The sequence below is a fragment of the Leuciscus leuciscus genome (assembly GCF_965113295.1).
Source record: "Leuciscus leuciscus genome assembly, chromosome: 19".
Taxonomy (NCBI): Eukaryota; Metazoa; Chordata; class Actinopteri; order Cypriniformes; family Leuciscidae; genus Leuciscus; species Leuciscus leuciscus.
This window is the reverse complement of record NC_138743.1, coordinates 6,493,466-6,611,106: the sequence shown is the minus strand read 5'-3', so window position 1 is coordinate 6,611,106 and position 117,641 is coordinate 6,493,466. Positions and strand designations below refer to the sequence as shown.

The window sequence follows — 117,641 nt, the reverse complement described above, 5'->3', positions numbered from 1 at the left end:
GCAGCATTTTTAAGCTTTTTTAAGCAGCCACAGCCTTACGTTTGAGAAGCACCCATAGTCTACGATTGCGTATCAAATGGCAGCATTAACTAATAACTTTGTACGATTCGAGTATTTATGTGTGCAGTAAAAGTTCTCCCACAAGGTTTTTGCCTAATTGGTGAGGCGAAATACAATCTCATGTCTGATTTCTCTTCGCTCGCACTCTGCTATCCCACATGTGCATTGTCGTCTGAGAGCATGTGCTGCAAGTTCTTTGAGTACAACAAAGTTCGCCATTCTTACAACCCCTTAAAAAAATATATGTTGCCTTTCGAGAACGGTCACTTTGTATTGCGTAGCTATACGCAGTGGGGAAACTCTTTTTTCTCGATAATACTGAAGCAGCTAGCACAGTGAGTGTCTGGCTCACTCATTGGCTGTGTTGTGGCAACTTGCCATACCCTATTTTGGCGGTCTCTGACGTGTGCGCCAATGAGCTAGCAGTGCGCCAACACACGTCAGAGACCGCCAAAATAGGGTGTGGCAAGTCTATATTAGAGCCCGAATTCGCCATTATAGCAGTTTATCTCCTTCAGCGACACACTTCACGTCTCTGACTCCTCTGCAAGCCTTCACCATAGAATCAAGCCTTTTACAGCCTGAGCGAGCCGCTTTACAGCAGACTACGCCTTCAACTGCAGAAGTCATTTTTCTCCTGTCGCCGTTCTCCTGTGGTCATCCGGCGATCATAGCATATCCTTTTCATTATCATTGCTATTGTGTGTTCGCCGCTGTGTTCACATAGCCTAAAAGAGCTGCGAGCGTTGTTTCAAATGCCTCGCTCTACATGCACCACGTGCGGATGCCATCTGCACGAGGCCGACGGGCACACGAGGTGCGTCTCATACCTTGGAGTCCCCATGCTGGAGCTGCACTCTCTGCCGGCGGCTGCTCGCTCTGCGAGAGCATGCCTGTCTCTGTGCTGCAGACGCGTATAGCTCTCTCCAAAGATGGCGATGGCGCTTCTCCTGCTCTTCCTTTCCCTGCTCTACTTCTGCCAAGGATGGGTAGAAGTAAACTCCGTATGGGATTACTGCGCATGCGCCCACTGCAGCACTGGCTCAAACGCCTTGTGCCAGCCCATCATGGTGAATCACGGTTGTTCACGGACCCTGATTCCCTGGCGGGCTCAGGACTGGTACCACGAGGGCGTGACCATGGGGGGTGATTTCTGGGAGGAAAGTGGTTTTCACAGACGCTTCCAACCTAGGTTGGGGAGCGCTGCACGAGGGCAAGCCTGCCTCAGGCCTCTGGTCGACCACTGAGCAGAGCTTACATATCAACTGCCTGGAAAATGAAAGCAGTTTGTTTGGCCCTCAAAGCATTTCTGTCAAACCTCAAAGGACACCCCGTCTTAGTCCGCACGGACAACACGTCAGTGGTGGCATACATAAATCGCCAGGGCGATGTCAGGTAGGGCAAGCAAATCTGAGCTCTCTGAGGGCAGCACATATCCCTGGCATTTAGAATCTGGGTGCGGATATGCTTTCATGGGGCAACCTTTTCCCTAGGCGAGTGATCCCTGAACCCTCAGACAGTCAGTCTGATATGGAGTGTGTTCGGCAAGGCCAAAGTCGACCTTTTCGCCTCGAAAACCAACACTCACTGCGCAGTGTTCTTCTCGATGACCCCTATTTTGGCGGTCTCTGACGTGTGTTGGCGCGCTGCTAGTTCATAGGCGCACAAGTCGCAGCACAGCCAATAAGTGAGCCAGACACTCACTGTGCTAGCTGTTCAGCTGCAAATGCGTTTTACATTTTAGGCTTCAGTATTATCGAGGAAAAGGAGTTTCCCCACTGCGTATAGCTACGCAATACTCGTTCCCTTACTCTCAGGGAACCGAGGTTATGATAGTAACCGAGTACGTTTAGACACGCGATCATATTTCGAACCTCCAATTTGCTGCCTGTGCATTTCAGCCATACAGGCTGTATTTTTTGTCATTTTGTATTTTATTTTTAATTGTTACTCAGAAATAATTAATATTTTTGCAGAATCACTTAGCTGTTCCAGTTCTATAATCAGTACACCTAGATGTTTTAAACAAATAGGCTTAATGAATTACTTGTCCAAAAATAATCACGTACTGTCAGAGGTAGGCTACAATGAAGCACATACTTTATGACCATAAAAGATGTTTAATAAAGTAGCTGTGTTTGCGTGAACACAATCCAGACATATTACATCCACCATGAATGTTGTGTCTTACTCTATACGCATGCTGCTTCTCTCCCATCTACAAATCTTCTCTTGTGGCCTCATGTGATAATAAAGTGTAAGGAACTTTTCACATAGTATTTCAAAGGAAAGTATAGGCATATTTGAACACAGCGATGATTACATACATCAGGATTTAAAGATTAGAAGTATTTGATATTATATATTTATAGCCTGTATAAGCACATCTATGTTTTTGTATCAAACTTTTCTAAATCAGTTGATCTCCCAGCTGTATGTTCTTCTCCCTTGATGGTGTCGGTCTTGGAAAGAGTCAACATGTCAAGTGTATAAAAGGAAACATAGATTGTAGAATGTCTTTATTGTAGAGCCTCCAGGACTGACGGTGTTTCGGTGAGGAGCAGTTCAGAGCTGCTGGAGAGACAAATAATTATAATTTGTTACGTTAATATAGCGCTTTTCTAGGTACTCAAAGCGCTTTACATAGAAGGGGGAATCTCCTCAACCACAACCAATGTGCAGCATCCACCTGGATGATAGCATCTTCAGATATCTTTTAACTGTGGTTACGCATGTGGTTATATGAAGGAAGTCAGAGGGGGTTAGATGATGTTTAGATGATTCTTCCAAGTACTTTAGAATGAATCTTACAGCAGTGAACCAAACTGATGACTGTCAGGAATATTCCTGTCCAGAGAGATCTGTTTATTTCTCTGTCTATGTGATTCTGTATGTGGCCGCAGCAGCTGTGTCTCTTCTGACCGTGTGTGGAAACCTGCTGGTCATCATCTCTGTTAGTCACTTCAAGCAGCTCCACACTCCTGCTAACATCCTCATCCTCTCTTTAGCTGCGTCTGATCTGCTTACAGGACTTTTTGTGATTCCATTTCATTTGATTTTGCTGATTGAGTCATGTTGGATTTCTGGACCAGAGATGTGCTCAGTTTTCAATTTCGTGACTTTTCAAGCAACAAGCGTGTCTGTTCACACTGTGGCTCTAATAGCAGTTGATCGGTTTCTGGCTTTACACTCTCCTTTTTTTTACTCAGAGAAAATCTCTCCCACTGTGATTTGCATAGCAACTTTATTTAACTGGCTGTTTTCACTCCTTTATAACTTCACTCTGCTCTTCATTAATGGAAACTTCACTGTCATGTGTCCAGGAGAATGTGTTTATACTATAGATGGGGTTTCATCCATCATTGATCTCCTGGTTGTGTTTCTTATGCCATGTACACTCATCATAATATTATACACTCGTGTTTTTGTCATTGTTAGGAAACATGTGACTGCTATAAGAGCCCTTCAGGTTCACAACAGCAAAGAATCCTCTAAAAACAGAATCAGTGACAAATCAGAGCGAAAAGCTGCATTATCTCTCGGGATCCTGGTCTTTGTGTTTCTCCTGTGTTTACTGCCATATTATATTACTTCTTTAGTGATTCCATATGACAATGCTGACTTCTTTTATGTCAGAGATGTTGCTGCAATATTTTTCTATCTGAACTCCACCATTAATCCCATAATTTACGCCTTATTTTACCCTTGGTTTCAGAAAAGCTTAAAATTAATTCTCACATTTAAAGTGTTTAATGAAGACTCCTCTCTGATGAATGTGCAGTAAGTAATTTAATGTAAGACAAAATGTTTCCCCTGTTTTTTCCTGTTGTTTATTTTTCATATATATACTTTGTCTAGGTTAATGTACAATATTTTGTTATATTAAACATGAGTCTTGACTACAAAACAGCTATTGATCATTTCCTCAAATATGGCCGAAATACAGTTCAGTTATCACTATCACACATTGATCTTTTTTGTCAACAGGCTCTAATATGGACCCAGAGTACATGTGATCGCATTTGAAACCTCAGTTGCCGGCTGTGCATATGCCAATACAGGCAGCATTTTATATTGTGTTATTTTTAAATATTCACAAAGAAATAATGAATACTGTAAGAGCTATTGTATATATAAAAGTTTAGAATCTTTTCTGTTTAAAGTCCAGATTCTTTCTTGTTTAGTTTAGGCTATATACATTATAAGAATAAACATTTTCAATGTGTAGGCTATATAATACAGTTTAAATAAAATAATATAAAAAATAAATCTTAAAACGTAATGGCCTGGTTTCACAGACTGGACTAGATTAAGCTAGGATTAGGCCTTAGTTCGGGCGTTTAAATTGCTTTTATAAATTTGCCTTAGGACAAAACAGTACTGGTGTGCATCTTAAGACAAAACAGTGGCACTGACATATTTTAAGGTATATCAGTGGCATTTGGTTTCAGTTAAAACAGATCAAACATGCATTTTAGTCTAAGACTAGTTTAAGCCTTGTCTGTGAAACCGGGGGAATATGTTCAAATGCAACTTTATTCATTACAGCGGGATGGTCTTTCTGCTGGGCCTTAGGCCTGTGTGGACTATGCATGGCAGAGGCGTCCTCTTCCCTGGTGAGGCAGGCCTAAACCTGTCCGCATACCGCACGGTTTTGCTGCAGGGTCTTCAGCTGGGGACCACCGCTCATTGACGTTTCGCCCCTTAACCCAGAACGGCTCATGGTGGCGGGGCAGTGAACAGGGACGTCTCCCTGACACCCCCTGCAGCAAAACCTAATTAGATGTTACACCCCAAGCCTTGTCTCGTCGTTTCAGCCAGAGCCAGTGGCTTGCTTTCTCAGCTTCCTCAGAGAGCTCTTTGGTGGATCTACTCAGTGTGGTTCCCCGTAGTCCCAGGTCCTTGAGCAGACGTGATGTTGATCTGCCCACAAAGCCTCTGGCTCCCACCTCCACCGGGTACAGCCTCACACTCCATCCACTTTCCCTGCATTCCGCAACCAGATCTGCGTACTTTGCCTTCTTTCTCTCATAGGCAGCTTCCAGTCCCTCCTCCCATGGCACTGTCAGCTCGATCAGTATTACTGACTTCACAGCTGCAGACCACAGCACCACGTCTGTTCTTATGGTGGTGCTGCATATCTCCTGTGGCAACTGGAGCTGCCTTCCCAAGTCTACTTCCATCTTCCACACCGCCCCTGGTGTTAATAGCTTGGCGGGTTGTCTCTTGCTGGTATGCATTGTGTGTTCCCCCTGCCTAATGAAGTGGATCCTGCATCGGCTCTCTGATGGACTCTGGTTGTTTGCCTCCTGTCGACTTTTCTCCAGCACCTCTGCCAGCTTCCTGAGCACTTGGTCGTGCCGCCATCTGAGCCGACCCTGTGTCAGTGCTGTTTTACAGCCCGACAGAATATGCTGGAGTGAGGCATTGATGGTACCACAGAGGTCGCAGGATTGCTCTGTTCCAAGCCATTGGTGGAGGTTTTTAGGGCTCGGGAGGGTGTCGTACGTTGCCCTAATGAGGAAACTGAGCCGAGCCTGTGGCAGTTTCCAGAACTCTGCCCAGCTGATTGCTCGGCTCGCAACACCCTCCCAAGTTGTCCACCGCCCCTGCTGCCCCTGTACCACAGACCTCACTCTGATCTCCTCCTGCTCAATCCTGGTGACCTCTAAAGACAGAGACACAGAGACGGCCTATAGAGATGTGCAGATATGACGTTACTTTGTTGGCCAACCGGCAGTTAGCATCCCTGATAGCACACGTACATCATGGAGACGTTGATGTCTTATTAACATCTGCAAGATGTGTTTTTTAGAGTGTTTGCTCATCTGCAATATGTCTCAAGACGTTTCCTGTCAGATGTTAAATAGACATTTAGAAAATGTCTTTTTAAGATGTTTATGATTTAGAATGTATTTAAAAACTTCTTAAGACGTTTATCAGATGTTTAAATGTTTTCCAGATTTAGTGCTTTTTAGCAAACATCTTAGAGACTTATCTGGGATCCCACTGTTTCCCTTTGAAAAAAACCCTATAGGATTTTTTCCACAGGCTTTTGGATTATCGCATAAAACAAGCTCTCTGATCAAAACAACAACAAAACAAAAGTTTATGATACATGTTTTGTCCATCAAGATAATTTTCACAGATGAACACAATTTTATGAATTTTTCAAGACACTTTAAAAAAATCATGAGTGGGATAACACTGATGTATTTTATGTCGTAGAATAAAACGTGAAAGTGTCTTGAGCTTGTGTTCACCACAGACCTTATTACAGCCATTTAACCAATTCCACTGAACCCCATTCAAAAAACCCTTTGACTTCGGGACGATGAAACTGGAAGTGCTAAAATGCTAACTCTTTTCCGCGTTTTGGTCAACAAATTTACATCATACCTGTTACCACTCTGTAGATGCTGTCCTGTGTTTTTGTTATTTGTCCACCTCCAGTTTAGCTCAAGGTGAAGGTTTGGTTGTTTAGTGTGGCTCGGTCAGCCCCTGCTGGTAGATGCTGTAATTACAGCATTCTGGGGTCAAAGATCATCTTCCTCTAATGAAGGCCTTTGAAAACTAGCTGTGTGTTCAGACGGAGATTTGTTGGCAAGCAAAATAGCAGAACACTTAATATGCTTCATTACCACATTTAGTTCTATGTGACACTCTTTAGCTCTTTTCTTCTGGATGAACAGAATCAGTTGATCTCCCAGCTGTATGTTCTTCTCCCTTGATGCTGCCAGTCTCGGAAAGAGTCAACATGTCAAGCGTATAAAGGCTGCGTGGGTTGTAGCCCATATTTATCTGGTATTATGGAGCCTCCAGGAGTAACTTGAGCTTAGGTGAGGAGCAGTTCAGAGCTGTTGGAAAGACAAATGGCATCTTCAGAGATCTTTATCTGTGGTTACTCATTTTTTATGTGAAGGAAGTCAATGAAGGAATATGAAGGAAGTTGGATGTTTCTTCCAGAATGAATCTTACAGCAGTGAACCAAACTGATGATTGTCAGGAATATTCCTGTCCAGAGAGAGCTGTTTCTTTCTCTGTCTATGTGATTCTGTATGTGTCCGCAGCAGCTGTGGCTCTTCTGACCGTGTGTGGAAACCTGCTGGTCATCATCTCTGTTAGTCACTTCAAGCAGCTCCACACTCCTGCTAACATCCTCATCCTCTCTTTAGCTGCGTCTGATCTGCTGGTCGGAGTTTTTGGGATGCCACTATATTTGTCTTGGTTCATTGAGTCATGTTGGATTTCTGGACCAGTGATGTGCTCAGTGTTTAAATTAGTTAATTTTCAAGCAACAAGCGTGTCTGTTCACACTGTGACTCTAATAGCAGTTGATCGGTTTCTGGCTTTACGCTCTCCTTTTGTTTACTCAGAGAAAATCTCACCCACTGTGATCTGCATAGCAACTTTATTTAACTGGCTGTTTTCACTCCTTTATAACTTCACTCTGCTCTTCATTAATGGAAACTTCACTGTCATGTGTCCAGGAGAATGTGTTTCTGTTGTAGATGGGGTTTCATCCATCATTGATCTCCTGGTTGTGTTTCTTATGCCATGTACACTCATCATAATATTATACACTCATGTTTTTGTCATTGTTAGGAAACATGTGACTGCTATAAGAGCCCTTCAGGTTCACAACAGCAAACAATCCTCTAAAAACAGAGTCAGTGACAAATCAGAGCGAAAAGCTGCGAAACTGCTGGGGATTCTGGTCTTTGTGTTTCTCCTGTGTTTACTGCCATATTATATTTGTTCTTTAGTGATTTCTTATAGTAATGCTGATGTGTTTTTTGTCAGAGATGTTACTGTAATATTTTTCTTACTGAACTCCACCATTAATCCCATCATTTACGCCTTATTCTATCCCTGGTTTCAGAAAAGCTTAAAATTGATTTTCTCATATAAAGTGTTTAATAAAGACTCCTCTCTGATGAATGTGCAGTAAGTCGTTGAATGTAAGACCAATTATTTTGGATTTTTTTTAAACCTGACTGTGAAGACATGTATGTTGTTTTCAATCATGACAGTATTGTATAACAATATGAGTCATACAACTCACTTATTTTATGTAAAAAAAAAAAAAAAAGGAATTATTGAATATAATAAACATGTACTTATGTAATTAGTGTTAGTGACCGTAAGACAATTACCTATAAATATTTGTTTACTCATAATTCTGCTTTGCTGAACATCCAGAATTGTGTTAGACACAACAGCTTGCGCACTGTCACTGAATCAGTAATCAGTGTGTGTAATCAGTGACTCTTATCCACCTCATATTTTAAACGTAAAAGCAGATGCGGCCACTTGAATACTTCTGGTGTCACCCACTTCAAGTTATGTTTAGCTGTACAAAAACAGCTCATTATGCTGATATTGCAAACTGGTAATTCTTATATTATTTGAATGTATTACAAAACGTTAATGTAATAAACATTTTAAATTATATATCATGTTTTTTATTGTTGTAATACTGTTTTTGTATTATTTTTGTATTTAATTTTTTTACAATATATAATAGTATTTTTCCCTGATTGCATTCACTCGAAATATTATAAAAGTGCATTTCCAGTAAATAAAATGCTATGGTGAAATCAGGCATTTTTATGACTAATATACATTATATTCAGTATTAGTTTAATGATGTAAACCTCTAAATATGTCAATTTTGTCCCACACATTTAACATGTAAATATAATGGATCACTTGCACAGCCACAATTCTCTCAGTTTGGAGGCGAACAGACTGAAAAGACAATATAAGTGAAGGACGTGAATGATTTTTCCCATTTATGACATTTGACTGCAATTTCATGTCATGTAAAGCCTTTTTAATAGATATAGTAGCCAACCCTCTCATAGCGCATAACTCAGAACTTCATTTTTATGTAAACCAACAACATTAAAATGTAGCTTTCTGTACTTCATGTTAGAATATTTAAACAAGCATACATTGAAAAATAAAAAAAATAAAAAATCGCTATTTAGGTATTGACATTAAGGTTTTTATTCTATATTGACTTCAAATAATACATTCTGTAATATTATAACTTAAATGTAAGTAATGACGACAAAGAGGCTGTAGAGACTTAACTTATATTTTCTCTGTTCATAATGCAATCAACATCTCTCATATATCATCATTTAGACCAATATGCAGGGTTGGATTGGCCATCTGGAGCACCGTGAGTTTTCCCACACGGTCCACTTGACCGTTCAACAAGAACCAGTGAGGTTCATTCTCGTGTTACACGTCATGTCTGAGCTTCCGCAAGAACCAGTGAGGTTCATTCTCGTGTTACACGTCATGTTTGACCTTCCTCAAGAACCAGTGAGGTTCATTCTCGTGTTATGCAGCACGTTTGAGCTTCCGCAAGAACCAATGAGGTTCATTCTCGTGTTACGCAGCACGTTTGAGCTTCCGCAAGAACCAATGAGGTTCATTCTCGTGTTACGCAGCACGTTTGAGCTTCCGTAAGAACCAATGAGGTTCATTCTCGTGTTACGCAGCACGTTTGAGCTTCCGCAAGAACCAATGAGGTTCATTCTCGTGTTACGCAGCACGTTTGAGCTTCTGCAAGATCCAGTGAGGTTCATTCTCATGTTACGCAGCACGTTTGAGCTTCTGCAAGAACCAATGAGGTTCATTCTCGTGTTACGCAGCACGTTTGAGCTTCCGCAAGAACCAATGAGGTTCATTCTTGTGTTACGCAGCACGTTTGAGCTTCCTCAAGAACCAGTGAGGTTCATTCTCGTGTTACGCAGCACGTTTGAGCTTCCTCAAGAACCAATGAGGTTCATTCTCGTGTTATGCAGCACGTTTGAGCTTCTGCAAGAACCAGTGAGGTTCTTTCTCGTGTTATGCAGCACGTTTGAGCTTCAGCAAGAACCAGTGACGTTCATTCTTGTGTTACGCAGCACGTTTGAGCTTTAGCAAGAACCAGTGAGGTTCATTCTTGTGTTACGCAGCACGTTTGAGCTTCAGCAAGAACCAGTGAGGTTCATTCTCATGTTACGCAGCACGTTTGAGCTTCCACAAGAACCAGTGAGGTTCATTCTTGTGTTACGCAGCACGTTTGAGCTTCAGCAAGAACCAGTGACGTTCATTCTCATGTTACGCAGCACGTTTGAGCTTCCACAAGAACCAGTGAGGTTCATTCTTGTGTTACGCAGCACGTTTGAGCTTCAGCAAGAACCAGTGACGTTCATTCTTGTGTTACGCAGCACGTTTGAGCTTCAGCAAGAACCAATGTGGTTCATTCTCGTGTTACGTAGCACGTTTGAGCTTCAGCAAGAACCAGTGAGGTTCATTCTCGTGTTACACATCATGTTTGAGCTTCCTCAAGAACCAATGAGGTTCATTCTCGTGTTACGCAGCACGTTTGAGCTTCCTCAAGAACCAATGAGGTTCATTCTTGTGTTACGCAGCACGTTTGAGCTTCCTCAAGAACCAATGAGGTTCATTCTCGTGTTATGCAGCACGTTTGAGCTTCAGCAAGAACCAGTGAGGTTCATTCTTGTGTTATGCAGCATTTTTGAGCTTCCGCAAGAACCAGTGAGGTTCATTCTCGTGTTACACGTCATGTTTGAGCTTCCACAAGAACCAATGAGGTTCATTCTCGTGTTACACATCATGTCTGAGCTTCTGCAAGAACCAGTGAGGTTCATTCTCGTTTTACGCAGCACGTTTGAGCTTCCGCAAGAACCAGTGAGGTTCATTCTCATGTTACGCAGCACGTTTGAGCTTCTGCAAGAACCAGTGCGGTTCATTCTCGTGTTACGCGGCATGTTTGAGCTTCCGCAAGAACCTATAACTGCACGTACACACCGCCGCCGACTTGAGCTGCAAAGAAGCTCTGGTCGCCCTGTCAAGGACGCTTGTCAAAAAGTACGGGGAAGCTTGTTGACGCTTTGGCCGCTCTGACGTAGCAGCATTCTATGTTCGATCATGGGAGAAGAGAAGTGTCACACCATGAAATGTAAACAGAAAAAACAAGCAATACATTGACGCTAGAAACCTTTTATAATGACAGCATTTTTATAACCGTTTTGGTCACATTTGGTCGGGAAAAAAAGAATAATTAGCTATTATTATTATTATTATTATTATTATTTGCAGCCTACGGCACGCGTTGTGTAATTATCTCGGCAGTTTAGGATATCGCACACAAGATTTGTCAACACAGAAAACATTTCATCACTGGAGAGTTTTTTTTTCGACACCATCTTGTCAATTGATTTTGATTAATATGCGCGAGGGAGAGAGAAGATGGTGAGTGTGTGCGCGGCCGGGGATCTCTCTCTCTCTCTCTGCCCTGTCAAGCGCGCCCTGTTAAACTGACAGAACTTAAAAACACATGCAAATGATAAACTTTCACTCTATGATGGTTCAACTGTGCAATTAATCCGCGAATCACATGCGTCAAGGGCAGGGGAACAGCGGTTAATGAATCACGGATCAACTACGATAGCCTACCTATTCTTGACATCGCACATCCTGCGATGTGACTATCGTGGATTCGTACATCGCAATATCCATGCTTAAACGATACATCGTGCAGCCCTACTGGCAAGACAGAGACAAATTTGAGTATCTATCAGTACTAGTTAAAAATATTATAAATCATCAGCACGCACTTCACCAACTCACCGGAGACACCAACTATCCCAGCTATTTTATCCCATGCCTCGTTCTTTTGTAACTGGTCCATATGCAAACAACGTCTTATCATAAATGATAGGAAACCCAGCAACGGCAATGATCGGCTTCTCCTCCATTTTCTCGGAACTAATGTTTTGTTAAGAACGAAAGTTTACATCGTATGTTTCTCCGGAATCAGCCAGCGCGAAGGACGTCTATATTCTGTTTGGTTGCTGGCGTTTTGCTGCTGCTTGCCGCTGAACCGCGTCATAGCTCATTACCATAAAGTTGAGCTACTTTCAACTTTCTGATTGACGCTCTGGTCGCTCAAAACGCGACGCCGATGGATTTGACGCTCCTTGCAGCTGAGAGAAGCCAGCTTACATTGAAAATGAATGACTTCCGGTAACTTTGGAAGCTCAAGTCGGCGGCGGTGTGTACGTACAGTAAGGGTTCATTCTCGTGTTACGCAACATGTTTGAGCTTCCGCAAGAACCAATGAGGTTTTGTGTAACCGTAATCATTTTGTGTTGGGACTACATGAATTACAACACAATGCAGCGCTTCCTGGTTCTACGTCAGAACGCCACTTCATTATTGGCCAGCTCCTGCGTCAGCATCACACACATGCTTCGTGGTGCTCACATGAACAGCATCAGCCAATACAGAGCTGTACTGTAATTTTAACATAAACAGCATAGGAGACTGAGGTAGACGAGAAGAAATTGTTTAATAAAGTTTTTATTTTTGTTTGTTTTTTGCGCACAAAAAGTATTCTCGTTGCTTCATAACATTAAGGTTGAACCACTGTAGTCACATGGAATATTTTAACAATGTCTTTACTACCTTTCTGGGCCTTGAAAGTGGCAATTACATTGCAGTCTATGGGAGGTCAGAAAAAATATATTTTAACAATCTTTTTAATCGATTAACGAAGGTCTTACGGTTTGAAACGACATGAGGGTGAGTAATTAACGACATAATTTTCATTTTTGGGTGAACTAACCCTTTAAGCCCATCTATGTTTTTGTATGAATACAAACTCAGTTGGTCTCCCAGCTGTATGTTCTTCTCCCTTGATGCTGCTGATCTTGGTAAGAGTCAACATGTCAAGTGTATAAAAAGGCAATATAGATTGTAGAACATCTTTGTTGTGGAGCCTCCAGGAGTGACTGTGTTTCGGTGAGGAGCAGTTCAGAGCTGCTGGAGAGACAAATAGCATCTTCAGAGATCTTTATCTGTGGTTACGCATGTGGTTATATGAAGGAAGTCACAGGGAACAACACTATGTTGAAGTGTTTTTTCCAAGTACTTCAGAATGAATATTATAGCAGTGAACCAAACTGATGATTGTCAGGAATATTTCTGTCCAGAGAGATCTGTTTCTTTCTCTGTCTATGTGATTCTGTATGTGTCCGCAGCAGCTGTGTCTCTTCTGACCGTGTGTGGAAACCTGCTGGTCATCATCTCTGTTAGTCACTTCAAGCAGCTCCACACTCCTGCTAACATCCTCATCCTCTCTTTAGCTGCGTCTGATCTGCTGGTCGGAGTTTTTGTGATGCCACTTCACTTGATTTTGCTTATTGAGTCATGTTGGATTTCTGGACCAGTGATGTGCTCGGTTTTCAATTTTTTTACTTTTCATGCAACATGCGTGTCTGTTCACACTGTGGCTCTAATAGCAGTTGATCGGTTTTTGGCTTTACACTCTCCTTTTTTTTACTCAGAGAAAATCTCTCCTACTGTGATCTACATAGCAACTTTATTTAACTGGCTGTTTTCACTCCTTTATAACTTCACTCTGCTCTTCATTAATGGAAACTTCACTGTCATGTGTCCAGGAGAATGTTTTTATATTGTAGTTGGAGTGTCATCCTTCATTGATCTCTTGATTGTGTTTCTTATGCCATGTACACTCATCATAATATTATACACTCATGTTTTTGTCATTGTTAGGAAACATGTGACTGCTATAAGAGCCCTTCAGGTTCACAACAGCAAAGAATCCTCTAAAAACAGATTCAGTGACAAATCAGAGCGAAAAGCTGCGATACTGCTGGGGATTCTGGTCTTTGTGTTTCTCCTGTGTTTACTGCCATATTATATTTGTTCTTTAGTGATTCCATATGATCATGCTGACTTCTTTTATGTCAGAGATGTTACTGTAATATTTTTCTTCCTGAACTCGACCATTAATCCCATAATTTACGCCTTATTCTATCCCTGGTTTCAGAAAAGCTTAAAATTAATTTTCACATTTAAAGTGTTTAATGAAGACTCCTCTCTGATGAATGTGCAGTAAGTCATTGAATGTAAGACAGAATGTTTCTCCTCTTTTTTTTCCTGTTGTTTATTTTCGTATATGTACTTTGTCTATAGGTTAATGTAGCTACATTCTTTTTTTATATATAAAACATGAGTCTTGACTACAAAACAGTTATTGTATCTTTTCTCAAATAGGCCTATTGCCGAAATACAGTTCAGTTATCACATATCAATCTTTTTTGGAAACAGACTGACCCAGAGTAGCCTATACACGTGATTGCATTTGAAACCTGTTGTTTGCTGGCTGTGCTGTCTGCCAATACAGACTGCATTTTATATTGTGTTATTTGTTATTTTTTGTTATATTGTGTTATTAAATGCTTACAATGAATAGTGAATACTGTAAGAGCAATTGTATTGTATGTTTTATGGTTATTTTCATAATGTTTGTTGTAGTTAATTTTTTGTACATTGAGTGGAGTGAGGGACACAATGTCAGTCTAGTTTCTATCGCAGATATCAGGCATAATGCAAATTTAATAAATCCCCATATTTTTGCAGCAGCTTGCAATTTTGTATTTTTCTAATGCAAATTCTCACCAAAAAAGGTTAATCTGAGGGGATAATCAACATTGGCTAATCAGAAAAGTTCAGACAAACTGATAAATATGTGTTTAAGTGTAAATATGTGCCACTATACTGCCGTAAATTCTAAAGAGAGCTGGGCTGGACCGGCAATTAGCGTGTAAAGAAGATCTGCGCGAGACTCACTTTTCAACCTGTGTGCTGGGAGATTTTTAACTGGGAGAGAGAGACGCTTCTGTGAAGTGATCAAACGCTTTTGTGTTAAGCCTGATACGAAATAAAGGTTTAGAGGGCCCTATCTTGCACTAGCGCAAATTACTTTGTACACTGACGGATGTATCATTCCTATTTTGTACCCAAAGCACAGCGGACTTTTCCCTCCACAGACGCACGTCGGTAAATTAGGGAATGAACTTGCGCTCCCGGGGGCGGTTCAGCAAAAAGAGGAGGCGTGTTCCGGCGCAAACGTTCCCTGATGCTATTTTGTAGTTTCAGAAAACAATTCCGCCACAGACCAGGAAAAACCTAGTCTAAAGTCAGTGGCGCATTATTCAGATGCTATTTTAAGGGCGCATGCTTGGCCATAATGTAGCGTGTGCACAACGCGCATACACTTTGCTTCTCTCATTTACACAGATGCAGCAGTTGACATTTTTGCAAACCATACATAATTACAAGGAAAAATATTACCACACGAGGGAAATCATCATGGTGTCCATGAAGATGTGAAAAAATAGGCATAAATCTAGCTTACACATTTACCCAAATTATTATACTCCTGTTTAATGAAGCTAATTTGAGTGGGTTTCTCCCATCCCCATACAATGTCGCTTCTCTGTCTTTTAAAAATCAGCAGTTATAATAGCAATCCACCATGGAACAAGCTCCTGCTTTTAAAAAGAAAGTGAGATGACGCTCTGATTGGTTTATTTCACGTTACGCCCAAACCACACCTTTGAGTAATGTAGCTACTTCAAACCAACCCTTTTTAGATTTGCATTGGGCGCAAGAGTCATTTATCCCGCCGGTATAATAGCAACGCGACCGAGATCCGCCCACAAAGTTACTTGCGTTTCGCATTTGATACTTGCGTTTCAGATCGTTAAAATATGGCCCAGAATCTTTTCCATTTAAAGTCCAGATTCTTTCTTATTTAGTTTAGGCTATGCCTTCATTATAAGAATAAATACATTTTCAATGTGTAGGCTAGCCTATTTCAATGTGATTTCATAAAATAATATTAAAAGTAGGCTAAATATCAACATCTTAAAACGTAATGGCCCAGTTTCACAGACAGGGCTTAGATTCAGCTAGGATTTGCCTTAGTTCAATCAGGACATTTAAGTTGCTTTTATAAATGTGCCTTAGAAAAAAAACATTACTGGTGTGCATCTTAAATGTCCCATGACATGAAATTTCCACTTTCTGAGGTTTTTTAACATTAATATGAGTTCCCCTAGCCTGTATATGGTCCCCAAGTTTCTAAAAATTTTAATCGGTGTAAATCGAGCTTTTGCTATCTTTCTCTGCCTTTGAGAAAATGGAAGCTCAACCGGGCTGATCTTGAATCTCCTCCTTATGAAATCATAAGGAGAAATGTTACCTCCCCTTTCTCTGCTTTGTCTGCCCAGAGAATATTTCTCGCCCATGAGAAAATGAGCTAGGAAGTAGAACGCGCGCACGCGATTTTAGTTTGTCCACGAGAGATATCATGGCTTTTGAGCGAGCGAAGCATAATAATTGCTCAATAATTGGATGTACAAATGAACATCGAATGGTCAATACAGAGCTGGGCTTGCTGAACGTCGGACAAGTAAGTCAACAAATTATATAAGTGTTGCTTTACTGTTTATGGTTACCTAGCTTCTTACACGTAGAATGTGGCTGTCACATTAGCTATGCAGTTACTTGCGCTAATGTAAAGGTAGACAGCATCAAGTTACACATACTGTAACGCGAGTGTTGTACATTTCTTTGTTATTTGGATAACCGTTTTCCTGTTGGTTATATGGCGCGCGCGATATCCGCATTTCAAGATCACAGAGCTTGATGTAATTGTAATAAGATAAATTACAGACGTTACAGATCTCTCATGAAAAGGCAACAGTAGGTTAGCGTTAGCTACATGATGATAACTGTAAACCATCCGAATAAAGTACCGCATCCAGACATAATATTTTAAACTAACCATTCGGAAACGTCCTGCTGGAGCCGCTGAGTTGCAACTTCCATCTGGATCAGATTCTGGGTCAAACTGAAATGCTTGAACGACTGCGTGTCTTCGTGCCATTGCAATATATCCAACATAAACAAACATGCATGGTACCGTTGCGCAAGATGGTCAAGGCCACACCCACCCTCCACCTTGCGCCGCCTTTCTCCTCCTCATTAGTATTTAAAGCTACAGACACCGAAACGGCCCGTCTGAAGGAAGCTAATTCTGGGACTGGCCTGTAGTGGCTATAATTCTGCACCGAGACTGAATTTTTGTAAAGAGATTTCAGATACAGTACTAAGGACCACTAAGGACTATATTAAAGCCTACAAAAAGTAGCATGTCATGGGACCTTATGGACAAAACAATGGCACTGACATATTTTAAGGTATAAGGTATAAACATACATTTTAGTCTAAGAGTAGTTAAAAGCCTTGTCTGTGAATATGTTCAAATGCAACTTAAAGACAGAGACACAGAGACGGCCTATAGAGATGTGCAGATATGACGTTACTTTGTTGGCCAACCGGCAGTTAGCATCCCTGATAGCACACGTAGCACCTACATCATGGAGACGTTGATGTCTTACTAACATCTGCAAGATGTGTTTTTTAGAGTGTTTGCTCATCTGCAATATGTCTCAAGACGTTTCCTGTCAGATGTTAAATAGACATTTTGAAAATGTCTTTTTAAGATGTTTATGATTTAGAATGTATTTAAAAACTTCTTAAGATGTTTATCAGATTTTTAAATGTTTTCCAGATTTAGCGCTTTTTAGCAGACATCTTAGAGACTTATCTGGGATCACACTGTTTCCCTTTGACAAAAACTCTATAGGATTTTTTTCGCAGGCTTTCGGATTATCGCATAAAACAAGCTCTCTGATCAAAACAACAACAAAACAAAAGTTTATGATACACGTTTTGTCCTTCAAGATCATTTTCACAGATGAACACAATTTTATGAATTTTTCAAGACACTTAACAGCTTTAACAAATATCACGAGTGGGATAACACTGATGTATATTATGTCGTAGAATAATATGTGAAAGTGTCTTGAGCTTGTGTTCACCACAGACCTTATTACAGCCATTTAACCAATTCCACTGAACCCCGTTCAAAAAAAACTTTGACTTTGGGACGATGAAACCGGAAGTGCTAATATGCTATCTCTTTTCTGTGTTTTGTTCAACAAATTTACATCATACCTGTTACCACTCTGTAGATGCTGTCCTGTGTTTTTATTTTGTCCACCTCCAGTTTAGCTCAAGGTGAAGGTTTGGTTGTTTAGTGTGGCTCGGTCAGCCCCTGCTGGTAGATGCTGTAATTACAGCATTCTGGGGTCAAAGATCATCTTCCTCTAATGAAGGCCTTTGAAAACTAGCTGTGTGTTCAGACGGAGATTTGTTTGCAATTAAAATAGCAGAACACTTAATATGCTTCATTACCACATTTAGTTCTATGTGACACTCTTTAGCTCTTTTCTTCTGGATGAACAGAATCAGTTGATCTCCCAGCTGTATGTTCTTCTCCCTTGATGCTGCCAGTCTCGGAAAGAGTCAACATGTCAAGCGTATAAAAGGCTGCGTGGGTTGTAGCCCATATTTATCTGGTATTATGGAGCCTCCAGGAGTAACTTGAGCTTAGGTGAGGAGCAGTTCAGAGCTGTTGGAAAGACAAATGTCATTACTCATTTTTTATGTGAAGGAAGTCAATGAAGGAATATGAAGGAAGTCGGATGTTTCTTCTAGAATGAATCTTACAGCAGTGAACCAAACTGATGACTGTCAGGAATATTCCTGTCCAGAGAGATCTGTTTCTTTCTCTGTCTATGTGATTCTGTATGTGGCCGCAGCAGCTGTGGCTCTTCTGACCGTGTGTGGAAACCTGCTGGTCATCATCTCTGTTAGTCACTTCAAGCAGCTCCACACTCCTGCTAACATCCTCATCCTCTCTTTAGCTGCGTCTGATCTGCTGGCCGGAGTTTTTGTGATGCCACTATATTTGTCTTGGTTCATCGAGTCATGTTGGATTTCTGGACCAGTGATGTGCTCAGTGTTTAAATTAGTTAATTTTCAAGCAACAAGCGTGTCTGTTCACACTGTGGCTCTAATAGCAGTTGATCGGTTTCTGGCTTTACATTCTCCTTTTTTTTACTCAGAGAAAATCTCACCCACTGTGATCTGCATAGCAACTTTATTTAACTGGCTGTTTTCACTCCTTTATAACTTCACTCTTCTCTTCATTAATGGAAACTTCACTGTCACGTGTCCAGGAGTATGTGTTTCTGTTGTAGACGGGGTTTCATCCATCATTGATCTCGTGGTTGTGTTTCTTATGCCATGTACACTCATCATAATATTATACACTCATGTTTTTGTCATTGTTAGGAAACATGTGACTGCTATAAGAGCCCTTCAGGTTCACAACAGCAAAGAATCCTCTAAAAACAGAGTCAGTGACAAATCAGAGCGAAAAGCTGCAAAACTGCTGGGGATTCTGGTCTTTGTGTTTCTCCTGTGTTTACTGCCATATTATATTTGTTCATTAGTGGTTTCTTATAGTAATGCTGATGTGTTTTTTGTCAGAGATGTTACTGTAATATTTTTCTTACTGAACTCCACCATTAATCCCATAATTTACGCCTTATTTTATCCCTGGTTTCAGAAAAGCTTAAAATGTATTTTCTCATATAAAGTGTTTAATAAAGACTCCTCTCTGATGAATGTGCAGTAAGTCGTTGAATGTAAGACCAATTATTTGGGCTTTTTTTTAAACCTGACTGTGAAGACATGTATGTTGTTTTCAATCATGACAGTATTGTATAACAATATGAGTCATACAACTCACTTATTTTATGTAAAAAAAAAAAAAAAGAAGGAATTATTGATTATAATAAACATGTACTTATGTAATTAGTGTTAGTGACCGTAAGACAATTACCTATAAATATTTGTTTACTTATAATTACTGAAATTGTGATCCTGGTCCCCCATGCTCAAGGCAATGGTTACACCAGCATAGAAATACTCATAATTCTGCTTTGCTGAACATCCAGAATTGTGTTAGACACAACAGCTTGCGCACTGTCACTGAATCAGTAATCAGTGTGTGTAATCAGTGACTCTTATCCACCTCATATTTTAAACGTAAAAGCAGATGCGGCCACTTGAATACTTCTGGTGTCACCCACTTCAAGTTATGTTTAGCTGTACAAAAACAGCTCCTTATGCTGCTATTGCAAACTGGTAATTCTTATATTATTTGAATGTATTACAAATTATATAATGTTGTTTATTGTTGTAATACTGTTTTTGTATTATTATTATTATTATATTATTTTTTTTACAATATATAATAGTATTTTCCCTGATTGCATTCACTAGAAATATTATAAAAGTGCATTTCCAGTAAATAAAATGTTATGGTGAAATCAGGCATTTTGATGACTAATATACATTATATTCAGTATTAGTTTAATAATGTAAATAAACCTCAAAATATGTCAATTTTGTCCCACACATTTAACATGTAAATATAATGGATCCCTTGCACAGCCACATTTCTCTCAGTTTGGAAGCGAACAGACTGAAAAGACAATATAAGTGAAGGACGTGAATGACTTTTCCCATTTATGACATTTGACTGCAATTTCATGTCATGTAAAGCCTTTTTAATAGATATAGTATCCAACCCTCTCATAGCGCATAACTCAGAACTTCATTTTTATGTAAACCAACAACATTAAAATGTAGCTTTCTGTACTTCATGTTAGAATATTTAAACAAGCATACATTGAAAAATAAAAAAATAAAAAAATCGCTATTTAGGTATTGACATTAAGGTTTTTATTCTATATTGACTTCAAATAATCAATTCTGTAATATTATAACAAATGTAAGTAATGACAACAAAGAGGCTGTAGAGACTTAACTTATATTTTCTCTGTTCATAATGCAATCAACATCTCATATATCAGCATCATTTAGGCCAATATGCTGGACTGGCCATCTGGAGTACCGTGAGTTTTCCCACACGGTCCACTTGACCGTTCAACAAGAACCAGTGAGGTTCATTCTCGTGTTACACGTCATGTCTGAGCTTCTGCAAGAACCAGTGAGGTTCATTCTCATGTTACGCAGCACGTTTGAGCTTCCGCAAGAACCAATGAGGTTCATTCTCGTGTTACGCAGCACGTTTGAGCTTCTGCAAGAACCAGTGAGGTTCATTCTCGTGTTACGCAGCACGTTTGAGCTTCCTCAAGAACCAATGAGGTTCATTCTCATGTTACGCAGCACGATTGAGGTTCCGCAAGAACCAATGAGGTTCATTCTCGTGTTACGCAGCACATTTGAGCTTCCGCAAGAACCAATGAGGTTCATTCTCGTGTTATGCAGCACGTTTGAGCTTCCGCAAGAACCAATGAGGTTCATTCTCGTGTTACGCAGCACGTTTGAGCTTCTGCAAGAACCAATGAGGTTCATTCTCGTGTTACGCAGCACGTTTGAGCTTCCTCAAGAACCAATGAGCTTCATTCTCATGTTACGCAGCACGTTTGAGCTTCTGCAAGAACCAATGAGGTTCATTCTCGTGTTACACATCATGTCTGAGCTTCTGCAAGAACCAATGAGGTTCATTCTCATGTTACGCAGCACGTTTGAGCTTCTGCAAGAACCAGTGAGGTTCATTCTCATGTTACGCAGAACGTTTGAGCTTCCGCAAGAACCAGTGAGGTTCATTCTTGTGTTACACGTCATGTCTGAGCTTCTGCAAGAACCAGTGAGATTCATTCTCATGTTACGCAGCACGTTTGAGCTTCTGCAAGAACCAATGAGGTTCATTCTCGTGTTACGCAGCACGTTTGAGCTTCCTCAAGAACCAATGAGGTTCATTCTCATGTTACGCAGCACGTTTGAGCTTCTGCAAGAACCAATGAGGTTCATTCTCGTGTTACACGTAATGTTTGAGCTTCCTCAAGAACCTATAAGGGTTCATTCTCGTATTACGCAGCACGTTTGAGCTTCAGCAAGAACCAGTGAGGTTAATTCTCGTGTTACACGTCATGTCTGAGCTTCTGCAAGAACCAGTGAGATTCATTCTCATGTTACGCAGCACGTTTGAGCTTCTGCAAGAACCAATGAGGTTCATTCTCATGTTACGCAGCACGTTTGAGCTTCTGCAAGAACCAATGAGGTTCATTCTCGTGTTACACAGCACATTTGAGCTTCCGCAAGAACCAATGAGGTTCATTCTCGTGTTAAGCAGCACGTTTGAGCTTCTGCAAGAACCAGTGAGGTTCATTCTCGTGTTACGCAGCACGTTTGAGCTTCCTCAAGAACCAGTGAGATTCATTCTCGTGTTACGCAGCACGTTTGAGCTTCCGCAAGAACCAGTGATGTTCATTCTCGTGTTACGCAGCACGTTTGAGCTTCCTCAAGAAGCTATAAGGGTTCATTCTCATGTGACGCAACATGTTTGAGCTTCCTCAAGAACCTATATAGCGGCAGCCAGTAACCGCTAAGAGGCTGAGTAGAGGGATTAAAGATTGACGCGTTTCCACTTGTTGATCCAGGTGATTTATTATAACATTGAAAGATACAGCAACATGAAGATGATGATGACAGTAAAGTAAACAAAAGGAAATGAAATGAAATAAATCTAAATGAAATGAAAACGGTCAACAGAAAGTGAGCGTCCCAGCTACTCACCCCCTTCCTCCATGCCAACCACACGCAAACTAACAGGTAATATGCACCTAAAACAAGTGACGTAACAAACCGAAAATAAAAATGTCTAAATAAAAGACATCAACCCAAACCTGGCACCTACACTCCAGCCCCTGATTATTACACCCAAAAACTGTAATAATCATAATACAACACAATCATGCACGTTACACATCGTTGAATATGTACCTGCATACATATAATCGCAAAATTTTATTTCACAAATAAACAATGTATACACATGAGTGTGTGTATGTAAATTTCCAATTCTTCAATGTGAACAATGTTCGTAATCAACTGAAGTAAACAGGTCAATCAAAACGGTCTTTAGTCAAAAGTCTTCAGTAAGTCATTTGAGAGCTCTCACAAGTCAGTCAGTCAATTAGTCAGTCGGTCGTAGAATAGCCTAGTTAAAATCCTCCGTTTCAAGAAGAAGGCAAACTTTAGTAATGTGTCTGGTCAAGCAGGAACTCTTGGTCTTGATTCTTACTTGACGTATCAATCCTTTTTTATCCTTTGTGATCTGAATAATCTTGCCCATTATCCATGAACTCCTTGGAGCAGTATCATCCACTACAAGCACAATATCTCCCACTTGAAAATTGCGTTTCTTCACCAGCCACTTCTGGCGTTCTTGTAGTTGAAGTAGGTACTCCCCGATCCATCTCTTCCAAAATAGATCCACCATATATTGGACCTGTCGCCAACGTCGTCGTGAATACAGATCGTCCTTGTTAAATAGTCCAGGTGATAAAGATGGCTTTGTTTTTAAGAGGAGAAGATGGTTTGGAGTAAGGGCTTCCAAATCATTAACATCCAGAGATGCTCTGGATATTGGACGATTGTTAAGGATTGATTCGATTTCACAAAGAAGTGTGTAAAGACCTTCCTCGTCCAAACTTTGCCCTCTAAGGATAGAATTTAGAATCTTCCTTACTGATCTTATAAGCCGTTCCCAAATTCCTCCAAAGTGCGAACCAGCCGGGGGATTAAAGTTCCACTTAATTCCTTTTTGAAGCAAAAATGAATTGATCTGATTATGATTCCAGTTTTTTATAGCCTCCTGCAGTTCACGTTGGGCACCAACAAAGTTTGTCCCGTTGTCTGAACGGATCTCGACAACTTGTCCTCGACGTGCAATAAATCATCTTAATGCATGGATGAAAGAATCCGTATCAAGAGAATTTGCTATTTCAAGGTGAACAGCTCTTATTGTTAAACATGTGAATATCACTCCATAACGTTTTACAACGCTCCTTCCCCTTTTAACTTCAAAGGGACCGAAGCAGTCCACTCCAACATGCGTGAATGGTGGTTTGTCAGGTGTGACTCTATCTTGTGGCAAATCTGCCATCTGCTGATGACCCGGGATTCTATGAAGACGTCTGCAGACCACACACTTGGACAGAATTCTTCTTATAGCTGTGCTAGCACCAGGGATCCAATATCTCTGCCGTAAATTAGCCAGCATGTAATTTCGTCCACAATGTCCAATGTCATGATGTATCTGTCGCAGAATCAAATCTGAAATGTGTAGATCCTTGGCCAGTATTACTGGATGCTTAACTTTTTCAGGCATCATAGCCTTGTCCAGTCGCCCACCAACTCTGATGACATCTGATTTAAGCACGGGATTAAGTCTATAGAGTTCACTATTCCGTTTTACCAATCCATCTTTCTGTAGACTAGCCAGTTCCTCAGAATATCTCTTCTTTTGGCAAAGACGAATAATCTCCAATTCAGCTCTTTCCAACTCATCTGAAGACAACAATGTTGCAGGCATATTGGATCTAAATTTTTGTATCTCTTTCTTAACAACAGTCTCTCGTTGCAACTTGTCCATATAAGAGTAAGCAGTCATCAACCTTTTCCTTTCCTTGCTGAGATAAAATAGAATGTTCCTGAATCGAAGGATCCAAGCTACGCCTTTTTTCAATCGCATCCATGAAGAGTAGTAATTAAAATATGGCATAAAATCATACTCTTGTTGAACTTGCACAGTATTCACCAGAACACTCCTTTTCACTTCTGGGTCACAAGAAGACATCACACCTACATCAGTAGGATCCACGGGCCACAACTCTTGTGGTTGGACAAGAAATGGAGGACCAGAAATCCATATCTGGTTCTTTAAGAATGAATCAACCTTTAGACCTCAAGATGCTAGGTCAGCTGGATTGTTGGATGAATTCACATACCTCCATTGTCTGATTTCAGAAACACTTCGAATTTCAGCAACTCGGTTGGCTACAAAGCATTTGAATCTAGAAGTCTCATTTTGGATGTACTTGAGGACAGAGGTGCTGTCGGTCCAAAATACCGAATCCTGAAGTTTCATCTTCAGCTCTCTCTTCCACAATTTATCCATGCGACCAGCAAGTGTGGCAGCTGTGAGCTCCAGACGAGGGATAGTGATAGGTCTTAAAGGTGTTACTCTTGCTTTACTCATTAAAAGACAGGAATGAGCACATTGTTGATCATTATGAAGTAATAAATACGACACCATGCCATAACCCTTCTCACTGGCGTCCGAAAAGTGATGCAATTGGGCAGATATAGCTTCTCCAAAGTTTTCCGGCTTTAAGCACCTGCGGACATCGAATTTCTCCAATTCATGAAGTTTCTCCAACCAACTTGTCCATCGCTGAATGTACACTGTTGGAATAGTGCTGTCCCATCCAATTTTTTCTCTACACAAATCTTGAAGTATCATTTTGGCACGTAAAATCACAGGAGACAGAAAGCCAAGAGGGTCATAGATGGAACTAATGATAGAAAGAATTCCTCTTCGAGTAAGAGGTCTGTCCTTGATGGTCACCTTGAACTTGAAAACATCAGACTCCGCACACCACTGCACACCTAATGCTCTTTCCAAAGGTAGCGTGTCATGTTCCAAATCCAAGTTCTTAACTTTCTTGTCTCTGTCTTCCTCAGGGATGGCATTTAACACAGTGCGGCTGTTACTTATCCATTTGGTTAATCGGAATCCACCTTTAGCACACATTTCCGTGAGCTTCTGGTACAATCAAACAGCTTCTGAATCTGTAGACACAGATACAAGACAGTCGTCTACATAGAAGTTATTAAAGACAATGTCCACAGTCTTGGCATCATACAGATCCTTATGGTCCTCTGCACACTTTCTCAATGCATAGCTAGTGCAACTTGGAGATGATGTTGCTCCAAATAAATGCACAACCATTCTGTATTCTTCCAGATTGGCATCAATGTTTCCTCCAGTCCACCAAAGAAACCTCAAGAGATCACAATCATAAGGATTTACCTTAACCTGATGAAACATCGTTTCTATGTCAGCCATCATGGCAACATACTCCATTCTGAATCGCACAAGAACACTCACCAGCGGACTTGTTAAATCTGGACCTTGCAAAAGTTGTTCATTCAATGATGTTCCTTGATATGATGCTCCGCAATCAAACACCACTCTGATCTTTTGCTTTTTAGGGTGATAAACACCATGGTGGGGTATGTACCATAAGCGTCCATCAAGTCGTTCCAGTTCAGCTGTGGGAACCTTTTCAGTGTGGCCGTTAGCGATGACACTCTCCATAAAGGTAGTATAGTCAGCATGAAAAGAAGCGTTTCTTTGAAGCCTTCTTTTAAGATTCAGAGCACGTTGTTCCACGATTGCTCTATTCCTTGGCATGACTACCCTTTCGTTTTTGAGTGGAAGACCAATGCAATAATGCCCATTGGTCAGTCTTGATGACTGTGAAACAAAATCCATGAATTGATGATCTTCCTTTGACAATCCTTGCTGTTCCTCTTGAATACATTCAGGAAAGTCAACCTTGAACTGTTGCTCCCATAACTCATCCAATTTCATAACGGTGATCCTATTGACAGTCATGTGAGAATGTTCCTTAACAGCATTCTCTTCCTGTCGCTTGATTGGTCCATTAACTGCCCATCCAAACATGGTTTTAATAGCGTATGGGCCACTGTCTTGACAGCGGATAATCTGCCATGGCTCCAACGCCTCTGGCACGTTAGCGCCAATCAATAACTCCACACCAGCATCAATTGAAGGCAAACACAGATGACTTAAATGAGGCCAACAAGCAAGATCGTTTTGTGTGGCGATGTTGGTTTTACCTATAGGCATGGTCTTCTGCGTGTATACCTCTGGTAAAGCACAGTAATGCTCTTGATTCAATCCTGACACTTCCAGATCCTTCAAAACATAACAGCAAACGGATTTGTCCTGACTCATGGTTCTCATTAGAATGTTAACTTTCTTTGCTGAGAGATTGAGCTTGGACATCAAACTCTCTGTGCAGAAAGTTGCAGAGCTCCCAGAGTCCAAAAAGGCATAGGTGGTCACAACTTTACTTCCTTTCTTTGATTTCACACATACAGGAACGATAGACAATGCACAATTTTCTTTACCAGCCCCAGTAAGAGCACTGGACTGGAGTGAGACCAAAGCACTTTCCACAGTTGACTTTGACTCATCTTTATGCTGAATGCCCCTTTTTTCTGATGGAAAAATATGAAGAAGACTTGGGTGTTTGAGATGACATATTTTACATGTGCTTCTCTCTTTACAATCACGGCTGAAATGTCCAGTACATAAACAACCGAAACAAATCCCCTTTTTCTTCAGAAAATTCATCTTTTCTGCATGAGATCTTTCGACAAACCTTTTACATGAGTCCAATATATGTGCTCCTTCACAGAAGAGACAGGTTTTATTCACAGCCTTCCCAACACACTCCTTTGCACCACTTGCAGTGACTGTAGTGGCAAAACTACTTTTAGGTTTCGAATGAGGCAATTTGGTATTCAGGTTTCTACCTCCACTAGGCAGAACATCTTGAATGTTTCCGAATACCGGATCTGTGACTATTTTTACCTGTCTTTCTACAAAGTCCACAATATCAGAAAAGCAAGCTGGATGGTTACGTCTTTCCTGTAAATCATATGCCACCATTCTCCATCTTTCTCTGAACTTATAAGGAAGTTTTGCAAGAACAATTTGCATATTAGAAGCAAGATTTAACTCATTCATGAAACAAATATTCTTCATTGCATTGCAGCAACTCCTAAGAAATAAGCTGTAGTCCTGCAGAGCCTTAGCATCCTCAGATCTTATCGCTTGCCATGAGAGCGCTCTTTTCATGTAAGCTGAGGCTATTCTTACCTCATTGCCGAAATGCTCCTTGAGCAAAGCCTTAGCCTTCATATACCCTTGAGAAGGAATCATCAGTTGACAGCTTCGAACAAGCTCTTTAGGTTGCCCTCTAGTATACTGTTCTAAGAAATGCAAGCAATCTGCATGGCCACTTGCTTTCTTTTCCACCACCTCTTCGAATGTTCGCATAAAGTCGTGATAACGCAATGGATCTCCATCAAAGAATGGGACCTCCCTTGGTGGAAGTGAAGACAAGTTGTGTTGCTGAACTAATAGGGCAGCAATTTCATTTTGCTTGTCAATAAGCTTAAGGATACTTCCTCCTTCCAAACCATCCTGTAAACTCGATCCATGTGCAACCTGCAAACTCGATCCATGTGCACCCTGCATTCCGGGTCCATGTGCACCCTGCATTCCGGGTCCATGTCCACCATCATGACTGATGCTGGGTAATGTAGAATGTGTCAACCTTGTGTTAGAATTTACAATCTGTTGCTGTTGTTGAGCGGACTGAGTTGGAAAACGCATTGGATTCTCTGGTGCTGCTTGAGCATGTGAATGAAATACAGGTGGCTGTTGTGGCATTGAATGTGAACTCGAAGGTAAAAATGGCTCCACATTAGGGTTAAGAGAACTGGTTCCAGTATTTCTTGCCCTTAACGCACTGGCATCAGAAGAATTTGTGTAAGTACTTTGTTCTGATCTCACATCGCTATACACTTTCATCTTGGCCATGGATACAGCAATTTTAGTGTCCAGTTCCATTTGTTCTTTTCTCCTCCTCAAATCCTCCTCCTCCTTCTCCAATACATGTTTCCGTGACAACATTTTCTGATGTGCCAACAAGGCTGCCATTTCGGCCTTAACCTTAAGATGAGCAGATACAATGGAAGATCGACTGGTTCGAGATCCATGAGTTGTTGTCGTTTTCCTGCCCACGTTAGAGACACTATCCTTTGGCTGTATTTGATTCTGCACATCACCATCGTCCATATCACAGTTCGGATATTCACTTGGAACATGCATATTATGAGATGATGAAACTGGTTCAGCAGAAGATGGAATATTAGAATCACAACTTAGTTGAGGTTCAGCAAAATTATCCATTGCTCTTGAATCATGAATGACAGAAAGTGATGGGCAAGGATTTGCATAACGTTGAGTAGAATTTGATTCTGTTATTTGAGCATTTTTCCTCAGATTCTTAGCTTCATTCAACCATAGTTCAACATCTTCCACAAATCCATCATTGTGCTTAGAAATAGCATCAAACCACTCATTTTGTTTGTTTTGTTCCTCAGGAGGAAGAAAAGGAAGTACTTCTTTATGCAACACAGATGCATCATCTTTCAAACATTTTAAAGATACCACCATTGAAGACAATTGTAAAGCATTTTCATCACATTCCATGAGATCTTTCATTGATAAAATTAAGCTCTTCATTTGATTCACCTTAGACTTGCGATCCTTTTGCAATGTCTCAATTCTAAGCGCCAAGGCCTTTGCCGTAAGCTTAGGCTCTCTTTTGCTGCTTATAGCAGCGTGCGCAGACTCATCTGCGTCCATTTCTCACAACGCAATCCCAGTAATCCAAACAGCGCTGTATGCAACGCATAGATCAAGCCAACAATTTCATGAATGGGCGCACCACCACAACGCGATTACGAGTGCCTAGTAAACTTGCACTTCTTCCACAACCGCTATCCATCCAATAAGCGGCATCCAAACACTGCACGGCCTGCGACAATAGCGTCTTCTTATTCAATAAACAGCAATGTTGCAGCCAAACATAGCAAAACCGCTCACATACCTCTTCTGCCGTCAGGATACTGAGGCGCGATCTCACTTCAGTGTGTGCGTCAGCATTTCGCGTGCGGTGTGCGAAGAAATCCTTTCCAATCCACGATAATCAAAATCCAACAGTAGCCGTTTTCTGTTGACTAAATATAGCGGCAGCCAGTAACCGCTAAGAGGCTGAGTAGAGGGATTAAAGATTGACGCGTTTCCACTTGTTGATCCAGGTGATTTATTATAACATTGAAAGATACAGCAACATGAAGATGATGATGACAGTAAAGTAAACAAAAGGAAATGAAATTAAATAAATCTAAATGAAATGAAAACGGTCAACAGAAAGTGAGCGTCCCAGCTACTCACCCCATTCCTCCATGCCAACCACACGCAAACTAACAGGTAATATGCACCTAAAACAAGTGACGTAACAAACCGAAAATAAAAATGTCAAAATAAAAGACATCAACCCAAACCTGGCACCTACAACCTATAAGGGTTCATTCTCGTGTTACGCAGCACGTTTGAGCTTCAGCAAGATCCAGTGAGGTTCATTCTCATGTTACACAGCACGTTTGAGCTTCTGCAAGAACCAGTGAGGTTCATTCTCATGTTACGCAGCACGTTTGAGCTTCTGCAAGAACCAATGAGGTTCATTCTCGTGTTACGCAGCACGTTTGAGCTTCCTCAAGAACCAATGAGGTTCATTCTCATGTTACGCAGCACGTTTGAGCTTCCGCAAGAACCAATGAGGTTCATTCTCGTGTTACGCAGCACGTTTGAGCTTCTGCAAGAACCAGTGAGGTTCATTCTTGTGATACGCAGCACGTTTGAGCTTCCTCAAGAACCAGTGAGGTTCATTCTCATGTTACGCAGCACGTTTGAGCTTCTGCAAGAACCAGTGAGGTTCATTCTCGTGTTATGCAGCACGTTTGAGCTTCAGCAAGAACCAGTGAGGTTAATTCTCGTGTTACGCAGCACGTTTGAGCTTCAGCAAGAACCAGTGAGGTTCATTCTCATGTTACGCAGCACGTTTATGCCTCCGCAAGAACCAGTGAGGTTCATTCTCGTGTTACGTAGCACGTTTGAGCTTCAGCAAGAACCAGTGAGGTTCATTCTTGTGTTACGCAGCACGTTTGAGCTTCAGCAAGAACCAATGAGGTTCATTCTCGTGTTACGTAGCACGTTTGAGCTTCAGCAAGAACCAGTGAGGTTCATTCTTGTGTTACGCAGCACGTTTGAGCTTCAGCAAGAACCAGTGAGGTTCATTCTCATGTTACGCAGCACGTTTGAGCTTCCACAAGAACCAATGAGGTTCATTCTCATGTTACACAGCACATTTGCGCTTCCGCAAGAACCAATGAGGTTCATTCTCGTGTTAAGCAGCACGTTTGAGCTTCTGCAAGAACCAGTGAGGTTCATTCTCGTGTTACGCAGCACATTTGAGCTTCCTCAAGAACCAGTGAGATTCATTCTCGTGTTACGCAGCACGTTTGAGCTTCCTCAAGAAGCTATAAGGGTTCATTCTCATGTTACGCAACATGTTTGAGCTTCCTCAAGAACCTATAAGGGTTCATTCTCGTGTTACGCAGCACGTTTGAGCTTCAGCAAGATCCAGTGAGGTTCATTCTCATGTTACACAGCACGTTTGAGCTTCAGCAAGAACCAGTGAGGTTCATTCTCATGTTACGCAGCACGTTTGAGCTTCTGCAAGAACCAATGAGGTTCATTCTCGTGTTACGCAGCACGTTTGAGCTTCCTCAAGAACCAATGAGGTTCATTCTCATGTTACGCAGCATGTTTGAGCTTCCGCAAGAACCAAAGAGGTTCATTCTCGTGTTACGTAACACGTTTGAGCTTCAGTAAGAACCAGTGAGGTTCATTCTTGTGTTACGCAGCACGTTTGAGCTTCAGCAAGAACCAATGAGGTTAATTCTCGTGTTACGTAGCACGTTTGAGCTTCAGCAAGAACCAGTGAGGCTCATTCTTGTGTTACGCAGCATGTTTGAGCTTCAGAAAGAACCAGTGAGGTTCATTCTCATGTTACGCAGCACGTTTGAGCTTCCTCAAGAACCAATTAGGTTCATTCTCATGTTACACAGCACATTTGAGCTTCCGCAAGAACCAGTGAGGTTCATTCTCGTGTTAAGCAGCACGTTTGAGCTTCTGCAAGAACCAGTGAGGTTCATTCTCGTGTTACGCAGCACATTTGAGCTTCCTCAAGAACCAGTGAGATTCATTCTCGTGTTACGCAGCACGTTTGAGCTTCCGCAAGAACCAGTTAGGTTCATTCTCGTGTTACGCAGCACGTTTGAGCTTCCTCAAGAAGCTATAAGGGTTCATTCTCATGTTACTCAACATGTTTGAGCTTCCTCAAGAAGCTATAAGGGTTCATTCTCGTGTTACGCAGCACGTTTGAGCTTAAGCAAGATCCAGTGAGGTTCATTCTCATGTTACACAGCACGTTTGAGCTTCTGCAAGAACCAGTGAGGTTCATTCTCATGTTACGCAGCACGTTTGAGCTTCTGCAAGAACCAATGAGGTTCATTCTCGTGTTACGCAGCACGTTTGAGCTTCCTCAAGAACCAATGAGGTTCATTCTCATGTTACGCAGCACGTTTGAGCTTCCGCAAGAACCAATGAGGTTCATTCTTGTGTTACGCAGCACGTTTGAGCTTCTGCAAGAAACAGTGAGGTTCATTCTCGTGATACGCAGCACGTTTGCGCTTCCTCAAGAACCAGTGAGGTTCATTCTCATGTTACGCAGCACGTTTGAGCTTCTGCAAGAACCAGTGAGGTTCATTCTCGTGTTATGCAGCACGTTTGAGCTTCAGCAAGATCCAGTGAGGTTCATTCTCGTGTTACGCAGCACGTTTATGCTTCCGCAAGAACCAGTGAGGTTCATTCTCGTGTTACGTAGCACGTTTGAGCTTCAGCAAGAACCAGTGAGGTCCATTCTTGTGTTACGCAGCACGTTTGAGCTTCAGCAAGAACCAATGAGGTTCATTCTCGTGTTACGTAGCACGTTTGAGCTTCAGCAAGAACCAGTGAGGTTCATTCTTGTGTTACGCAGCACGTTTGAGCTTCAGCAAGAACCAGTGAGGTTAATTCTCATGTTACGCAGCACGTTTGAGCTTCAGCAAGAACCAGTGAGGTTAATTCTCGTGTTACGCAGCACGTTTGAGCTTCAGCAAGAACCAGTGAGGTTCATTCTCATGTTACGCAGCACGTTTATGCTTCCGCAAGAACCAGTGAGGTTCATTCTCGTGTTACGTAGCACGTTTGAGCTTCAGCAAGAACCAGTGAGGTTCATTCTTGTGTTACGCAGCACGTTTGAGCTTCAGCAAGAACCAATGAGGTTCATTCTCGTGTTACGTAGCACGTTTGAGCTTCAGCAAGAACCAGTGAGGTTCATTCTTGTGTTACGCAGCACGTTTGAGCTTCAGCAAGAACCAGTGAGGTTCATTCTCATGTTACACAGCACGTTTGAGCTTCCGCAAGAACCAATGAGGTTCATTCTCATGTTACACAGCACATTTGAGCTTCCGCAAGAACCAATGAGGTTCATTCTCGTGTTAAGCAGCACGTTTGAGCTTCTGCAAGAACCAGTGAGGTTCATTCTCGTGTTACGCAGCACATTTGAGCTTCCTCAAGAACCAGTGAGATTCATTCTCGTGTTACGCAGCACGTTTGAGCTTCCGCAAGAACCAGTGAGGTTCATTCTCGTGTTACGCAGCACGTTTGAGCTTCCTCAAGAAGCTATAAGGGTTCATTCTCATGTTACGCAACATGTTTGAGCTTCCTCAAGAACCTATAAGGGTTCATTCTCGTGTTACGCAGCACGTTTGAGCTTCAGCAAGATCCAGTGAGGTTCATTCTCATGTTACACAGCACGTTTGAGCTTCAGCAAGAACCAGTGAGGTTCATTCTCATGTTACGCAGCACGTTTGAGCTTCTGCAAGAACCAATGAGGTTCATTCTCGTGTTACGCAGCACGTTTGAGCTTCCTCAAGAACCAATGAGGTTCATTCTCATGTTACGCAGCATGTTTGAGCTTCCGCAAGAACCAAAGAGGTTCATTCTCGTGTTACGTAACACGTTTGAGCTTCAGTAAGAACCAGTGAGGTTCATTCTTGTGTTACGCAGCACGTTTGAGCTTCAGCAAGAACCAATTAGGTTAATTCTCGTGTTACGTAGCACGTTTGAGCTTCAGCAAGAACCAGTGAGGCTCATTCTTGTGTTACGCAGCATGTTTGAGCTTCAGAAAGAACCAGTGAGGTTCATTCTCATGTTACGCAGCACGTTTGAGCTTCCTCAAGAACCAATTAGGTTCATTCTCATGTTACACAGCACATATGAGCTTCCGCAAGAACCAGTGAGGTTCATTCTCGTGTTACGCAGCACATTTGAGCTTCCTCAAGAACCAGTGAGATTCATTCTCGTGTTACGCAGCACGTTTGAGCTTCCGCAAGAACCAGTTAGGTTCATTCTCGTGTTACGCAGCACGTTTGAGCTTCCTCAAGAAGCTATAAGGGTTCATTCTCATGTTACGCAACATGTTTGAGCTTCCTCAAGAACCTATAAGGGTTCATTCTCGTGTTACGCAGCACGTTTGAGCTTAAGCAAGATCCAGTGAGGTTCATTCTCATGTTACACAGCACGTTTGAGCTTCTGCAAGAACCAGTGAGGTTCATTCTCATGTTACGCAGCACGTTTGAGCTTCTGCAAGAACCAATGAGGTTCATTCTCGTGTTACGCAGCACGTTTGAGCTTCCTCAAGAACCAATGAGGTTCATTCTCATGTTACGCAGCACGTTTGAGCTTCCGCAAGAACCAATGAGGTTCATTCTTGTGTTACGCAGCACGTTTGAGCTTCAGCAAGAACCAATGAGGTTCATTCTCGTGTTACGTAGCACGTTTGAGCTTCAGCAAGAACCAGTGAGGTTCATTCTTGTGTTACGCAGCACGTTTGAGCTTCTGCAAGAACCAATGAGGTTCATTCTCGTGTTAAGCAGCACGTTTGAGCTTCTGCAAGAACCAGTGAGGTTCATTCTCGTGTTACGCAGCACATTTGAGCTTCCTCAAGAACCAGTGAGATTCATTCTCGTGTTACGCAGCACGTTTGAGCTTCCTCAAGAAGCTATAAGGGTTCATTCTCATGTTACGCAACATGTTTGAGCTTCCTCAAGAACCTATAAGGGTTCATTCTCGTGTTACGCAGCACGTTTGAGCTTCAGCAAGATCCAGTGAGGTTCATTCTCATGTTACACAGCACGTTTGAGCTTCAGCAAGAACCAGTGAGGTTCATTCTCATGTTACGCAGCACGTTTGAGCTTCTGCAAGAACCAATGAGGTTCATTCTCGTGTTACGCAGCACGTTTGAGCTTCCTCAAGAACCAATGAGGTTCATTCTCATGTTACGCAGCATGTTTGAGCTTCCGCAAGAACCAAAGAGGTTCATTCTCGTGTTACGTAACACGTTTGAGCTTCAGTAAGAACCAGTGAGGTTCATTCTTGTGTTACGCAGCACGTTTGAGCTTCAGCAAGAACCAATGAGGTTAATTCTCGTGTTACGTAGCACGTTTGAGCTTCAGCAAGAACCAGTGAGGCTCATTCTTGTGTTACGCAGCATGTTTGAGCTTCAGAAAGAACCAGTGAGGTTCATTCTCATGTTACGCAGCACGTTTGAGCTTCCTCAAGAACCAATTAGGTTCATTCTCATGTTACACAGCACATTTGAGCTTCCGCAAGAACCAGTGAGGTTCATTCTCGTGTTAAGCAGCACGTTTGAGCTTCTGCAAGAACCAGTGAGGTTCATTCTCGTGTTACGCAGCACATTTGAGCTTCCTCAAGAACCAGTGAGATTCATTCTCGTGTTACGCAGCACGTTTGAGCTTCCGCAAGAACCAGTTAGGTTCATTCTCGTGTTACGCAGCACGTTTGAGCTTCCTCAAGAAGCTATAAGGGTTCATTCTCATGTTACGCAACATGTTTGAGCTTCCTCAAGAAGCTATAAGGGTTCATTCTCGTGTTACGCAGCACGTTTGAGCTTAAGCAAGATCCAGTGAGGTTCATTCTCATGTTACACAGCACGTTTGAGCTTCTGCAAGAACCAGTGAGGTTCATTCTCATGTTACGCAGCACGTTTGAGCTTCTGCAAGAACCAATGAGGTTCATTCTCGTGTTACGCAGCACGTTTGAGCTTCCTCAAGAACCAATGAGGTTCATTCTCATGTTACGCAGCACGTTTGAGCTTCCGCAAGAACCAATGAGGTTCATTCTTGTGTTACGCAGCACGTTTGAGCTTCTGCAAGAAACAGTGAGGTTCATTCTCGTGATACGCAGCACGTTTGCGCTTCCTCAAGAACCAGTGAGGTTCATTCTCATGTTACGCAGCACGTTTGAGCTTCTGCAAGAACCAGTGAGGTTCATTCTCGTGTTATGCAGTACGTTTGAGCTTCAGCAAGATCCAGTGAGGTTCATTCTCGTGTTACGCAGCACGTTTATGCTTCCGCAAGAACCAGTGAGGTTCATTCTCGTGTTACGTAGCACGTTTGAGCTTCAGCAAGAACCAGTGAGGTCCATTCTTGTGTTACGCAGCACGTTTGAGCTTCAGCAAGAACCAATGAGGTTCATTCTCGTGTTACGTAGCACGTTTGAGCTTCAGCAAGAACCAGTGAGGTTCATTCTTGTGTTACGCAGCACGTTTGAGCTTCAGCAAGAACCAGTGAGGTTAATTCTCATGTTACGCAGCACGTTTGAGCTTCAGCAAGAACCAGTGAGGTTAATTCTCGTGTTACGCAGCACGTTTGAGCTTCAGCAAGAACCAGTGAGGTTCATTCTCATGTTACGCAGCACGTTTATGCTTCCGCAAGAACCAGTGAGGTTCATTCTCGTGTTACGTAGCACGTTTGAGCTTCAGCAAGAACCAGTGAGGTTCATTCTTGTGTTACGCAGCACGTTTGAGCTTCAGCAAGAACCAATGAGGTTCATTCTCGTGTTACGTAGCACGTTTGAGCTTCAGCAAGAACCAGTGAGGTTCATTCTTGTGTTACGCAGCACGTTTGAGCTTCAGCAAGAACCAGTGAGGTTCATTCTCATGTTACACAGCACGTTTGAGCTTCCGCAAGAACCAATGAGGTTCATTCTCATGTTACACAGCACATTTGAGCTTCCGCAAGAACCAATGAGGTTCATTCTCGTGTTAAGCAGCACGTTTGAGCTTCTGCAAGAACCAGTGAGGTTCATTCTCGTGTTACGCAGCACATTTGAGCTTCCTCAAGAACCAGTGAGATTCATTCTCGTGTTACGCAGCACGTTTGAGCTTCCGCAAGAACCAGTGAGGTTCATTCTCGTGTTACGCAGCACGTTTGAGCTTCCTCAAGAAGCTATAAGGGTTCATTCTCATGTTACGCAACATGTTTGAGCTTCCTCAAGAACCTATAAGGGTTCATTCTCGTGTTACGCAGCACGTTTGAGCTTCAGCAAGATCCAGTGAGGTTCATTCTCATGTTACACAGCACGTTTGAGCTTCAGCAAGAACCAGTGAGGTTCATTCTCATGTTACGCAGCACGTTTGAGCTTCTGCAAGAACCAATGAGGTTCATTCTCGTGTTACGCAGCACGTTTGAGCTTCCTCAAGAACCAATGAGGTTCATTCTCATGTTACGCAGCATGTTTGAGCTTCCGCAAGAACCAAAGAGGTTCATTCTCGTGTTACGTAACACGTTTGAGCTTCAGTAAGAACCAGTGAGGTTCATTCTTGTGTTACGCAGCACGTTTGAGCTTCAGCAAGAACCAATTAGGTTAATTCTCGTGTTACGTAGCACGTTTGAGCTTCAGCAAGAACCAGTGAGGCTCATTCTTGTGTTACGCAGCATGTTTGAGCTTCAGAAAGAACCAGTGAGGTTCATTCTCATGTTACGCAGCACGTTTGAGCTTCCTCAAGAACCAATTAGGTTCATTCTCATGTTACACAGCACATATGAGCTTCCGCAAGAACCAGTGAGGTTCATTCTCGTGTTACGCAGCACATTTGAGCTTCCTCAAGAACCAGTGAGATTCATTCTCGTGTTACGCAGCACGTTTGAGCTTCCGCAAGAACCAGTTAGGTTCATTCTCGTGTTACGCAGCACGTTTGAGCTTCCTCAAGAAGCTATAAGGGTTCATTCTCATGTTACGCAACATGTTTGAGCTTCCTCAAGAACCTATAAGGGTTCATTCTCGTGTTACGCAGCACGTTTGAGCTTAAGCAAGATCCAGTGAGGTTCATTCTCATGTTACACAGCACGTTTGAGCTTCTGCAAGAACCAGTGAGGTTCATTCTCATGTTACGCAGCACGTTTGAGCTTCTGCAAGAACCAATGAGGTTCATTCTCGTGTTACGCAGCACGTTTGAGCTTCCTCAAGAACCAATGAGGTTCATTCTCATGTTACGCAGCACGTTTGAGCTTCCGCAAGAACCAATGAGGTTCATTCTTGTGTTACGCAGCACGTTTGAGCTTCAGCAAGAACCAATGAGGTTCATTCTCGTGTTACGTAGCACGTTTGAGCTTCAGCAAGAACCAGTGAGGTTCATTCTTGTGTTACGCAGCACGTTTGAGCTTCAGCAAGAACCAGTGAGGTTAATTCTCATGTTACGCAGCACGTTTGAGCTTCAGCAAGAACCAGTGAGGTTCATTCTCGTGTTACACGTCATGTTTGAGCTTCCTCAAGAACCTATAAGGGTTCATTCTCGTGTTACGCAACATGTTTGAGCTTCCTCAAGAACCTATAAGGGCTCATTCTCGTGTTACGCAGCATGTCTGAGCTTCAGCAAGAACCAATGAGGTTCATTCTCGTGTTACGCAGCACGTTTGAGCTTCCGCAAGAACCAGTGAGGTTCATTCTCGTGTTACGCAGCACATTTGAGCTTCCTCAAGAACCAGTGAGATTCATTCTCGTGTTACGCAGCACGTTTGAGCTTCCGCAAGAACCAGTTAGGTTCATTCTCGTGTTACGCAGCACGTTTGAGCTTCCTCAAGAAGCTATAAGGGTTCATTCTCATGTTACGCAACATGTTTGAGCTTCCTCAAGAACCTATAAGGGTTCATTCTCGTGTTACGCTGCACGTTTGAGCTTAAGCAAGATCCAGTGAGGTTCATTCTCATGTTACACAGCACGTTTGAGCTTCTGCAAGAACCAGTGAGGTTCATTCTCATGTTACGCAGCACGTTTGAGCTTCTGCAAGAACCAATGAGGTTCATTCTCGTGTTACGCAGCACGTTTGAGCTTCCTCAAGAACCAATGAGGTTCATTCTCATGTTACGCAGCACGTTTGAGCTTCCGCAAGAACCAATGAGGTTCATTCTTGTGTTACGCAGCACGTTTGAGCTTCAGCAAGAACCAATGAGGTTCATTCTCGTGTTACGTAGCACGTTTGAGCTTCAGCAAGAACCAGTGAGGTTCATTCTTGTGTTACGCAGCACGTTTGAGCTTCAGCAAGAACCAGTGAGGTTAATTCTCATGTTACGCAGCACGTTTGAGCTTCAGCAAGAACCAGTGAGGTTCATTCTCGTGTTACACGTCATGTTTGAGCTTCCTCAAGAACCTATAAGGGTTCATTCTCGTGTTACGCAACATGTTTGAGCTTCCTCAAGAACCTATAAGGGCTCATTCTCGTGTTACGCAGCATGTCTGAGCTTCAGCAAGAACCAATGAGGTTCATTCTCGTGTTACGCAGCACGTTTGAGCTTCCGCAAGAACCAGTGAGGTTCATTCTCGTGTTACGCAGCACGTTTGAGCTTCAGCAAGAACCAGTGAGGTTCATTCTCGTGTTACGCAGCACGTTTGAGCTTCAGCAAGAACCAGTGAGGTTCATTCTCGTGTTACACGTCATGTTTGAGCTTCCTCAAGAACTTATAAGGGTTCATTCTCATGTTACGCAGCACGTTTGAGCTTCAGCAAGAACCAGTGAGGTTCATTCTTGTGTTATGCAGCATTTTTGAGCTTCCGCAAGAACCAGTGAGGTTCATTTTCGTGTTACACGTCATGTTTGAGCTTCCACAAGAACCAATGAGGTTCATTCTCGTGTTACACATCATGTCTGAGCTTCTGCAAGAACCAATGAGGTTCATTCTCTTTTTACGCAGCACGTTTGAGCTTCCGCAAGAACCAATGAGGTTCATTCTCATGTTACGCAGCACGTTTGAGCTTCAGCAAGAACCAATGAGGTTCATTCTCATGTTACGCAGCACGTTTGAGCTTCTGCAAGAACCAGTGAGGTTCATTCTCATGTTACGCAGCACGTTTGAGCTTCAACAAGAACCAATGAGGTTCATTCTCGTGTTACGCGGCATGTTTGAGCTACCGCAAGAACCTATAACTGCACGTACACACCGCCGCCGACTTGAGCTGCAAAGAAGCTCTGGTCGCCCTGTCAAGGACGCTTGTCAAAAAGTACGGGGAAGCTTGTTGACGCTTTGGCCGCTCTGACGTAGCAGCATTCTATGTTCGATCATGGGAGAAGAGAAGTGTCACACCTAGGGTTGCCACCTGTCCCGGTTTTACCGGGATTGTCCTTCTTTTTAATAACCTGTCCCGGGAAATTTATCCACTCTCCCGGGATACTGAATGTCCCGGTTTTCGAACGGCTACGTGAATATGTAGGTTCAATTTACTATTTTCTCACTTGAAGCCTATGCATTGTGCACAGAGTGGTCGGTGTCTCTCATAGGGTGTCTCTTGTGTGTAGAATGCGCTATCATTGGCTCTGGGGCGGGTGTGTCGTGTGACGTAGGCTACGTCATCTAGCGCGTCTGTCTTGGCAGCTAGCCAGTTACTACAGGCGGCAAATTGAAGCAGTGAAGAAGATTGTACGTCATCACCATCGTTTCTTAGTGTTAACATGGGTGGCGAGACGGAGGACGAAGATGACAGTGTGTCAACAAAGACTGACAGGCCAGTAAAAAAGAAAATGAAACGTTCGACCTACTTTAATAATGACTGGATGAAAAATGACAAATACTCCACATGGCTAAAGCAAACACCAGGCGATCCACTATATGCTACTTGCTCCGTATGCTCAGTTAAAATTCTGGTTAAACATGAAGGCAAAACTGCTTTGGATGACCATGCTAAAACGAAGAAACATCAGAGTCGCGTTCAAGTAACCAGACAAACAAAGGCAATTTCATCATTCATGATTACAAAAAGCTCAGAGGACAAAATTACTGTCGCCGAATTAACAGCTACCTATCACGGTGTGCGACATGGCCATAGCTACCTGTCAACTGACTGTGGGAACAAGGTCAGTGCAAAAATATTCAGTGACTCTGATATTGCAACTAAAATGTCTTGTGGCAGAACTAAATGTGAGGCCTTAGTGGAAAATGTGTTGGCACCATTTAGTCAGCAAAGATTAGCAGCAGAGTTGCAGAAAGCGCACTATTTTGCAGTATGTTCTGATGCATCCAATTCTGGTCACACAAAATTGTTTCCCTACACAGTCCAGTATTTCTGTGCATCCGAGGGTGTGAAGTATGGATTGTTAGACTTTTACGACGACTCCAACGAATCTAGTGAAGCCATATTCAAACAAATAGTGTCTATTACTGAGAACAATGGACTTTCAGTCAGCCAGATCAGTGCCTATGGTGCAGATAACGCATCAGTTAATTATGGTCGGCACAACTCAGTTTTTCAGAAACTCAGAGAAGCTAACCCACAAATTGTGAAGGGCAATTGCAAGTGTCACATCATAAACAACACTGTCAAAGCAGCTAATCGTGTCTTTAGTGCTGGAGGGTGTGACGTGGAGGCCTTTGTGCTGAAGGTGTATAGTGAATTCAGTTGTTCTGCTAAAAAAGTGGAATTGCTTAAGGACTTCTGTGAATTTACTAATACAAAATACAGGGAGATTCTGAGGCATGTCCCCACACGCTGGCTGTCTTTGCTGCCAGCGATACAGAGGATTTTAGAGTGTTGGCCAGCTTTAAAGTCTTATTTTGTATCCCTGGGAAAGGAGGACTACCCAAGTATCATCTGGACATTTGTGTGTGGTACAAGTGATGCAGAAAATGTAGACTGTACTGTAGCTGAATGTATCCTTGCATTCATGCACAATGTGATGCAAGAATTTGATTCATCTATTAGGGTGCTCGAGAGTGACAGTGCTACTGTGATTGACGTTTACTCTGTGATGAACCGATTGCGCAGTCAGCTGATCGCAAGGCGCACAGACAAATTCTATGGCAGCAAAGCAAAACAAATACTGAGGAGCCTTTTACCCCAGCAACAGGAACAGTTCAGGAGCCTGGTGGACAGATTTTTTGAGAAGGCAGTGCTGTATCTTGAGAATAAATTTGACTTCAATGACCAGGTTCTTGCACACATTGGCTGTCTCAGCCTTCATGAAGGACAATCACTCCAGTGGTCAGAGTTGGAAGTTTTAGTGGAAAAACTGGCCCTGGATGTTGAAGAAGACAAGCTGTATGGTGATGTAGTCATTCTGAATGAGGTCTTACACACCATTCCAACAGACCTTACCCCAGACAGAAAGTGGGCCTATTTTTTTAGCAAGGCAACTGAATCCACCGAGCTGTTGAAAGTAGTTGCTTTTATTTTTTCCATACCAGTCAGTAATGCCTATGCAGAAAGAGTGTTCAGTCATATGGAGGATGTTTGGTCCGATAAAAGAAACAGACTGTCAGTTGCAATGGTGAAGTCTGAGCTTCAGGTCAGATTGAATTTCAAATTGTCATGCACTGAATTCAAGACATTCATTGAAGAACAGAAACCACTGATAGCTGCAGCAAAGGGAAACGCAAAGTATAGATGGAAGACTAGGTAAGCTAAGGCCTGTATGATTTTGTTATTCCAATGTCTGATTGAGACATACTAAATAAAAGTGGCTATAGATGTGGCTAAGGTATGGTAAATGCAAATCTAATGTCATCCCTCTACTTATTTCTTTAGCAAAGAGGAAGCAAAAGCAAGCACAAGCACCAGTATCTAAGCAATCAGGTAAGCTATAAGTTAAGTAAGATAAGTGAGAATACTTGAGATGTTTAAAATATTCACGAGTCACGACTATGCACAATCTTACTGCACAAAGGCCAATTTTGTCTTGTGGGTCTAATGTCTAATGGACATTTTCACTTGTGAGCAAAGCGGTCGGTCAGGTCATCGATATGTCCAGGTTTTTTATCAGACATAGGTGGCAACCCTAGTCACACCATGAAATGTAAACAGAAAAAACAAGCAATACATTGACGCTAGAAACCTTTTATAATGACAGCATTTTTGTAACCGTTTTGGTCACATTTGGTCGGGAAAAAAAGAATAATTAGCTATTATTATTATTTGCAGCCTACGGCACGCGTTGTGTAATTATCTCGGCAGTTTAGGATATCGCACACAAGATTTGTCAACACAGAAAACATTTCATCACTGGAGAGTTTTTTTTCGACACCATCTTGTCAATTGATTTTGATTAATATGCGCGAGGGAGAGAGAAGATGGTGAGTGTGTGCGCGGCCGGGGATCTCTCTCTCTCTCTCTGCCCTGTCAAGCGCGCCCTGTTAAACTGACAGGACTTAAAAACACATGCAAATGATAAACTTTCACTCTATGATGGTTCAACTGTGCAATTAATCCGTGAATTACAGGCGTCAAGGGCAGGGGAACAGCGGTTAATGAATCACGGATCAACTACGATAGCCTACCTATTCTTGACATCGCACATCCTGCGATGTGACTATCGTGGATTCGTACATCGCAATATCCATGCTTAAACGATACATCGTGCAGCCCTACTGGCAAGACAGAGACAAATTTGAGTATCTATCAGTACTAGTTAAAAATATTATAAATCATCAGCACGCACTTCACCAACTCACCGGAGACACCAACTATCCCAGCTATTTTATCCCATGCCTCGTTTTTTTTGTAACTGGTCCATATGCAAACAACGTCTTATCATAAATGATAGGAAACCCAGCAACGGCAATGATCAGCTTCTCCTCCATTTTCTCGGAACTAATGTTTTGTTAAGAACGAAAGTTTACATCGTATGTTTCTCCGGAATCAGCCAGCGCGAAGGACGTCTATATTCTGTTTGGTTGCTGGCGTTTTGCTGCTGCTTGCCGCTGAACCGCGTCATAGCTCATTACCATAAAGTTGAGCTACTTTCAACTTTCTGATTGACGCTCTGGTCGCTCAAAACGCGACGCCGATGGATTTGACGCTCCTTGCAGCTGAGAGAAGCCAGCTTACATTGAAAATGAATGACTTCCGGTAACTTTGGAAGCTCAAGTCGGCGGCGGTGTGTACATACAGTAAGGGTTCATTCTCGTGTTACGCAACATGTTTGAGCTTCCGCAAGAACCAATGAGGTTTTGTGTAACCGTAATCATTTTGTGTTGGGACTACATGAATTACAACACAATGCAGCACTTCCTGGTTCTACGTCAGAACGCCACTTCATTATTGGCCAGCTCCTGCGTCAGCATCACACACATGCTTCGTGGTGCTCACATGAACAGCATCAGCCAATACAGAGCTGTACTGTAATTTTAACATAAACAGCACAGGAGACTGAGGTAGACGAGAAGAAATTGTTTAATAAAGTTGTTATTTTTGTTTGTTTTTTGCGCACAAAAAGTATTCTCGTTGCTTCATAACATTAAGGTTGAACCACTGTAGTCACATGGAATATTTTAACAATGTCTTTACTACCTTTCTGGGCCTTGAAAGTGGCAATTACATTGCAGTCTATGGGAGGTCAGAAAGCTCTATGAAAATATCTTTTAACAATCTTTTTAATCGATTAACGAAGGTCTTACGGTTTGAAACGACATGAGGGTGAGTAATTAACGCAGAGCCGATCAGCCCTATACGCACACTACGCAAAGTGCGTAGGGCCCCGCAAATTACTCAAGGCCCCGCCTCCCCCTCGTGTCAAAGCACGTCAATCAATGTTTACAATATCGATGAGAAAATGAAGCGGAACTATCCTTCTGGTCACGAAAAGAGAGAGAAAACAACACCATAAGAGTTCATTGCGGCAACAGTTATCAGGCAGACTTGTGACTCTCCTCTCAAAGTTTGATGTCAGCAAAGAACAGTAGGCTAAAGTTAAGTTGATGTGAGTTGATTTATTATGTTTAATAAACGACAAAGGACAACGGTGTTTGTTTATAAACTGCAGCTCGGAAAAGATAACCGCGTCGCGCGTTAACATGCGATCATATCATATGCACGTGCATGAAATGAAACGCGCACTTTCCAGCAGAAACATCTGTTGTGAGTTGGGACCAGTACAATACGGGCGTGATGGCACTCCTCATTATAGTTTTAAAACAAGACGATGATTATCTAGTCGCTCAGTCAAGGTTTAGTTACAACTCTGCCCAAATGCAATATGGAAAGCAATGTATTGACATTGACTATTGATAGGCTCCATTGAATTTAAAATGTTGATTGGCTGGAGATTCTGGTCAATATGGATGCACATCCCTCAGTAAATAATAACCATCAAGAATCAAGAGTATCAAGAATTACTTTTATCATTTAAAACACAGTGACATGCTATGGCGCCATTTTAGCTTTTATTCATTCATAGGATAATTATGCATTTTTGATATCAATAATTCAATTTGTACTATTTAAAATGTGAATTCTTGATATTAAGAATGAACTTTTTACTAGTAACAATGTCTTCTGATATCAGGAATTACATTTTCGCTACAACTAGTTAAAGGAGGGATTGTAGTTCCCACTGGGGTGTCAGGTGTGACTGTGTGGCAATGGCAAATGGTTCATGGCTCACGGGTCAGGTATGAGGGCCCCTAAACAGAATTTTGCTTAGGGCCCCAGGGAGGTCAGGATCGGCTCTGAATTAACGACATAATTTTCATTTTTGGGTGAACTAACCCTTTAAGCCCATCTATGTTTTTGTATGAATACAAACTCAGTTGGTCTCCCAGCCGTATGTTCTTCTCCCTTGATGCTGCTGATCTTGGTAAGAGTCAACATGTCAAGTGTATAAAAAGGCAATATAGATTGTAGAAATGAAAGCTTTAGCATAAGTTCTGCCGGGAAGACTCAATTACTACGTCACCTATTGCCTTCACTTCTATCCAATCATATTCTTATGCTCATGTATAAAAGCTCGGTACTTACACATGTTTGAGTTCGCAGATACTGAAGCGACGATTACCCCCATCCTCCTCAATGCTCTTTAGGCAGGAATTGCAGATCCGATACTCTCGGATTATGCACTACGGACGGGGCCTACGCCAAATGACTTTGTAGATTATCAGCTTGCTGAGCTGTCAATAAATGTACGGTTTATTGAAATAATTCTCCCGAGTCTTTCTGGTAGAACATCTTTGTTGTGGAGCCTCCAGGACTGACTGTGTTTCGGTGAGGAGCAGTTCAGAGCTGCTGGAGAGACAAATAGCATCTTCAGAGATCTTGATCTGTGGTTACGCATGTGGTTATATGAAGGAAGTCACAGGGAACAACACTATGTTTAAGTGTTTTTTCCAAGTATTTCAGAATGAATATTATAGCAGTGAACCAAACTGATGATTGTCAGGAATATTTCTGTCCAGAGAGATCTGTTTCTTTCTCTGTCTATGTGATTCTGTATGTGTCCGCAGCAGCTGTGGCTCTTCTGACCGTGTGTGGAAACCTGCTGGTCATCATCTCTGTTAGTCACTTCAAGCAGCTCCACACTCCTGCTAACATCCTCATCCTCAAAAAAAAAAAAAAAAAAAGAAAAAAAAAACATCCTCATCCTCTCTTTAGCTGCGTCTGATCTGCTGGTCGGAGTTTTTGTGATGCCACTTCATTTGATTTTGCTTATTGAGTCATGTTGGATTTCTGGACCAGTGATGTGCTCGGTTTTCAATTTTTTTACTTTTCATGCAACATGCGTGTCTGTTCACACTGTGACTCTAATAGCAGTTGATCGGTTTTTGGCTTTACACTCTCCTTTTTTTTACTCAGAGAAAATCTCTCCTACTGTGATCTACATAGCAACTTTATTTAACTGGCTGTTTTCACTCCTTTATAACTTCACTCTGCTCTTTATTAATGGAAACTTCACTGTCATGTGTCCAGGAGAATGTTTTTATATTGTAGTTGGAGTGTCATCCTTCATTGATCTCTTGATTGTGTTTCTTATGCCATGTACACTCATCATAATATTATACACTCATGTTTTTGTCATTGTTAGGAAACATGTGACTGCTATAAGAGCCCTTCAGGTTCACAACAGCAAAGAATCCTCTAAAAACAGAGTCAGTGACAAATCAGAGCGAAAAGCTGCGATACTGCTGGGGATTCTGGTCTTTGTGTTTCTCCTGTGTTTACTGCCATATTATATTTGTTCTTTAGTGATTCCATATGATCATGCTGACTTCATTTATGTCAGAGATGTTACTGTAATATTTTTCTTCCTGAACTCGACCATTAATCCCATAATTTACGCCTTATTCTATCCCTGGTTTCAGAAAAGCTTAAAATTAATTTTCACATTTAAAGTGTTTAATGAAGACTCCTCTCTGATGAATGTGCAGTAAGTCATTGAATGTAAGACAGAATGTTTTTTCCTGTTGTTTATTTTCGTATATGTACTTTGTCTATAGGTTAATGTAGCTACATTCTTTTTTTATATATAAAACATGAGTCTTGACTACAAAACAGTTATTGTATCTTTTCTCAAATAGGCCTATTGCCGAAATACAGTTCAGTTATCACATATCAACCTTTTTTGGAAACAGACTGACCCAGAGTAGCCTATACACGTGATCGCATTTGAAACCTGTTGTTTGCTGGCTGTGCTGTCTGCCAATACAGACTGCATTTTATATTGTGTTATTTGTTATTTTTTGTGTTATATTGTGTTATTAAATGCTTACAATGAAATAGTGAATACTGTAAGAGCAATTGTATTGTATGTTTTATGGTTGTTTTCATAATGTTTGTTGTAGTTAATTTTTTGTACATTGAGTGGAGTGAGGGACACAATGTCAGTCTAGTTTCTATCTATCGCAGATATCAGGCATAATGCAAATTTAATAAATCCCCATATTTTTGCAGCAGCTTGCAATTTTTAATTTTTCTAATGCAAATTCTCACCAAAAAAGGTTAATCTGAGGGGATAATCAACATTGGCTAATCAGAAAAGTTCAGACAAACTGATAAATATGTGTTTAAGTGTAAATATGTGCCACTATACTGCCGTAAATTCTAAAGAGAGCTGGGCTGGACCGGCAATTAGCGTGTAAAGAAGATCTGCGCGAGACTCACTTTTCAACCTGTGTGCTGGGAGATTTTTAACTGGGAGAGAGAGATGCTTCTGTGAAGTGATCAAACGCTTTTGTGTTAAGCCTGATACGAAATAAAGGTTTAGAGGGCCCTATCTTGCACTAGCGCAAATTACTTTGTACACTGACGGATGTATCATTCCTATTTTGCACCTGAAGCACAGCGGACTTTTCCCTCCACAGACGCAAGTCGGTAAATTAGGGAATGAACTTGCGCTCCCGGGGGCGGTTCAGCAAAAAGAGGAGGCGTGTTCCGGCGCAAACATTCCCTGATGCTATTTTGTAGTTTCAGAAAACAATTCCGCCACAGACCAGGAAAAACCTAGTCTAAAGTCAGTGGCGCATTATTCAGATGCTATTTTAAGGGCGCATGCTTGGCCATAATGTAGCGTGTGCACAACGCGCATACACTTTGCTTCTCTCATTTACACAGATGCAGCAGTTGACATTTTTGCAAACCATACATAATTACAAGGAAAAATATTACCACACGAGGGAAATCATCATGGTGTCCATGAAGATGTGAAAAAATAGGCATAAATCTAGCTTACACATTTACCCAAATTATTATACTCCTGTTTAACGAAGCTAATTTGAGTGGGTTTCTCCCATCCCCATACAATGTCACTTCTCTGTCTTTTAAAAATCCGCAGCTATAATAGCAATCCACCATGGAACAAGCTCCTGCTTTTAAAAAGAATGTGAGATGACGCTCTGATTGGTTTATTTCACGTTACGCCCAAACCACACCTTTGAGTAATGTAGCTACTTCAGACCAACCCATTTTAGATTTGCATTGGGCGCAAGAGTCATTTATCCCGCCGGTATAATAGCAACGCGACCGAGATCCGCCCACAAAGTTACTTGCGTTTCACATTTGATACTTGCGTTTCAGATCGTTAAAATATGGCCCAGAATCTTTTCCGTTTAAAGTCCAGATTCTTTCTTATTTAGTTTAGGCTATGCCTTCATTATAAGAATAAATACATTTTCAATGTGTAGGCTAGCCTATTTCAATGTGATTTCATAAAATAATATTAAAAGTAGGCTAAATATCAACATCTTAAAACGTAATGGCCCGGTTTCACAGACAGGGCTTAGATTCAGCTAGGATTTGCCTTAGTTCAATCAGGACATTTAAGTTGCTTTTATAAATGTGCCTTAGAAAAAAAAAAACATTACTGGTGTGCATCTTAAGACAAAACAATGGCACTGACATATTTTAAGGTATATCAGTGCAAGTTGCTTTCAGTTAAAACAGCTCAAACATACATTTTAGTCTAAGAGTAGTTAAAAGCCTTGTCTGTGAAACCGGGGGAATATGTTCAAATGCAACTTAAAGACAGAGACACAGAGACGGCCTATAGAGATGTGCAGATATGACGTTACTTTGTTGGCCAACCGGCAGTTAGCATCCCTGATAGCACACGTAGCCTACATCATGGAGACGTTGATGTCTTACTAACATCTGCAAGATGTGTTTTTTAGAGTGTTTGCTCATCTGCAATATGTCTCTAAGTCTTTTCCTGTCAGATGTTAAACAGACATTTAGAAAATGTCTTTTTAAGATGTTTATGATTTAGAATGTATTAAAAATCTGGGCCCGTATTCATAAAGAATCTTAATGCAAAGAGTAGCTCCTAGTGACAAAATTCTAAGAAAATTCTTAGAAATGTGGGCGTTTACTCTTAAAATTAAAGAAAAAATCCTAGTAAAGAAAAAAGTAATTCAGAAAGCATCTTAACCCTTAAAAGAGATCTTAAGCTCAAAATTGTTAGGAGCACGGACGAGGACTTTTAAGAGGCTTAAGAGTTTCTTTAGCAGAGGAGAAAATGGCAGAAAGACGAAGAGGGAGAAGAAATGTGTTGCAGACAATGAATAACAGTGAGTTCATAAGACGCTATAGATTAGATCGTGCAGGGATCATGTTTGTGACTGATCTTATTAGAGACACGCTAACATCTCTGACACAGCACAGCGCCAGAAATGAAAGTAATCACTACATTACGATATTTGGCAACTGGGAAAATTCCATGTTTGATACATTAAAACCAACATTCAAACCACCACTTAAATAGACATGCCAGCAATCAGTGTAATTGGAAAGAGTGGAACAATTTTTATCATTCTAAGCCAATCAAATACCTTATAGGAAATTAAATGCATGGTAAAAAAAAAGAAAAAAAAGGATTTATATACACGTGTGTGTGTGTGTGTGTGTGTGTGTGTGTGTGTGTGTGTGTGTGTGTGTGTGTGTGTGTGTGTGTGTGTGTGTGTGTGTGTGTGTGTGTGTGTGTGTGTGTGAGAGAGAACGGTCAAATAGGAAAAATTACGCATGTAATTTCAAAGTGAAGGCTTAGAATAGACCCTATACTTCTATTCTATATGTTTTTTCTTGGACAACCAACCAATCACAGTCGTCAAAAGATTGTGTCATACATAGCAACGGGGTCAACCCCGCCTCCTTACTAAGATGAAAGTTTTTGTCTTTTCCTTACTCAGAGTTGCTCTCAGATCGGTCCCGAATCGCTTTTAAGCTAAGACTCCTACGTAAAAGTTTTTAAGCTAAATTAAGAGTTTTCTTAGAGGATTCTTAGAATCTTTATGAATACGGGCCCTGATGTTTATCAGATTTTTTAATGTTTTCCAGATTTAGCGCTTTTTAGCAGACATCTTAGAGACTTATCTGGGATCACACTCGTTTCCCTTTGACAAAAACCCTATAGGATCTTTTTCGCAGGCTTTTGGATTATCGCATAAAACAAGCTCTCTGATCAAAACAACAACAAAACAAAAGTTTATGATACACGTTTTGTCCATCAAGATCATTTTCACAGATGAACACAATTTTATGAATTTTTCAAGACTCTTAACAGCTTTAACAAATATCACGAGTGGGATAACACTGATGTATTTTATGTCGTAGAATAATATGTGAAAGTGTCTTGAGCTTGTGTTCCCCACAGACCTTATTACAGCCATTTAACCAATTCCACTGAACCCCATTCAAAAAAAATCTTTGACTTTGGGACGATGAAACCGGAAGTGCTAATATGCTAACTCTTTTCCGTGTTTTGGTCAACAAATTTAAATCATACTTGTACCACTCTGTAGATGCTGTCCTGTGTTTTTATTTTGTCCACCTCCAGTTTAGCTCAAGGTGAAGGTTTGGTTGTTTAGTGTGGCTCGGTCAGCCCCTGCTGGTAGATGGTGTAATTACAGCATTCTGGGGTCAAAGATCATCTTCCTCTAATGAAGGCCTTGGAAAACTAGCTGTGTGTTCAGACGGAGATTTGTTGGAATAGCAGAACACTTAATATGCTTCATAACCACATTTAGTTCTATGTGACACTCTTTAGCTCTTTTCTTCTGGATGAACAGAGTCAGTTGATCTCCCAGCTGTATGTTCTTCTCCCTTGATGCTGCCAGTCTCGGAAAGAGTCAACATGTCAAGTGTATAAAAGGCTGTGGGTTGTAACCCATATTTATCTGGTATTATGGAGCCTCCAGGAGTAACTTGAGCTTAGGTGAGGAGCAGTTCAGAGCTGTTGGAAAGACAAATGTCATTAGGCTACTCATTTTTTATGTGAAGGAAGTCAATGAAGGAATATGAAGGAAGTTGGATGTTTCTTCTAGAATGAATCTTACAGCAGTGAACCAAACTGATGACTGTCAGGAATATTCCTGTCCAGAGAGATCTGTTTCTTTCTCTGTCTATGTGATTCTGTATGTGTCCGCAGCAGCTGTGGCTCTTCTGACCGTGTGTGGAAACCTGCTGGTCATCATCTCTGTTAGTCACTTCAAGCAGCTCCACACTCCTGCTAACATCCTCATCCTCTCTTTAGCTGCGTCTGATCTGCTGGTCGGAGTTTTTGTGATGCCACTTTTTTTGTCTTGGCACATCGAGTCATGTTGGATTTCTGGACCAGTGATGTGCTCGGTCTTTAAATTTGTGAATTTTCAAGCAACATGCGTGTCTGTTCACACTGTGGCTCTAATAGCAGTTGATCGGTTTCTGGCTTTACATTCTCCTTTTGTTTACTCAGAGAAAATCTCACCCACTGTGATCTGCATAGCCATTTGTTTTAACTGGCTGTTTTCACTCCTTTATAACTTCACTATTCTCTTCATTAATGGAAACTTCACTGTCATGTGTCCAGGAGAATGTTTTTATACTGTAGACGGGGTTTCAACCCTCATTGATCTCCTGGTTGTGTTTCTTATGCCATGTACACTCATCATAATATTATACACTCATGTTTTTGTCGTTGTTAGGAAACATGTGACTGCTATAAGAGCCCTTCAGGTTCACAACAGCAAAGAATCCTCTAAAAACAGAGTCAGTGACAAATCAGAGCGAAAAGCTGCGAAACTGCTGGGGATTCTGGTCTTTGTGTTTCTCCTGTGTTTACTGCCATATTATATTTGTTCTTTAGTAGTTTCTTATAGTAATGCTGATGTGTTTTTTGTCAGAGATGTTACTGTAATATTTTTCTATCTGAACTCCACCATTAATCCCATAATGTACGCCTTATTTTACCCTTGGTTTCAGAAAAGCCTAAAATTAATTTTCACATTTAAAGTGTTTAATGAAGACTCCTCTCTGATGAATGTGCAGTAAGTCGTTGAATGTAAGACAAAATGTTCTCCTGTTTTTTCTTGTTTATTTTTTATATATATAGGCCTACTTTGTCTAGGTTAATGTAAGGCCTACATTATTTTGTTATATTAAACATGAGTCTTGACTACAAAACAGCTATTGAACATTTCCTCAAATATTGCCGAAATACGTTCAGTTATCACTATCACACATCTTTTTTGACAACAGGCTCTAATATGGACCTCTCATTTGCTGGCTGTGCATATGCCAATACAGATTGCATTTTTATTGTGTCATTTTTACATTTTTACAAGGAAATAATGAATACTGAAAAATCAATTTTATTGTATGTTTTATGGTTATTTTCATAATCTTTGTTGTAGTTAATTTTTTGTACATTCGGTGGAGTGTGGGACACCTCGTTAGATAGTAGTTTCTATCTATCGCAGGAATCAGGCATAATGCAAATTCAACAAATCCCCACGTTTTTGCGGCATTTTGCAATTTTGTATTATTCCATCGAAAATCCACACCAAAAAAGTTAATCTGAGGGGATCAATGTTGGCTAATCAAAAAAAGATCAGACAAACTGATAAATACGTGTTTAACTGTAATGCCATTAATTCTAAAGTTCTTTAAATTGAAGAAAAGATCCGCACGACACTCACACTTTTCAACCTGTTTTCAACCTTATTTCAGCCATTTAACCAAAAACCCATTGGCTGCATCTGAAATAGCATAGGCTACTTTCTTATAGGCGAAAATGTGACAAAGAAGTATGTCTGAGTTCACAGTACTCATAAAAGAGTTGACAAAAAGTACCTGGATGACCTACTACTTCAGGCGAGACTCTTAAGTGTGCATATGATGGACACTTTACTATCCCATGAGGCCACAGGAGAGGATTTGTTAATGGCAGCCCTTATGAAAATGAAGTTTATTCAAGTGTTCTATTAGTATACTTCTATTAAACTAAAAATAAGGAAGTATACTTTCAGCCTACATTTTATATACTTCTCAAAAATATACTTTATGAACTTCTCAGAAATATACTTAAAATTACACTTAAGTGTACTTGACTTAGGCCTATACTGAGAGAAAAGTCCAAGTATATTTGGCCTGTACTTGTAGCCTACTCAATCTTTTGTTCGAGATATACTTAAAAGTATAATTAAGTATTCAAAGTATACTTGGCTTGTAGTTGTGTTAACTCTGTTGATTGTAACTCTCTTACATTGTTTGAAAACTAGATGTACCGCATCGCGGTACAAAATATGACCGCCGCTCAGGCCTGCACTGGCTTTCCACAAAAATAAATGACGTGGAGTAATTTGGCTGTATTGCGTGTTTATGTATATACCTAAAAAAAGTAATAGTATGTGCATGTCTGTCTGTGTGTGTGTGTGTGTGTGTGTGTGTGTGTGTGTGTGTGTGTGTGTGTGTGTGTGTGTGTGTGTGTGTGTGTGTGTGTGTGTGTGTGTGTATGTGTGTGTATTTGTGTATGTGTGTGTCTGTGTGTGTGTGTGTGTGTGTCTGTGCGTGTATGTATGTGTGCGTACATGTGTGCGCGTGTGTGTTTGTGTGTGTGTGTGTCTGTGCATGTGGATTTGTATGTGTGTGTATGGGTGTGTGTCTGTGCGTGTGGATGTCAGTGTGTGTGCATGCTTGCGTTTGTTTGTATTCCTGCATGTGTGTGTGTGACAGTATCATCCTAAACCAGCAACCCTTCGCTCAACAGCACCATCTACAGGCCGATGAGTGTACAGTCACTAAATGTGCACATAAATGAATTTATTTTATACCCCCCCATGGATGAAATTCTACAAAACTTAGCAGAGGATACCCCCAGAGGTTGTCAAGTTAATCATACACATGAAATATGGTGCAGTTCTGAACATCTCCACTGAAGATAGGGGCGATTAAAGCAGAATAATATTGCATTTTCATTTTTTATGGGAGGGGCGCAAATCACAAATGAGTGATTATGGGCTAGGTTGATGTGCCATAAAAATTTCTTCATCCTCGGTGCCACGGTTCAGGTAGTTATTTAGGAAAAACTGCATTTTTTGGGGTTTGGGGGGGCCCAGCGCGGGGGGGGAGTGGCCCCCGGGGACCAAACGAAATTTTTCCTTAGAAGTCTAGTGGGGCTACATGCCCACCAAATTTCATGTTCCCTGGTGTTTCGGTGTCCCTGGTATGGTTGACGAAAAATTTACGGGGGCCCCAGCGCGGGGGGGGGGGAGTGGCCCCCGGGGACCAAATTAAATTTTTCCGTAAAAGTCTAGTAGACCAACATACCACAAAAATTTCTTCATCCTCGGTGCCACGGTTCAGGTAGTTATTTAGGAAAAACTGCATTTTTTTGGGTTTGGGGGGGCCCAGCGCGGGGGGGGAGTGGCCCCCGGGGACCAAACGAAATTTTTCCTTAGAAGTCTAGTGGGGCTACATGCCCACCAAATTTCATGTTCCCCGGTGTTTCGGTGTCCCTGGTATCGTTGACGAAAAATTTACGGGGGCCCCAGCGCGGGGGGGGAAGTGGCCCCCGCGGACCAAACGAAATTTTTCCGTAAAAGTCTAGTAGACGAACATACCATAAAAATTTCTTCATCCTCGGTGCCACGGTTCAGGTAGTTATTTAGGAAAAACTGCATTTTTTTGGGTTTGGGGGGGCCCAGCGCGGGGGGGGAGTGGCCCCCGGGGACCAAACGAAATTTTTCCTTAGAAGTCTAGTGGGGCTACATGCCCACCAAATTTCATGTTCCCCGGTGTTTCGGTGTCCCTGGTATCGTTGACGAAAAATTTAAGGGGGCCCCAGCGCGGAGGGGGAAGTGGCCCCCGGGGACCAAACGAAATTTTTCCGTAAAAGTCTAGTAGACCAACATACGATAAAAATTTCTTCATCCTCGGTGCCACGGTTCAGGTAGTTATTTAGGAAAAACTGCATTTTTGGGGGTTTGGGGGGGCCCAGCGCGGGGGGGGAGTGGCCCCCGGGGACCAAACGAAATTTTTCCTTAGAAGTCTAGTGGGGCTACATGCCCACCAAATTTCATGTTCCCTGGTGTTTCGGTGTCCCTGGTATGGTTGACGAAAAATTTACGGGGGCCCCAGCGCGGGGGGGGGAAGTGGCCCCCGGGGACCAAATGAAATTTTTCCGTAAAAGTCTAGTAGACCAACATACCACAAAAATTTCTTCATCCTCGGTGCCACGGTTCAGGTAGTTATTTAGGAAAAACTGCATTTTTTTGGGTTTGGGGGGGCCCAGCGCGGGGGGGGGAGTGGCCCCCGGGGACCAAACGAAATTTTTCCTTAGAAGTCTAGTGGGGCTACATGCCCACCAAATTTCATGTTCCCCGGTGTTTCGGTGTCCCTGGTATCGTTGACGAAAAATTTAAGGGGGCCCCAGCGCGGGGGGGGAAGTGGCCCCCGGGGACCAAACGAAATTTTTCCGTAAAAGTCTAGTAGACCAACATACCATAAAAATTTCTTCATCCTCGGTGCCACGGTTCAGGTAGTTATTTAGGAAAAACGGCATTTTTTGGGGTTTGGGGGGCCCAGCGCGGGGGGGGAGTGGCCCCCGGGGACCAAACGAAATTTTTCCTTAGAAGTCTAATGGGGCTACATGCCCACCAAATTTCATGTTCCCCGGTGTTTCGGTGTCCCTGGTATCGTTGACGAAAAATTTACGGGGGCCCCAGCGCGGGGGGGGAAGTGGCCCCCGCGGACCAAACGAAATTTTTCCGTAAAAGTCTAGTAGACGAACATACCATAAAAATTTCTTCATCCTCGGTGCCACGGTTCAGGTAGTTATTTAGGAAAAACTGCATTTTTTTGGGTTTGGGGGGGCCCAGCGCGGGGGGGGAGTGGCCCCCGGGGACCAAACGAAATTTTTCCTTAGAAGTCTAGTGGGGCTACATGCCCACCAAATTTCATGTTCCCCGGTGTTTCGGTGTCCCTGGTATCGTTGACGAAAAATTTAAGGGGGCCCCAGCGCGGAGGGGGAAGTGGCCCCCGGGGACCAAACGAAATTTTTCCGTAAAAGTCTAGTAGACCAACATACGATAAAAATTTCTTCATCCTCGGTGCCACGGTTCAGGTAGTTATTTAGGAAAAACTGCATTTTTGGGGGTTTGGGGGGGCCCAGCGCGGGGGGGGAGTGGCCCCCGGGGACCAAACGAAATTTTTCCTTAGAAGTCTAGTGGGGCTACATGCCCACCAAATTTCATGTTCCCCCGTGCTTCGGTGTCCCTGGTATCGTTGACGAAAAATTCAGTAAGGTGACGAAAAAAAAAAAAAAAAAAAACTTTGACAATCCCTATATGACCGGCTAGCTACGCTAGCGGCGGTCATAATAATGATTAGAATATTGATATAAAACAGATATGTTTCTAATTCTGCGTATCTGAATTTTTGTGTAGGCTAGTACACTGGTAGTGTGTAGGAATTTACTCTAATTCTACTTTTCAAACCCGTTGAAGAGAAAACAACTGTGAAGCTTTGGAGGTGTTGGACTCGATCTACTCCATCTGTGTTTTGATCATCGTTCTGAATATGATCAAAGCGTTGTCTTTGACAAAAATGTGATTTTCTCAACCTTTTTGTTTAAAATGTTGCCTTTCTTAAACTTACCGACATTCAAGTGTTGATAAAAAGGGATGCATGAAGCTAATAAAATGTTTTTAAAAATTAGTTAAAGTACAGTTTAAGGTATTTTTCAAGTATAAAAAATAATATCTACATTTGAACATAGTAGTAGGCCTATACTGCAAGTGCAAAAATAATATATAAATAGTAAACTATACGTATAATGTTACGTTCACTTAAAGAAAACGTACAAGTATACTTGCAGTAAAAACTACTTAACTATACTAGTTTATGAGAGTACACTTCAGTGTGTACTGTCATAAACTAAAAAAATTTACTACTTGTTTTAAAATAGTAAACTACTAGTTTACTTATAAGTTCACTTGTAGTACAGATGCATTACAAATAAGAAACCTAGTTGTGTACTTAGTTTACTACTGTTACACTTATAGTACACTATACTTTTATATACTAAAAGTGGGCCAATTTAGTCCCAAACAGTATTGAAATAGTACACTTACAAGTTTACTACAAGTGCACATTGATATTAGTATACTTACTACATAAAGTATACTTAAAAATATACTTGGACATTACTTAAGTATACTTCATACCATATAGAGCATACTTTTTAGTGGTCGTGAAGTAATTACTTATTCAAAATAAGTACCTCAAGAGAGTATGTGATTTTGGACGCAGCCACTCTGTTTGAGCTCAGTTTAAAGGGATAGATCACCCAAAATTAAAATTCTGTCATTTAATCACCCTCATGTCGTTCCAAACCCGTAAGACTTTCGTTCATCTTCGGAACACAAATGAAGATATTTTTGATGAAATCTGAGAGCTTTCTGTCCCTTCATTGACAGCTACGCACCACTTTGACTTAAAAAAGCTTGTAAAGAGATTGTATAAGTAATCCATATGAATTGAGCGGTTTAGTCCACATTTTCTGAAGAGATTCGATCACTTTATATGATGAACAGATTTAATTTAGTCTTTTATTCACATAAACATTTATCTACGCACTCAACAGTTGTGGTTAACGGAAGCTCAATCATGTTCCACAAGAACCAATAAGGTTCATCCTCATGTTACGCAGCAACGTTTGAGCTTCCGGAAGAACCAATGAGGTTTCATTTTGTGTAACTGTAATATTTTTGTGTTGGGGCTACAGGATTAATTTTTGTTCACATAACTAAGTGGACAGAGGACCTGTAGTTCTGTAGTTCTGAGACTGAATTAGGAGAGTAATTTGTTGTGTGTTTTACAGTAAAGAGAAAGACTTACTGTAGTGCTTAATGTTCAGCTATGTTGAAGAGTTCGTAAAGTTTCAGTTGTTGGACAATTTTGTGTGGTTACCATTATACAGAAGAGTGGCGCTTGTGCTCAAGCTTTGGGTTACATGACAACTGTGATGTTTGTTGCTTCACTGAATGAGCAACTGTTGCTTCTCTTTTCTAACTGGCCCATTCCATACATTGCCTAATAAACACAATTGTCTTATATTGTATGGGCAAATATGGGCAAATATGGGCATACTAACATGTGTTATCCAGTTAGTATGGCACAATGTTGGTGTTGTTGTGATTTACAATAATATGCATGTTTCTTCCCTGCCGTTTATGAACCCTTTCCCGTGGCCTCATCAGATAGTAATGTGTGAAAATACTTTTAAACGTAGAAGTAAACGTGGAAATGTTTATGTGTAGGTCTACATCAGAACGTTAAAGAACTTTTAACAGCTTAGTTTTTGATTTATACTTTTCATAGGCTAAGCCCATCTATGTTTTTGTATGAGTACTATGTAAATCAGTTGATCTCCCAGCTGTATGTTCTTCTCCCTTGATGCTGACAGTCTTGGAAAGAGTCAACATGAAGAGTTCAGATGCAAAAGCCTCTAAGTGCCATCTGAAATTTTCTTCTAGAATGATCATTTTTATCAAGCTCGTATATTTAAATTCAATAATTTCACATAAATGGCAATGAAGATTACCTATTAATTGTCATTTAAGTGAAATTACTGAACTTAAATACACAAGCTTGATAAAAATGATCATTCTATAGGAAAATTTCAGATGGCATTTAGAGGCTTTTGCATCTGAACTCTTCACATGTCAAGTGTATAAAAAAGCAACATAGATTGTAGTACAGATGGTGGACAACCAGAATGCCTATTACCGCCGCGCCAGCTGCCGCGGCGAAATCACCGCGGCGAAAATAAACCAGCCGCATTTCAAAGTCGTTCCCGAAATGACCGCCAGGTGGCGCAAAGGGACATTGTGCAAAACAGCAGCAATTGCCGTATTTTAAAATGTAAGTGGGTTAAATATAAAACCCTAAGCCTAATAGGCATATTTTTCATATATATAAATAGGCCTATTAGGCTACAACAGAATAGAACCAAAGATAGAATCAATTTTAGAACTGAAAAAATAGAATCAAAAGTTAAAAATAGACACAATATTAGGAGCAATGACGCTGAATATTTTTACTATTCTATTGAGGAATTAGATAAATGAAGAGCTCTCGTGAGCGATACAATTGCATAGTAATTTATAGTGATTTCAAAAGCAGTCCTTAAAAAAAAAAAAAATACATGGAGTAGTGTGGCATAATTTTTGAGAGATTACGCGGAACGCGTTTTAGTTAAGATCCTGGTTTCAATGCCCTTATATAGGCTAGGCTACTGCTTAAAAAAATGTCACAACGCGTTTTGAGATTGTTTTGAATTAAAAATTGAAGTTTAAAATGTAGTGTTTTGGCACACCTGGGCTGCGTTTCCCAAAAGCATCGTAAGCCTAAGTTGATCGTAAAAACGATCGTACGACTGATCTTAATATTACGGTCTGTTTCCCAAAAGCATCGTAGCTTAAGTAGCACTTGAAAATCTTCGTAGATCTACGAGTGCTCTGGAGTAATCGTACATCCTCAAGTTCATCGTAAGAAGGCAGATTACACCTTTAACTTTATTCAAATGTATGTGATTATAATATAAGGTTTTGATTGTACTTTATTGTACACTTTATTACTCTTTTTTGTTGTTGGTTAAATTAATGTATAAATTAAATAATTAAAAAGGTCAGAAAACAAAACCAAAAAATTGAAATAATTTAATTGAATAATTTTAATCAAAATTTAATGAATGAACAAAAAATAAATAAAACAAATCCTTTAAATCTGTTAAAAATTACATCTTTTTTTTTTTACGGTTTTTTTTTCAGCCATTTTGTCAGTGCCTCCACCTGTAGGTGCTTTATATAGACTTGTCTTGATTGCTAATCCATAACAGATGACAATTATTAGGTTAAACGTTCAGAATACGATTCCATATAAGGTTATGTTTCAGAACTTCACGAATGGACAGCGACTCTTAAGTAGCACGTAGAGCACGTTCTCGCGCGTTCATGTTAAGTTCATTTTTGGGAAACGCTCGTGGAATTGCTGCGAGCGTTCGTAATCTTGCACGTAGAAAGCGCTCTTAAGAGCTAAGATACATCGTTATCGGGAAACCCGGCCCAGGTCGAGTGGCGTTACGCATTGTTCAAAAATCTGGTTTTATTCTGGCATGTTGAATTGGCTTTAGAATTTTTTTTTAGATTTATTAGTTTAGATTTTAGATTTCGTTAGATTTATTTTTCTCATAACAGCTAAAATAACTTAATATATGCCTTGTCTTAATATGACCTACTTAATATAGGCAATAGGCATATAAAAGCCTTTATAATAAATTAGCAAAACTTGGCCACTAAATATTTAATTTTCAATTATTTTAATTATCACAATTAAAGTTTTAATTTTATTAAATTGAACAAGCGCAACAATCAGCATTTAATCAAATATTCTAAAAGATGTATTATTAATAATAATGTTATTTCAACATAATATTTCGTTTTTTCGACATAATATGTGCGTGCAACAAGCAAGATGTGTATTTGTAAATCCGGTGATGCGTGCATTGATTTTTATCAATAAACAAGTGTTTTCTGACAGTGTCGACTGCAAAGATGAAGTTGACGATCGCCATATTTGTAGTGAACGCACCTAGAGAGAAATGCACGTAAAGACATAATCAGAGAGTAGCCTTTTTCTTTTCGTTTTGAATTATTTAGTTTGAAGACATTTCAAGCTTTGTGTATTTGATGTATTTATCATGTCTGTGTGAGGCATAGGCTGAGTTTCGTTAAGTTAGGAGGATGAGATGCGCTCCAGCTGACGTGCAATGCAAGTGACCGCGCGGGCGCCTCCATGATTAGTGTCTGTTATATTAGCTTCTCTTACTTATTCAATCCAGGCAATTGGTTGATGAAAAAATTATTAAAATTAAGATACAATTTATAGAAAACGAAATTCACTTTAAAGAAAGGTTTTCTACTAAACAAAACTTAATGAAGTGGTCAAAATCATGTCTGACCCACTCCATATCCATCTCTCGATATAATGCATCCTATCTTACTCGTGCTGTTCACTTTTCATATTCAACATAGATGGAAAAAAATAACATTATAATATTTTAACAAATATGATACTAAATGAGATTATTTAATGGCTACAACAGTATAGTAGGCCTATAGACTCTATTTGTACAAATTGCTGCACATTAATTTAATTAAATGAAACCTTGTAACGAATTCACACTGTAGGGTAGACTGTGTACAGTTGAGACACCTTAAATAACTTGCGTTCGCAGCAAGCACAAGTTGTGATTTTTGCTGTGCACTTGCATATTAGTGTCAGCTGGGAAGGAAATATAGAGACCAGGGGTGCGTTTCCCGAAAGCATCGTTAGCCAACTATGGTGGCAAGTTCCCTCGTTACCAATAGAGTTCAATGGACATTGCGATGAACTTGCGACCATAGTTGGCCAACGATGCTTTCGGGAAACGCACCCCAGACCTCTTGGAACTTTAATTGAATACATAGCGTTGGTAAAGCATACTGAAATTACATCCCTACAAATGTATTAGGCCCTACTGAAAATAAATGTATCGAATTTAAGCAAAGTAGCCTAAATGTTAAGACTGTAAGCCCTTTGCTTTTTTCGTAGCCTATAAAGGATTCTTATAGCCGACTTTGTGTTCATTTAATCTGTAGAGGATTTTTTTAACTCAAACATTAACACTGAAATAAATGAAACTAAATTATTGTACATTTTTTGGCACACCACGACGAGTGGCGCTATGCATTGTTCTAAAGCCAGGTTTTATTCTAGCATGTTGAATTAGTGTTCGACAAACGCGGCGGCGCGTTCTTTTGAATGAAGAGCGCTTCTCGCTCCTGTGAGCGAAAACACACTGGAATGTTAGGCCATGTTGCAACGAGTGAATCGTGGCCGAGTGGTTGAACTTACGTTACGATCATTTAGATGACACGGGTTCGAATCCCGAACTAACTTAGACTACTGATATTTTTATATTAGCCTATTAATGCATTTTATAGTCTATTGTTGATGCAGAGAGATTTGTCTATAGTTCTAAAACATAGTTTTTTGCTTATAGCCTATTTACAAAATAAAATCACCATGCATTTCCATTTTACACCAAGGAACAAATATTATACAATGACTTTACTTCTGTAGCCTATAATAATTCCAATCGTAATTTCAAAAGCAGTTCTGTTAATATATATATATATATATATATATATATATATATGACGTTTAAACGACAAACAATAAAATCAGAACCAGTATTCTGTTGCGTTCATGGTTCCAGTGGCAGTAATGCATCCACGGCTTTTCAAAATGTCACAAAGCGTTTTGAGATTGTTTTGAATGAAATATTGAAGTTTATAATTAAGTGTTTTGGCACACCACGACGAGTGGCAAACTCTTTGTTTTGTTTTGCAAACTCAGCTAGCCTGTGGGGGGTTTGGAGAAGGCAATAGTTGCTTTATCGTGGGGGTGCAGGACAGAGGTGTTAATGTTCCGTCTTTCATATGGAAAGTGTCGGAGCCAGCCTGAGCCTGATGAGCAGGCAAAGGCAAAATTCTAAGGATTAATCTCAAAATCTCCAAAAGTCCATAGCCTATGTACAGTAGGCCCTATATCTTATTAAATTTTATATTGTAGTTTTATTGATTGTATTTAAAGGTTTTCCACACACAATTTCAATTTAGCAGCTCTTTAATTCGCGACCCACCTCGTTTTATTGTAAGGTGAATTCAGCAAGGCATGCTTTATCTTTGAAGGAACAAAAGCTATTTGTTACAGTTTTTTCTTCGTGATTTGTGTGGATGACACACAGCGACATATACAGTATTATCAGCTGTATGGTGGTTTTTTTTACGCTGAAATGCTTAATTTCGAGAAAGACCCGCGCGCGCAGTGAGGGAGACCAAACTTACTAAAAAAATATCCAGGGCGAGAGAGGCAAAGAAAAACGCCTGTTCTTAATTTATGTTGCTTTGAACTTTTTTCGTTTTGTACCGTTTTAATTTTTTTATTTAGCTGCAATTTCTTTGACAATAAAAATTTAAAATGTTGCAAGAATAAGATTCTGTGTTTCTTATTTTGCATCACAAAGGGAATAAACTATCGATGCAACCCTGTTTAAATAAATAAACTGTCCCGACACTATTCATACCTTGAAATGTGCGATGGGTTTTCAAACTTAATTAATTTTCTTTTACATTTTCATTGTTTATTTTTTAATTGAAAGCAATACTGTATTGAAAGTATTTTTCTGATTTGTTCGATCTGTTTTGAAAAATGTCTTCCGTTGCTATGGCCGGGTATCACTGTCAGTCATCTCAATCTCGTGAATGATTCACAAAAAAAAAAAAAAAAAAAATGTAGCAGATTTAAATTTTTACATATTCAATCAGTCTCATTTTTGTTCAAATAATGAAATATATATATATATATATATATATATATATATATATATATATATATATATATATATATATATATATATATATATTATAAACAGATAGGAAACTTACCTTTTAAAATGCCGCAGTTGCTGCTGTTTTGCCCTGTCACTTGCGCCACCCGGTATAGCCTAGTCATTTCGCGAACGACTTTGAAATTCGACTGGTTTATTTTTGCTGCGGCAGTAATAGGCATTGTGGTTGATTATTTATTAAAGAATTCAATTGATAATCATAACAACAAGTAAGCCTATTTAATTCTGAATATAACAAAGAATGCTTAAACCGACTAACATCGGTTAGTAACTGCAAGTCCTGAAAATGTTTTAATTTTACGGTAAATTATTTTAATTTATTTCACTGTTATGTTTCAGTTAATAAATCTACAAACACATTAAAATAACACGAAGTAAATGACAAGTAACCTATTGACATAGCCTTTCTAAATTATAGAAAAACTGGGCACATAATGTTAACGTGTGTCTACTTTGTTTAAATTTAATGAATTTGAATTCGTTTAACCACAATATTTATCTTGAATTTATCTGTGACCTCAGCTCAGATTACTGCCGCGGCAGATTACGTCATAAAGAGAATAAACTGACACTTTTCAAAGTCTGTGATTACAGCGCCACTCAGCGGTAAAAGGCAGCAAATACACATCCCAATTTTGCCGCCGCGGGAACGGCGGCGGTAAAAGTCTCATTCTGGTTGTCCACCATCTGTACATCTTTGTTGTGGAGCCTCCAGGAGTGACTGTGTTTCAGTGAGGAGCAGTTCAGAGCTGCTGGAGAGACAAATAGCATCTTCAGAGATCTTGATCTGTTGTTATGTACTGAACTTTATATAAAGGAAGTAACAGTGAACACTACTCTGTTTGTTTGTTTCTTCCAAGTTCTTCAGAATGAATCTTACAGCAGTGAACCAAACTGATGACTGTCAGGAATATTCATGTCCAGAGAGAGCTGTTTCTTTCTCTGTCTATGTGATTCTGTATGTGGCCGCAGCAGCTGTGTCTCTTCTGACCGTGTGTGGAAACCTGCTGGTCATCATCTCTGTTAGTCACTTCAAGCAGCTCCACACTCCTGCTAACATCCTCATCCTCTCTTTAGCTGCGTCTGATCTGCTGGTCGGAGTTTTTGTGATGCCGCTTCACTTGTCTTGGGTCATTGAGTCATGTTGGATTTCTGGACCAGTGATGTGCTCTGCTTTAAAAATTGTGAATTTTCAAGCAACAAGCGTGTCTGTTCACACTGTGGCTCTAATAGCAGTTGATCGGTTTCTGGCTTTACGTTCTCCTTTTTTTTACTCAGAGGAAATCTCACCCACTGTGATCTGCATAGCAACTTTATTTAACTGGCTGTTTTCACTCCTTTATAACTTCACTCTGCTCTTCATTAATGGAAACTTCACTGTTACGTGTCCAGGAGTGTGTATTGCTATTATTGATGGAGTTTCATCCCTCATTGATCTGTGTTTCTTATGCCATGTACACTCATCATAATATTATACACTCATGTTTTTGTCATTGTTAGGAAACATGTGACTGCTATAAGAGCCCTTCAGGTTCACAACAGCAAAGAATCCTCTAAAAACAGAGTCAGTGACAAATCAGAGCGAAAAGCTGCAAAACTGCTGGGGATTCTGGTCTTTGTGTTTCTCCTGTGTTTACTGCCATATTATATTTGTTCTTTAGTGATTCCGTACAGTAATGATGACTTGTTTAATGTCAGAGATGTTACTGTAATGGTTTTCTTCCTGAACTCCACCATTAATCCCATCATTTATGCCTTATTCTATCCTTGGTTTCAGAAAAGCTTAAAATTAATTTTCACATTTAAAGTGTTTAATAAAGACTCCTCTCTGATGAATGTGCTGTAAGTTGCTGAAAGACAGAATTTCATTATTACATTATTTTATCATCTATTAAACATGACTGCGAAGACAATATTGTTTTCAATCATGTATTTCACACCTCACTGATTTTTCTTTTTGTTTGTGATAAACAGAAATGTTGAAGATCAAAAAAAATATGAAAGTGTACCAAAGTAACAAAAAATTGCTTTGACCAACAAATATAGCAAATGATCAAATGGGTTACACTTTATTTCGATTGTCCACTACAAACTACACTCTAAACAAAAATGGTGCTAAATAGCACTAAAAGTGGTTCATTGGCTTGTAATCATAGGGGAACCACTTTAAGTGCCATATAGCACCTACCTTTGTCAAATGGTGCTATGTAGAACCATAAGAGGTGCCATAACCATATAGCACCTTAACCACCCCAAAGAACCGCTAAAGAACCGCTGAAGAACCAAACTGGGCTTAACAGGTTCTTTAAATGGTAGTGGTGCTATATAGCACCTTAACCACCGCAAAGAACCCCTGAAGAACCGCTGAAGAACCATTTTTTTTTAGTGTGTATAAGTAACTTTTCAACTACATGTCAACTAACTCTCATTAGAGTATTAGTAGGCTGTAGTAGACTGTCAGTAGACTGATAGGTTATGGTTAGGTGTTAGGGTTCGGGTTAGGAGAACATTTTGACTTACTTATAGTCAATAAAATATCTGTTGGGGGACAAACAAAATAAAGAGTTAGCAGATATTAAGCAGACAGTCTACTAATCCTCTAATGACAGTTAGTTGACATGTAGCTGCAAAGTTACTTAGTAGAATATCTAAAGTGGACTATAGAAATAAAGTGTTACCATCAATTGTTTTAAATGTATAATTTATAAAGAAAAAAGGCCTAGACAAACTTCACCAGTAACCTAACTCCAGCCTGGCAGAGGGCGCCTTCTCTGCTTTATCCGCCACAAAACCTAAATGGAGGCATTAGAGGAAATAATTGAAATGTTTTCTATGCGATTAATGTTGTTTCGCTGCGACTACCAGAGTTCTCCTCCAGGAGGCGCTCGACGGATCATAAAGTAGAAAGATCGCTCTGAGTCGCATTCAAAGGTCAAAGTTTTGTTTTTTTATTACCTTACTGGGGCAAAATTATAATGATAACCTTAAATATATGAATTTAAAGGATTAGTAAATGGAATAAAAAGCTAAATACACACCAGGCATTTCTGTAAAATAATTCAATAAATTACTCTGCCCTAACAACCGACTTGTTCACCCTGACAGCGCTGAGAAAAGTAACAGATACCACGTGACGTTCTAGATGCTGTTTAATTTGTTAAACAAATGGCACATTTTGCTGTACCAACAAGTACTTTTTTATATACCCATTGTGACGTGCGCTTAGATTTGGCTTCATCTGTGTATTCGTGTTTAATAAAATTGCCTAATAATTCTTCATGTCCCTAACTCGGAAAGAATTAAAGAAAAGTATGTTAAGTCTTTACGAAAGTAACGAGTTCCCCTCTGAACAACACTTACAACTTCAAGCTGGTGATCATGTGCCAGTTATTATCATATTTGCTTTCGTTTCAAGATGACTCGAACAAACCAAAGCCAACCAAAGTTGGTTTAAAACTATTAATTTCTTAAAAAAAATTTTTTAAATGCTTTCTTTTTTATTTGGTCTTAGATTTACAACAAGAAAGAAAGAAAGAAAGAAAGAAAGAAAGAAAATATTTAGGGTAAGTTGTTCTACTTGTCACATGACGGCGTTACAGTTAAGCTCCGCCCCTTTCTAGCTTTTCTTCGTTTGTAATTTCTCATCTAGTCAGTTATTGTTCTACGTCAGAAGCTTCATCACTGTGGCGAAACTTTCAACGAATGTTGGAAGAGTTTCTCGTGCGAGAGCAGCGGATGAATATACATCGAAGTATTATGGGAAGTTTATCCAATAGTATTTAAACTCAGGTGATATATCATTAGTATGTCATGTAAAGTAAGTATTAAATCAGAACAGAGTTTGACATGACTTATAGAACCGCACTGAGTTCCAGTAGATTGACAGGCGTAACTATCCTCAACATGACATTTGTGATTCAACTTGAATGAATGAATATTAACTCGAAAAAGTTCTGAATCGAGTGAAAATGGGAGATGAATCAAAGTCAATGGAAGGAGAGGTAAATGATAATATATATTTCTCAAAAGCAGCCGTGACTGATGCTGAGGTGAATCTTGAACATCATAACCCACCGCCGGAAACGCATTTATATAGAAAGAGATGGATCATGGTGCTTTTATTCAGCTCATATTCGCTGTGTAACTCGTATCAATGGATTCAATACGGAATCATCAACAATATCTTCATGCGTTTCTACGGCGTGGACTCTTTCGCCATTGACTGGATGTCCATGATTTACATGTTGACGTACATTCCTCTCATTTTCCCCGTATCGTGGCTCTTGGATAAAAAAGGTCTGAGGGTCATCGCGCTCGTGGCCACGGCTCTGAATTGCGCGGGCACGTGGATCAAGGTGGCCAGCGCGAGACCGGACCTTTTCCCCGTGACAATTTTGGGTCAGTTCATGTGCTCCGTGGCTCAGGTGTTTATTCTCGGGATGCCCTCGCGCATCGCATCGGTGTGGTTCGGGTCGAATGAGGTGTCCACTGCATGCTCTATCGGGGTCTTCGGAAATCAGGTGAGTTTCAAAAGAATAATATCATTGCTCATTTATCTGTACTGTACTGTGAAGTTAAAGCGGAATTTCTGCGCCACTAGCGGCATTAAACGTAACTACAAAAATAATGACTGTTTCCACACAGGTATCCTGAACACGCCTCATATGCTATTGGTCAGCAAACAGAGAGTCCTTCCCACAATCTTTCGTCATTGGTTGAGCCAATGTTTGGCCAAGTTGAGATTTCTCATTTGAGTCTAATGCCGCATTACAGGCAACCTGTAACCCGTGTTTTTCCAACTCGTAACTGGGAGTACATCGATATAGTACGAGTTCACAGGTGGGAAGTCACGGGTTTGACTGCCGTTCCAGTGCACTTTCACGGGTATAAGGTTGGAAAAACACGGGTTACAGGTTGCCTGGAGCGCGCATAAGTTGAGTCTTTATTTTTCATCAGCTAGGGGTTTTCAAACTTTTTAATGCCATGGGCCTTCAGATGATCCTCTTGCGAGGGACCCCCTTCCTAAAATGTAAAAGACAACTATATATTTTCATATATAAAGACTCAATTTATACTGTAAAAATACTATGAAATATTACTTGGAAAAATATTTAAAATGTTTAATATATGAAGTTTTTACATTAACTTTTTTGTCTACCCAACATTAGGAGTACTGTTAAATGTATGCAGTGTTTCCCAACCACTGTGCCTTGGAAATTATCCAAAAAAATCACCATCAACATCATATAGCTACCTAGGCTATATGGCCTTATATTGTGTTCCTACCTGACTTAAACTCAAGTTTCACATTGAATGTGAGTACTACTTTTAATATAATATCTAGTTTTAATATGCCATTTGAAGCAATGTAAATTCAAAACTGTTCTGTGGCAAAAAAAAAAAAAAAGGTTGGGAAACACTGGTCTAATATACTGAGAAAAAATATTAAAAACTACAGCTGTCAATAGAAAGCAGAATATAACTTCACATCATGCGTACACTCCTTACACTTGTTCTAAGATAAATTAATTGGGAGTATTCTTAATGAGTGACCGTGTGCCCAAGGTCATTTGCCTAAAACACCCATATAAGGTCTATCCTCACAACCTTTGCTTTACAGTCTTTCATCACTGTCAGCAAACATATGATGCTCTCTAAAAGACACACTGAAACACAAACCTTGAAGCTTGAGCTTTACTGAAGCTTATCTTATTCTTTCAACTGTATATGATGAAATATATTTAAGATTAAATAACTATGTCTAACGTGTAATCTTAACGCAATTATAAGGCCACCTAGAGAATGTGATTTTTGCATAACTGTGGTTTCAGTTTTTTCTACGTTTTGTAAATTAAGAATGCTTTTTAGTACGAAAGTTATCCGTGAGAATGTGCATAAGCACACTTAATGAATGAGACCAATGCTCTAATTAAGTACATTTAGGGCCAGATTTACTAAACAAGGCAAATTAGCGTGAGAACGCAATTTTAAAAAAGCGCAGATGGGAGTGGAAAGTTCTGCACGTGATCTACTGACGACACGCAAATGAAAGAACACAGACGCAGCCGCATCATTTCCATAATGACCAACACAATCTACCAAGAGCAGCTCAAACTAGCATCTGGGGGGGGTAAATAATGGTGCAAAAACCAGTAAATTGACTATAGTCAAACCGTAGTAATTCATCTTGCATGATTAATTTAAATACTCTAAAGAAAAATGAAACAAAAGCACGCACATCAGTCTCAAAAGGGTGCTCGACTAAGAAACCAACAAGTAGAAAATATAAAGTCGGCAACACCTAAGCTCCAAAATTATCAAAAATATTTATTTTCAAGACAGCTATGTTACGTATGTTACGTTTCGAGCACGCAGGCTGATGGTCTGATGAAGAGCCTGCGTGCTCGAAACGTAACATACGCTATGCGATAGCTGTCTTGAAAATAAATATTTTTGATAATTTTGGAGCTTAGGTGTTGCCGACTTTATATTTTCTACAATTTAAATACTCTCCCATAAGTTTTGCATCTGAATGGGAAACTCCTACAAATGCATATGGCAATAAGGTCAGCCGCAAAATTAACCCTGTTCACACCTATTCAGCGTTCATTTTTCACTGCGTGTCTTTAGCAAATCCTGACAGTAGTTTTTTAACGCCAAAAGGGGTTTTGCGCTGCCGCAAGTTGTTAGTAAATCTGGCCCCTAAACTTATTTTTTTACATTGTTCATGCTATTTTTCTCTAAACTTTTCCATGGGTCCCTGAAACCCATTTGAAAACCTCTGTTTAAAGCCAAGAAAAATGGAGAATGAGCGCAGGTTGAAACAATTATGTTGATAAATGTGATGTTAATTGTGCAACCACATATAATTACATGAGAGTCTTTAGTGTCCCATGTGGATCAAGGCCTTGCTTGCGAGTGCAATTTTAAAATCACAACTATGTTTGAAATCAAGCAATTTATGTACGTGTTCAGTATGTATGTCCTGCACTGCTTCATTTTGAACCTCACAGATGTTTGTGTTTTTCAGTTGGGGATTGCAATCGGCTTCCTCGTTCCACCAATACTGGTTCCAAATGTGGACGATCTGGACAAGTTAGCGTCTCACATCAGAGTCATGTTCTACATAACTGCGGGTGTGGCCACGTTCCTGTTTGTGTTGGTTGTCATTGGTAAGTGCAAATGTTAGTTATACTATTGCCACAATATTGTTCTATTCCAAAACATAGTGAGCTGTTTACAGAGGGAGTATTTTAAAACGTGTTCCTGACATGAAGGTTGTTCCAAAAGATATAGAAATTAAAGGGATAGCTCATCCAAAAAATTTTTATTCTGTCAATTCTAAAGCCTTATGTTCATCTTATTAACTTTTTAATGATTCTGAGAGATTTCTGTCCCTCTATTGAAAGTCTATTCACCCAAAACTCTGACAGTTCAAAATTAAAGTCTGTTCATCATATAAGTTTCTTCTGAAGACTCGTATGGATTTCTTTTACGATCTCTTTATGGACATTTTGAAGCTTCAGAGTTTTGGGTGAATAGACTTTTAGTGTAGGGACAGGAATCCCTCAGATTCAATAAAAAATATCTTAATTTGTGTTCTAAAGATGAACAAAATTTGTATGGGTTTGTAACGACGTGAGGGTGAGTAAATGATGACAGAATTGTAATTTTTGGGTGAACTATCCCTTTAATTATAATGATGCCTTATATCTTTTTTTAGCCAAAATAATGCACGTGTCCTTGACAGATAAGACAATCCCACAATGCATTGTGATGAATTCAGTGAAACATAAATTGAAGATAGCAAATAATGCAAGAAAAATGTTGATTATAAATAAATCAAATTAAAATGGATTAATGTTTGATTATTGTGCAACTATCTTAGAAAAATGCTTTAATCAAACTTGATTAAAAAAAGTCTATTTGTGTGGCACGTGGAGTTTCTCCCTATATAGAGAGTTTCCGTGAACATTAGGGTGCTATCTTAGAAGGCAGAAGCCTGTGTAGGCATTAGGCAGCGAGATCGCTCACTAGGTTGGTGTGTTTATAGTTGACTGTTTTTTAGTGTGTGTCTGTTCCTCTTTTTCTTTAGTGTGTGTCTGTTTCTGTTTCTCTTCTGTTGTCTTGCTGTGTTCTTCCTGCATGAACATAAACATTAATGTGTTAATAGTTATGCATACAAATCTATAAATGATCAATGTGTCTGTTATATTGTAAGTCTACTTGTATGAGTGTAAATGGAGCATGTTAGTCCTTGATGATTATCTGACCTTTAGCACAAATGACAGAAGGGGAAATGCGATTTTTTCAACATATTTTGCTCACTCTTTATATGCCTTTGTGTGGCCTTTTAAATGCTGAGCTTCCGATTTTTATCATGACGTGACCACAAAGCCTCCTGTACACATTTTGAGCAACACTCACGTGCATTCAGTTCTGTTCTCACAAGCAAAAATGTTTGCCTAGACAATAAAAAGAAGAAAATCACAAGATATTTGCATGTCAAAAGCGTACTCGCCCTCGTGTCATTCCAAATATGAATGGCTTATTTTTCCATGGATCACAAAAGGAGGTATTTTAGAAAATGTTACGGCCTGTTAAAAGTTCAACAAAAGTAGCATAAAAGTTTTCCTTATGACTTGTGCAATATATTCAAAGTCTGTCTGTTAAAGGGTTATTTCACCCCAAAATGAATTATCCCATAATTCGCTCACCCTCAAACCATCATATAGGTGATTATGACTTTCCTCTTTCAGCCGAACATTATTGGCGTTATATAAAAAAATATCCTGGCTCTTCAAAGCTTTATAATGGGAGTGAATAGAGCCCGAATTTTTGAATCTTCAAAAAAGTGTATCCATCCATCATGAAAGTAATCCATATGGCTCCAGGCTTCTGAAGAAAAATATCCATATTTATAACATTATAAACTATAATCACTGGCTTCCGGCAATGGCCGTATTAGGGGTGTAAATCGGACGGTTCATCACGATACGATATGATATCGATTCTCTCAGCAAGCGATACGATATTTGCCGATACCTCAAACAAAATTCTGCGATACGATTTGATTCGATTCAGAGCTATATCGATTTTTAGATATTATGTGCCAAGTTTACACAACCAGTAACTCACAAATGCAACCAAAATATAGAACGTTAACTTTTTATTAAACTCTTTGAAAATTGCACAAGCAGATAACTCCACATTTCATGTTTCAGAGTTAAACAAAACCAAGTAATTGCTATGATATATAATAAAACACTCAGTTAATCTTTGTAACGTTAATCTCCTCATCTGACATACACGCCTGACCAACTTTGTTGTTGTGATTAACGTACACGCAATACAGGGAGCTTTTCCTTCAACACTAACTAACCACACTTTAGCAAGGTTCTGTGAAAACGTTTCAGCTTTTAGATATCAAATTCATTGAAATTATCCATCCTCGATCACTTTTAGTCAGCTTTGAGGAAACTCCTCTCAGCTAGTGGGTCTTTTCGAATTGCCTAGCAGTCTTGTCACCTGACCTGAATATTGTGCGCTGATTCGCTAAAACTGACTTATCGGGATGTGTTCTCAAACACCAAGGGTGCTTGTCGGTTTCTGCTGTAAAACATGAACTCATGATCCCTTGACAGTGGACAATACCGGCCTTTGTGACAAAACGTGTTTAGGGTTCTGTCAATCTTGTCAGGCGTCTATTTCAGCTGAGGAGATTAATGTTTCAAAGACACACTGGCGAGCAAATGAAAATGCGCGCTTTGGAAGAAATGCATAGACAGACGTTATGTGAGGATGTGGAGAGTGTCAAAATAAAGGTCCCTTATATCGATATTTTATATGTGGCGTCGATGCATGATCGTATCATTAGACGTTTGATCGATGCATCGATCCATATCGATGTATTGTTACACACCCCTAGGCCGTGTGCAAGTCTAGTTCCGGCAGAAGAGTGACCTCTGACCCGACGCATGACGTATGTAGGATGTAGGAGTAGCATAATCTTAGGTGAAAGTAGACCGCTCTCACGGTTCAAACTAATAGTGCTGGGCAACAAACTCAAGCTCCTCGACATTTCTCTTTAAAAAAATTTGTTTTAGACTTCTAATTCGTGACCAGTGTTTTGTTTTGCTCTATCCTCTGCGCTTCTGCGTTCGTCAATGCATCATGCGTCGGGTCAGAGGTCACTCTCCTGCTGGAACTCGACTCGCATATGGCCGTTGCCTGAAGCCAGTGATTATAGTTTATAAAGTTATAAATATGGATATTTTTCTTCAGAAGGCCTTCATTATCCCACTGGAGTCGTATGGATTACTTTTATGATGGATGAATGAAAATGACTCTATTCACTCCCATTATAAAGCTTGGAAGAGCCAGGATATGTATTTTTTTATATAACGCCAATTGTGTTCGGCTGAAAGAAAAAAGTCATAATCACCTAGGATGGCTTGAGAGTGAATGAATTATGGGATCATAATTCATTTTTGAGTGAACTAATCCTTTAATTCATCATAAGGTGCTTTTTGTAATTTTTGGAGCTCCCTTCCTTATTTTGATTGTATATCAATGAACACCTGGGGTTATTCTGCTAGCGTTCCCTTTTGTGTTCCATGGAAGAAAATAAACTAATGCAGCCTGCAACAACATGATGGTGAGTTATGATGACATATTTTATTTTTAGGTGAACTGTTTTCTAATTTCCCTTGAAATAAACAGTTTAGCCGGTCTGTTATTTAATTCTTTAGTAAATAACAAGCCTAGCAGATTTTAGCGTTTCTGTCTAATATTTCTACAGCTTAAATCCCACTGCAGAGTGCATGTTTAAAAAAAGCAAACATGACAGAGTTCAGTCACCTGCAGTTTTGGGGACAGCAGGCTAAATTTTTACTCAAACACAAACATTCCCAGATGTTATAACATGGTGAATTCATTCGCTTTAACACACTGACACAACTGACCATCATTTCATTCTTTAGTATTTAAGTATTTTTCGTTTTAAACGATTTAAATTAGCAAACATATTAGCTTTGTGTCAAAACCTCGGCATCTTGGATGAATTTTTTCCAATGCATTCTGGGATTGCCTGAAAATGCATTAATCCTGTCTTACATTTTCCCCAAAAAGGCTGCCTATATTTTGTTACAGCCTTCTTTTATTTGATATTAAACGGCCTTGCTGTATGATGTTATCTAGGTTCAAGGTTGCAGTGTTATTTTAGTATTATTTTTTTACTATTATATTATTTATTAATATTTTGAATGTTTTTATTTAAAAAAAAATTAGGTTTTGGTTTAAGATTTCGTAAATTTGTGATTTGCTCCTTTACGTAGTAGTTTTATTATGCATTGTTTTTATTAATTTTTTTATAGCTCTATTTAGCTTTTATTTCATTTTCAGTCTTAGTAATTTTAGTACTAGGAACTTATTTAGTACTTTACTAACTTATTTGATTCAGTTAGTTTTTCATCTAATATTAAATTTTTATTTCAGATTTATTTTAATTACTGAAAATAAGTTTGAGAGCTGTAGTGTGTCCAGTTACACAATGAAACTGTACTCAGATCAGTGCTGATCTACTACATGTAAATGAAGAGTTTTGGTGATTGGATGAATTTGTATTTTGTATTTTATGTTCCTGTCAGTGTTTCAGGAGCGTCCGGAGATCCCTCCCACCCACGCTCAGGCCGCGGCTCGGCAGATATCTCCGGAGAGCTACTCCTATACAGCTTCCATTCTCAGGCTGCTCCGCAACAAAGCCTTCATCCTCCTCGTCATCACTTATGGTGAATATCACTCTGAGCACAACGGAGCCATTCAAGACCTCAAACTGGGGTTCATTATGCTTGCTGCCATTTAAACACAGTCATAGATTGTTACTGAGAGCTTTAACATGAATAGTTCTATAGTCAGTGCTGTTTGCTAATGTAAGCATCTCTATTACTGTTGCTCATACTTGGGGTTTGTTATTCAACTTCCGCACATAATTTGTCCTGCTACAGACATAAATGATTCCTCCAATCACGCATGTGCTGTTATTACAGTCATAGTCACATGGTGCACTATAAAATGAAAAAATCTATAGTCTAAAAAATATTTAAAAATCCATAGTCTTACACTGAAGGGACTCGATCCATAATATCGTAAACAGGGTGCTGGTGTTAAAAATGTCATAATGTTAAAATTGTTTTCGCACCAGTTCCTTAAACCTGCTAGTCCCAAACCAGACAGCCAAGGATTACACAGCAGCTTCAGCCATGTTATTTTTCCTGTCTGTCTATCATATTTTAATTATTTGCTGTGAATTTGACTTGTTATATATTTAAACCCAAATATATATATATATTGTGATACCCAAATATAAGTGATATACACTAATATAAATATACAAATATACACAAATATACAAATAGACCACAATTTTTTTTTTTTTTAAGAAATAAATAAATGAATACTTTTATTTTGCAAGTACACATTAAATTGATCAAAAGTGACAGTAAAGACCTTCATAATGTTACAAAAGATTTATATTTCAAATTAATGCTGTTCTTTTGAACGTTTTCAACATTGATAATAATCAGAACTGTTTCTTGAGCAGCAAATCATCATATTAGAATGATTTCTGAAGGATCATGTGACACTGAAGACTGGAGTAATGATGCTGAAAATTCAGCTTTGATCACAGGAATAGATTAAAATATATAAAAATTGAAAACAGTTATTTTCAATTGTAATAATATTCAACATTATTAGTGTTTTTTACAGATTTTTTATCAAATAAAGGCATCCTCTGAGATCTTTCTAAAACAAAAAAAACTTGAATGGTATATTATATAAATATATTATTTATATATTTGATTGATTGATTGATTGATTGATTGATATGCTTATGTCTAGCTCGTGATGTTTATTTTTGTTTTGTTTTTGAAAAGTATAAAGCTTATGCTGAACAGAATGAATTGTCATCTTTGCTTTGCTTTCATGGTGAGCACTACATTAACGCTGCACACTGAGTTTATGATCCATCTACACACACACACACACACACACACACACAAACAGCTGTGTAACACTAGCACGAGAAGCCTGTAGCTGCATATGACCTGGCTGAACATTGACAGAAATAAACCTGCTGGAATGCCGAGCTCTTTATGTCTTTACAGCTGCTTCAGAAATGTGAATACGTTTACTGCTTACTAGATACACTTCAAATCTATAGTCTGAAACCAGATGTTCTGTGTTAAGTCTTTTTTGGCAGGCTTTTTTATGTTTTTGACTTCATCTATCTTTCCTCAGGGCTGAATGTTGGCTGTTTCTATGCTGTCAGTACGCTTCTCAACCGAATGATCATTGAACACTATCCTGTAAGCCCCTCCGCCTGTCCAACCAATCATGAGCGCCCATGACCTACACTCAATTTACATAACAGTATTGATACCAGTGAATTTTAACTTCATCATTAGCATTACTGGTGGAAGTTAGTGTTTGTGGGTTTCCATTTTTCCATTTATTCATTAATCCAGAAGAACTGATCTTAGTCTGATATATTGTGGTAAAACAGAGAAAGTTTGCTCTGGTTTTAACAGGGAGAGGAGGTGAACGCCGGCAGGATCGGCCTCACCATCGTGATCGCTGGCATGGTGGGTTCCCTCATCTGTGGAATCTGGTTAGACCGATCTAAGACATACAAGTAAGAGGCTGGACTTTAATCCTAACCAATCTTCAAATGTCCTTCAGGCAGTAACAGTGCTTGATAAACATTTGTCTTCATTCCTCCTTGAAGATAAGTGTATTATTGAGTCCTTTCCCCCCTGTGAGTCTGTTCATATGCTTTGGTTTAGTGTGTTTTTCCAGGTGTTTGCCTCTTTGATCCATGAACCTAGGCCTTGTGACCTTTTGCTTCAGTGCATTTGACCCCATGCAGCATGTCTTCCCCTCCTGGGCATTGTGATGTTTCTTTTACTCAGCTTTGTTTACACTTACCACCACACTCACACTACTGAACTGAAATATCAGATTAATAATACAATTAATGGCCATTTTGTGTCAGTGGAATTCATTTAAAACAGTTTTGCTTTTTTTTTTTTTAAATGCCTTTTATATAGACTGTCATTCAAGTCTCTTCCTCTCACCAAGGCTGCATTTATTTGATCAAAAATTGAGTAAAAACAGTCGCATTGAGAAATATTATTACAATTTCAAATAACTGTTTTCTATTTGAATAGATTTTCTAATATAATTTATTCCTGTGATGCAAAGCTGTTTTTTCAGCATCATTAATCCAGTCTTCAGTGTCACATGATCCTTCAGAAATCATTCTAATATGCTGATTTGCTGCTCAAGAAACATTTACTATTACTATTAATATTGTTGATAACAATTGTGCTGCTTCATATTTTTGTGGAATTCATGTTTTTCAGGATTTCAATTCAATTTAATGCATCCTTGCTGAATAAAAGTATTAATTTCTTTTTTTATATATATATATATATATATATATATATATATATATATATATATGAAAATCCATTATAAAAATATTGGATTTTTAAAGCAAACCCATGATCTAAACAAAGTGTAAAGCAATCATGAATTATATAAATGTGAAAATTATATTGTGTTACACAAATTACGATTGTCCCACAGTTGTGCCATAATTTCCACCAAAACCAACTACTTTAACCATCCAAAAAAATTATAATTTTTAAAAGTGCTAATAGTTGAAGAAATGGCCAGATATCTAGCAGATGCTATTGTACTAAAGCAACTGAAATGGTATTTCTGGATCTACATGTATTTTCAGCTGCTATTAATGATATGATCTCACTCCTTCAGTCATACTAGGACATGTTGGATCCTGATGAAGGATTTGTCCCATGTCTCTGTTGTGTGATGTCTCCACAGACAAACCACTCTGGCTGTGTATCTAATGTCCCTGGTGGGCATGGTGATTTATGCTTTTACCTTGAATTTGGGTCACCTGTGGGTGGTCTTTATCACAGCGGGAACCCTCGGGTATGAGAAGATTTTTACTGTCGTTCATGCTGTGAATGGTCAGATGAAATTTGCAACAAAAAAATACATATATTTTCTCATTTAAAAAAATAATAATTGAAAAACGCAAAAGTTTTGGCCAAAATCTTTTTGTTTGTGTGTTACTGACGCAGGTTCTTCATGACGGGTTATCTTCCCCTCGGTTTTGAGTTTGCCGTCGAATTGACTTACCCAGAGTCTGAGGGAACGTCTTCAGGACTTCTGAACTGCTCAGCACAGGTATGTGTGTGATATTTATTTAAAAAAAATTACAAAAAAAAGGCTAGCCAAATAAATATCCATATGGATTACACAAGAAAATCTAAATTAAAGGGATAGATCCCCCAAAATGTTTTATTCTGTCATCTTTTACTCACCCTCATGTTGTTCCAAACCAATTTTATCCAATTTTCTGAAGTGACGCGAATGCTTTGTTTGCACAAAAAAACAGAATTTGCCACTTTATTTGCAAAATATTCATCTCCGAGCCGCGTTCACGTAACAGTGTTCGCTCTCGTGTCATCACAACACGCATGCGTACACATGAACGCTGGTTGGAGATTGATATTTTGTAAATCACGTTTTTTTTGTAGTAAAAAAAACACTTAATAAATAAATTGAGGTTAAACTACTGGAGTCACATGAATTACTTTAATGATGTCTTTACTACCTTTCTGGTTCTTGAAAGTGGTAGTTGCATAGCTATCAATGGAGGGACAGAAAGCTCTCAAAAGATCTTCATTTGTGTTCTGAAGATGAACAAAGTCTTACGGGTGAGTAATTACTGACAGAATTTTCATTTTTGGATGAACTATCCATTTAAAGGTGAATGATGGGACATAACGTCTCTCATACTTCATTAAATAAAAAATAAACAGTTATGCTGAAATACATAAACAAACAATATACTGTCAAAACTTCTCTGTATTATGTTTCTAAAGACAGGCTCAGACTACAAGGAGTTTTTAAATCGATTATGAAATCTGGTTGCATCACGCATATAAGGAGAATTTTTACAGATTGTCTTCTCTCAAATCTCAAACATGCACACACTACAAGATTTGCAAACCATTCAGTTTTACTCATTTTGAGGGTCTGTCACTCTCTCAGGGTTTGCATGGTTGAATCAAACACAAAGGAGTCAGGAATACACTCAAATAGTCTTGAATCCACAAACAGAATTACACTGGAAAATAAACATGTTCACCGCATTTAAGCCATGACAATAACTGACAAGGAACAGAACAAAACAGGGAGTACTTGTACACAGAGTTAACAAGCGAAACAATGATCGACAGCTGAATGTAATCAGTTACCAAGGAGAATAACTAGGAAACAATCAATGCTAAACTGAACTGAAGCACAAGAAACAAACATAGGAATGAAAAAGACAACTAAACAAAAAGTAAACCTGACTCCAGGGTCCAGGACAAGATTTTTTCTCAGATTGTCAGGATGGGTAAATCCTAAAACTCCTGTAGTCTCAGCCCGGCTTAAAGGACAATTCCGGTGAAAAATGAACCTAGGGGTAATTAACACATGGTTACCGAGTCGATCGTTCCCTTTTCATGAAAATCGAATGTAAAGAGTTTTATCTCTAAAAACAGATTAGCTTATAACGCTAGTATATGGGGCACAGAGTAAGTAAAAGTAAATCGCTAGTTAATACCACTAACAAGGCTCAAAATAGCCTCACACTGACACGGTAGCATAATGAGGGTCCCTACATGCAAACCGAAGCATTGAGAACTTTGTAAGTGTACAGACAGTTTAATAAGAAGATACTTTATAAAGACAGTACATTACGCGTTTACAGGCAGGAGGCATCTTGGAAAACATTCTCGACTAGTCGAGTAACGAACGCCGTACTACGTGAGCTGGTCGATAGGAATTACGCTATGGAATTACGTTTGTGAAATCTAACGTAGCACGGCGTTCGTGGCTCGACTAGTCGAGACTGTTTTCCAAGATGGATCCTGCCTGTAAACGTCTTTATAAAGTATCTTCTTATTAAACTGTCTGTACACTTCTCACAAAGCTTCTTCTCAATGCTTCGGTTTGCATGTAGGGACCCTCATTATGCTACCGTGTTAGTGTGAGGCTATTTTGAGCCTTGTTAGTGGTATTAACTAGCGATTTACTTTTACTTACACTGTGCCCCATGTACTAGAGTTATGAGCTAATCTGTTTTTAGAGATAAAACTCTTTACATTCGATTTTCATGAAAACGCATCCCAGGGAACGATCGACTCGGTAACCATGTGTTAATTAATGAAGTTCCTAAACGCAAGTTAGGGAGGAGTGAGCCCATCTAATCTTTCAATCAACAGCCTGAGTATATAAGCAGCCGCTTACCTCTCTCTAGCATCAGCTGTTCCAGTATCCCTCCACCTCCCCAAACTCCACCTTCATCTCAGGTACCTTGCCCTTCAATTATCATATCCTACATTTAGCCACTGGGGGGGTATATCAGAGCTCGAGTTGAAGCTGCTTCATCGAGCCCCTCTTCAGTGGACAACAAGCCAAATTAGTTTAACCTAATATCTTAAAGATTTTATGGGCAAGCAAACTCGTTAACCCCTAGGTTCATTTTTCACCGGAAAGAGTGATGAACAGTGATACACAGATCTTTTCAGTGAAGCGGTCATAGTCAAGCAGTACGTTAAATAAAACACTGCTATTGACCAATCAGCAGCAAGGGCCAGAATTATCTGTTTCATAAACTGTTTATAAGAGGCTCCAGTTGTCTTATTTTGGGAGTTTTATGTTATTTTATAGAGTTTATATGGAGTTACCACAATCCTAATGAGCATTGTGTTTCTTACTGCAGGTATTTGGGATCATATTTACGATCTGTCAGGGGAAAATTATGGACTCGTTCAATACGCTGGCTGGAAATCTCTTCTTATGTGCCTTCCTGCTGATAGGAACCTTCATTACAGGTGCAGATCGCTCAATGCTCGTCTACCTGACTAGTTGTTCCTCTTTAACCCAGTACAGAGTTCACACTTGAGGAACTGCTTTGTATTTTTATTTTGGTCCTATGAACTGTAGTTGCTTTCAAACGTTTTGATTCCCGGTGAAATCCTTTTCCTTCTTGGAAAGCATTGTATTAACATTCATGCTGCATGAGTGACATTATGAAAGCTGCAATGTCCTCTAATGTTTCAGTTAATATATGAGCTATTAAACACACAGAAGAAACACTGGATTGTGTAAATATAGAATAAGCGACATTGTTTTGGGACAGGTACGGCCAAAATCCTTCAGAGTACAAACACAGAACCGGATCTCTGTACCCCTTCAGTGACTCGCCTGTCCCATTAGATTAAATTTGAGGTAGATTTTAGTCAGATGAACTGTGTTCTCAAGACAAGGGTGGCAAATTGTCACATGTTTTAAATGTTATAAAATTATATTATACAATCTAATATAATTACAATAATAATGTTCGCTGCAGTTATCCAGATTGTTGTTATGGATAATTTGAAGACTTCTTAGTTAATATTCAACACATTTTCCAGGCAATAAGAGTTCATGTGGAGAAATTATATAGTCCTTCATATAACATTGATGCGTACAGGTACAAAGTTTTTGCTTTCTCTTTGAACAATGACTTATATCTCAAAAGTCCAACCAGAATTATCTTCCACGTAAACTTAGCCAAACCCATTGATGGATCATCATGGATGTGTCACCCATGGAAATTATTATATTTTGCCTAATTAAAATTACATCTATTTTAGGGCCATTCAGTATTTATTGCATTTGTAAGTTAGGAAATATTTAATTATTTTGCAATGCTAAAAACAAATCTGTTGATTTTTGGAATTAAATATGAACCTGACACGTTCTTTGAGGGATTCATCCATTTATATACACAATTCAGATAGACTAGACCTCACAGGATGTGTCAGTCATCTCAGTAGATAGATGTGAATGTTAAAGCCATCGTAATGTGTCTCGTGTTTCTGTTCTTTATCTCAGCCTTTATTAAGTCCGATCTGCGCCGACAGTTGGCAAACCAGCAAGCATTGGCAGCTGTAAGTATCAAACCAAACCTGCAAAACAGTTACACAAGATTTTATGAGATATATTTGAGATAGAAAGCAGATTACGGTTAACCTGACCTTCTCATCCAGGAATAAGTTCATGTTTTGTGTTTCCTGCAAATGTGTGTTTCCTGTTTGGCCGATTGATGCAGCAGAAAACTGTTTACAGCCACTAACATGTACCCTGGATGTCCCTAAGATGCACCAATATGAAAATATTGGCCGATACCGATAACCGATAAATCGTTATATTTGAAAGCCGATAACCGATATATTGGCTGATAAATCTAAATCCAAATTTGTACATAATTTTTGAGTGCCTGATTACAAAAACAAAGTCTCGTAATGTCCCAATCACACAATTATAATGATGTTCTCATTATAATTGTATGTCGCCTATATGACTTGCGCTGCGCATGTTGCACTTAACTATTAACTACTAACTGTATTTTCCTTTTCAAAGTGATTCCAGTCATATTTCAAGCAATTCAAAACCACCATGGCGAACAGTGCACATCTGAAGTGTCTCAACTAAAGGAAATAATCCATTATTTATCGCTTTAATATATCGGTCAAATGTTCTTATTGGGCCGATAACGTTAACATTAAAAATGAACATATATCTGCCGATACCGATATGGTGGCCGATATATCGTGTGACTCCTGTTGTTTCTTCCTCATGTTTCTGTGTTGTTGTGTTTTAACTTGAACTCCAGTCTTTTCAATCGGACTGTTAAATGTATTTATTAGTTGGTCGGTTTGGTTTGTTAGCTTTTGTTTCAAAGGTTCACAGCAGGAACCCAGCAGTTTCTTTGAACTTTTTATTGTGTTGACATTCCAGCGCTGTGATTGGATGAAACGTGGGAAATACCAGCCCTTATAAACACACTTCAGTCCTGTTCTTCACTATCACTCCTGCTCATCTTTACACGCTATATCATGTTCCCTTGTTTCACGCATCCCATTCACACTCCAATTTCCCTGTAATGTATGTGTAATGATATTACAGTAAACTATAACCATTTTCTATTTGAATATATCTTTTTTTATGTATTTCTGTGATGTCAAAGCTGGATTTTCAGCATCATCACACACATAATTTCAGTGGTAGTGAAATTCTCTTTCCTCTTTTCACTCATTCCATCCTCTTTCTGCTTTGGTTCATTCATAACTTCCACTCATCTCATCTCTCTTTTCTACTTATCCTGTTTTCCCTTTCCAATTTTCCACATATGCCATTCTCTTTTCCACTTTTTTTTTTTTTTATAAATCAACCTGTTTCTCTGCTTGTTTTGTTCCCCAATTTCTACTCACCCCGTCCTCTTCAAATCTGTTCATGGATCAGTGTGTGTGTGTGTGTGTGTGTGTATGTGTGTGTACAGGCAGCGTTGGGCAGGTCATACGTTCAGGATCACACTGGGACGTCTCTCCTTCCATCCACACACATGTGACCAATCAATCACTGCCTGATTTTATTGCACACTGTGGTTCAGGTATGGGCGGCACATGTGATTAGCCCGTCTGATTCACACTTGATAGCTTCATTTTAATTATCGCTTATAAAGTGATTCAGATGTGCTTTTGATTCTCAGTGTCCAATCAGAGTCCAATGTTAATGATTTTTGTCTTCTCTATCTAAACACTTCGCCCATGAGCTTTGTGTCTGTGTGTGTGTGCTTGTTGATATGATTTATGAGAACACAAATTTGTATAATGACATGGGTATTACACTGGTATTACAACGTAAACGTGGATTATGAGGACATTTCCTGAGTTCTCGAAGTTTAAAAAAAGAAGTTAATAAGCATACTAAACAATGTTTCATGTGTGTGTGTTTAACTATAGATTGGTTGTTTGGTCTGTACTAACATTTAACCCTTATTTAATCCACTGACACACTAACTGTCCTCCAGTAGATGTGTGCATGACAAGAAGGTTTAATGCCGTCAGGGGGCGCCGTTTCACTGATATCTATTACTAATGATGTGTTTTGTGTTTTTAGAGCCATTTGGAAACACCTCCAGCACAAGCTTTTGAAGCCAAACTCTAATGTGATCATTAAACGGAACATGTGGCATTTAACTTTTTTTTTGTGACACTGTTTATGTTTTATAGTTTGTAACCAGCCTTGAATTTCAATTTATTTTGCCTGAGACTTCAAAAATGATTTTGTGACATTTGAATCGGGATGTATTATTTTTGTTTATTTGGATTGTGCCAAATGTCTATAACATCCAGGGACTAAGTGTTTTTTTGTTTTTGTTTTTCATATGGTGTTCATTAATTGATTAATCATCTCAATAGGACATATTCTAATTTTAAATTAGTTTATCATATTTCTATTTTCAATTTAAATTATTAATGTAAAAAAAAAAAATTCTTGCACATTTTTTTTTTATGGAATATAGGACAAATTCTTCAATGAAACCTATTGGAGTGAGGAATGTTTCAGTATTATTTGAAATAGGAATAGGAACTGAATTGTAGATAGAAACCGAAGAACAGCTAAATATGCAATGTTGGTTTCCATCTGCAGTAATATGTATTGAAAAATGTTTCAATATTTTTATACAGTTGTTTTGTATTTTGACCCTATATTTAAAGTTCTGTTAAGTTCATCTGAACTAATTGTAATGAATAAAACAACTCTAACATCTAAAGCACTTTTCTGTTATATTATTTGTTTTTAAAAATTAAAACATTTGTAGCAGAATGTTTATATATGTATATATATAATCACAAATAGAGCTCTCAAATGAGTATTCATAAATACTTTAATGCAGTAAACATTGCAGAAAAAGTGTCAGCATTTATATGACAGCATATATATGTAAAAAAGACATCTTATTTCACAATTTTATAACAGCATTTCATATATTTATCAAACTGTATAATTATTTTAAGTAACAAAATTAAAAAAGAACCAGCAGTAACGTCCCGTACACATTCCAAACAAAGTAAAAACAGCTTAACATATTTTACTCATTTGACGACAAGTGCATTTGAAAGGGCATTTCAGATAAATGAGGCAGCAGTCGCAGCCTGTTCTCTTTGATAGTCTGAGCTCCCTGTGGTTTGTGTGGAGGTATTTACTCATCCAACTGCAATACGTGTTCTCTTGTGTGTTCACGTGTTTGTTTGGGTGCTCGTGACTGAAGCCCAGTGTGTTGGTAACATCAAGTCCTCAATTGGCCTGCTGTTCTAAGGCACCTTCAGCTGTTTGATTGTCTGCAAGTGTCATCGTTCCCAATACACAAGCATTTGAGGCACACCTGTCAGAAGAACAACAATACATCACAGCACTGGAACATCACCTCCGTGGAATGTGGTGAGGAAATAAAATGGTCTGAAATCGGAATAATTGCAGAGGAATCATGTGGATTTGTGGACTCTGACAGTCTTTTCACACCGTCTTCATGGTCTCCAACACTATACTGACGACATTACGTTATAAAATCTATCGATAATGCACAAGCAAACCATGTTAAATTGTAAACCGCAAAGTACAGGCACCTCAGTAGATTGTACCACGAAAGAAAGCGTTTAAGAAACCAGCAATGGAACGATATCTATCTTTATAACTTAAATTATTTATCTTATATTTATATTTTTACTTTACAATAGGGGTTTACAAATATATAAAATAAATTCCCCCGCTTTATCGCACACCATATACAAACTCTTAAATATTCATATCAGCGCCAGATCATGAGCCAGTCACGTGATGCGATCTGGCCGTCTCACTGGACATTTCTGTAGAAATCTACAGGTGTGTTGGACTTGAAGCGGCGCTGTGCAGTCAGACCGACATCAAAGTACCGCGAGAGCGATTCGAATTTCAAATAGCTTTCGAATCTCTCTCGCGGTAACTTGATGTCATACACCGATCGCTCTGACAGCGCCGCTCTAAATCGAACACACCTCTGAGTTCATTATTGTCCTTAACCTTAAAGGGACAGTTCACTTAAAAATGCAAAATCTGTCATCATATAGGCTACAAACCCGGGCAGGCGTCGTATAGAATGTTACGCGGATGAAACGAGTTTTGGCATGCACTATATAAAAGTCCTATATGTAATTTTCATAAGATTTTTCGTTGTTTGTTCAATCCCTCACAGAATGTTTTTATTCGCGCCACTGGCGCTGCCCTGCCGAAAAATCGATAACATTTTAGCGACGAAGAAAGAAAATTACACAGGAATGTTCGGAATGACATGAGGGTGAGTAAGTGATGACGTAATTTTACTTTTAGGGTGAACTATCCCTCTAATTAAAGCATGTTTTTGCTATCTATAGGACACTTTCCCTCTTAAGACATTAACAGTTATAAAAACCTCTTTATAATAACTATTGAATGATATACATACTAACACAACTCTTCCTAGAGCTTTGATTAATTCTCATTATGTAACTTGTATATTTGTTAGATATTATTGATTGCATTTATCGCTTGAGTTGAACTGTAAAAGATGATTTGGTGTATTGCTCTTTGAGCACATTTTGATAATCACCAATTTCTATTGAGATGCTTTAAACACTGATATATAAAGTAATACTTCAGTGCCTGAGAGAAATCATGTCATTATGCAATGTCTGTGATACATGACAGCAGAACAGCAGGATTAATTCATTAAGGCAAACTAATATTTCAGAAAAGGTAAAATTGGAAAATTGATTTTGTGGTACATTCTCTCTTAATGAGAAAACATGATCCTCTTCAGCATTTTAAAATCACAAAAATCATATCTGTCTTCTTCTTGTTCTCAGAAATGGCTCATTATTGATATACAGGTAGTACAACCTGATGTTCAAGTTGTTTTTCTGCATTTAAACAAAACTTTGTCAGTTCTTTCTGAAGCATGTTACTGGCCTCTGGATTACGTATCGTCACATCTGTTCTGTCCTTCAACTGTGTCCCAATAACACTGATAACAGCAGTGAATCAAGCACTTTCCGTGATACACCAGCAGGGAAAGATCAAGATTCGGTTCTGGGATGCGTCAGAGTTCAGAAGTTGTATTAAAGTCAGCACAAATACTCAAACGCACACATAAGTGTGGACCTTGAGTATTCTCACAGCTCGTTGCCTAGTAAAGCAGTTCTTCCTTCTTCTGAGGGTTTTATTAAGGCATTCACTGCGCTGAGATCCGCTCATATGTGAACGTAGGTTTGGAAAACATAAGGCAGAATATGAATATCTTTATATTTATATTGATATGCAACCTGCAGAAAATTTACTCCAATGCTCCATTTTGAGAATGGCTTCTTCGGGAAAAGGAGGGAAGTCTCTGACCAGCGGCAACCTTCTTTCCAAAACAGTTTTTGAGCCACATAAATCCATATCTGCGATCTTACAGTGCTGTGTAAAACTCATTTGGGTCCTTAACAGTTGGGCTGTGGCCTCTCATCTCTGGGCTCTTGCATTTTGGGCTCCTTCTTGAGGAAAAAGGAAGTTGTAGATCGATGTCACTAGCTGGAACAAACCCATCTGGCCCCTGTGAGTGAACTGCACAAAAATAAAACAAAAATGATTATTCATCAGGTGAAGTATCTATTGTAGGTGAAATATAACAACTGAATTGACATTCATAACCCATTTTTCTTCAATAATTTGACATATTTCTAAGTGAAGGCTGCATTGCTTACATCAGTTGCCTAAAACAATGACTTAATTTTCCCTGTCAGTCAAAAAGGAAAGTTGTTTTAAATAAATAATGCACAATAAGACCAGGAGTGTCTATTAAAGGGATAGTTCACCCAAAAATGAAAATGTTGTCATCATTTACTCGCCCTCAAGTTGTTCCAAACCTGTTTTAGTTTCTTTCTTCTGTTGAACACAAAAGAAGATATTTTGAAGAATGTAGGTAATCAAATACATGACGGTAGCCATTAATAACAGTGGCTACCATCAACTGAACATTCTTCAAGCTATCTTCTGTTGTGTTCAGGAGAAGATAGATACTCATACAGGTTGTAAACAACTTGAGGGTGAGTAAATAATGACAACATTTTCATTTTTGGGTGAACTAAAGTAAATAGGGGCAATGTTGATTTCATGTTTGTTTTTAAATTGCAGGTATCTGCCATGAGATGGCGCTGTGGCCTCAAGCTTCACTTCAAACTCCTCCCCTTCCCTCTAAATCCCCCTGATGGACAGTTAAAGCAGCCAATCAGCAGTCAGACCATCTGTGTTGTAAGTCGGTGTTGTAGTTCAGCCTTGACTATTGCAGTATGTTGCATAAGCGACTACTCTTACTGAAGGCATGCTAGATGTAAAAGAGTTAGCAAAGCTGTAATTTAGATTTAAATTATTCTGACCCATTTATTTTTAATTGTATTGTTATCTTTCAAGTTTTTAAGTTATTCAACTGCCCTTCAGGCCATCTGTGAGAACTTGAAGTTTCAGCTTTTTGATAGTATCTGAGCTCATGACGGCATTTCCTTGGTCTATAAAGCGTACAATCTGCATGATCATTAAGACATCTCAGTTTTAGCGGCTCAGCATTTAACACACACACATACAGTGTTACTAAAGAAGGTGTTACATTTGAGATTGTGGTCACATGTCCGCTGACGTGGAGTTTTAGTCTGTCTAAATTTAGCCTGCCGTATAAACACACTTCACATCCTCTTTCTGAGCTCACACACAAACTACAGCCAGCCTGGGTAGATGATGAACTTGCCAACTTTCAAACCCTTGATAAATCTAAAATCATGTAGAGGGTGTGAGTTAATATGCCTCTCTTATAAATGTAAAAGTCACTTTGGATAAATGTTAACTTAGATAAGTCTCACACATAGAAAATGTTTACCTCTAAAAACAAAAAGTCACATATTATTAAACAAGACCAAGTTTTCTTCATCTGCTGTTTGTAATTTAAATGTACTTTTTAAAATACATCTACAACAAAACCATTGTAAAAAAAATTCTCCGATGGGCATATTTACATGATCAAATGTGGCACTTCTCAAAATTATATTATAAAAAGTTAATTTACAAAACTTTTTTACATGTATCTCCCATATTGTTCTTATTTATTTACTTACCCAGATAAACACTTTAATCAGATTTTACCACAAACCTTAATTAAAACCAAATAATAATGTTTCAATAGTCATGCAGCCTTTATAAATAAGTTTGCTATATAGACATAATCTAGTAATTAAACTCTTCCATCATTACTGAAAGGTTATTGGTGTACTGTACATGTATATGTATGTATTCATCGTTTTAAGTAAAATTGATAAAATCTAAGAGAACTTGAGTAAACAGGATGAGCAAACCAATAATGATGTCATTGCTCCCACTGAGCATTTGCATGAGCGGTATTGAAATAACAACAGACGATGGTGTCATTGCACACTGTGACAAACCACTGCAATGAAACCACTGACTGTCACACACCTGTGCAACTCTTTTAGCCATTTGATTCACATCGGCCGTGAGGAAAGGAAACTTGACTAGTATGATCTGAAATCACTCTTACCAGCTGAAGATGTTCCTGCTGAAACTGATCCCCCATTTCACGCAATTTACGTCCAATCTGAATCTCCACGCTAATTCCCACGTCACGTTCGTCTTCTTTTTCTTCTGGTCTCCCTTCGTCGGCCTCCCTTTCTTCGACGTTTTGTACGCCATCCGGGACAGGTTCGAACAGCGCGGGGAAATGTGCACGAAATCCAGCATTTCCTTCAAGAGAAAAGCCATATTTATATTATTATTGTATAGTGATATAATAATAATTATTATGGCTATATTATATTATTATATAAAATATTTAAGAATGAAAATCAACATCTTTAATACAGTTTAGTACTTTGGCATTCGGTATAGTTTTTTATTTATTATTAAAAAAATTCTCTCTTATCTAATCATAAAGTTATCTAATTTATCTGTTTTTCTAATCAAATTTAATTCGTTTTCTATGTAATTTCTCTGTATTTTATTATATTATATTATATTATATTATATTATGTATATAGGGATGCACGATATATCGGTATCGGCCTACATAGGGTTTTTTTATCGTTATTGTTATCGGCCCGAAAATAATATTTGGCCGATATATTAAAGTGATAAATAATGTATTATTTCCTTCAGTTTAGACACTTCAGATGTGCACTGTTCACCATGATGGTTTTGAATTGCTTGAAATATGACTGGAATCACTTCAAATCTGTTCAAATCAAATTCAGCACAAATCTGTCATATTGGCGACATAAAATTATAATGAAAACATCATTATAATTTCGTGCTTGGGACATGGCTTTAATGGTGAGACTTTTGTTTTTGTAATCAGGCTCTCAAAAATTATAAAAAATTTAGGATTTATCGGCCAATATATTGGTTAACGGCATTCAAATATAAAGAATTATCGGTTATCGGTATCGGACAAAATTTGCATATCTGTGCATCCCTAATAAATATATACATATAAAGAAATGGGGGGGGGGAATAGTTCTGGCACTATAATGTGAACGAGGTTCAATTTGTGTTTGGCCATAATACAATCTCATAATCATATGATATAATCATATAATGCTATGATGCATATTATGTATCCCTACCATGAAAAAGTGCTCTTGGCCCTGGAGCCCCAGAGGCCATAGAAAGTGACGCAAGGCCCCTGGATCTACAGTGAGCTCTGAATGCAGTCCTGGCATCCACAGCTCCACAGGGCGATGATGTGTCTCTCCCTGAACCCTGGAACGGTGCCATATCTCCGACTCTCACTGAATTCAGGACAGAGCTCAGTGTCTGCGTGGATCTGTCTTCAAAGCGTGTGTGTCTGTTAACCGCTCGACGGTGGGCGTCTCCGTTCTCTGAGCTCTTGATTCTTAGTGGTGTTTCACAGCAGCGAGGAAGCTGTTCCTCCTCCTCATCATCCATCGGCGGAGTCAGCAAATCTGCCATGAAATATAACACAGACTGTCACTCAGTGCCATAATGGCATTCACATGCTGTTTGTTTTTTCCCGTATATTACACAGGGCCTCAAAAAAGTTTTTCTTTCTAGTGCAGTGGTTTTGCTTCAGAACCCATATTTAACATTGGATATTAAGTGGAGACCAAACACAATGGCAAAAATGTTAATTCGTTACAAAAGTAAACAAAATAAAACATTTAAATATATTGTTTATTTATTGGTTTACTACTAAGTGTCAGATGAATTTGATTGGACGCACAGTTTTGGACATAAAGAACATAAAACATGGCGATTTATCTTCCCTTTTAAAAGCTGATAAGCTTATTTGTTTTCTAACCCAAACCATGTACAGTTATCATATTAACTAAGCCTTTTATCATTTGCATTTAGAGCATTGTTTTTCCTCCCTCTCCTCTCCAGTGCATTTTAGGAACACTTGGCCTTATGCAAACACTGAATCTCACAGAGAGCTCACCCACGTTCACAAGAACAACCAAACACGCCTGATCTAAATAGGTTTTAGTTATTACGTGCATTTTATTTGGTTTAACAATGAATCATTACGGTCAGACAGTTGATCAGCACAAAAGTGCAACTTCTGGCATCAAAGTGTAGTGAGATGACTAAGATAGTCACAACCCAAACCGCTAAAACGTCAACTGGCAACATTTCAAAGGAGCCTCATAGAAATGAGAGGAAGTTTAAGGCTTGTGCTCAAAAAGAGTTTTCCCAGAAAACAATACATTTCAAATCTGTACCATCATAACAAGTCTGTTTATGACTTGTTCATGAATAATTTGATCAGTTGAGAGATAAGGTACAGATGCAGTTACAGTGAAATTGGTCAAATTGACAAAGAATTAAGAGTTTTCAGAAATGCATAGATGTGTACTTTGTTTGCAGTGCATGAAGTCTGAAGTCAAAAAGACAAATAATTAAATAAAAACCCAGATATTTTATATTTTTTAAATTATAATTGTGTTAATAGATTGATTATCACATGGACAGATAAATATCAATGTGAATAACACTCTTAATCCCTGCTGTGAACCAGCCCAATAAGGTTTGCTGGTCTTTGCTTGGTTAGCCTGGTCTGTTGGCTGGTTTTAGGGGGGATTTGGGGGGATTTGGGGGGGTTGGGCTGAAAAACAATTGAAGACCATCATCAATCCCTCCAATTATTTAGAAAACCATTCTAGGCTGGGTTAAGGTGTTGTTTTCAGCAGGGAATACAAACCAAAATAAAACATATACCATAAGGTAATGCCAAAACTGAAAGCATCACGAAACCATGAAACTTAATGTGAATGTCACTCTTTGATATTTCAGATTTTTTAAAGTTAAGATGGTCATCTGAATCAGACCATCATATTGGGAATATTTCATTGTATTAGATTATGATCTTTATTCTGTAATTCAACACTTTCTTTCACAGATCAAAACACTGAAACTTTTTTTTTTTTTTTTTTTTTTTTACTGACAAAAACAGTCACTTCAGTTCTTCTTTCAATAGAGCAAACCTCCAAAATCCCAAACTATAGAATGAAACTGGAGCAAATGAGACAGAAACAGGAGACACTCACCGCCAGCGCTTGAATGTGTCTGTCAGTGCTGTTTTTATTCCGCTTTTTGTGTCAGAGCTCTTTTATTCCGTCTTCACTCTGATTGTATTTACTAACACAGACTCGCTCCGTTTTCATTCTGCGCCCTCCGCTCGAGTTGTTTGTATCGGACACGAGCGCGGCGAAAGTCCCGCCCATCTCGGGTGACGTAACATGATATGATAATTAGCCCAAAGAGGCGGGAGTCGGTGTGTTGTTGGTGCCCGAGGGAAAAGGTCAGTTTAGGGTTTGTGTGTTGACTGTCAGTCTCTCTTTTTATGTCTAAACGGAGCATTTCAGCAATTTTATCACATTAAACCATTCAAACTTTTGAGATTAGTGGTTGTGTAAAAAAAAAAACGATTTAATGCCGCTTTTGATGTTGATTTATTGAATAACTTTAAAGTGTTTAAACTAATACAAATTTGAGAAAAGCGTGCTTCCATTGACAGCCTTATTGTGACGAAACGTTTCCCAACTGGAAATTGCTAGTAGACTATTTCATTTATATTACTGCAGATGTTTAACAGCTAAAGAATATTTTTGGAGGATTTGTTAATGCTTGAAATTACATACTTTTTGCTGTGCAAGTTATCAATCACATGACAGATTGCGTACTTCCGGGAAGCATTGTGTAAACTATTGAGAGTAGCCTATATAAAGTATATTCTTAATAGTTTACACAATGCTTCCAATGCTGGGATTTTAATGCCCAAGACCACCCCCTGTGTCTTATATACAGATAAATAACAAAAAAGCATACTAAAATTTTTAAGCAAACATTCTACCATCAAACTTATTGACAAGCACACCTGAAAAATATACTAATTAAAAAGTCATATAAATTAAGATTATGCTCATCTAAAAAATGACACTTTTTAATGCATAGCATAAATTATTAACAATTATTAATAATGTAACACACTTTTCGTGTGTGTGAAGTATGGAGTATGCTTTCTAGAGACTTGCGCTTTCCGCATCCCTTATGAAACTGACTTAATGTTGTGGTACTAAAAGTTGTACTACCGGCCCAATTAATGAGCGGGCCACCAGGAATTTTCCCAGTTCTCCCAATGGCCACTCCAGGCCAGTGTTGGGAAAGTTACTTTTAAAAAGTAATGAGTTGCAATATTACGTTACTCCATAAAAAAGTTACTAATTCCGTAACTTTTTATGGAAAGTAATGCATTACATTACTTTTGCGCTACTTTTCTTCATCTGGGCTGGGCTTGCTTGTTTGTTTTGCAATAAATAAAAAAATCTTACTGTAAAAATCTTTCTTTCTTGAAAAAAATAGGTAAAAACCTCTGAATCTTACTACATAATACTATACTTTACTCGTTTCTTGAAAAGAGTAATCTGATTACCTTAGCATTACTTGTAATGCATTACCCTAACACTGTATGTGTGAGTATATACATATATATGCTATATATATATATATGTGTGTGTGTGTGTGTGTATGCATGTAACAGACGTAGGCCAGTAAGAGCTGTACGTGTAAACCTCACTACCCTGGCCTCAAGAGGCGCGCTAGCGACTGACGCTAGAGGCTGCTGTGTTTTGCGTCCTTGTTAGTGCACCCGCCTCCCACGCCAGACACGGTGATTCAAATCCCGCTCGGAGCGGTTCGAGAAGGACCGGTTTCAATTGGTGCCGTGACCCTGATGGGAGTGAGGATTAGGGTGGTTAGTTTAACTGATGTAGGCTAGTAAGAGCTGTGCGTGTAAACCTCACTACCCTGGCCTCAACAGGCGCACGCTAGCTTCTGATGCTAGAGGCTGCTGTCTTTATTGTCCTTGTTAGCACGTGCGCCTCCCACACCCGAGACCAAATCCCGCTTTATTTATTGAGTAGACATAAATATATTCACTTTTTGTTTTTTCAATGAAAGAAAGAACTTCATGGATTGAGGAATACTTGTCTCAAAATTTAATTAGATTTTGTTGTCCATGCAAATCTTCAATATCCACTGGAAAGCTTGTTGTTTTTCTTTTGTTGTTTTGTAGTGGACTGGACATATACACTGACCTTGATATCTGTCAACCTTACAAGTTATTATTGTGATCAGTTTGTACACTTTTCCATTTTCTACATTTTTGTGTATGCATATTTTCTGCCTAAGCCAGAATTTAAGTGCACAGTTGAAGTGCACTTGTTGTAAATGGGCAGTGAGTCACCTGAATATTACAGTCTTCCTGTTCTCACTCACTTGCAATGACATCATCCTTTCCGACAGCCGTTGGGCTCAGCATTCCTGCACACACTGTTGCTGCGCATCTCAACCTTGAGATCGCAATGGCTAATTTAAAGATTAATTACTGTTCTAGAAAACTCTAAAAAAGAATGTGCTGATTAACATGTAAGGAACTTTTAGTTTATAGTGTGTAAGCTTTATACAAGCCTGTCTGATTGTTTTAAGCCCGCGTGCAAACTTCATTAGTCAGTGCAGGACAACACATTGCTGGCAGGGATTTCATTTTGCTGAAATGCGGGGATGGTTTCAGATGAGGATAAGGTAGAGACAAATCACTGACTAGAGGAAGAGGATTGAAATAGACTCAAAGTGACTCTGTTTCTACGGTAACTGTGGATGGGGAAGTACGAGAGATGAGAGCGAGGCAAAACAAACGCTGGCGCTGCCTCCGTGGCAACAGCTACATCATTGGTTCTTGTTTCATAGTAAAGACCTGTTAAAAAAAAAAAACTCACAAGAGGCCCTGGAGACACCTCCCTCACAACTGCATGTTGCATCAGAAAGATCCTACAAGAGGAAGCGCAAAACACACACACATACAAACACATCACATGCTCCACTTCACCCTACAGCCCCCTCCTTCCTCCCCGCTCTCCCGCCAAAACATCTCAGTGAGTAAATCCTGCCTAGAAACCAAACAGCTGACTTCTGCCTCTCTGTGATTGGTGCAGCTCCCTAGCAACGGTGTGTGTTAATTCAGCCAATCAGGCGCTGAGTTTTCTGCACTTTCAACCAATAGCAGGCAGCCCCAGCTTACTCAGGCAGTAACAGTGACTTGGTAACTGTCCGGAAGAACAGAAAGCAACTGTGATTGGTTAGATCCGTGCTGCGTCCTCATTGGCTGCTCATGACGATCTCTCAGTCATTCATATGTTTTTGCGGCTGCTCTCTTTTGCCCTGAAGGGATACACCCACAGCAGAAGGTCAACTTCTCTTCAACCTGATTGGCCGAGCAGCAACGTGGACTCCTAGTAACAAACCACAATTGCTAAAACAGGGTGTGGTTAGGCTTCTGTCAGTCATCCAAATGCTAGCCAAACATGATGTTGTTGCTGCCGGTCTGCTCATGTTAAGAAGTATTTAGTGTGACAAACAGGCCTTCATTAACACACTTTTTGCTCTGGGGGTAAAATTCATACTTATGTGTTTGTTCACACATATTTGTATTACTGCAACTGTGTTTGCTAAGATTCACTCCTAATATTTGCGTAGCTCCTGTTCGACATCTGTCAGTTTGGTTGTTTACATTGGTTCTCTCAGGAAAAAACAACAACTTGTTAATGTCTTTGGCTACTTTTTTATTTGGTAACACTTTATTTTACAGTGTCCTTGTTACATATGTTACATGCACTTACCATAGTAATAACAGTAAATTATGCATAATTACATGCAACTAACCCTCAACCAAATCCATACCCTAACCCTAAGTACATGTAGTTGCTTAATATTACTGAGTACTTAAATGTATAATTACATTATAACAAGGACACTGTAAAATAAAGTGTTACCATGTCTTTTTAGCTGCAACCTATTTTATGTCTAATTTTAGTTTTGAGCCATTTTACAATCTATATATCACACATTTATCATTTACAACATCATATTTGGGCTCTAACTGGTCCAGAAAGTTTTAACTTGTCATTCTCCTGTGTTTAAACTTTAGATGTGTGTAGAGCAGTGCGTGATTCACCTAACAAGAAGAATGAGTCCCCAGATGAATGAGCACAACCGGAGACGAATCAGAAGTGACATCATGGTTGTAAGATTGCATGACATCATGCTTCAAGGTAGACAGATTATTATGTCAAATTTGAACCAGAAGGAAGGAACTGGCAAAGCAATTAGCAGTCTCAATGATCTAGATAAATATAATCAGTTTAATGAATAAAGTATTTTTTTTTAAAGCTAATTAGATTATTTTCAAATGCACTGGTACAGCAGGCTGCTTTATTGAACTATAAGACACATTGGCAATAATCTAAGACTTTTGCCTATACAGATATTCAGTCCAATCTATGATTTATAAGGAAGATTCTGTAAGAAAATCTCTGCCTGTTTTGCCCTGACCACAGTATTCAGAGATCTTACCGTTTAGGATACCTGTAAAAGACAGTCACACTTCTAATTCAAAGAGTACTTGAAACAGTGTTGTTATTAACTAAAAATATATAGTTTTTAAAACTATTTTAAAAGATCATAAATTAAATTAAAACTTAAATAAAATATTTTATTAGTAAAATATAAAATATTATATGAAAAAAAAGTTTTTAACTAACCAACTAACTGAAATAAGTTGAAGTTGAAGTACTAAACTAAAACTGAAATAAAAATGTAATTAAATAAATGTATTAAAAAAATAAAATGATAAAAGCTATATAGAAAATAAATATAAATAGAAAATAACAAAAAAAATAAAAGTGAATTCAAAATATTAATAAATGCTATAAATGATAATAGTATCAAAATAAAAAATAAGGAATGAATATATCAGTGTATAGTATCCTACAGTAATATTCCCTGCTTATTTAGATGATAAATTATTTACATTTATACATTTAGCAGACGCTTTTATCCAGAGCGACTTACAGAAGAAGAGCAAAGCATTCATCAAAGAGCCAACAGTCGTAGTACACAATGCCAGGTTTATTAGACAACTGCATTAGGAAACCAGCTGGAGAAGAGAAGAAATGCATATTTTTTTGTGTGCATTGGTTTAAGAGTGTGAGGTCATTAAGTGCTTGTGGAAGAAGTGTGTCTTCATCCGCTTCTTAAAAGATGTGATGATCTCAGCAGTTCGGGTGGTGGTTGGCAGCTCATTCCACCAGAGAGGAACCGAGAGAGAGTGAAGGTTTTGGAGAGTGACTCTTTGCCTCGTTGTGAGGGAACAACAAGACGTCTCTCATTCAGTGACCTGAGCTGGTGGGAGGGAGCATACATTTTATAGTAGTGGGTTGAAACATAGGGGGAGCTATTCTAGTGGTTTGTCCTGAAAGCCAGAGTTAGAACTGAGATCAGGAGGGGAGTGACATGATTTCTCTTAGGCTGATTGAAGACTAGATGAGCTGAGAGGCTTAGTCGTGCTGGTTGGAAGGTCCGCTTGTAGAGCATTGCAGTATTCCAGTCTTGAAATTACAAGCTTTTGGACGAGTAGCTATGTTGCATATTCTGACAGAAAGGGTATCATTTTCCTAATGTTATTGAGCGCAAATCTGCTTGAGATGTGGGTGAAAAAACTCTGCTGGTCTTCAAACACTTCCCCCGGTTTCCTTGCTGTCCTGGATGGTTAGTGTTGTGGACCCCAGTTGCACAGTGATGTTGTGGTCAACTGATGGGTTTGCAGGGATTACAAGGAGCTCTGTTTTCGCAAGGTTGAGCTGCAGATGACGCTCCTTCATCCAAGCAAAGTTGACTGAAAGGCAGGCAGAGATACGAACTGAGACAGTGGGCCCTATATCTTACACCCGGCGCAATGCAGCGCCAAGAGCAATGCAAGTGTTTTTTGTAAGTTTCAGCCCGACGCAGTTATCATTTTCACGTCCTGCGCCGCGTTGTTTAAATAGCAAATGCATTTGCGCCCATTTGTGCGCCCATGGGCGTGCTGGTCTGAAAACGAGGTGTGTTCAGGCCATAGGGTTCAGGCGCATTGTTGGCGCGCTGCTATTTTGAGGCAACAGAATAGACTTCGCCATTGACCAACTGAAACCTGGTCTAAAGTCAATGGTGCAATATTTATTTTTTTGTTATTTAAAAAGCACGTTATTAATATGCGCCTATAGGCGGGTCCACAACGCGCATACACTCTGCTTATTAAACACAGGGATGCACAGCAGCACACAAACATGCCACATATTTAAAATAAAAGGATTACAATGTAAAAGATTACTTTGGTGTACATAAAAATATGGTGGAATCCGGCTTGTCCCGTAGATGATGTGTTTGCGCACTTTTACCTCGTGCACGAGCAGATCCGTTTGCGCTCTGGAGACGCGTTCGGTCTTTCCACTATCAAATTCCGTCATGTAAATGAGCGCAACTGGCATTTAAAGGGAATGGGAGATGAGACTCTGATTGGTTTAACGCGCGTAAATCCCAAAACACACCCATGACTCATTAAGAGAATAGGCCATGACCTTTTAGACCATGACCAATCAGACCAATCGGAGTCTCATCTCCCGTCGTTAAACTAGCAGAGAAACTGGATTCGGACACGCCCTAAGTCTGCATAGCAGTGGTAGGAGAAGCCATGTGCCTTTATGATTGTGCCCAGTGAGGTTGTGTAGATGCAGAAAAGAAGATGACCAAGCACTGAACCTTGAGGCACACCAGTGATTATTAAATTTGATGTTTGAATGTTTCTATTCATTAGTTCACCTTCAAGATGATATAATTAGTTAATTGGCCTACTGATGCTAGAGATAAGTCAAGTCACCTTTATTTATATAGCGCTTTTTGCAATACAGATTGTTTCAAAGCAGCTTTACAGTGATAAACAGGAAACTAGTGCGACAAAGTTTGTTTTGGCTGTACAGCAGCTCTGGAGAAAACCGTGATGTCATCGTCCAGCTCAGTTCAGTTCTCATACAATGGTGTCAATGCAGGCAGATCAATAATATTGTTGAACTCTTTACTAGACTAGCATATTCATGTCACTCCATATCTGACCAATTTTGGCGTTACCATAATGTCCTTTATTACTTTACAGCTACTTTTTATTTGTAATTACACAATTAAAAATGCTGTGGCACTGGCAATTTTAGGCGCATGTTCCTTGCCACTTTTGTACAAACGTCAAAGATTTTAAATGGTAAATAGTGTTAAACGCAGCTGAGAGTACCAAAACTACAGCTACTCTTATTGGCAGCTGCAATCATATAGTATTTAAATTTGCCAAAGTATAAAAAATAAATAAATAAAAAAAAAGCTTCTGTATGAATACATATAGGCTATAGCCTATGTGTGTGTATAGAAAACGCTACTTTGGAAATCCCAGAGATGATGTCAACAACAGCAGCTTTGGATCAATGGAAACATTTCCACCCTCCGCCGGAGCCCAAAGGGAAGATGGCGACAGGTGATGTCAGCAAACTGCAGCCTGGCATCCAATAGGGTCCCATGGGATCTCCTGTGTTGAGCACCTGCATCCTATAAACCTGTGCGAGTTCATTGAAAAAAATAGATGTCAAACCACCCTAGGACCACAAATACAACTGGGCTCTAAAAATAGAAAAGAAAGCAGCACACATTCCTGAGGTGTGACATAAGCAGTTTTGTTTTCAGATGTGTGTTGAGTCATATGTGTCCCTGCAAATGTCAAACAAAAGAGTTTATGTGTGTCCTATAATAACTGTAATCAATCTGAACAAATTGTGTCAGGGTTGGACATTTTTTTACGTCTAATACTTAAAATCTTATTTATTGAGGTCAGATCTTATAGTTTAAACTTTATTTTCCTCTTTCAGGGCAGTCACTTCACTTCACCGTGTCCAAAAAAAAAATGTTATGGCGTGCTCTACTGGTGAAACCCTGACACTGCATCGAAATATTAGCAGCATATTCTCTTTCTGAGGAGAATTGAAAAGTCAAATTAAACACCTTTCTGAAAGTACATTCCAAAATATATTAAAGGTATAGCGGAGGATCTTTCCAAATTTTAGATAAGACCCGCCCTCTCCACTTTTTGAAAAGTTTGATTGATTCACCAGAATGATTGACAATTAGGAGGATCAATAGTTTAGACTACCCACCAGGAAGTAAAACATCCTCTGCTATACCTTTAACATATAAATGTAACAATGATTTGTTCGCTCATAAAGAAATATTCACATAATAACATTTGGAATTATATTTTCTAGCAACTGTTTCATAGAATGACCCCTGACATTATACCCGATATTAGTGAGAATCAACAATGCAAATGAAGAGAGGACATGTTCAGAATGACAGAACACAACACACAAACAAGAAAACAAAATGAAGAGCTAATGAATTCTTAAACACTGTTTTAAAAGTTTTGTTTTATGAGCTGAGGATGATATGACCATGATAAGGTAATGCATGCATAATGCCTACTGTATCCTATTTGATATGCAAGTTTCTAAGGCCTCTAAATGATCAACATGATCAAAACTTTGCTGAAAACCCTGTTGAACAATCTACCACATGCATGTCTTCTGCAGTATGATTCATATATTATTTATACATTTTTATAAAGTAAACATGAGAATCACTTTTATAGTGTTATTAGCTAATGAAAATTACTGGACTGAAGCAATGTTTACTTGATTATCCATCTTTTTTTCTTTTTTTTTAAGAAAATCACGTTAAAATGTGTGTATCAAATTAGGAACGGTTATTTGTTCATCTCTCAATCATCAATATATTGCATTGTGTTATATTTGCCCTCTACACTAAAAAAATACAGCGCTTTGATAATAAAGCTAAGCATTTAAATACCATCTTAAGACATATTAGGCTATTTGAAGATAGAGTGACAACTGATATTTATATATGCATTTTATGTAAGTAGTATGTTTTAATTGACTGCTTTATGTATGTCTGTAGACAGTTATAAAGATCATATTTAAATTACAAGCTGTCAGAATTTCATCTGACTTTTCTTTTAAGGTTTTGTCTAAAGGTTCAATAAACTGAAAGTTTTTTTTTTTTTTTACACAATTTCATATGTCCGGCTTTACAGGGTTAAAGTCAAATACAGATCAGATTGCATTAAGAATGTTGAAACAAAATTGCCAAGCTTTTAATTATTATGCCATTTACCAACACAGAATCTGTACTGAATATTGACAAAGTGAGGAATTTTAAATGATCCATATCACACTCAAAAAAATTATCAAAAGATTAAAAAAATAATTAAAAACTTAATTAAATTAAGGAAAGGTTTTCCACGAAATTGAATTACATTTTTCCAACAAAATTTATTTCTGCTAGATAAAGTTTTGTCAGGTTAACCACATTTAGTTTTGTCCTGCCTTAAATCACCAACATTATAATTTTAGTTAATTTGACTCTAATGATATACACTACTAGTGTTCAATTGAATTAAAACCATTTTTTACATAGTAATATTATATTACTTGTGCAGGTATGCGAGTGAGGTTTACACATAGTGTATACTGAGTGCCCTCAGTCTGAACATGATGTTTAATACATATATAGTGTAATATTGAGCTCACAGCCTAAACACAGTCACCACTCTTCTGCATAATGGTAACCACAAAATTCAAAAACATTACAGAAAGTCCTCTAAGCTTCTAACATAACTGAACATTAAACACTAACATTAACTAACAGCATCTTTCCATTTACTGAAAAACACATAAAATAACACTTTTTCCCTAAATTGACCCTCTTAATGCAGTCCCTTGCAAAGCATGCTGGGAACTACAGATCCACTGCCCAGTTAGATGTCAACAACAATGATTCATGTAGTTTTCACACAAATGAATTAGGTTGATTGAACACAATTAAATGAAGTTGTGACAATATTAAACAATCGTGTTACTTTTGCTTATTTTAATTAATTATTTTAACAAGAGGCCAAAATTCATTTTTTGAGTGACGTCCGGTTAAGACGAACGAAAAATATTCATGTTGACTCAATTAAAAAAAAATTGGGTAAAACAAATTTTTAAAAAATTACATTGATTACATTTAATGAAATTAAGCTGGAATCATTTCTATGAAGGGTTGTGTCGTATATGCTCATTTTAATTAATGAAATTGGACAAAGAGCTAAAATCATTTTTTTGAGTGCAGGTGATTGACAATATGCAGAATTACCAGTGGCAGCAGTTCATAAACATGATTAAACTGATATCGCTTTCTCATACGTCACACTAAAGTACTTCTCAAAGAATATTTGTCATTAGTCAAATTATTGTGATGCTTTTTTCCAGCCCAAATATCAAAAAAATTCTTAAAGTAAGATGCATTTATTAAAGTAAAGTCTTGTTTTCTGGGGGGATCAAAATGAAGTGAGTTTTTGCTTAAAACAAGCAAAATGATGCCAATGGGGTAAGAAAAATTATCTTGTTTCCATTTGAAATAAGATTATTTTTCTTAAATTAAAATCTCACTTCATTTAGATTTTTTTTTTTTTTTTTCAGAAAACAAGACATAATATCTTATGGCATTTCACTCATAAATGCATCTTGATTTAAGAATTTTTTGATATTTGGACTGGAAACAAGACAAAAATACCAAATAAGAAAACATTTTTTGTGTGTTTCAGTTCTACAAAAAGCCTTTTGAAATGTCCCGTAAACTGACAAGGTTGCATTTGTTCTGCTGTGGCTAAACCCTCATTTGTTAATCAGATGAATTACCGTTTACTCAGAGCTTGAAATGAACAAGGGTTTCTATTTACTATTTCGTTGTTAGGCATCAGGAGTATGTTTGTGTTTGTAAGACTGCGATTTTATCTCTGCTGTTTGTGACAATCAGTAGCACTGATCTTTTATGGTAACAACGACAGTGATAGTAAATCATCAGTGATGTCAGTCATTTACATTTTAACCACAACATGGGACAAAATGTCCCGGTTAGTCACTGTAAATAATGTAAAAAGTGACAAACTACTAAATTTCCTAAGTTGAAATAAAAATCCTATAATGAAAATAACGCTCAATAAATTAAAATAAATAAATAATTAATGCAAACGGCAAACCAAATATATTTCTTTGTAAATATTTTTCAGGGAAAGTTTCTTGAAAGTCAGTTTCTTTAAAGGCACACATACTTTAAATGTGCTGACCACAAAAAAAGTTATATATATATATATATATATATATATATATATATATATATAAAATAAAAACTAATTGGGAAAACAGCAGACCAAGTACAAGCAATAATGTAAATTGGCAAAATGTAAAACTACAACATTTAAAATCCATGACTTGTGTCTATTGATCATTTTTGTATTTATATTTCCACTGTCACATTTATTATCACCTTATTTGCTTCTTTATCATGTTTGTTGATGCTTGTGTTGATATAATGATGCCGGTTCTCTTGTTCTCTCATTGCCCAGTGGAATATAAACCTCAAGTTTACGATAAATTTTACAACATTAACCCCAGAAAGCCTGCCGAAACTCTTTGCTTATATAATCATCTAACAGTAAAGATTATGACGGTGTCTCGTCCCGCTGTTCTCCGTTAGCTGGTTTGCATGAAGAGATGTGGTTAACAAAAACAGAAAACCACAGCGGGAGGGAGGAAATGCTACATGCAAAATGAAGTTCCATCTATATCTGATGAAATGACACAAGTATTTGGAAAGACTCAACGTCTCTTCACCAGGTAAGAAGTTTGTTTCAGTTATCTTAGTAAAGGAAAAAAACTGTGATTCAGAAAAAATAAATGTTATGCTTTTGTACTACTCTTGAAATTTTGTATTGTGGTAGTGGCACTGCTAGTATGATAAAAGAAAATATATCTTAAAATCAATTTGGATAAAAACATTTGCTAAATGTAAATGTACCTAATGTTAATTTATCTATTTTAAATGCTTGACTCATTACATATCACTGTATCAGAGAATGTGATATTGTATTCTTTTTTTTCATGGTATAAAAGCATTTAATTCTGATCCTTTTATCTTTGGCCAAGTGGCTTTCCTAGAGTGATGATATTTAGTCCAATTGCACTGGAACATTTCATTGTATCACTTGCAGCAATAAAGTGAAAATACTTAAAGTTCAATCAAAATGTAGAATTCACTTTCTGAAGAAAAAAAATGGTTTTTTCATTGATGTTTTTAGAAAAATATACAGAAATACTTTGCTGTAAAGTATTTATTTTTATTAGTATTTTCTGTGAATGTGTGAGACTATTTGTGCTAAAAACCAGTGTGTTTATGATTACGACAATAAATTAAAATAATAAGATAACAAATATTACAATATCAAGCAGCATAAAGGACTGTTTTTGGACAGTTAAAATAACGTAAGTATGTTACGAGGTGGTGATTTCGTATAAATTCGTATGAATCATACATGAAGGTTACCCCCTTACCCCACTCCTCTACAACCCGTCACTGGGGCGTAAGCAGATTCTATGAAAACACACAAATGAGCCAACAATTCGCTAAAATGTAAAATAGTTACAAATTGCCAGAGACTGTGTTTTCCATTACTTAAAAAGGACAGGAAAGCATTGTGCTCTGCAGCACAAAAGCTTCCATCTAAACATTTTATTACGTTCAGTGATTTTCCAAAATGTTTTTGCCAGTTGTTTTCATTTGCATTCGAGTTTAAAAGCAGAACACTGTGCATTTCATGTTTTACGCTTTTCTTCTTGCAGCTCTTCAGATGTTTTTGAGGAACCTGGAAATCCAGTCAGGGATGAAGTGGAATAACTGTGGTCTCCTGCTCATATCTGCCCTCTTCTGCATATGTGCTGGAAATAGAAACGGAAATGGAAACGGAAATGGAAACGGAAACGGAAACGGACCCAGACCCACAAATATAGACCTAACTGATGGGCCGGGTATCTTCATACTCGGTACAGATGGTTTCAAGGGATACATGAAATCAGGTGATTCAAGCCAGACACGTTCATGAAATATGTTAATTAAAATATTGAATGTAGTGGGTAAATATTGCTATTATGTAGCAGGCCTAATTGTTTATTTATTATTAATATTGTTTATCATTTTTCATTTCCATAGGTAATTGCATTAAAGATAAGTGGAACAAATTGGGCCAATCTGTTCCTCTGTTCAGTCCTTCTGCATCTCCAGGTGAGGAGAAACCAAATGTAGTCTAAGCACCATAGTATAGAGAGAAACTTTCTACATACTTGTATAAACGTCCCTTGAAAAATGTATTTTGTTTTGCCTGTCTTCATCTATAAAACTAAGAAAAACGAAAACCAAAATCTTCTGTGATGTTAACAGTGTATAATAGGTCTAAAATCTCATTGTCATTAACTAAACATGCTTTAAAGTTTGCAGTGGTCAATACCGGACAGGAATAATCTTTAGAAGTTGCGATAAAATGGACAAATCTTTTCTTCCGTAATGTTACATACAGCGGCCAAAAGGGATATCCAGCCTAGGAAAATTGACGTCTTCACCCTTTATACAAATATAATGAATCATTTTTTTAACGATCTTGTAAGCATATGTAGTTGTGCTTGAATCAATTGTTTTAATTGTAATAACGGAATGAAAACACCAAATTGTGTGGACATAGTTTTTTGACCAGGCTGTCATACAAAAAAATTATGAACACATGCACAAAAAAAAGAGAGAACCGAATATTAAATATTAATGACTAATTGTGTTGTACTGTATATGCTGTTTCATGTGAGCATTTTTTGCATAGTAAACTAAAAAAACTGTAGCTATAGTTTACCCTTTTTTTGCCAAATAATTTTTGTCTTATAAAAACATTTATCGTTTCGTTCTTCCCTCATATTTAAAATATTAAAAAATATTGAATATTTTCCTCATACTTTGATGGCTTAATTGAGCTCCAGGCATCAGTTTTGGCCACTACTGTAGATCTGAGTGTAATGGATTATTAAAAGAAAGAAAATTTTACAGTCTAAGAAAAAAAGGTTCAATTGGTTCCCATATAGAACCCTAGGGTTATTTGACTCAATTTTAAATAACCCTTTATGCCAAAAGGGCGAATTTGAATTTGATGGCCAGTTTAACATGTTCATTTTTTTGTATGTGTCTTTCAGCTGACAAACTTTGCAACATCACTGTTTATTCATACAGAAACCTTAGCATCGGTGAGTCTGAACGTATTTGGGCTTTTTCCTGTTTGTTTTTTTTATTTGTTTTTTTATGAACTGCTTTGCACCACTATCTATAATGAAAACCTGTGAATTTTCTTTGTAAAATCGTATGATTTGTTATTTATATTTAGCCCAGAGTGACCTTGTTTTTTTTAAACCTGTTGTTTTGCAGAAAATATTGTGTCTTTATCTGGACACTATCTCACCATAAGCAGATCAATTACATCCTCATTTGTCTGTTTAATAAATGGGACCTGCAATAATGGCATTTGGACAAACTGGATCACAGGAGGTGCATAAAGTATATTTAATTTAGCTTATATTTATTTGCTCTGCTTTTAGAAATATGATAACAATACACACTAAAAAAAAATGGTTCTTCAGCGGTTCTTCAGGGGTTCTTTGCGGTGGTTAAGGTGCTATATAGCACCACTACCATTTAAAGAACCTGTTAAGCCCAGTTTGGTTCTTCAGCGGTTCTTTAGCGGTTCTTTGGGGTGGTTAAGGTGCTATATGGCACCATTACCATATAAAAAACCTGTTAAGCACCTACAGTTATTTAAAGGCTCTCTTAGTCTCTTAGTTTAGTTGGTGATAGGATTAGAAAAACGACATTAAAATATAGTGATTTTCCTGAATACAAGTCCCGCCTATATATATTCCAGGGCCCCCACACAAGACTTTTTGACCACAGAAAAAATTTGTGTGGATGTGAAGTCAGATATATAGCCTACTGAAATTATGTCACAAACTTCAATAAAAAGCTATATTCATATATTAACTGCTTTTTGTTATTTGTGTAGGCCTAGTCAAATAATTAGGCTAAACAAATGAGTGACGAGAGAAGTTATGTTTAAAAACGTGTTTAAATTTATACTTACACAATTTGAAAATGTGTCAAGAACTTGTTGTTGAATTCTGTCATTTTGAAAGTAAAAAAAAAAAAAAATCATAATAAATAAATATATAATTAAATAAAAACGTACGCGCCGATTAGTGTGCACTGTGCATGTCAGGTGCACGTGAGCGAGCGCGAGCGCCACATTCCTCAAAGAAAATTAAGTGCCATACATATAGTACCAAAAGAGGTTCCCCTATTATTACGAGCCAAAGAACCACTGTTGGGTACTGTTGAGCACCATTTTTGTTGAAGCAATTGCAACCAAGGTGCTATATGGCACCTCTTATGGTTCTACATAGCACCATTTGACAAAGGTGCTGTATAGCACCTTTAAAGATAGGTGCTATATGGCACTTAAAGTGGTTCCCCTATGATTACAAGCCAATGAACCACTTTTAGTGCTATTTAGCACCATTTTTGTTTAGAGTGTACAGAAAAAAAAAAATTTACATGATAACCTCACTGAGCAAAGAATATCAGTTGAAGTTTACTTTACTTGACAAACAACCTGCATTCGAAAACATTTTCGACTATTGTCATATTCTAAAAACTTAAACTGAATTATAAACATCTGTTTAAAAGGAAAGTCAACCATTTTAAAGAAGGATCTAAAGAATTGTAAGTATCTAAAGGTAGTCAAAATTTTGGTTGATCTGTTCGCAAGTACTCAAGCAAACTCTTGGTATTTAAATTGTATGGGTTTACATTACAAATGTAACTGTAGTCACATCGTCCACCTCCGAAATGTGGTTGAAAGTGTATAAGCTCAAACGCTTTGAACCCCATTTACACCTGTGTTTAATTTCGTCCACTTGTAATCGGATCAAAAATGCAGCCTTATATGTAAATTAGGCCTAAATGTCACATGCTGATTCCTTTCCTTGGATTATTACAAACCATTCAGTTTTGAAGTTTGTAATCCTTGTAGTGTTGCTGGCTTTCTTCAGATTTCCTTAAATTACATTTATTCACTTAAAGCGTGTTGTTGGTTATTTGCAGTTCAGGTATCTGATAGTTAAGAACATATTTTTGTTCTCTTTATTGAAGGTTGCAATTGGACCCTCCAAAAATATATTGTTTTTGGAGACGGTAGTAAGTATTATCCCAACAAAGTCTAAATATTATATCAATATTAAAGATGTATTAGAGTGACATCAGATGCTGTAAGCTGAATGATAAACTGCCCTGTTGTAAAAGAGTGACAAATTTGACATTTGAATGTTTCTTCTATCTTTATTATTTGCATGTTGTTTACACTTTGTAATATTGTTATTTTGTGTGTTGTGTATGTAAGTGTGTAATATGACCTGTCTGGATCCCACAAAGGAATGTGAGAGTGCAAAATATAAATCCAGCTGTAGAGGTAAGAACTTGGTGCAATATGCCTTTTTTCTAAATCAGACATTTCTGCTTTAATCACTTTTTGAACTGACTACAATTGTCACTAAACCACAGTGCTGTATATGATGCTGTTTATCATTCCATCTTCATTTGTTCACTTTTCATTTTTGTATTTTTACACAGATGATAATGCAGATGATAAAAGTAAAATGAACACCATTGAGATCGATGGTAAAAAAGCAGATTGTTTTAAGTGTGGAAGTCCTTTTAATAATGTGCCACAAATCCAGATACCCGACACAGTATCAAATACATTTAATAATAAAACAGCGATAGATGCTGGGCAAGCTGCGTAAGTACTTTTTAAATACACATGATTCATGCCTAGTAAGGTTTTAGTGGTAATATTAATTATATAGGTTTTAATTTATCAATTTACAAATTTCTAAATTTATAACCATATTCAGAATGTTTCCATCATACCGTCTCAGGTTGCGTATGCAACCCGGTTCCCTGAGAAGGGAAACAAGACGCTGTGTCTTGATATTGGTGCTATTGGGAATGGCGTCAGCATGACCATTGTCTAAGGCACGTGTACACAAACGCCAATAATCACTGGCAGACTGCAGTTTATGACGTCACACGTGGTGAGTTACACATCATCAACTCTTTTGTCTGGAGGAGATGCGCAATCAAGCCCGAGGTATGGCAATAAGACGCATCATCTTGTTCCCTTTCTCAGTGAATCGGGTTGCATACACAACCTGAGACGTTCCCTTTCGAAGTGGAACTTTATCGCTGAGCAAAGTTCGAGCGGTTAGAGCATTCACACTCACGCCGAACGGTGCTCTGTGCAAACACTAGATACTTGTCCCTTGGGAGAAATTCAAGCAAGAACAGAGTTGTTACCGCAAGTGCAACATAATGAGCACATCCAGCTCCCTCGAGAGTCGAACACGCTCCAACAGACTCTTATCTTACGCGCGCATACAAACAAGTGGCTCCTGAAGACAAAAAATCTAACTGGGGCACCCTTTTACAGTCATGGGCGCTCTTGCGTGTGACGTCATAGACTGCAGTCTGCCAATGATTATTGCCGTTTGTTTACACGTTCCCTCAGACACCGGTCACGCTAATGGCATTCTGCATCAATACCAAGACTCAGCATTGAAGTTCAACTTCGAAAGAGAACTTGCACCACTTAATATTGTAATTGAGGGATGTGCATGAGAAAATGTTTTTTATTTAGTTAAAGTTAAATCTAGTTTAAAGTTTTAAATCGATATTTTTTCTTGTGTTTCATAATAAGCCATTCTATTTATTTCATCTAACCCTCTATGTAGTGTGTGTGTGTGGGGGGGGGTAAATCTTAAATTAGAGATATTGTGTCATCACAACAAAAAACACAAATCATTCTCTTCCTTGTTCAGTGTGGCCATGAAAAATCTCCCCATCATGCTGCTTTTCATGGGGAATTCATCCACAGCATCTATTTCCATGGGTAGCGTTGAAGGGGTTTTAAAGAAAATTCAAAGTGAGTCTGATATCCAGGAGTCTGCTTTCATCTACTCTGCAGAAACTGGCATCAGAGTAAGTGTAAAGATAACAAACAAATAGCCTTGTTTAACTCTGCATAAAAGTGTCTCTTAAGTCTCTTAAAAACATAACATGTACCTCAGCACTGAAATCGCCTTATGTTTAAAGGTTATAGATGATTTTTCCATTATGAAAGATTATCCCAGCGCTCTCACTATTCCAAAGGAAGCCTCACTGCAAGCGTTCAACAAAAGTGCAGGAAATGCTTTTCTGGGTGTGTTCAGATTTCCCAACATGTCAAAGGTATAAAAGAAAACTTTGATTTTTCAATTCCTGTATACAGAAAAATGAAAGCTTAGGCCTGTTTCATGACGTACGCACTGGTAACACACAAGCATTAATGCTTAACTACAAAGGCTGTCTTGTGTTTTGTTTTCATACCGACAGAGTTTATGTTTATAAATATGGAAGGCATTTTCTGCCAAATTTAAATAAATAAATTAAATGATTAAAATTAAAATTAAAACCAGATTAACGATTTCATTACAGAAAACTGTATGCAAAAAATGTGACAAAATTGAGAATGAAATAAAATTATTTCATTTTCACAGCATTATCCCTGTCAAATTGAAAAATAAAATTTCACATTTCATTTTCACTACAGTCTCGAGGCAAGACTGCCAATATTAAAATGAAAAGCCAAACGTGAAAAAGAAACTACAAATACAGTTTTTACAATGCTCTTTAGTAACGCTCATGCAATAATAGTGACACAATTCAAATACAAATGTAAATTTTCGTTTTCATTTTAATTCCTCTTTTATTTCACAGTTTTCATTTTCAAAGACAACCTGCATGCAAATTCTATGTTAATGAGTGGGTGTGGCTTACTCTAGTAACGGCGCTGAGACACGCCTTCTGTAAAGCGAAGTCGTCGACGTCCCGTGTGCATGAGTTGAATGTGTGAAACGAAATTATTTAAATGTGATTATATTGTAATCGAGACGACGAGATATGGCGAAATCTGTTAGTGAGCTTTTGCGGGAAGCTGCCGCAGCATTAGAACATGGAAACAACCAGCCTGACCATGTTAGTTATGATGTTAGAAGGAATTGGCTTTTAGTGATTCATTTTACTTCATGATAGTTGCATAGATACATATGTTTCGGGATTAATATTTGTATTGCGTGGTAACCGTTTTATAAACTCAATAAGGTAGCCTACTCTAGGCTAGTGCTGTATCTGAATAAGTCACGGCTGAAGGGCGTTGTTAGGCACGACGCGAATGTGAAACATTGGCCGAGGTTCTCGGTTAAAGCTAGCGGGTATTAATGTCTGGCTATAATTGTTGTAGAAATTGTGTTACTAAGACTTATGTACACCCAAATTGTTGAATTTCCAAAACAGCCTAATACATGAATGAACCTCCGTCGATTATGGTCTAGTCTGAGTCTAACATCATAACTAACATGGTCAGGCTGGTTGTGTCCATGTTCTAATGCTGCGGCAGCTTCCCGCAAAAGCTCACTAACAGATTTCGCCATATCTTGTCGTCTCGATTACAATATAATGACATTTAAATAATTTCGTTTCACACATTCAACTCATGCACACGGGACGTCAACGACTTCGCTTTACAGAAGGCGTGTCTGAGCGTTACTAAAGAGCATTGTAAAAACGTTATTTGTAGTTTCTTTTTCACGTTTGGCTTTTCATTTTAATATTGGCAGTCTTGCCTCGAGACTGTAGTGAAAATGAAATGTGAAATCACCAGTTGCATTTTATTTTTCAATTTGACAGGGATAATGCTGTGAAAATGAAATAATTTAATTTCATTCTCAATTTTGTCACATATTTTGCGTACTGTTTTCTGTAATGAAATCGTTAATCTGGTTTTAATTTTCATTTTAATCATTTAATTTATTTATTTAAATTTGGCAGAAAATGCCTTCTATATTGAGTGTTATGTTTATATTGCAAAAGATATATGAAGGTTTACAGTGCACTTTCAGTGATTCTATCATGCTACACCTGGAAAACTAGGCTTTGTCGAGTTTTACGATGTCTTTATATGATTTTAACTCGTGCGTCATAGCAAAAGAAATATTTTGGCTACTTTTAAATGAGTGATTTTAGTGAATCTAGACATTCTTGCAAACAGATAATCAATAATACCTGTATTCATAAAATATGTGGTTTAAAATAAAAATAAATGTTGTAGTCATACAAATCCTGAGTATCCTGAACATTTAAATTCCTGTTTCACAAACAGTGTTCAGGACATTTTGACTACTGTATTGATCTTATTTAATCTTTTTATTAATGAAAATTAATGTTTCTATATAGAAGCCTGATTCTGTTTCTCAGTAATCAAAAACAATCCCATTTAATTTTTTATTAAAGGATGAAAACAACAGTACGGTTTTGGGGAATGAAGTTTATGCAATCGAAATGGGGATAACAATTTCAAATCTGACTGAAAACATCAGTTTGGCCTTCAGCAATAAAGAGGTAATGTATGATGCATGGAAAAAAGTATTTTTTTAATATTCTAAATGAGTCTAAATCTTATTTTCTACATTTCTTATTTATTTCTCTGCAGAGCATGGTGGGAACTCCTGTCTGTCACTCATGGGATGGAAAAGGTCTGTGATGCTTTTGTGTTTTTATACATTTAAATATTTTTAATTAAATGGAATATGGATATGATAAATATCCATACAGTATATCAAGAATATATTATTCTTAATTATTTTAAAATAGTTTTTTTAAAAAGCTAGCGCTTAATAAAACACTTTATTTAAATCTTAATGGAACAAGGGAATTGTCTGTTGTGATTCGTATTCATAAATTAAAAATTAAATTTTATGAATGTGAATCACATAAACTATGGTCCATTCCCTTGTTCCATTAAGATTTACACAAAATGTTTTATTAAGCTCTAATTTTTTACTCTTTTAAAATTCCTAATTATTCATTTAATTTTATGGAATTTTACTACACAATTGAAAATTGTAAATCTTAAAAGAAAAATGCTTAAAAAATGTTTTGAGTGTAGAAATATAGAGAACTAGTTAAGAGTCCGAACACTTCAAGCCATGCTTTGGAGCATGAATGTCGATTTCTAATCATAAATCAGCCATGATGCCAATTAGCATTCATTAACTCTCTCTAAATCAACTCAAAACTAACCCGTCCCTTCTTTTCACATAGGAAATAAGCCAAACTGGACATCTGAAGGGTGTACTACTGTTTATGATGGAAAAAATATAACATGTAATTGCAACCACTTGACTTTCTTCGCTGTGCTTATGGTAGGTTCTCCGTTTATTTGACTCAGATTATAAGTTCTCTACTGCCCCCTTCAGATTTATGTTTATTTATTTCACTATATTTAGTGGTATTGCAAACGTTCAGACAGACCTGTGTAACTGAACAATGTTTTAATACAGGCTCCTCCAGAAGCCATTCCCCAAAGTGACCTCGTCGCTCTCACCTACATCACGTACATCGGCTGCGGCCTCTCCATGTTTTTCCTGGGAGTCGGATTATTTATTCACTTCCTCTTAAGGTGAGACATGAGTCTCTGTACCACTGTTCACAAATGTGAGATCCCCAATATGATCTCATCAATCGACACATCATGTTAACATGCATGTTGTTTACATCTTGTAAACATTGAGTATTTTAACATTAACAGATTGTCCCCATTCACTTAAAAAAAAAAGTGGGAAATGAATTAATCCATTTTAATCAACAACATGCCACAAGTGCTGTGAATTGAGCTTGACTTGTACTAAACTCAGAATATGGTGGGTTGCACAAATTAAGGGTTAAAGCAGAAGTATGTCATTTGGATGCAGCATGATACTGTTAAATTAAAACCAGGATCAAAGATTTAAATCAAAGTTAATCCTTAGTTGTGCAACTCACCCTGAAACATTTTTAATTCACAAAGCACGGAGCCAAAATGCTAATTTCGTTTATGCGTTATAAATTTCAGGAGAGCGAAGGCCACTAATTCAGCCCACGTGCTGATGAATCTCTTTTTGGCGCTGTTTCTGCTCAACCTGGCCTTCCTGTCTAATGAATATGTTGCACGTGCGAATAGCCACAGCGCCTGCAAGGTCATGGCTGGATTCATGCACTACAGCTTGCTGGCCAGTTTCTCCTGGTTTGCGGTGGAGGCTTTACACCTCTGCCTGCAAATGGCCAAACACTCAGTCGTCATCAAACATTACATCCTCAAGATCTCTGTGGCTGGGTGGGGTGAGTTCAAAAACCTTTACATATGCATGCGGAATTATGTGGCTTTGGATCAGATGCACAATTTTGACTGGCAAAATTCCCATAAACTTGAAGGCTTTTGACGTGGGCCAGTAAGCAACCACTCAGACTACATCCTGGCATCATCATCATCATCCTGGGAGATAAAATGCACATAGAATTAATGTCATATGTACAGATAAAATACTAAATCTGATCTAGATCTAAAGTCTGATCTAATCCTCAATCCAGACTATTGATTCTTATACCACAATTGCATTGTCAACTATTTGTTTCAGCTCCTCCTGCTGTTGTTGTCAGTATCATTTTCATCCTTGGCAAATATGGTGAACAGACCATCCAGACGGACTCAAGCAATGTAACCATGTAAGTAGACCCAAAAATATGATGAGACATTATTCTTAAAATATAATGGCAGCCATACTGTACAATGATATGCATGAAAACCTACACTCGTAAAAAAATGATGTATGATGATTCCATGAAGAACATTTAACATCTCTTAGAAAAAATGATGAGGACGTTGAAGATCTCAAAACTGAAGTTTATCACAGCATAGCAGTGGCAAAGTTAACAAAGCACCTTGGGTTCACCGGCTTCAGAATGAACCCAGAACATCCAAATCCCAAACCTTTTATCCTGTTACAGTTTACCACTCTTGATGTAATTAAAGTTGTGGTCTGTTTGTTAATGAGGTTGAGAAACCCCATTGTCTGAGATGGTTCTCGGTGTCCCACACCCATTCCAATCTACAATTGATGACCGTTTTCTCAGGATGTGATCAACCCCAAACGGTGCAGAAACAATATAAGGGTTGACTTTATTCTTCTCTATGATAATTAAGCCATTTTGGGGATGAGCTCATTCTAAAATATACTTTGGAGTGGAATCTGGATCGAATTAGACTACAATTTCTTACACATCCATGGAACCCAAAAGGTTCTTCATAGTGGAAACATTTTCTCACTAAGAAAAAAAATATATATATTTTGAGAACGTTCACTGAAAGGTTCTATGGGGAACCAAAAATGGATCTTCACATCATTGCACAAACCCTCTTTTGGAACCTTATTTTTTAAGAGTATATTTTTACTGTGTGAGAAAAATGTCAAACAATATAATATATATATATATATATATATATATGTAGAAAATTTGTTCTATGAAATATTAATAATCAATAATACCTGGTTATAATTGATTATGAATATTTGGATCAGTTAATATAATTAACTTAATGTCGTAAATTAATATTACAATCAATTAACCTGTTTGTCCCGTGAACACTCAGGATTAATTGTTTATTAACTCTAAGAAATGTACATTTCCGGGGCATGGGAGATGTCTTTCTTAATTTACAGTATTACTAAGAGCAGTAGCCAAAATCTGTATGATTAGTGACTCCAGTTATGAGCTTGAGACACGGACAACTTTACGTGTGACATGAACAAGATTTTATTAACTAGTCTAAACACTTAAACTACTCTAACATACACACACATACATGCATACAGTTTACCAAGGGAAAGAGAGCTGAAGCAGAATACAGGAAAGCAAGATGTTATAGCATTGTTTGAAATTCAGCAGATCAACAGCCTTGAGCAAACCATCAGTTTAGTTCTAACACGCCCTTCTTTAAAAGGGAGAAGTGACAGCGCGCTGTAAAGAAAAAGATGAAGCACTAGACGAACGCGGCTAGTTTTTAATAGTTTTACCTCACATCTTCTTTTTATAATCCTTGGAAGCCAAAATCGAAAATAAAATTAGATGAACTACCCAGATCAGATGTATATTTGATGGGCAGACTCTCTCGAAGCACTCGGCAGATATCATGAACATCGTCAGATAGATAGCTTCGTGAAATATTTTCTAACATTAGTGTTCAAAACTTAACAGTCCATTGGATGTGCATCAAACTAACATATTCCAACATGTTTAGAAATTTTAACATGCTTATTTGCGAAAATATACTTACAATTAAATTGTTCCTTTCCAGCGGTGTCCGCCATCTTGTTTAAAAAAAATTACCAGCTTGCTGAGTACGCAAGGTATCCTGGGTAATTTCATCTTCCACTTCGTTTTAAGCCTGCA

The 117,641-nt window shown here is 38.6% G+C and overlaps 9 protein-coding genes and 2 pseudogenes across 13 annotated transcripts in view; 10 read left to right on the top strand and 1 right to left on the bottom strand.

The window, feature by feature from the left end:
- The first annotated feature begins 2,795 nt into the window (after window positions 1-2,795).
- On the top strand, window positions 2,796-4,580 carry LOC309483012 (trace amine-associated receptor 13c-like). Its single transcript, XM_082148649.1, has one exon. The coding sequence runs from the start codon at window positions 2,861-2,863 to the stop codon at window positions 3,842-3,844; it is 984 nt and encodes a 327-aa protein (XP_082004775.1). The 5' UTR covers window positions 2,796-2,860; the 3' UTR covers window positions 3,845-4,580.
- Window positions 4,581-6,297: 1,717 nt separating this feature from the next.
- On the top strand, window positions 6,298-8,011 carry LOC309482663 (trace amine-associated receptor 13c-like; the record flags this gene model as incomplete). Its single annotated transcript, XM_082148127.1, has 1 exon — window positions 6,298-8,011. Exon 1 carries the CDS (start codon window positions 7,028-7,030, stop codon window positions 8,009-8,011), a length of 984 nt encoding a protein of 327 aa, XP_082004253.1. The 5' UTR covers window positions 6,298-7,027.
- A 4,675-nt stretch (window positions 8,012-12,686) lies between these two features.
- LOC309483015 (trace amine-associated receptor 13c-like) lies at window positions 12,687-53,535 on the top strand. Its single transcript, XM_082148651.1, has 2 exons — window positions 12,687-12,949; window positions 51,328-53,535. The coding sequence occupies exon 2, from the start codon at window positions 51,395-51,397 to the stop codon at window positions 52,376-52,378; it is 984 nt and encodes a 327-aa protein (XP_082004777.1). The 5' UTR covers window positions 12,687-12,949; window positions 51,328-51,394; the 3' UTR covers window positions 52,379-53,535.
- On the top strand, window positions 12,918-14,220 carry LOC309483013 (trace amine-associated receptor 13c-like). Its single transcript, XM_082148650.1, has one exon. It carries the CDS (start codon window positions 13,025-13,027, stop codon window positions 14,006-14,008), a length of 984 nt encoding a protein of 327 aa, XP_082004776.1. The 5' UTR covers window positions 12,918-13,024; the 3' UTR covers window positions 14,009-14,220.
- On the top strand, window positions 18,478-19,507 carry LOC309482440 (trace amine-associated receptor 13c-like; the record flags this gene model as incomplete). The annotated part of the gene is made up of 1 exon (XM_082147785.1): window positions 18,478-19,507. Exon 1 carries the CDS (start codon window positions 18,524-18,526, stop codon window positions 19,505-19,507), a length of 984 nt encoding a protein of 327 aa, XP_082003911.1. The 5' UTR covers window positions 18,478-18,523.
- LOC309482439 (trace amine-associated receptor 13c-like) lies at window positions 45,897-47,010 on the top strand (annotated as a pseudogene). Its single transcript has one exon. The product of its transcript is annotated as a trace amine-associated receptor 13c-like (transcript).
- An 11,004-nt stretch (window positions 53,536-64,539) lies between the features above and the next one.
- LOC309481896 (trace amine-associated receptor 13c-like) lies at window positions 64,540-65,931 on the top strand (annotated as a pseudogene). The gene has a single exon. The product of its transcript is annotated as a trace amine-associated receptor 13c-like (transcript).
- A 1,561-nt stretch (window positions 65,932-67,492) lies between these two features.
- Window positions 67,493-85,590, top strand: flvcr2b (FLVCR choline and putative heme transporter 2b). 3 transcript variants are annotated; one of them, XM_082148625.1, is made up of 11 exons: window positions 67,493-68,362; window positions 70,873-71,014; window positions 75,491-75,631; window positions 77,142-77,209; window positions 77,432-77,535; window positions 78,750-78,860; window positions 79,013-79,118; window positions 81,709-81,820; window positions 82,866-82,921; window positions 84,313-84,423; window positions 84,933-85,590. In XM_082148625.1, the coding sequence occupies exons 1-10, from the start codon at window positions 67,811-67,813 to the stop codon at window positions 84,379-84,381; spliced, it is 1,461 nt and encodes a 486-aa protein (XP_082004751.1). In that variant the 5' UTR covers window positions 67,493-67,810; the 3' UTR covers window positions 84,382-84,423; window positions 84,933-85,590. The 3 variants fall into 3 exon arrangements, with proteins under 3 accessions (XP_082004751.1, XP_082004752.1, XP_082004750.1); XM_082148626.1 differs by lacking the exon at window positions 84,313-84,423; XM_082148624.1 differs by having other exon boundaries at window positions 84,313-85,590.
- Window positions 85,591-85,686: 96 nt separating this feature from the next.
- Window positions 85,687-93,601, bottom strand: bmf2 (BCL2 modifying factor 2). The gene is made up of 4 exons (XM_082148668.1): window positions 93,440-93,601; window positions 91,499-91,837; window positions 90,418-90,620; window positions 85,687-88,436 (listed from the first exon to the last, which is right to left on the bottom strand). The coding sequence occupies exons 2-4, from the start codon at window positions 91,818-91,820 to the stop codon at window positions 88,335-88,337; spliced, it is 627 nt and encodes a 208-aa protein (XP_082004794.1). The 5' UTR covers window positions 91,821-91,837; window positions 93,440-93,601; the 3' UTR covers window positions 85,687-88,334.
- Window positions 93,602-104,570: 10,969 nt separating this feature from the next.
- On the top strand, window positions 104,571-107,785 carry LOC309482408 (uncharacterized protein; the record flags this gene model as incomplete). Its single annotated transcript, XM_082147755.1, has 5 exons — window positions 104,571-105,037; window positions 106,040-106,273; window positions 106,407-106,478; window positions 107,429-107,479; window positions 107,658-107,785. The coding sequence occupies exons 2-5, from the start codon at window positions 106,048-106,050 to the stop codon at window positions 107,783-107,785; spliced, it is 477 nt and encodes a 158-aa protein (XP_082003881.1). The 5' UTR covers window positions 104,571-105,037; window positions 106,040-106,047.
- Window positions 107,786-111,133: 3,348 nt separating this feature from the next.
- LOC309482991 (adhesion G-protein coupled receptor G2-like) overlaps window positions 111,134-117,641 on the top strand; it is an 11,919-nt gene continuing 5,411 nt past the window's right edge. The window contains exons 1-8 of the mRNA XM_082148627.1: window positions 111,134-111,317; window positions 111,432-111,566; window positions 113,667-113,774; window positions 113,866-113,908; window positions 114,477-114,577; window positions 114,716-114,834; window positions 115,267-115,532; window positions 115,829-115,916. Of these exons, the coding sequence (XP_082004753.1) occupies window positions 111,165-111,317; window positions 111,432-111,566; window positions 113,667-113,774; window positions 113,866-113,908; window positions 114,477-114,577; window positions 114,716-114,834; window positions 115,267-115,532; window positions 115,829-115,916 (1,013 nt within the window). The 5' untranslated portion in view covers window positions 111,134-111,164. The remainder of the gene's footprint in view (window positions 111,318-111,431; window positions 111,567-113,666; window positions 113,775-113,865; window positions 113,909-114,476; window positions 114,578-114,715; window positions 114,835-115,266; window positions 115,533-115,828; window positions 115,917-117,641) is intronic.

What these genes read in the sequence shown, in the direction of transcription:
- LOC309483015 (XM_082148651.1), top strand. Translation starts at nt 51,395, where the DNA reads ATGAATCTTACAGCAGTGAACCAAACTGATGACTGTCAGGAATATTCC.
- bmf2 (XM_082148668.1), bottom strand. Translation starts at nt 91,820, where the DNA reads ATGGATGATGAGGAGGAGGAACAGCTTCCTCGCTGCTGTGAAACACCA. An exon ending in GCCAAGAGCACTTTTTCATG is followed by an intron (nt 90,621 to 91,498) that starts GTAGGGATACAT and finishes TTTCTCTTGAAG; the next exon opens with GAAATGCTGGATTTCGTGCA. An exon ending in AGCAGGAACATCTTCAGCTG is followed by an intron (nt 88,437 to 90,417) that starts GTAAGAGTGATT and finishes ATTTTTGTGCAG; the next exon opens with TTCACTCACAGGGGCCAGAT.
- flvcr2b (XM_082148625.1), top strand. Translation starts at nt 67,811, where the DNA reads ATGGGAGATGAATCAAAGTCAATGGAAGGAGAGGTAAATGATAATATA. An exon ending in GTTTGTGTTGGTTGTCATTG is followed by an intron (nt 71,015 to 75,490) that starts GTAAGTGCAAAT and finishes TGTTCCTGTCAG; the next exon opens with TGTTTCAGGAGCGTCCGGAG. An exon ending in GACCGATCTAAGACATACAA is followed by an intron (nt 77,536 to 78,749) that starts GTAAGAGGCTGG and finishes ATGTCTCCACAG; the next exon opens with ACAAACCACTCTGGCTGTGT.
- LOC309483013 (XM_082148650.1), top strand. Translation starts at nt 13,025, where the DNA reads ATGAATATTATAGCAGTGAACCAAACTGATGATTGTCAGGAATATTTC.
- LOC309483012 (XM_082148649.1), top strand. Translation starts at nt 2,861, where the DNA reads ATGAATCTTACAGCAGTGAACCAAACTGATGACTGTCAGGAATATTCC.